Below are 122,735 nucleotides of genomic sequence, written 5' to 3' on the forward strand. Positions count from 1 at the left end.
AGGCTAATCTGATAAAGGACGTTCACTTGATAACACCTTGCTGTGACCTCTAAAAGTAACCTAATAATTAGAATTTCCTTTAGGATTTCCAGTGTGGTTGGATGCATTGATGACACACATAATCCCATCATCGCACCTTCCAAAAATCAAACATCACTGTATGGAATGGGAGGATGCCAGATGGAAGGGTAGAGATATATGCCGTAACCACAACCACAGCTGTTAAATAAACAAATTATTCACAATTATTATTATTTGTTCATCTTTATTTCCTACAAGTACAAAAGCAACAGTAATTATTTTTCCTGTTGGATTTTATATTCTTCCAATATTGTGTATCTCTGCTTCATCTATCAGTGGTGGTGCAGGTCCAGCCTCTGCATTGTTGCTGTTAGCGGAGTAACTTAGAAGTAGGGGTGGAACGGTACACAGAAGTCACAGTTCGGTTCATACCTCGGTTCAGACATTACGGTTCGGTACGAGTTCGGTACAATGGAGGGGAAAGCAAAACAAAAATGCAGAAGGCTTGTGCATGTCTCAGGCTGTACCACTAAAGGAAAATAAATTACTTAAGCCTTGTATTTTTTAAATAAGTTTTATTAATAAAGGCATAGAACCAGTTTATTTGTAGTGCACTGACAATAGTTTTATACAAATAGTTTATTAATTAAATGAATAAAAAGACAAAAAGACCTTGAGATATGTTTGGTAATTGTACCTGAATTAATTGAAAATTAATTTGCTACTGTACATTTCAGATTAATATATTTGTTTTCCTTAAAATTTTAATTAACAGTAACTTAAACACTTGGCAGTTTGAATGATGCCCTGTATAAACAAAATCTTTTTATGTTTCCACTGTTCGATCGCGCCCGCGCCTCACACACACACAAATATAAGTAAACACTTTGTGACTTTTAGATCGCGCCCGTTATCGCACTGCATTATATTTATTTAATATGTCAAATGTTTGTAAAGTCATGTAGCCTACAGCCATGACCCTTTTATGCCTAAAGATTTTACTGATTGAATTATGGTTTTATTGTTAATTTTTAGTTGCTGCAATGTTCTTTTTTTCTTTTTCTTTTTTTTGCCTGTGGGATACCATGAAAATGAGTATTAGTCCAATAACTTACCTTTCTGTCAGTTTTCACCTGATAATTTACTCAGTTCAAATTTTAACTCAGAGTTGGTTGAACCTCCTTATTGAAACAGGCCCCTGTTGCTATGACAGCAACTCCGGGACAGCAACACCATTATTTACTCACCCTCATGTTGAAAGGAGCAATTCTAAAGACACTTTTCCATGCAATAACAATGAACGGGAACTGAATGTTTCAAAATGCAATAAAGGACTCAAAAGCAGCAAAAATGTAAAAATGGCAGATGTGAATAAAGCCATTTCTAATGAATTCCTATGAACAAAGATTTTCTTTTAAATAACAAATTCCCAACTGTTTCTCAAATAAAGCTGTCATATGACTTTAAACAACCTAGAATATAGTGCATGTACTAGTGTTTTATGGTGCTTTTGTTTCCTTTTTGAAGTTTCAAAGATACAGTCTCTGATTATTGTAATTGCATGCAATAAAAAAAGCATAGAAGCCATATATTATCCAGTTGCATTCAAAAAAGGAAAGCATGCAGGTTTAGAATGACATAATGTTGTGTAAATGATGACATTTGTGCAAGAGAATGTAATTGAACAAAGCCTTTTTGTGGCTAAAAGAGCAGTTGGTGGCCTTTGAAGTTCAGCCTCCCTTCCATGTTTTTTTTTTTTTTTTTTTTTTTTTCTTTTCTAGCCCCATAACAGGAACACACTATGCTGTTGGCCCATCTCCCCAGCTCCGATCTGCTCTCTCTTATTAGTCATGGCTCTGACAGTGACCACACGCATGCACACACACACACACACTAGGGTCCAGAGCAATTAGCAAGGTCAGACTTCTAACAGAGGGCACGGCCAGAGTAACCAAGCGTGGTGAACAGAAAGCGAGAGAGTGGGAGACATCAGGGGGATGCTGGCAAAATGTTGGTATAATGCTGCCTAAGAGGAGCAAACAGCAGACTGATGGTGACAGGGTGTGAGAAGGAAAAAAAGACAGTTACACTAGCCCCTGGGTGGAAGGATACGGCACACCATGCCTCTACAGAGGCACACCGACAGATGGCCTTTAATTGGAGGGAAATCCCAATTTATTGGCCCAAAGTGCCACTGGAAACAGAGCATAAAAACAAAAAGCAGGCAAGGGGCCGTCAAAGGCACAGACATGTATGACCGCATGCGAAGGGTCAATGAGAGGCCGTGTGCTGTGCATGCAATCATCTAAATATGCAGATGCACATGTAATATTTCCAGAACATCCCTGCATCACTCCAAAAGAAAGAGAGTCCCATTTGGAGCTTCCATATCCTCTCTCGCTCCCCCTCACTTTCACTAAGAGGAATGGGTGACACGGGTAAAATGGAATTCTCCCTTTTCCCCCTATGGCACTGAAGACACAGAGGGTAAGAGGCAGAATGATGGTTTCATAAAGTGAACTGTCTGCCCAAATGGAGAGGAAGGATGGCATAAAGTCAAGCTGACACTGACAGTAACTCACACACACACGCAAAAAGAAAGAAAGAAAAAAACACTACACTGCTGCTCATTTAGCCCTAGTGGGCCCAATCCCCTCGGCATCTATTTTCATTAACGGTGCAGGACCTCGTTTGTGATCGCTGAACGGAACACACTTAACACTGTTACCCTGCCTGTATCTTTCATGTCTGTTCTCTGTACATGAAAGTGCAGATTGCAATTTAGGCATGTCTCCCGATCAATGTCGATAACAGACCAGAGAGCCTCAATGCACATTGGTTACATTGTAAATTTACAGAGCCTGATTTATACTGAAGCTGTCCTCTTACATACAGTATGTAGACATGTCCAATATAAAAGACTGACCTAGTATCTATTCTAAAAATAGTTCTGCAAACAGACTTCAATGGAAAAAAGCCATGGAACCACATATGAAAAATAAAAAGAGATGCAAAAGAGCCTAAATATAATTGTATGAATATAAACAGATGACTGCAAAGCACTTGCGCTCTGACCATTTAGGTAATTTCTGCAGTGTCTGAGAAAAATCTATAAGCAACTCAAAAAGCTGAAACAAGTTGATAGAATAAAAAAAAAGTTCAGAATAGGGATGCACCAATTTAAATTTAAATTGTAGTTAATACTGGTAAGCCGAAACTTATTCCCATGTAATGGCTGATAAACAACAACAACAAAAATTTAAAAAAATTCTACACTATTTTGTGGAAATGAGATTTAAGATTTTTCTCAGTATGGCACAGATATATTCTGCATCCCTAGTTGTGAGACACTTAGATGCAATTATATTTCAAGAAAACTTTTGAAAAAAGAAGAGACTGTGTAAAAGTCAGTCCAAACTAAATTATCTCCCATGTCAATTGTGTCATTAAGCCCATGCATCTTATAAAAAACAAGGTTAGCTAGAAACTAAATAATGCAAAATCAAAGTAGAACCAAAAAACATAGCAATTGTCTATGTAATCATATTCACACACTGATATATTCTAAAAAGGATAAAACTTGAATATACTCATTTACAGTATTCATCTCTTTTAGTGAACTTCAGTCTTGCCCACAACTTTTGTGTCACCTCTCCAGTTGAAAAGCACAAATCAAACCCGTACATAATGATTGGGGAGAAAGGGAGTGTGGCAAAACGATTTGCATCCTCACATAATTAGTCATGGGGCGTGAGATGGCATCTCTTCCCACCATCCCTCTCGATGGCGGGTCCCGCACCCTGGTAATGGACTGGTGTTCAGTAACATTGTGCTTTTAGTGTGCGAGGGGGTGGGAGGGAGGAAAGGAGAGCCGGGGGTCACGTGACCTCACGTGGTGGTAAGCGTGAGCAGTTCAGCGCTGGTGCGCATTCTCAGCGGGGAAATTTGTCCTAATAAAACGTCAGGCCCCAAGCAGAATGAACTGTAATGACTTTCTGAGTTCACTAATGGTCAATAAATCTTAGATTAGAGAGGCCCGGCACAAAACCCGTGCAAGAATAAGCCAAGCGCTTTCATGGACACACACACACAGTCATGTGGCATTGGACGGAATTTGATGGGTTTATTGTCTCAGTTTTCATGCGTTTCTGTTTGATTTGCATAGTACAAACTTTCAAAAGTTGAAGGGTTTAAAACACATCAATGTTTTAGAAAAAACATTAAACAAAGACATCTGCAATTTCATCTTCGGCATATGATTAATTCCAGTGGGGTTTCAATAAAGACAGGGCCGCAGATAATATATTTTTCAGATCAGATTTTTAAGACGTCTATAGGCTATCAAGGGTCAATGCAAGAAAATAGTGCTCAAAATCTCACAAAAAGCCTACAGATGTTCCAAAAAATAAAAAAAAATAAAAAAAAAACTCAAAGAAAGAGAATGAGACCTCTTTCATTTTTTTTTAAACTAAGAAATAAGAAGAATAAAGCTGATAAATGAGTCGGAAGGTGGCTTGACCCTGCTAACCGCACCCTGTGCGCAGATTGCCTTCTTTAGTCTAATGGCTTCACTTATCATTTGGCAGTGGGGGGGAAGGGGGGGGGGTCACACTGAACGAATTGCACTGTGGACTGAAGGGGAAATTGGTGTAGACGATGCGAATCAATCATATTATCCATGTACATACAGCGGTCGCTCCTCCCTCCTCCCAGAAGGAACAAAGAAATGAGCTAGTGATCGCCTCCGATTTGACATTACTGAATGGGGTGTGTTTGGAAAGTGCATTACGAGCGTTTTAAGTTGAAATATTAATATGGATGTTTCCTCTCATCCAGCTTAACTTGATTGTTTTGCTCTCAAAAAATCCAACACACGAAAAAGGAAAATCAAATTTGAGACATCAATCAGAAGAATCAATCATTCAGATGTACAAGCTCACATTACTGTAACCTTTGCTTACTTAAGGGACATTTAGGGAGAGGACAGCGACTACTCAATCAAGACACAATAGGACCAAGTTCCCGCCAGGATGAAATACGCTTGGCTCTTGGCTCCCCGAAGAGCAATTCTTCTCACTTTAAACTGTCTGGCTGTGATTTTTGGCACTTCGGCGTCCAAATACGGACAGGGAAGCAGAGAGCCGTCTGATTAATGTCCAATGTACCGTAGTCTACTTGAGGACATTCAGTGCTGCAATATGTTGCCTCCATCCAGGCGTGCCAACTGGCAGCACAGGACTGAGAGAGACTGGGCATTTGATGGAGATTGGCACACTTTATGGGTCACTTGCTAAAGAGTGCAACTGGCGCACACGCATGGCCAGAGGGAGAGGGATTCAGTGGCCCTCACAGCCCAGAGACATCTCATATTCAAAAAATAAATATATATAAAATCCCCATGCGCCACATTGAACAAGTAATACCAGTTTGAGACAGAGATTAAGGATGCCGGATTTATTTTCAAGCAGGGTATGTAGGGTATTTATTTAAACATGAACATATTTAAACATGAGTTTAGCATAGTTCTTATATAATTGAAAAGCAAGAATCTTGTCCTACTGGACAAGTAAAACTGTCCTACTAAATATCTAAATTCAGATTGAATGATTCTGCTCAACTGTCCTATAGGTCAAGATCACTGAATAATAACTCCATGAATTATAATAATTGCTAAATTTAATTATTTAAAAAAAAAAAAAAACAGTAACATCGTGCCACTCAAGGCCTTCTGCCTTAATTCAAGTCTAACTTTAATTGTTCACTTCAAAATAAAAACAATATTATAAGAAATAAACATAAAAACATCACAGATCACTTATCCAATACCAAAAAAAGATAACTGATCCTCAAAACTGCTGCAATAAAGCTCCCAAATGTTAATGTTCAAATTAAAAAAAGTCAAATTTAATAAGAGAAACCCCTTAATAAATGTGTTGGCAGTGAGAAAAATTCAAGGTGGGAGGTGGGGCATCTCACCCTACATCCGGGACAACCTTCATGGACCACTGCTTCTTTTTGTCCCAATGGTCACCGTTCCATTGTTTTGGGGCAAATTAAAAACTTGTAATTGGATCCAGAGCTGAACGGGTGTAGTGGGCGCAAACCTGGCGATTCAAATGTGTTCAGCTAGGCGTCATAATGGTCTCAAGTGCATCTTGAACTTAATTGTGTGTAATTGCACACCAAGTTGTTTGATGCACAGCAAGAGAATGAGCTTTTGGATGAAAATGGCATGGTACAGTATGCATCCAAGTGCTGGCAGGGAGTCTCAGGCAGCAGGGACAAAATCTGTGCTTGAATGTGCGGGCATGTGTGTTTTTCGTAAGACTGATCACACAACTCATCTTTAGAGTGGTCCAAAGAATGTGTTGTTTAGCGTGAACAAGCCTTTTCAGTGTCAATTTTAAAAGAGTAAATGGATTTCTTGGAACCTGGTCACAACGCCACAGCACAAAGATACCTGGATCAAAGCATGTCAAGAGGGGACACAAATTAAAGATCTATTCAATACAAATCCAAGCTGGTTAATGGGATAAACATGGCCAATCTTTTATCTCTGGCACCAGCCATCTTGCAATGTACAACTAAATCGTGTCAGATAAGGTTGCTGTCGCTTTCTCCTCTGGCCATTCTGAGCACTGGTCCGTGTGCTAATCAACATCACAATGTGACAGACACAATAAAAATCAAACAGCATTTATAAAAGTCTATCTGCACCGCTCATGCCAGCAGAGGGCAAAACGGTATTACCGTAGAAGAGAGAGAGTGAACAAGATATATACAGAATATATATAGAATGTGTAAGTGTGTGTATGTGTGTGTGTGTGCACATTCAGGTAATGCTCACTAATGACCCATCGGGGGGCTGTCAGCTTGGACCGGCGGGCACACTGACTGAGTCCACTTGCTCCCCAGGGGGACAGTGCTGAAGCCCTGCACTGCCCTGTGAAGTCGTTGATCATAAATATTTCAGCCCTCTCTCACGCTCACTTTCTCTCTCTCTATCCATCTAATGCACAGAGGAATTTGGCGGCCGTCATGCCCCCCTTGCCGCACCTGTCACACACCCTCTAATTTGGGCTCTCTAGAGAGGCTGCTCCCTTGTGGACAGCTGTCCCCAGGGGAACATCCAGCAGTAGACCCCCAGGAGCTGTAATCACCCACAGCACCTTTAACAGAGGAGGGAGAGGAGAAGATCACTGTGGAAGGATCAACTATGAGACTATGCAGAGTTCATTTTCTAAAGAGTTGCTACAGTCTTGTCAGCATGCAGACAGATCAAATATCTCAATTTCTAAGCCCTTTAATTTCAGTGCAGACAAATCTTAAATAAACAAATCATTACTGATCATTGCTGATTCAGATTACCTGAATCTTAAATAAACTAATCATTACTGAGTGCATTTGTTGCATTGCCATTATGGATATCGTCTTGAGCGTATACTGAAACCTATAGTGGAATGCAAAAGGTTTCAATTACCGATGCAACTGTAGAATTCAGTTGATGTAGATGTGACACACCATGGTTAGGAGGCCAGGATGGACAGAAGCCAATGGGCAACTTTTTGAGGGGATTTTTAATGACCACAGAGAGTCAGGACCTCGGTTTAACGTCTCATCTAAAGGATGGTGCTTTTTTACAGTATAGTATATATGATGTAGATGCTACACACCATGACTACACACGCTGTGGGCAAAATAAATAACATGTAATATCTATAAAAGTTGGAACAAATGTTTTATTATTTCAAACAAATGTTTTATTATACATTATCTATATATAGCATCTACTTCATATACTATACTGTAAAAAAAGCACTGTCCTTCGGATGAGACGTTAAACCTAGGTCCTGACATCCTGTGGTCATTAAAATTCCCAGGATGTCCTTCGAAATAAAGAGTAGGGGTTTAACCCCGGCCCATTGGCCTCTGTCCATCATAATGGCCTCCTAACCATCCCCATATATACATTGTGGCAACTTCTCGCCAAGAAGCTTGGAACAAATGACCTGCAAACTACCTATGAGCAAGCAAATTTGATTTTTAAAAATAGAAGTTAATAATTTCATTAATAGAAGTTTATTGGTAAATAAAATATATGACTAGCTTAGTGCCTAAAACTTTCTACAGTACTTATAGTTTACAGGTAGGAGTTTGTGGAGGGACCCTTTCAGTCCCATGCAGCATGCCATTGCTCCTGTGCACAAAGCAAGGTACATTATGAAATGATTAACAGAGTCTGGTTTAGAAGAAACTAGACTTACTAGACTGGCCTGGATCAAACCCAAACCTGATCTTCTCTAAACACTTTTTGGGATGAAGAGCGGGACGGATCCCATCGGCCAACATTAGTGCCTGACCTCACTGATTCCTGTGTCTGAATGGGAGCAAATCCCCTCAATCATGTTCCAACTAGGGGTGTGTGATTTATATCGTCTACCACAATATCGTAATTGGTGTTTTAACAATGTGCTATTTATGGAAGCAGATTAGTCTCAATTATAATTCACGCAAAAAAACATGATTCACACATGCGTTGACAATTTCACATGCATGAAACCTAATTCACGTACACAAAAAAAAAAAATTCACGTGCGTGAAAAAAATATATATTCACAAAAAGCAATTCAGATGCGCAAAATAAATGTATATATTCATAAAACAAATTTCACAAATGCAAAACAATTCGTAGATATACAACTGTGCACAAAAACCTTAGAATGTTTAAAACGTACGAGTATATCCTTGAATGTGAATGTGCAAATCTTCATTCACGTGTGAATCGCCTTGGATGTGTGTGTGTGTGCGTGTGTGTGTGTTTTTGAGACTTTCCTGGCACTGCTCTCCTCCTACACAGATCAGTCGTACTCTTTAGCCAATCAGATTTAAGCCAATCAGTATCAAGTGAGGGCGGGCCTACCTGCATGTTACGTCATCAGCTTTTGACCACAGTTCATGGCTGAGCAGAGGTATGTGCAGTTGATCGGTTCATTTCTGTGTGTTTCCTGAAGTTAAAGAAGTTCGAGATCAGTTGAAGTAGGGCTGGGCGATTTAAATCGTGATATTGTTATGCGCATCTCGTCAGTAAAGCCGGTTCCTTGATTAGTAGTAAATCGCCATCACCTGCTTTCAGATAGAGCGGCATTTACTAGAAAGAGCCGTAGTTAACTGACAAGCTGAGCCATATCGCATTAAAATCGCAGAGGAGGAGTGAGCCAGCTCTCAGATTTCATCAAAAATATCTTAATTTGTGTTCCGAAGATGAACGAAAGTCTTACTGTGCGTTCACACCGGACGCAAACTAGTTATACGCTTGACCACTTTGTGTCCATTCGTGCGTCAAGAGCGAAATGGCGGCCATCTTTTTACAAGATGTCTGATGTTGATCGATCATTTATCAAGAGAGTCACCGCTCTGTATTTGCTCTGGAGAGCAGAACAGCGGCATAGGGATTATCGTCGCCGTATTTGGGTCCACCAGACCCTTCGGAGGCGAACCCAGTTTGGCGAGTTTCACCATTTGCTCCAGGAGCTGCGCCTGGATGACGACCGCTATCAGTGGTGCTTCCGCCTGTCTCGCGCCCAGTTTAATGACCTGTTGTCCCGCATCGGAGCGAGGATCACCCTCGCCCAAATAATCTGTAATTTAGTTTTGTATTGATGATAAATGGAGCCAGACTCCAAAAGTAATTAACCTGTCCTGTGTTTTTTTTCTTTTTCTCACACAACAATGTCCAGACACAAACTATTCTTATACACTAAAGTATATTGGTTGTCTTTACATTAGAATAATGTTTCATATAATCTGGATTTAGATATGGAATAAATAGCATTCAATACAAAATGAATATGTCTCGTATGTTGAAATCAAGTTTTTATGTGATAAAAGATTTACTTTGTTTTTACTTCACCACGTGACAGCAGCAAGCAGGCTCCTGATTGGTTAACGCGGCGCGAATTGACGCAGAAGTTCAGATTTTTCAACTCGGGCGGCAGACGCGAATTCGCGTCAAACGTGTGAATACACAAAAAGCACTACATAAAATCATTCGCATGTAACGCGATTAACGCTCAATTCACACGAACTTGACGCGCGAATGAGGCGTATTCGCGTCTACCGCGCAATGCTCTACGCCTCATTCGCGCCGCAGGAATTTTTTACGCGCGTAATGCGTCTTTGCATTGACTTAACATTGAAATCACTCGTGCCTGACGCGCTATTCGCATCCGGTGTGAACGCACCATTACGTGTTTGGAACAACATGAGGGTGAGTAATTACTGACAGAATTTTTGGGTGAACTAACCCTTTAATAAACAATTATGTGACTTACATTTTAGACACAATATTGCTTGTTTTGCTCTATTTCGCCAATGAAAATAGTCACAGCACTGTTTTGTTACTGAATGAATCAGTCCAGTTGAACAAATCGGTTGTATGAATGATTCAATGACTCACACATTAAGAAAGTCAAATGCTTTTTTTCCTAAAATGATCAGCTGTTTGAACAAATCGGTTTAATTATGACTTAATTATTCGCTCACAGTAACTAACATCTTGCTTCTTAACATTCTGCTTTGAAGATGAATAAAGGTCTTATGGATTTGGAATGACATGAGGGTGATTAAATGATGACAGTATTATAATTTTAGGGTAAACTATCCCTTTAGGTATGTATATACCCAAACACATACTCGTATTCAAAAGGCTGAAAAAGTGGTTGTCCTGGTTGCACAGGCTCATTGCAAAAACGTTCCTGTGGCAACATTTTTGCAAAACACAAAGTACGTACCAGCACGTACATATCACTGCAGTTTCTAAAAGAAATGAACACTAGAGGCAGTAAAACAGCAAGCACTTATAATCGTTTTCACACACAATTATGATTACGGGGCAGATTTTAAATAATGGTATAGGTGTACGTTATTTTAAAATGTGATGGAGCATTAAGATTTTAGCAGCCCAGGCTCATTCGAAAAACGTACCTGTGGCAAATTTTTTGCAAAACGCTAAATACGTTGCGTTGTGCACGTTTCGCGACAGTTTCAAAGTGAAATGTCCAGTGAGTGGCGCTAAAAGCGTTTTTAGTTTTTTCCCTGAACAGATGAACATGAATATGGCAACGTTTTATTCTGAAGTTCTGAATACACTGCAGTTCTGAATTGAAATGTCTGGTGAGTGGTGCTAAAATCTTAATGCTCCATCATGTTTTAAAATAACATACACCTACACTATACCCTAAACCTACCCGATAGTGTTAACAAAAGCAAATGTGACATCATAACATAATCGTAACCATGGCATTATAGCTTGGTTTTGAACTTTGAGCTTGTGTATCGTGACTCGTCTTTCAAGGGGTTCGTACCCGAGCTTTCCACATCACAAGTACAATTCTGTACCAGCTGAGCTACTGAGCAAGCTTAATAAGACAGTAAAACTGAACATATGGAGCTGGTTAAGTGATGTAAACTCCAAAATGTATTAGTTTACAAATCATGCACTTTGGTAAAAAGTGTCAACATAGTTGTGCAAGGAGCCGTGTGAAACCTAGACATTATTAATCCAAAATCTGCCCCGTAATCATAATTGTGTGTGAAAACTATTAAAAGTGCTTGCTGTTTTACTGCCTCTAGTGTTCATTTCTTTTAGAAACTGCAGTGATATGTACATGCTGGTACGCATTTTGCGTTTTGCAAAAATGTTGCCACAGGAACGTTTTTGCAATTAGCCTGTGCAGCCAGGACAACCACTTTGGAAACTGTCACACACACACACACACACACACACACACACACACACACACACACAAAAAGATTCTAAATCTAAAACTTTTAACTTCAGTGTCCTCAGTGCCCTTAATCAGTGTGCAAATGCCATTAAGAACATCCTGTAGGAACATTGTTTTCTCGAAACTTGAGGAGAAAGGACACAATGTTTCTCTTTAAAGCACACACCTGAGACAAAAACAAAGAGTTACAAAAAAGTTACATCTCTGCGGTCTTTAAGGAACAGATGGCATCAGAACCAAAACATGTTGAATTTACTTGGAATTTCTTGGGAAAAGGCACAACAATTCATTTAAGTGAAGGAGGTATATTTATCACAAAAGCACAAAGGGCCAAGGGGTGTTGCTCAAGTATAGAGAGGTTTAAAAATACGCAGAGAAACTTTTTACCGAAATACCAAAGACACAACAAGAACCTTCGGGAAGTCACGAGGGCAGACGACATCATCTAATTTTATGTTAGGAATTTTAAATTGTAGGACAAATGTCTGTAAATATCAGTGAGATAATGTTACCTCAAGAAGTTGGGTGTCTTTCAAAAAATAGAAAAGAAAAAAACAATTCAAAAGAAACATTTAAAGAAAAATTTGTATTGCACAAATAATAATTCACCACCAACATAAACCAGTTATACCACCCTACAGAATATTACCCACATCTTTAAGCATTCTGCCCATGACATATGGCTGAAACTCATATCTACAGGACAGAAGCGCAATAACATTACTTTGAAGGTCATGTTCTTTACTCTTGGGAATTTGACAGACCAAACATAAGGGTCAAAGGATCAATAGCTTCATTATAGGAATAGTTTAACCAAAGCTGAAAATTCAGTCATCATTTCCACACTCATAATGATTTTCTTCCTTCCATGAACTACAAAATAAGGACATGCTTTCTTTTTTTTTTTCTAGCTGAAAGTTGCTCTTTTCTTGTGATCTTTTACATTACTGATGTCAAATCTGTCCCAAAGCGTTTCAGGTGCCATGTTTAAATAAAATGTTATGTCTACGGTGGAAGGAGTGATTTTAAGCAAATAACCACATAAATTCGGTCTGGCTTCAAAACTTATTGTTCTTTTATAGTGCTTTTTGCAGCTTTTTGGCACCGTAAACAACTGGAATGACACGACGTGTGTAATCGATCACAGAATTTCCATTTTGAATTTACAATTTTAGGTTTTTTATCAAAAGAACTATGAACAATATTTCACAAAAAATATTTTGCTTTATTGAGCCACTGAATGAAGGCTAAAATTCAAGGGTATAGCTTTTCTGTTTCGACAAACTGCTTTTCTAACTAAAACAAACAGTTATATGAATTTCTAGAAATTTCAATCCATTTCATTCTACTTCCTTTCAATAAAATGTAAAATTCTGAACCCTGTTTGCTACCTCAATTCAAATTTGCAAATTGAATTGGAATTTAAAAATACATTTTCAATTCAATTGGGATTTGAGAATTGTGCACAAACCAATGAATTGTTTGGAGAGGCCACAATAACATCAAAATTGCAATCAAAGTTAAGCTTCATTTTTATTGTTCTCTATGAGGGCCTCTGTCTCAATGTCGATATTCAAAAACGCATTTCCCAGAGAATCCTCCAAAGAGGCCACTCTGTTTTGAAGACAGTCGTTAAAGCAGTTCTCTCATCTGCAGTAAGGTTTCCTTCTAGCTTCGTCCTTTGAAAGCGTGATTCAATGGCACACCTAAAACAGAGGAAGCTGTTCTGATACCAGTGCCAGACTCTTTGCCGTGTCCTTGAACGAGATCACTGTGTTTGTCTACGCTAACCACCTATTAACTTTGAATGAGTCATAATGTGAATATACATGAGAATAAATAAAGACAATATCCATTTAAAGTTTAGATGGACTAAATAATTTAGGATAGTGTTTGTATGTGGCACGTGATGAAAATTTCAAAAGTATCAAAATAAATTCTATAGGTAACAGTTGTCTACATCACAGTTTAGAAATCAGAAACAGATGTGTAAGTTTCTTAGAAACCATCAGTTTTATTTTTCCTCACGATCTCTCTCCTGTGATATCCAGCGCTTTCCAAAGCTGCCATTGTAAGAGCCGGCAGGTGTAATCACTCATAATACACATTGTACCACATTCATACACCTTCATTCAATCAGACCATATTGTACAGTCATAAATGCATGTACTGCTCACATGGGGAAAGCATGAGCAGATACAACAGGCTGAATGAACTCCCCAGATGGCGGCCCACATTCATGCCCAAAAAGAAATTGTACGGGAAAAGGAAATAATGTTAATTACAGTAAACAAAATCTGTGTCAGACACACTGATATATTTCAGCCCAAGTCAGCGGGCTGAGCCCAGCTTCATGGTTTTGCATGCTTATCTTTTATTCTCAACCCCCTTCCTTCTCTCTGTGATCGCTTTACAAGCTCAGCAGAACTGCAGTCACAGCTGCCATCGGTGGCCCTGTTATCTCTTTGTGTTTTGCAAAAAAAGGAAGATTAGGCATTAAATATCTCCTCCCATCATGCCACTAATTGTTCTTTAACTCGCTTCCTGCTCAGTAAAAGTGCCGAGCCTCATACAGATGATAATGTCACACTGCATGAATTGGGTGTTGATTTGATACACAAATGTAATTGTTGTGTTTAATGAGGGCAGGCAGCGCTACGGGGTGAAGACGGTTTATTTAAGTCTTTAAAAACTCTTCCATCTGCAAAAGAAACAGCAAAGTTTAAAAATTGGCTGTGGCTTAATGCATAAAGTCTGAAAGATTTTTTTTTTCCCTGCATTGTGTACACATGACTCAATCCCTTGTTATCAACAGCAATTTTATAATATTTAAATAAGTGATTAGATGAATATGCATTGATTTTAAATGACTCTCTATTACCATTGTAGTTGTTTTTCTTAAGCAATTAGAGCTTGAAAATCATATTGTAACTAATGAAATGGGTGACCAGTTGGTTCTATGGTTTCAAACTAATTATGAGTTTATGTCAGGACTAATTATGCCAGACAACTGAGACTTTATCACAGTTCATTTGCCTATTCATTCAGTAGCCTATGTGAATTATTTAAAAAACAAAAACAAAACAAAATCAATGGAGAGGAAATATGCTATTACCAAATATCCGGACTGACGAATGCACTCTCAACGAGTCCCTCAAGGTTGGGGGCTGCAGCCGAGATAACAGACATACTCCACAAACAATTTCTGAATTAAAGGTTCATTCAGGGACAAAGCGGGAGCAGTCTGGTGAGACATGGACAATTATTTCATTACCTCCTGAGAAAGTGCTGCTGAGATCAATTCTCATGCAACGAAAATAATTATTTTACAAGTTTTATAGCTACATATATGACTTTGAAGTTTGCCATGTATTTTCTGTGTATTTAATTTACTTTTAATTAAACTATAACTAAAAATAATCTCATTACGTCCTCAACCTTGTGACGGATGTTTTTTTGTTTGTTTGTTTGTTTGTTTTTCACAAAAGGAGAATTTTTAAGATTCATTAAACTGTTCTTTCAAAACAGTTAATGTCAGACACCAAAAATGAAAAATTAGTGAATCAGATTAAATACTGAAGAATAAGCTCAAAAGTGATGTTTCATTTACAAATCGGACTGATCTGGTTCTAGGATTAACTCAATGTCAGAGCTGGTCTTGAGTCAACAGCTGGAGAAGGATTTAACAAACATTCAAACTAAATTTTGGTCTGTTCACAAGGCTTTAGATTTCGAAGACTATACTACAAAGATGGTGCAGTCATATTAAAAATGGAGGAAAATGCAGAAGTCCCGACTTCTACTTAAAAAAGCCAATCGACAATTGGTAAAGTCATTGTGTCAGTGCAGCAGCCAGTAGAAGCTTTGGTTGCTGTAGAAACAGTCAGTGTTCTGAGTTGCACGCTTATGACTGCACATGCGCATTGGCTGGCCAAGCCTGACAAATGCGATTTTTGTCATGATTTATGCGTTTAGAAGCAAAATTTATGAGATAGTTGTTGTCAGATATCATTGGTGATTTCAAATAGGAAATTTAATTGTACAGTTGGTGAAAAGCTTTGGAGAATTTGATTTTTCCCCATTCAAAGAGATACTTGCATTCCTGGAATAGCTGCCCAAGAGGCATTTCAAAGATGGCTGCCGAGTGAAATGAACTATATATAAAATATAACTATTTTGAACTGTGTGTTATCCACTTCATTTAGCAACGTGGAAGAAAGCTATTTTCTGTGAATATGCAAGACTTATGATTTGTTAGCCCTATTGGTAAAAATCGAAATGCAGTAAACAGTAAAACTATTTGCGCTACAACCACAGTGTGTTTTATTATGACAATCAATTAAAAGCATGTAAGAAATACAAGTTAGCAATATCAACCAAAGAGCTGTTTTGTACAGCTAAAAATGACTGTGAGTGGATGGATGACACTGCTTTATGGACTGCTTTGATGTGATTTTTAATGTCATTTTATAGACATGGTAACCATATGGGTTTGAAAATTCATAAGGGTGATTTAACATAGGGTGAAATAACATAACAGAATTTTTGTACAAATTCAAATTAATAACTACTAGGATGATGATTTTGAAGCATGTGTGGGTGAGACTGAGGTCATATCCAGAAGGGTAGTGAGCTTCGGCTATCATTTCTCCTCAGTGGAAGAAAATGGAGGCTCAGTCTCCTGACCACACTGCAGTGACCGCTATTAACTCCAGAACGGGGTGAAACCACAAGCCGTAGGGAAGTACTGTCTACAGACTCTCCTCTCTCATGCACACACACACCTGCAGTTTTTCCACTGCTTTCTCACATTTGCACCTGTAATCAAAAGCATGTGACTACTCTTTCGACAAGAAATCAATACAATAAGCCCTGTTTCTAGAATTCTTACATAGTCCTCTGCCAATAGCATTGTAAGGCTGGAGAAACTTGAAGAACTGGAAGAGAGGGCTATTTTCTGAGAAAACAAAGGAAATTAACATTTGAACTCTCTTGCTATATTACCATCCCCATTCGAGACACGATCACACTTGAGTTGATCCCCTCCCAATTTACACATCATTCCCTTCATCCATCCCTAGACCTGAATTCACCCAAGAATCTATATGGTTTAAAGTGAATTATTATCATACAGTATTACACATTTGATATCATTGAAATGTCTGTGTGATTGGTACAAAAGTCTCATTTCCCAAAGAAGTAAAACAAAAGGTAATAAAGTTTTTAAGAATTTAGAGATAACTTGCACACAAAGGAGGGTGTGTCTTCCAGGCAAATGGCCCCCTGCTCTCAAAAGGTGTAAACTCAATGCAAATTCCCATTGTTAGCAGATGTTTCCATGTAAATCAACTTCTGTCCCCAGTAAGTCTGGGACGGTGATTAATGCAAATTCTCACTGTGAACTCGTTTACAATTGAAAAGAGGTTTCTGCCTTGGTCTGTCTATATAAAGAAATGCAACAAGAGGCTCAGAGCGATTTGTAGACAAATTGGCCCGTGATGCTGAGAGTGGCCGATGTATTTTCTGACGTCAGGTTCGTATCTTTTCTCTTTATTCCAGAGCATTTGATGTTTTGTATTTATTATCTTTGAACTGCTTATGAAATTGGAATGATACATTTACCTGACATAATAAATTGTGAACATTTGATTTTATTCTGACTCTGACATTATTTTCAGTAAAGAGTTAAACAGAATAGTCAAACATTCGCTCACATTTAATGATGCACATATATCATTAAAACCTTTTTCATTTATGGAGTCAGATGAAATAACGAGGTATTACATATGAAAACATTTATTTCATTTAATAAAAATAATTTGCCACGAGAAAAGACAGTAACGCGCAGAGACCTTCATCCGCTGACCTGATGCCTCCATTGGGCCGATTGAGTCGGGCTTACAGCATTATTTATTAATAAAGCAAACAAAGCATAAAGGGAGATTTCACTCAATTTGAGTCCCAAAAACACTGCATGATATTTATCAACTATTCATAATTCAGTTTAACCAGGCAATAATAGCTAAATCACAGAAAATAAAAAGTGTTATTTATCTGCTGCAATTGTCAACTAATACACATATATTATGATTCTGGTCAGCAACAGTATATATAAAAATGTTATACTATTTAGTTTAAATAAATTAAGTTGAAGTGAGTGTTAGATGATGGCAAAAGTAATCTAAATGTAAAGTGGAAATTAGCATGCACAATCAAATATCTAGTATCAGCTGATACCGAGCAATTAAGAAAAAGAAAATCTGGTACAACAGACAGCACAATTCATTCTTAGTGAGAATAAAGAAACATTTATCATGAGTGTATGGAAACCATAAATATATAGGCCTATGGCATGGCATCTGAATTGGTTTGTGCCTCAGACAAGTTTGACTGAAAGACTGAAAAAACATCTTTCATGAACATACTGTAGTTCCTCAATTAATCCTGTGTATTTGTATAAGTTATTCTACACCACCCACAATGACTGATGCCCGGGTCCATGTCTGGCCTCCATGGTTGCTTTTCATTTGCTTTTAATGACTATTTGCTCAGCGTAACAAGGCTCTTAGACGATTCTCGCCAACCTAGGGGATTCACAACGATGCAGGCAGATAAAGAGAGAAAAGTCCTAGTCTGTTGATATAACGCCAACCACTGCGTGAGAATGCATATATGAGACCAACACCTGAGTGGAGCTGTTTCATACTGGCAACATGACTTGACCCTGCCGCTAAACCACAGCATCCTGCTGTGAGACAGAGAGTGACTCCAGAATGGATATAGTGATAAAAGAAATCTAAAATGCACAGTGTCATTTATCTCACTCTACATAAGGCATAAAAGCCTTTTAGTGACTCTAATTGGGCTTCTTGTAACCATGACGCTGCCTCTATATTGGCTGTGATATATTCAGTGCGAGCTACAGTGAAATTTCTTAAACTGATCAAAACAGATGTTGCAAATAGATTTAGAGTCATATTGCTGCCTCGAGGGGAAAATAAGTGCTGCTGACGTGTGGCAGAACAGCACAGGCACCTATTCAGCACTTCATTCATACCCTATAATGACCCTGATATGAGTAGCTCAGTCACACAGGGTTTACAAAGCATTTTCTCAGTTCATATTGCTTTTATTGTGTAATGTCTGAGCCGGATCTACTTTGAAGTATTAAGACGTATTCTTCAGCACAAGTCCACCCAAGACTTTTGACATCTGGAACAAATGGTTTAACAAGATCAATTATCTGCACCATGTCTCTTATTGTGTTGTTTTATAACCTGCGTGTCAGAAATCCTATCTGCTTGTTAAGTAATCCAATAGCTGGGCAAAGACATCAGTGCTGCATTATCATGTCTGAGCGTCAGGACAAACAGAATTATTCACAGGCTTTGTGTGTGATCATGGGCTGTCAGATGCACTTCAGCAAGAGGACAGTTCCTCACAATTTACTGAACATCCTCACTGTTGTTCCCATAAGAGGAAATACGAGCAGTGTGAGAGAATGGAAGATTGACAGAGGGAAAAAATTAAATGTGGAACAATTGTGGTTGACGAAGGTTGCTGGAAAATCTAGCCGTATGCTAATATAAATCATCTGATACATGTTTTGTTGGTGGTCTAATATAGTCTACTAGCTTGGACCAGCTAGAAACCATCTACCACATTCCAAGGCCATAAACAAGTCTTGAACATTGATCAAACCAATTGTTTTGAAGGAGAAAGTAATGTAGTAACAGTCCTTTTCATTTAAAGGAATTAAATATTTTAAGGATTTAAAGGGGGGGTGAAATGCTCATTTTCACTCAATCTCCTGTTAATCTTGAGTACCTATAGAGTAATATTGCATCCTTCATATCTCCAAAAAGTCTTTTGTTTTATTAAATTTTTAACAGAAAGATAGGCTGTACCGAGTCTTTCCGGAAAAAACCGAGCGGCTGGGGGCGGGCCGTGTGGGCGAAGCTTAGCTGTGCTAACGCGCCAAGCTAGTGACAACACACAGAGACATTTGTTCAACAAACAGTTTTACTCACCGTCCGGTTCCAACGCACGACCGCGAACCTTTATCATTGTGACTGCTCGATCCTTAAGCATTAGACAATCTGCAAATCCGTAGATCTGGGCTTTGTTTATAAAACAATCATCGTCGAAATGCAGGGAACAACAGTCTTTACACAACTCCGTTTATGCTCAGGAAAACAAACTCCATCCACGGGTTCCTTAACGCTGGGTTCTTTGGGAATCTGTGCAGGGTTGTCTTGCCCTGGCAACCAAAAACACACTTCTTTGGTGACATTGACTTCCCAAAAGCCAGGCAGGGCGCTTTGATGGCGAACTGCTTTCACTCTCTTGCTCTAGTCTACGAGTGCGCGCGCGGCCGCGATCTTACCGGAGAAGTGCCCTTAGGACCCATATAAGGAAATTCCGCCCTATCTTACGTAAGACAGAGCCATACTCGAAAAAAACTTTCCGAAACTTGTGACAAACCGGAAGGAGTATTTTTGGAACAAAAATACTCCTTCAAACGTACAACTTAGTTTTTGAAACTTTGTCCATGTTTAGCATGGGAATCCAACTCTTTACCAGTGTAAAAAACTCAGTATGCATGAAATAGCATTTCACCCCCCCTTTAAGTAAATAAAAAATTAAGTACTAGATGTATTGTGAAGTAATCAATTTGTCATATCCATATGCCGAAAACCGTTGTTCATGTTTCTTGTCTCATCTCATTCAATTATGAATTACATCAATTATGTTAATGATAGCCTATATCTTCCAATTCAAAACGAAATTTATTAAAAAAGTCAAATTGTTTGAATCACTTGTATATTAATTTCAGTAGTTTCTATTGTAAAATAGTAGTTCATGCTTATCCGCTTACATTTTACCTCTCACTCTTTTACCTTTAAAAGTGATGCAGTGCACTCAAATTCAAGGCTTCTGTGAACAGTAAAGATTATTTTAATTGATTTGCCATTTCAATTATTTTGACACTGACACACTGTTAAGACTTAATAACAAACAGAGTGGTGTATAATGGCATGCAGCATCAAGAATGTCAAGAGATGGGGGGAGATTTGTCCCTCTCAATGTCTATGGTGAGTACGGCACTGCCACATTCCAAATGACAGTTCACTAGTTCACACTTACAAATAAGTCAGATAGAATAAATGCGTATTTGGCGTGCTGTCCGAGGAGAGGGCTCCGGGCTCGGTATTCGGCCCGAACCCAGAGTACTCCCCCCGTATTCCTGGCTGTAAAAGATTGAGCCAAGAGTGAGGAGTCGGGGTGGTGGAGGGATGCTGGAAAAACTGTCAAGGAATATTAGGTGAGTTGACAGAGTGGATATATATATACTTCTTGTCATGCTGATTTAGGGTAGACATAATTGTTTGATGACGAGTAGATTGGATTGATTATTTGAACGTGCTCCTCCCGAACTTTGTTTATAAAACATAATTTAAAGAGAGAAGAGAAGTTAGGAACGGAACAAAAAATTACTAAGAAAAGGAGGAGTGAGAAGTGAAGATAAAAGAGAGTGAAATAGGAAATAAAGAGACTGGGAATGTGGAAGGACAAGTCAACACAGAGGAGCAGGTGGGCAGAGCCACTGGAGCAATCCTAGAGTTTCTCCTCTCCAAAACAGGAAAAGCTGCACACAGCTGCCAGCACACATGTCTCATTTATAAGCATTTTACATGCTCGTGTCTCTGCATGTGTGTGTGTGGAAGGCAGCAGCACTCCTTGCGTCTAGAGAAAATGTCACCAGCCTGGCAAAGTGGGCTGGAACGGCAAGGCAATGGTGAATATGATCATTTAGGGGCGGCTTGATATTTTTAACCTGCTGGTGGGAAAATGTGCTCATTAAAAAACAAAGACAGAAGGAGAAGGCAAATTGGTCCCATTTATGGCACCCATTCCCCTCTCTCTTCTTTATTGTCTTGCTTGTGTGTTTTGCTGCATGTGGCGCGGTGAAAGCGCAACTGATTGCGCTGAATGTGCTGAGAGGGAAAAATGCTCCGTGCCCAGCAGGGGCATGTGGATGGCATATGGAAAACAATACATTCTCGGAGGAGAGAGAAAAGACAGAGAGGTGGAAATAGAATGAGCAAGAGGAAATGATGTTGGAGACAAATACATGGTTAAACTTGCATCCAGGCAGAGTACTAGATGGTCACTGTGACCATGGTAAAGAAAACATACTTGATGACACACTTCAATCTACAGTACAGTATTGTATGAGAAATTCATGTCAGCAGGTGTCATATATGACATTAAATAGTACCTCGCATCCATCCATTCAGGGTATTTCCCTGCCTACAGCCTAAGATGGTGGGATATGCTCTGGCATCCCTGACCCTACATAGGACAAGCAGGCAAGTTTAGGACAAGATTTGAAAATGGTTTGATGGATGGATGGATGTCACATCTCATTTCTTATTAAATGAATGAGCTATTTTACCAAATGTCACAATGAAATCAAAGAGAATAAACTTTTTACATTTTTCATTCTGTTTTGCTTTCAATTTTGAAATTATCCAATCTTATTTAAATCAAAAACAACTGCTCATGCTACATGTGTGTAGCATCTTTGTTTGCATTCGGCCTGTTATAAAGCAAATAAACAGCAAATAAATTTACCTGAAGAAAAAATAATTCAGCTACTGGTATCAGAATTGGCCAATTTGCGTGTAAAAAAATGGAATAATCAAAAATCATGATCAGAGCATCCCTAAACTTGACCTTTACCAAAATTACTAGCCAATGGATGGATGAATGGATTGATGGTTGATTGAATCATTGATTGATGGTTGATTGATTGATTGATTGATTGATTGATTGATTGATTGATTGATTGATTGAAGGATTGATTGATTGAAGGATTGATGGTCCAGCTAATGCTCATTCTTGTTATGTGAATAAAAGGTGGTGTGCATATGGCCTAAAAAAAACAAACAGATTTTTTCTCAAAAAATCCGATTTACGATTTAAATAGATTTTTTTTCTTCCCCTACTTAAAATCAATCTGCAGATGACAAAGAAATTGTTCAAAACATGTTTAACTTTATTTTGTTTTGATCTGGATTTCCCCCTTGGGGTTAAAGTGCAATCAGAAACAACAAGCCAGAAAGACAAGATGGCAGGCCCTGCCTTTGTAAACAGTGAAAATGTAACATAAAATAACGTAACATAACATAAAATTGGTGGATTGGGATTGGGGAAAAAAACAAAACAAACTTAATCACAATAAGTGTATTGTGATTGTCAAAACATTTGGTAACTAAACAGTTTAGTGACAACACAGTGTTTACATGGCATGCTACTGTTTTTATTATTGCTTTCACAATTTCAGTTCAATTATTGCGATTTGATTCTGATCTTGATTCAATATCGATTCCTTTGGATAAATATTAGGTACAGTAGATAATGTTAATTTAAAAATAATAATAATAATAATAATAATAATAATAATAATAATCTCACCCAATGCTGTAAACATACAGAGCCCTGTCAGCTGGTATTATTATTAAAGGTTAAAAATGACATCTCAAATTAAATATAATGCGTAGTTAAAAATATAATAAATATGTAATATATTTAGCATATTTAGCAAAATACTCCTCTCTATAGCAATTTATTTAAGTCCAACTAACGTGCTAAGGTAATTAAATGGCTTTCCTGAGGTAAATGTAACGTTACGTGACATTGTTCTCCAGCTGTTTTATGGACCTCTTTCCGCGGTTGAAAAACACAGATTGATTAATTTTATTTCATTTCGGTAAGTTGAACTGTATCTTTCAAATTACCTATTGCTGGCCCAGATATACCATACAGGCAATCTGGGCATGTGCCCAGGGGGCCTTGCGCAGAGAGGGGCCCTTCGTGATGGGAGTTTTTTTTTTATATAAAAATGTAAAGGTGAATGAAAATATTCCCCACGAGGCCTTTTGAACGAGCCCACCCACGAGGTCCAACTCGCCCGGGGCCCCAAGTTATAGCCGTTCAAAGTCGGGGGTCCCAGCGAACGGCGATCTGGCCACTCTCGCGCAGGCACGTGCACAGGTAGGGCTCAACCTGTGCAGAGCACATGCCCTTTTTGCCCTTACACTCCGAAGTGCCCTTTTTTTGGTGGTGGTGTTTTTTTTCTTTTCTTCAATAAATCAATGCTATTGGTAACCCTTTATGTCTGTCTGTCTGTTTTACAAATATTTAGTCAATGAAAGTTTTTAAAAAGAGCTTGTGTAAATCTTATTCGATCCTCAAACTGTCAGTAAACCTGATAACTCCGCCCCCTCTATCTTGACTGAATTCTCGAATCAACTGAAGTTACGCAGCAGCCGCACAGCAGACAGCAGCTGAACAAAGTTTTGCAAGGGTAAACAAAGATCTTGTTGTTTGATTAAGTACTAAACACTATGTCTATAAAGTCTCATATTTTATTCATTTGATGTCTGACTGAGACATGTGGGACCTGAGAGAGAGGTCTAGCATTTGCCATCTAGTCATAGCCAATACATAGCCTACACTTAAATAGCCAGTGCATACAGTAGCATTTCATCTTTTATAAAATGAGATTTTGGCCAAATGTATTTTACAACAGGAAAAACTGATATATATACCCATATAGCTACAAAAAACTAGTTTGTAACCTGTTGATGATTTGAGTTTGACTTTTGTAAAATGTTAACAATATATTGATAAGTAATACATCAACATAGCCAATAATTTGTTTTTACCATTGGAAAATCATAAGCACAAGTGCACCCCCGCGCTGTTTTGTACTGGAATTTACACAAAGCGACTGAGTGATCCTCGTCACCTAGGTAACATTTATTTCTAAGAATTTTACTTCTTTGATTTATGACTGCTGATAAAGTTAATTTATTAACATTTAATCATGTTATAGTAATACTATTCAATTATGGTTAATTTAAGGCTGTTAATATGCACGTATTTGCTATGTAGCTAATTTTTGAATCTATAGTAGTCTATAGGCTACTCTCCGCTCATCTTCACATGTATAAATGTAGTAAAACATGTTTTTTAAGGGCTTAAGGGCTAAAGCAGCCCTGAAACTAGGGATAGGACGGTATGAAAATGTTATATCACGATAATAGTGACCAAAATTATCGTGATTATCAATATTATCACGGTTTTGTTAAAACGAGATGAAAGTGTTCAAAAATAACTGATGCTCACACTGAAAACATTTCAACAAGTTTTATATTTGAAAATCATCAAACAACAAATAAAACAAGCAGCTCTATGCACTTTTTAAGCATGATTCTATTTTGCGGCATTTCCTTCCTTATAATGACCGTCGTCAATAGCAACGCATTATAATACAGCGCACATCCATGTATCACAACAACGGACACGCTCTCTCGTTTCATTTAAATGCAACTTGCCGTCTTGTGTCTCTACGTTTTTGATTGTACTGAAAATGAAATCAGAGTTTTATAATATTGATGTGATCATCTTGTCAGGACGATTGTTTTGTACGCTGTACAAAATGAATTTATAAACAGGTAAGATTTAAAACATTAATCTCAATTCAATATGTCCCCGTAATTATGTGGTTAAAAAAAAACGGTGTAATAAGTGTACAATGAATATCACAATGAATGTCACTCTTAATAGTCTTGTTTGAACTTGTTCGTTCGTCTTTGGCTCAAAGCCACTTGCTGCGAACTTTTCTTCGTGGAAGCTTCAAGTTTATTTCAAGTGAGTGAGATAAAATATTTTAACTCAAAACTAAATTTTGTGTCCAATTATTTCCCAGACGTAGTTTTGGTATTGAGGTCAAAGTTAACTTGCCTTGCCTTCGCTATACAACAGTGGGTGATGGTCACACAAGACGACTCGGCAGATTTGAAGTGTTTCTATTGCAGCGACTTTTTCTTGTGCATGTTCTGCAGACAGGGTGACCATCCTTGATTAAGTTTCCCTCAGGACTTTTGTAAAAGCTAAAATATGACCACACCTCAGATTTGGTCCTCTTAAAAGGCTGAAAAATATCCCTAGCACGGTCACTGCCTTCCACCATTCCTTCTCAAATAAAAAAACAACAACATTGCGTGCTGCGCCTGTGTCAGACTGTTGCTGGCTGGACAGGATTTACAGTGAGTTATTAAAAACACAGTTTTAATGATAATTAAATTTTAAACGATAATACTAACCGTCAGTACATTTTATTGTGGTTTATAGTGAAACCGGTAATCGTCCCATCCCTACCTGAAACCCTGTAAATCTATATTATTATTATGGTTGTTATTAATAGTGAATAAATCTAAAGCTTTTGAGACTATTATTTTGTGTTATTGAATTTTTCATGAAGATGTGACAATTTCTTCCTTTTATGTAGGCTTACTAAATAATCTTAATAAAAAAAAAAATATATATATATATATAAAAACAGGAGAGGGGGTGCCCTTTTTCATTTTCAACACATGCCCCTCAAAAGGTCTGCGCACGGCCCTGCTCTCACGTTCGAGCAAGGGTCCCCGTGGGACCTCCTCACCCGAATTTGAGCTCTCTGGGTCTTTGCGTTGCCGAGATACGAGCGATTTTCTTCTGAGATTGTGACGTCACTGGCGGCCGCCATTTTGAAGCGCGCCCGATGGTTTTCGGCTAATATCTCCACGAAAATACCACCAAAAATTCAGTCAGGTAGGGGAGGGCGGCCCATGAGCTTCAGTTCTCAGGGGCCCCTAGCGGTACTAATCCAGCCTTGACCTATTGAGCATTCGTGTTTATTTAGCCTACTATTAACTAGTAGTAAAGAGTAACAGATGATCGGTTCACGTGCTGCTTGAACTCTGTCAGGGATGTCACGTCACGTGGATATGTGGCGTTAGAGCGTGTAAAAAGTGACAATTGCGTGAGTCTCACCGGTGAATGCGTGAGAGTTGGCAGCCCTGCTGATTCAGTTTGTAAATGTTTTTGGCAGGTGTGCTTGTGCTGTCGTGGTCTTGTTCATTTGCCATGTTGTTTGTGTATCTGTATGGCAAACGCGTGGAGGGAGGGCTGAGCCCGTTCGGAACTACGGGAGCCCAGAGGGGAGCGTCGGCGAATGTTAAAGATAAAAATGGATTTTTATTCAAACAAATCGACGTAAACTACACATTCGAGTTAATCGATGAAATCGATTTATCGCCCAGCCCTAGTATGCACATAAGGATACATCTCAAGTTATCAGATTCTCTCAAACACACAATTTGTTCCTAAACACCATGCACAGCATTTGAAGCAAAATTTGATGAGCAGAGGTATAACGGAGGTGATATTTTGATGTTCCTTTTATCAGGCTGGACGCTTTATTACTTCCTTCATTGGACAGTGGGGTGTAATTCTTGAGGGAGATTAAGGAACAGGGGTCAAATGACACATCTTTAATGAGCTTTTCAGCTTATACATCAAACTAGTCTATCTGTTTCAACGCCTCTCTGATTAAGCACTTAATTAGGGGCTGGCATTTCCCACTTAGCCTTTCCATAACATCTGGGTTAAATTTGTCTGATTTGGAGGCTTTCATGCCAGTAATTATTTCAACCTTTCTTAAATGTCACCAAGACTGAGTTCTGAGATGCCACACTGGGGCCTCTCCTCTAGAACAAGTCCAGTCATTAAATCAGCAGCCACCCATGGACGTTCCAGAAACATCTGCACTGCTTGACAAGGTCTGGGAATAGTGTTTGCATAGTTATGTCGTCATATGGGATCTCTTATCTCGTCCTGGAGGGGGTGATTATGGTATGGTTGGTTGGTGGTACTGAAAACCCGCAAACACTGATTTCTAAAAGGATTACACATGTTATTCAGTGTTCTTTTCATCTCAAGCACCAAGGTTAGAAGCTTAGAAGGTCTAACATGTCACGAACTCCGTCCCTATCCAACATCTACACTTCTGTTAAGGTCATTTTGGTGATTTTATGAATTATTGATGGATTTTTCCTTGTAGGAGAAGCAAAGTTGCCCTAGGGTGCACATTATAATACTGTGTATGCCTCCGGGCAGCAACATTTGATTTGAATATTGGTATAAATGAAAACACTAACCCACTGTTTATGAACAACATCTCTGCAATGATATTAAACCTCATACCAGCCAAAGGGAGTTACAAAAGAGTGCCCGACGGTCACCACTACACAAACCACAGTTTATGTCCTTTCAACTTCTAGTAAACAACACACATGAATAAAAAAATTCTACTTCTCTGAAGGCTGTCTTTTCATTAATGACATTGCCACAGGCACAAAGTCGGGAAGGAAAAGTCACACAATGACCAAGTCAGGCAAAGTCACAAGCGAAGGTGGGGGGTCATTTTAATAAGCTGTCTGCCTGCAGGCAGGATATGAGACAAAGCAAATGTACAAAAAGTTTCCACTCAAGAAGTTTCATTAACATTTATGATTTTTTTTATCCTTTCTGAGAGCATTTCTTATTCTGAAGTGAAGGAGCCAGAAATGGAATGGCATGTCAGATTTCTAGACTTTGGCTAAAAGGACTTGCACTGACACAAATTTAAAAACTGGATATTGCTATGATTTCAGTGCAGGCAGCTGCATTATTCATGCAACACTCTCTTCGATATATTTACTGTTCTTTTTTTTCTTTCCTTTCTTTTTTCAGCTTGTGGATTTATGTCTTAACATCCAGCACTTACTTGTGATACATTACATTCATTACAATTACTAATGGAGCCTAGGAGAAGAGCATGGGACACATTTGTAGTCATGGCATATAATGTTGTTGTCATAGTGTGCCGTGGATTGCAGATTTGGATGGAAGCGGTTAGTGGTGGATCTGGTAGGCTAATTGCATTTCTCTTCAAGAAAATCATTGAGACAGAGCCCTTTCACGCCCTCCTTTTCTGACAGCACGACATTACCGTGCCGTTAAGCTGAGGATAAACATTAGCACGGGCTCTACGAAAAAAAAGAAGAATGAATATAGATAAAATGAAGTCAGAGCCTCTTTCTGCCTGAAGCTCTGTAATGCACAGGTAGAGAGACCACTAGAGAAAATCATTCTCAACAGCTGGAAGTATGTGCTATCTGGACTAAGTAAAATATGACTATTCATTGAGCAGCACAGAGAGAGAATAGGGCTATTTTTCATATTTTATTCAGGTCAATATGTGGAAAACCTTGTAACTGCTTAATATTTCTAACACAGTATTGTATGCCACTGATTTTGTTTTTCATTTTGGAGATTTAACAATATTTATGCATGACAGGTTCTTTAAGATGTAGTAGTTACAGTCATCAATTGTTCTATGCATGAATTGATTATAATTTATATTATTTATAACTATTCAGTGCTGGGTACTTTGTAATAAATAGCTGTTTATGCAACGTCCCCACGGCTTCGGCACAAATTCAGCCAAATAATTATATCACTGCTTGAGATTGCAGACTTGTTCTCAAAACACTTGTTTCGCTCACTTTGTTTTCAAAATATTAATCGATAATAAATTGTATACCAGACCCTCATAAAATGGCATATCCTAGCAGACTAAATCATCTAAATTATCAGTGCAGGGAGCTTATTAGGCACTGAGCATTGAATTTTAAGTAAATGAATACATTACATTAATGTATTGACATACTTGATGCAACTACATTACTAAGTGATTAATCAATATATGTACAGTCATGTATATTTCCATTATGCTTAATACGTTTTGACATGGTCAAATGAAACATTTATCTAAACTTTAGTTTTGATTGAAGTTGTCTTAATGTGGTAGTTTTGAATTATTTCAATTTATCACAAAAATTTGTATGATATCAAAAAATAATTGGTTGCCCCATGCAGCACTGCCACAGACCCCCTGTTGAAGACGCCTGCTTTAGAGCTTTAAAATCACCCACAATGTGATTATCTCAACTGATCAGAATTTGTACATTTATACAGTCTGTCCTCATTTGTACATTCGCCAAAAAAATAAAAATAAAATAAAAACACCTTTCTGATAATTTGCTGTGACAGTCATAATGCAGTGATTAGAGAAGTGACCTTATTGGCATTTGTGCATTAGACGGTAATTTAATGCCAAAAATATCCAAGGACAACTTAATGGAGTTCAGGTTCCCAAATTAATCACTTTTTTTTTTTTTTTTTTTTTTTTAAATGTGGAACACAAAATCAGAAGTGTTTGCACAGCTTTTTCATGAGTACATAATGGATTAAGAGTTGTGTACAGTTTTTAAAAAATGTTATGCTTCTGAGGGGGAATAAAATATATGTTAGGAAAAACAAAGACCTAATTAAAATTTTTGGTTGAACTATTCATTTGATTTTCTTCTCTCCATTAGAATACTCTAATGAAATTTATATCTAGCCCTACAGCATACCTTACAATTTGCTTAAAAAAAATATATATATATATTTAACTAAATATGCATATTTTTACAAATGTCAAAACTTGGTAAACAGGATTCATTACATTAACTAAATATCTAATTGGATGATTTATTTATTAATTATGTTGTGTAAGCACCCCATAAGGAAGATGAGCAAAGTCATTGTGGCTGAAGGAAATCTTTCCATATGCAGGGAAATGAAACAGCTAGTCCTTATCGAAGGAGGATACATGGAGCCAATCAGCCACATCTCTCCAGCCAGATCTACCAGTAATCATTCAGAGAGAAAAAGGAGCAAGAGAAAGACCCAGCCACATCTCCATGTCCGTACACTTATTAACACTGTCGGCTGCAGCGTGTCATACATCTCTCTCTCCCATACAGACACGGCAAGCCTGACTGCTCAAACACACGCTCTGTGAATGACACCTGAATCAGTAAAAAAAAGGTCAAGACTGCCACAACCTCCCTGATCTTGCGGTTAGCAATTCAGTTAGAGATTGGCTTCAAAGTCTCCTCAAGAGCAGGAAACGAATGAGGGTTTGTACACATGCCCTTTGATTTGCACACTATAAAAAACGCGGACTGAATTGCAGTGCAGTCATAAAAATGGAATTTACTGTCTAGCAAGCAATGTCATAGATGAATAAATAGTACACTCTATACTTAATCAAATCACAATATGTTTACATTGATTTAACTCAAAATAAAAAGTTACATTTCAGGTGTTCGGTCACTTTTGACTGTGAACAACACAAGTGTGACTCCCAAATGAACAATAACAGATGGTTAAAAAATTGGCCGATGGTCAACATTGAAAATAACTGCTTTAATCAGAAAATGATATAAATTATTGGCTGATACTTCAGGGCATCCCTAATTTAAATAAACCATTAAAACAGAAATCCAAAACAATTAAAATGGAAAGCACAGGATTTGGGGAAAAAATAAAATGGAATTTGGGAAAAAATAAAACATAACAAAACATTTTTACTGCCAGTGAAATCAAATTAAAAGAATCCAAGTGTGACACACTTGGACACGTGAAACTTGAGTTTGGCTACTGTTAAGAAAACAATTACATACAGTGTATATAAACTATGATGATTTGAAGGGTCAAATAAACATGAAATATTTCTATATATATATATATAGCTCTCCCACAATTATGGCTTAGTTACCATACAGCCTTGTCAGTGAAGAGCAGGCTTGAGACTAAAGTAAACATGATATATATGTTGTGTGAAGCAGAAAAAAAAAACAAAAAAAAAACAGCAACAACAATACCTATATATTATTAAAAATAATTACATTGTGTGTATTTATGATTCATAAAATTCTAGCCATTTTATATAAATTAGCCTTTTAAGAAAGGAGTGGATTTTATTACAGAATGTTTAAAATGTAATTTCCACAGTCCACTACAAAATACATGATTTGATGTGGTGGAAATAATCATGACATTCATGAAGAAAAAACTGAATGACAGAATTATCCTGTGATGATTGTAAACAATTCACTGTTAGTAGACAAATACAATAAATAATGTGTTTTAAGAGTCTACGAGGTCAGAAGTTCCCAAATTTAAAAGTTAATAGATAATTCAATAGGCCAAATACTCTCCACACTGCCACTGCTTGTTCCACAACACTATTTGGTTTTCAATATGAGAAGAATGGGCAGGAGAACATCTCTGAAAATGGTTTGCTTTAAAAAAAAAATGTCATTGAGTCCTTGAGGCTGCATTTAGTCTCTTTATTCAGGTTTACAAGATGCTAACCTTGCCTGGAGCATGCTCGGAGGTATCAAACACAAGGAAATCTAAAGCACCCACTTTATTGTGAAAAAAGCAAGATCTGAGATTTTCACCCTGTTAAGATAAAGGGCAGGGTAACAAGACATTAATCGGAAAGTAAAAGGACACCAAGATACAGAGGCATAGTCAAACTACAATTAAACTTTTCAGCGCTATAGTTCATTTTTGAACACTGAATGTAATTATTAACTGGCATTATGCTACCTCTACAACAAAGTCAATTAATTGAGTGCATGTAGCAACTACAGCTCCCAAAGAGAGAAATCAGGTTCCCCAGAACTTGATAATACTGTTTTTTTTTTTTTTTTTTTACTTATCAAAAACATTAAAGAAAGATTCAACCTTTTTTTTAACTTGACTCTCAATTGCATGATGGAAAAATACAATGAAACCACAATCACATTTCTATGCCTAACCTCACCAGAAAATCCATCTTAACTCTTTTCCCCGCCATTGACAGAATTTTCCGGCTTTCCGTGTTTTCACTTTTATTAGGGGCACTATTACACATCTTCTGAAAGAGAACTGAATCGCCTGATCAAAACACATGCGAAGAAGAGGCAGAAACAAGCGATGGCATAAGCAATCATATGCATATGTAAAATAACACAGTCATCAATATTAAACAGAATATAAATCAAAACTGCCTAATGCTACTGAATGAAATGTCGACACAGGACGAGGTTTAGGACTATGCAAGCATTAGGGGTGTTGATGGACTCGATCTACTCCATCTATGTTTTGATCATCGTTCTGAATCCGATCTGGATGTAGTCTTTGACAAAAATGTGATTTTATCAGCTTATGCATGTGTATAAAAAAAGAATGCATGAAGCTAGATTAAAACATTTTTTTTTTTTTTTAAGTATTGGGTCTGTTCTTTCTTTTGATATATTGAATGTTCAGATATTTAAACAACAAAATATTATGGGGGCATGACAATTTTGTGAAAATGATCAAAAACGTTGGCGGTGGCTGGCAACTTAAAAAAAAAAAAAAAAAAAAAAAAAAAAAAAAAAAAAACACAGCTGCGGAAAGAGTTAAGCTGCTAGCTGTGTCTTGGACCGGGACCAATCCTAGCTACTAGCTGATCTTACCAGCTTAAGGTGGGCAAGCTGGATTTGAGAACATGGACACTGGTCAACCACTTGATGACATGCTTTCATGCACCAGTCAAAAACAGTTTGGACCAACTATTTACCAGCTTAGAAACCAGCTATTAGCTCATCTTTACAAAAAGGACATTTTCTCAGAAAAATAATAAAATCATTGCACCTTTTGACAACTCTTGTACCAACCTGAAATAAAAATTGTTATCCGAGAATGGAGGTTAAATCCTCATCTAATTATGGTTTGATTAAATTCATAACTAGTCTTAACTCCCCTTTACAGAAGCAGGTTTCTAGCCAGTGACTGGCATAAGGCCCCCTGTCACATCTAGAGACACGGTAAGAAAAAGGAGAGAGAGGGAGAGATAGGGAGGGAGGAAAGTCTTTTATTGTCTCCCCTGTAGCTCATTAGGCTTCTAGCTGTCCTGGAGGAGCAGCCACCGTTGACAGCGAAAATAAAGAGCGGTTTACAGGGCGCACGAAGGGAAAGGGGAAAAAACAGGCCAACCTTGCCGCTCATTATCTGCAATTCACCTTCAGCCTAAAAAAATTTTCTTAATTAAAGACAAATTGAAGTACGGGGGGAAAACAGTCGACAATAAGCTGCAAAGAATCCAAATTACTTTACAATTGTGAATAGTTTGGTGAAATTAAAGGCAAAGAGAAGGGGGAAAAATAATCATTCTCACTTGCTTGAAATAAGGAGTCACTCTCCTCACTCTATTAGATATCAAATCGAATAAACATTCATCTCACTACAGCAAAAATACATTATTGATTTTGTTTTTAAGAAAGAAAAAATTCTGAAACACAAAGCACTTCGGCGCTGTTACAACAAGCCGTAAGCTGCAAAAATTTGCCATGGATTTTATTCCGTACTACTGAGCACAGCAGAGCCACCGCCCCAGTGGTTGCGACTCAGTCGGTGTTGTCAGGTAAGCGGGCGAGTGCCCAGCAGTTCTAATGCTCTGTAAACGGTCCCCCGTCATCAGACCGACAGGCCGCGAGAGCTTTGAGCCATGACCTGCAATTGTCCACACGGGAAACCTTCACAAAGCGCAAGGCTCTTACCACGCTTAGGTGGCTGTTAATGCCATGGTGTGGAGAGTCAAAGTGGACGGCAGATGACTTCTCTGTATCAGCCGTCATGCAGAAGCATGCCGCTATCAAAGTCTGCAAAAGTACACCCGCTATTGTTACGAGTTGTAACAAGTTTGGAAACTTTGAAAAGGAGACTCAACTTTCCAATTAATCTGGCAGTTTGGGGTAGAAAAGTGGTTAAAATGAATAAATACAAAATAATGTGACGGGATGATGGGTGTAATTGGTCACACTTAAATGAGCATCCAATAGCTGTGCCAATCAGAACAATTCAGGAACATTCCATTATTATGGAAGCAATCACAACTCATTGGCGTGGAGTTCCTTTTATTCCAGTAAATGGCTATTCAGGTAGCTTCCTTGCTTCGTCAGTGGGAGCTGATGGCATATATTTTTTGCCATTAATGCCTTGGACGTCCACAGCCGCCCTGGCCACAATCAAGAATTTCTGGAGAGAGGTGATGACACGCTGTAATTTAGTGCTCTTTGTTTCAAACAAGAGGCCCCTCTGCCCTTTATAGACAGCCAAAATGAGAGCTCCGTCAAAGCTGCCAGCTCGTGTTTCCTTGTCTCCAGTAAAATGAGTTTCAGAGAGGCTTTCATAGAAGTCAGAAAGACGAATGTAATTAGGACGGCAGAGAACGGCAGAAGTTGTGTCTCTCCCCATGTTATTAAACATGCCTTGATGTAAATGTACAGCCACCTGTGTATGTGAGAGAGAGAGAGAGAGAGAGAGAGAAAGAGACATATGCTCACCTAATTCAAAGTTATATGTGCAATAAATTTATTGCTCCAAATAAGTTAACATATTAGTCCGCCTCGACCCCAGAGGTCCTTTTCTTTGCAGCAGCGGTTCACAAATCTCAGAGGACTAGTGAGAAAGAAAATTGTCTTTAGCATTTTCACAGCCTGCAGACAGTCTTATAACAAACGCAGGATGTGTCAAGTGTTTTGCTAATGGTGAGGACGGGCATTAAAAAGGGGGGCAAATGATGATAAAATAGACACTTTCAAAAAAAAGAGAGACACACAAAGAACAAAGGAAAGAGAAACACGATGGATGTCTTATAAAGGGCATTTATGATGGATGAGGCTATATTTTAAAAGGGCAAGCTCATTTCATTGATAATCTTTCATTCAGATCAATATTGTAAAAAAGGAGCAAATAGGCAAAAAATAGACCGAAGATGTTTTCCATAAACACACGTTTGCCCTTGTGAGCGTTCTTCAAAAACTTCACTGCAATTAAATGTTACGGTGTCGTTTTTAAGCGGAGAGGAACTTGTGAATAAAATATGATGTAAAATTGTATTTGTGAGATGAATAATGAAACAGGAGAACTAACATCAGTCCTGACTTGCGGAGGTATCCACAGTGTAACAGCTTGTCTTTGTAATCATATATTTCAATACATCTTGTTGATCTAATATTTGCCTCACTTTGACCGTATGAACCGGACGGGAAATGAGGGAAGAGACAATGACATTCTTGTTCTCCGATACTGCTGATTACAAGAAATACCTTGTTACGGAACATCCAATAAAAAAAAGTTTGTGTGGCCTGGTTTTCACCAACTCTGCCTTCCAAACGAGAAGAGCTTATTTAGAGAAATGCACGGACAAGTAAAAAATAGAAAAATTATTCTGATTTTTTTCCCGTTATGATTCAGTGGCTGACAAGATGAGCTATCTCTGCTCTGCTGACATATGCTTCTGTGTTGGTAAAGGATGCGTCACCCATCGTATATCTCTTTGTGTATTGATGGACACTCTCACTGATATTTGTTGTTTGACATTATGGTAAAAAAAACCCAAAAAAAACAAGTAGAGAGAGGGAATTTTAAGATTACAAAGTACCCGTTTCTAAAAAACAGCCAACACAGTAACTCGAACACATCTTTATGCATCTGTATGCATGAACTATTCCATTGTTTAAAAAAATAAGATTTTAAGAATCTTAGATAAATAAACATTTTTTTTTTTTAGGTTTGAACAAATGGAATAAAATTTTAAAAGAGTGCTTACAAATGCCAATGATTTAAGACCAATTAAACAATTCCTAATATCTTATGCAATTTTACTCTAAATAAAAGGAACTTTTTTAAGGATGTTAAGATTTTAAGGATGTTTATCGTAATTGAAAGGCAAGAACAAGATTAAAAATATATTTTTTTCAAGTTCTAAAATAATTAGGTAAAGCAACACCACACAAATGCAAAACCATTAAAACTGCTTTTAAAATCCAAACAAAGGGTGTGCATGGAATTGGAATGCGAGGCTCATTTTTGATTTCTTGAGTCTGCTGATACTTATCACACTTTTGAATGTCCTCTCGTGCCCTCTCCTGGAACCTGGAGGAACAGACTCTCATCTAATCAGCAAACCATATTTCAAACCATGGATGATGTGCTCTTATTGCAGAAAAGGTTGTGGCCGTGGGTATTACGACAGGTAAAGAGGGTGTGAGTAAGTCTCTGTGGATGGGTTTGCTCTTGTCACCATGATGATTGGAGAGAGGCCTCTCAGCACTTATCAGGAGGCTCAGACACATGACCGGATAGAGGAAGGTTACATTCACCTCAGCATTGTGGAATTAACACACGGAGAAAAGGCAGATGTTTCACTCCATGTGTTTCACAGTAAAAACACATGGAAAACTTACTGTGCACCCACATAAAATCAAATGCATACAAGGTGAACATGTATGAATGACATACTGTACGCTCATTAATCCTGGCTGTATGACTAGGCCATATGAAAGGAACAGCTCACTGCAAGGCATGATTCAAACTCTGCAACTTGATATAAATTGAAATAAATTAAATAAATTAAAAAGATTTAGGAGTACAATTCCAAACAGATACAGCCAGGTTAAAAATAAAAAAACTAATTTACATTTACTTTAAAACTTGAAATAAACAGATTTTAGGATTTAAAAAAAATTAAACCTCGACAAAGTGAAAAATAAATATTTAAGACTGCCCTATTTCTATATGACTTAATAAATAAATATATTAATTGATTCCAATTTAAATTAAATATTTTGTTAAAAAAAAGAATAGAAGCATTTCTTACACAAACGTGATGTGATTAAAAATCACATTAAATTGTACTGGCATATTGATGCACTGCTTGGTCAGAATAAGAAAACATGATTTAACAGACACATCTTTACAGCTACACAGCAACTGCCTGTGAACACCTAGAGAACAAATCGCTAAAAATAATTTATTCACCATTCACCGCAACCTAATCTGTTTTTTTACAGGCATGACAATACCCGCTTTAGATATTTGATAAACAGGCAACTCAATAAATGGGATGACCTGCATGCAAATGGCTGTCAATGACACATCACGGTCTCACAATCAGTCACTTTCGTCTCGGCCTGTTGACCCGCAACACAATCAGCGGCTCGCACACATGAGAGATGCTGTGCTTGTTTACCTCCCTGGTGACAAATCACTTATTTCCAACATGAAGAGCGAAACGCACCTGTCTGACACCTTATGGGACTAAAGCTGCCCAGGGCACTCTTGATAAAAAAGGACAAGCAAGTCATTTATAGAAACATCGTTTCATCTCTTCTTCAGTTTCTCACACCTTTTTTCTTTAAATGAGCTGTCACATAAACCACCACTTCATTTGCTCTAACTTTCCCATGCAGCAAAACATCCACAACAAAGAACGAGAGAAAAAAAAAAAACATAATAATAAAACAAAAATAAAACAATGCACCCGAGATTCATTTCAACTTCATCGGTGTCACTCGTGGTCGACAGTGATTTCCAACACACCCAATTAGTCTTACTAAATATAGCCGAGAGGCTGTGTGTGTGTGTGTGTGTGTGTGTGTAGGAGTACTTGAGAGAGAGTGCCATGATGATGGTTACCATTGGGGGAGGTAGTTAGGGAGCGTGTTTGGGAATACACATCTCCTGGACTGCCAACATACTAGAGATTTAGAGCTGGGATAACAAGACAGAGAAGATATGGTCCACGGGCTCCAGTCTTCAGCCACTTATTACTACCTACCACAGTCGTCAAAAGGAAGAGTCAAGCGAAAAATGTCTCTTCGTTCTTCACTTATCATAATTATCTGTACTTAAATATAAATTTACAAAGCTGCCGCTGTTATTTAACAAGGTCTTGATTCTCTCGATTAGTTTAGCAAATACAGTGAAAGGCATGACAAATAAAAGCAAGCAGAAATAGAGCAACTGCAGGATGTCAATGGAAATGATTCAATATTCTGAAAAGCTTTATTAATATTTGTGACATCCGTGTACATGCTGTTAGCATGAACCTTTAATCTGCATACTTCGTCACCTTCACCTGGGATGTGTCTACCCATGCATTTTATTTTATTACACTCAAATCTGTCTGAACAATAAACATACAATAAAGCCCAGGACTACCGCTCCCCTCTGAACACAATGAGCTGTCTTTAGAGGCACCGCTCATGCATAATGCATATTACACCAGGCCTTTCCCCCGTAGACGGGAGCATGTGGTGGATTTTATGAGAAGTCTGTAAAAACTAGTAAACTAGTCTATGGTCACCTTTTGTCAACAGCCCCATTCTGTTTATTTGGCTTGTTTCACACCCGGTGACCTTTGCTGTAATGGGATAATATTTAATTTTTGTGTCAGCAAAGTTCTTATACAGTGACTTGATGCTTTTAGATTCACCTGCACAAGCCCTATGGGCTTGATCTGTGGGTCACATAATTTTCTGACAAGGATGCCAGCACAGGTTTTGCAGACACTCTACTGCAGTATTTGGCCTGTTTCACACAGCAAGCCTATAGGGCATTTTGTCCAAGAAGGCAAGGGAAGCAATGGTGCCACGAAATTCAGAGGAGAAAATCTACAGCACTACAGTAAAACAAAACATTGTTAGTTGATAATGAAGTTTTAGAGTGAGGCAGTGTTTTGTTTTATTGTAGTGCTGTAGATTTTCTCCTCTGAATTTCGTGGCACCATTGCTTCCCTTGCCTTCTTGGACAAAATGCCCTATAGGCTTGCTGTGTGAAAGCCTATAGGGCATTCCCTCCCTTGAGCTTCTCATTTATTTATTTATATTTTTAAACAGGAAAAGATTAAGGACCATCGGGCCTGACTCAGTATAAAACTGATTTTCAGCAGGTTCCTGCTCTGCAGAACATGAATACCACATACACAACACAACCCCTAAACAAGACAGCAACAAACACACAAACCAAGAGAATGAGCATCAGGGGGAGGCCGTGAAGCCATCTCAGTGGTCACAGATATACCTATCCATTAGATGGCGAGCAAATGTTATTTTAAATAGTCTTATTGATGTTATAGTTCTGATGTGCTGTGGAATCTCATTCCAGGCTTTAGTGAGCACATGAAAAAAAGATCTCTGTCAATAACAGTTCCTAAAAGCCCGTAAAGGCAGAAGTCCATTTGTAACAGATCTCGTAGTGCTCTCGGACCTTAAGCTGAGTTTTGGAACCAACGCAGTCAGTGCTGCTGAAGTATGTCCATTTAAGATTTGATAATACAAGTTTATCCCATGACTTATTTTATAGTTCTGAAATGTCAAGGCATTACACAAATATAGTGCAATACAGTGGTGAGTCCAGCCTGGAAGCCTATTGTGGATCTTATAGGCTCTATTATAGAGTCTTGTTACTGGTTCAAGAATCTCATTTGTTGTAAGTGACCAAACAGGTAAACAATACGACAGAGTGGACATAATGATGGCATGAAGATATGTTTTAGAGACAGAAAGCAACAAATATGGTCTAATTTTACTATAAACAAATAACTTTTGATTTAACTTTCTGGTTAGGGTTAGGACATGCTCACGATAAGTGAGATGCGAGTCAAGAGAGACTCCCAAATACTTATACGTGGATACAATTGAGAGCTTTTGATTAGAAAAGGTGATAGGATTGGATATGGATAGCTGTCTCCTAGATGAGTGAAAATACATACATTCTGTTTTCTTGATATTGACTGTTAAATGGTTATCTTGCATCCAGTTATGTAAATACTGCAGATCTGTATTAAGTTTATGATTAATTGTGTCAATGTTTGGGCCAGACAGAAAAATAACAGTGTCATCAGCATTTAACAAAGAACTAGAAAAATTAAGCAAATGAGGAAGATCATTAATGTACATAAGGAAGAGTAAAGGACCTAAAATGCTGCCCTGTGGAACTCCCATAGAACACACTCGTGGCTGTGATGTTACTGAGCCGATTTTTACAGTCTGAGATCTGTCACTTAAATATGATATAAACATATCTATTGCGGAGGAGGACAAATGAAAAGAAAGAAATTTAACAAAATTTGATGATTAACTGTATCGAATGCTTTTCGAAAATCTACGTATATAACTCCGATAACCTGACCCTTATTTAAAGACGCACGTATCTGCTCAGTAAAAAGCAGCAAAGCCAACATGGTTGACCGCAAGGGTCGAAAGCCATGCTGGCAATCACTGAGCAGGTTATTGTTTTCCAGGTAATTGATTAGTTGATTATATAATGTTTTTTCCAGTAACTTGGAAACAGTTGGGAGAATTGCAATTTTGGGCGGTAGTTGGAGACATCGGTTGGATCTTAAAAATCGGGGTGATCTGGGCCGTTTTCCACATGGCAGGAAATACTGATTGCCTAATACACAGATTAACTAAATGATGAAAAAGTGGTATAAGAGTACTGGCATGAGTTTTAAGAAAAATCATGTTTAAATTATTTACATCACAAGCATGGGAAGCGTTCAAAGAACACAAAATATTAGTTTGTGCGATATCATTTTGTGCGATATCAGAAAAAAAGAATTGCTGAGATGCTGCTGGTACTGATGTGAGAAACAGAGGAACAGTAAATCTAGAAGATAATTCTTGTACAGATGCAATAAAATACTCATTGAAAGAATTGGCAATTTTATCATGATCAGTGAGAAGAGTACCATTTATGGATATTTGTAAACTGTTATTTTTAATTTTGTTTTCACCAGTTATAGATTTAATTGTTTGCCATAATGTTCTTGGGTTAGAAACCGTTCGATTAATTTGATTTTCAAAATAAAACTGTTTTGCTTTGTACAATTCAAAATTACACTTATTTCTAAACTGTGTGAAAATAAGCTTAGCCTCAGGTGTTTTTAGTAATCTGTAGGCTTTCAGAGAGGAGGCCTTCTTTTTTAAAAGCTGCAAAATGTCAGGAGTTACCCAAGGTACTGTGTTTTGCCTAATATGTATTTTACAAGTAGTAGTAAATTTTTGACGTATTGTCTCCACTCTTCTACGGAAATTTGACAGAACATGATCAGGATTTTGCAAAGACATCTCATTACTCCAATCAGTATCAGCAAATTCAGCATTAAACTGAGATAATTTTGAGTTTGGTACTTTTTTAATGTAATTATTTTTATGACATTTTGGCTGTTTAAAACATTTCCTAATGACATATATGAGTGAATGATCTGAAACTGCTGGGTTTATCACTCCAGATATACCATACTTGGAGGGTTGATTAGTGAAAATAAGGTCCAAAATAGAATTTTGTGTTTTTTCATTGAGCTCTTAGTAAAAAAAAAAAAAAAAAAGACACCCTTACAAAAAAGAAGTATACTTCAAGTTAATTTTATGAAGTATCCTTAAGTAACGTTCAAGTATATTTTTTAAGTATACTTTATGTAGTAAGTATATGAATATCAATGTGTACTTGTAGTAAACTTGTAAGTGTACTATTTCAATACTGCTTGGACTAAATTGGCATAAAGTATGTTTAAATGTACTATAAGTGTAAGAGTAGCAAACTACTTAGTTTACTATTTTAATACAAGTAGTACATTTTTTTTAGTTTATGAAAGTACACACTGAAGTGTACTCTCAGTAAACTACTAGTTTATACTGCAAGTATACTTGTAAGTTTTCTTTAAGTGAACATAACATTATACTTAGTTTACTATTTATATATTATTTTTGCACTTGCAGTATACTACTATGTTCAAATTGAAAAATAACTTTAACTGTACTTTAATTTTAAAAACATTTTATTAGCTTCATGCATCCTTTTTTAATCAACACTTGAATGTCGGTAAGTTTCATAAAGAAAGGCAACATTTTAAACAAAAAAGTTGAGAAAAATCACATTTTTGTCAAAGACTCCGCCTTGATCAGATTCAGAATGATGATCAAAACACAGATGGAGTAGATCGAGTCCAACACCCCCAAAGCTTCACAGTCGTTTTCTCTTCATGGGTTACGCTTCATTTCATTTGGTAATATTAAGTTTTGATTTACACGCTATTTAATATGATTTAATTTGATGATCACGTTATTTTACATTTGAGTGAGCAATCTTCTATCACTTGTTTCAGCTTCTTCTTCTCCTGTGTTTTGATCCGGAGATTCTGTACTAGAAGATGTGTCATATAGCGCCCTCTACCATATAACAGTGAAAACATGGATAGCTGGAAAATTCAGTCAGTGATGGGGAAAAGTAGCCTGGCAAGCCAGACCTACATCAAGATGTTAGGTCTGGCAACTCACCATAGACACGGCTCAATCCGAGGGGCGGGATAAACGGCTGTCTTTCAAATTCCCTCTGCACGCAATAGGACAGTGCTTCAACCAACCAGAGCGTTTTCCCAACAGCGGAGCTAACGTTAGTTGATAGATTCAACTTTTGAATCTGGCCGGAAAAACTACGAACACATCTTCCTTTTTTAAGAATGACTTAAGTGCCGTTCTTTGCTCTTTTCTCAAAGAAAAACTCCAAGTCCTCCAGAGTCGCGGCCAAAGCCGATTCGAAAGACTGTTCTCCAGCAGCAGCAACTCTTCTTTGTTTTCAAGTAGCAGGGAACCGTCGCAACTCTGTCGTCATTATGTTAAGCCCGCCCCGCCTACTCTATACACGATGTGATTGGCCTGACCCAATTTGGGTTTTTACAGCTCCGAAAGTCAACGGAGAGTTGCTAGACTACCCTGGCTGCAAAATAAATTTTGCTGCCGCTAGGGTGCGTCTAGATTTCTAGGCTAGGGGAAAAGTAGAATTAAGAGTAAATTCCTATACACTACCAGTGGACTAGCCTACACAAAAATTCAGATACGCAGAATTAGAAACATATCTGTTTTATATCAATATTCTAATCAATATTTTCAAACAATGTAAGTTTCATAAGACTGTATATGAAAAATATGTTAAACAAAGTATAGGCTACTCGATCAAAAGAGTTAACACAACTACAAGCCAAGTATACTTTGAATACTTAATTATACTTTTAGGAATATCTCGATCAAAAGATTGAGTACAAGTATAGGCCAAATATACTTGGACTTTTCTCTCAGTATAAGTCAAGTACACTTAAGTGTAATTTTAAGTATATTTCTGAGAAGTACATAAAGTATATTTTTGAGAAGTATATAAAATGTAGACTGAAAGTATACTTTCTTATTTTTAGTTTAAAAGAAGTATACTAATAGAACACTTGAACAAACTTCTTTTTCGTAATTAGTAATCATTTTTACTAATTAAGCAATTAAGGCCTGGTTTCACAGACTGGGCTTAGATTAAGCCAGGATTAGGCCTTAGTTCAATTAGGACATTTAAGTAACTTTTATAAACATGCCTTAGACAAAAACATTACTGTTGTGCATCTTGAGACAAAACAATGACACTGATATATTTTATGTCAGTGCAAGTTGCTTTCAGCTAAAACAGCTCAAAAATGCATTTTAGCCTTGTTTGTGAAACTGGGGGTATATGGCTTAAAAAATTAAATGCATACTAAAATGAATCTTAGGTTAACTAACATCAAAAGTTCTGTTCCAAAAACCATGTAAACATTAAAGTAAATGGAGCATAAATTTACATGAGAGTATTTTTTTAATTCCGAATTTAGTTCCTTTATCCTAAAAAGCATGTCAACATTAAATGTAAATGGAGCATTCATTTATAGTATTTTTATATGAAATGGTTATTGGAAGTGTGATATTTAAAAGAGAGTAGTACAACAAACTTGATTGTCAAGAAATATAACATGGTAATTTAATCTTCATCGAAAGGAATCTGGATTCGTCCCCCCAAACCTACTATTTGATTATCTGCTAAATGAATAAGTATATATGTAGTTCATTTCAGCACTTCATGGAAGTCTATATTGTAATAGACTGTTGATAAATAGGTTTATAGTGAATTTGAATGCATTTTCTGTACTACACACAAGAAAAAAATAGGCTCAGCACTGACATTCTACTAAGCCTCTGTAAGCAGTACCTGTAACCTCTTAAAATTTACACAAAAAATAAATTAAACCTGTCTTAATACCTTCATGCGGTGAGCTGTTTTTACTTCTGAGAAAATTGCAAACAGACTTCTTCAAAAACTTAAAGCAAGTGCCTCTCCAGAGGTAAAAACTAGGAGAGCGCTTTCAAAAGCAGAGCTATGATGCAAGCCTCTGGAGCCTGTTTGTTAAATGCCTGAACAGTGGAGAAAAGATGGCTCTCTCCAGCATCGGTCCATCCTGACGGGCGCTGTGGGAGCAGAGAATGGTGCTGTGGTGCGGATCCGCCAGCACTGCCATAAGACTTGTAAAACAGGTCTGATCAGGCCCCACTCTCCATCTCAACTCTCACGGCTTGACTGGCATGACACGGGAGGAGGCTGCTCAAAGAGTAGAACGTGTGTTCTTGTCAGGCCGTTCCGGTTTTCATGCGAGTATTTCCTAGCAATAAGAGGAAGAGGAAGAGCCGTTGATGCCGTGCCCGTCGAGTGAATATTCAATCCGCCTTCATCTTCAGTGAAAGGTTTCATGATTTTGCTAAGCTGCAAACTGACAGGCGTGACCGGATTGATCCGTCACGCATGTAGAAACTCAAGATGCAGAGACTGCACAAGATCAATTGCAGTGAGGGGGAAAAAAAAATTAAGAGAGCAAACGTTGAAGCAGCTCAATACATTCCTTTATACAGAAGACTGCAGGTGGGTTTGTAGATTTATGTTTGAAATTACCACAACATGCATTGGTTTAAAAAATGATGAAAAGAAAATAGAAGACAACATCATGATACACAGAACTATAATGCAATTACAATGCTTATTTCAAACAACTACCGGTCTGACATCCATTCAGTTAGTGAATAAAAAGTTAAATAAATGTGAGCTGCACAAAAGCTTCTGAAAATGTCCAGCATGGTCAAATCTGACAAATGAACTAATACTAAATGACAGACAAATTACTGCACTAAAGGGACATTTAGCAACTCCCATAGCAGCTTGTGCGAATACAAATTGGCAGGTAAACAAGTGCTATTGGACTCGGCAGATAAGTATTTTTCAATCAACCTCACCATTTTTTCATGAACAATCAGTTCAGTAAACTGCAAATGCCCTTCATGGATGAAACAAGGTGCTATTTATTCGCTCTCTCAGTCTGTTATTTTGAATTTAATTATTGTGAGCTGTAAGAATGACAGTACAGGCACAATGGCAATAACTTTAGCAAGGTAACAATAGCAAGGCAATAAGCATTTACTGGTGCGTGTTGCCGCCATCAAATTTGCTGAATAAAGTGTTCAAACTACAAGCCTTGTTTCAAACTACAGCTTATTCTTCGAGCAAAAAAGATTTCTGATTGCTGGCCCGCTTTTATAATAACTAGATAACATACAGTACAAAAGCTCTATTGCTTATGATGATTTAATGCAGTGGAACAAAATAATCCTGAATATGACTGGGCACAGACTATTGATGATTAAACACCACGCAGCACGTGCCAACGAGTTAGTGGACAAATCCTTAACCCCAGAAAAACAGGGTGGTAAGCCAACTGTAGCTTTGTGCTGGTGCCGCACCAAAGCCCGGTCCTAAGAGTGAGCAGCAGGGCGCTGAGCTCTCCTCCTGCGCTTCTGGCATCAGGGCACACTGGTACATCACGATTCCTGGGTTACCGCCCACCCGAGATGAGCATTTAACTTTGGACAACATTATTGCCTAATTCAAACAACTGCTGCTTTGACAGCAGCACCAGTAAGATACATTTGGGGTGAGGAAACCTAATAAAGAAGAAATGTATTTAGGCTATTCAGTGTCATCTCCACATTATCTGTAGAAACATCACACATAGGATTCTGAATAAACATTTTCATGAGAATAAATACCATAGTATAAATCAGACCTGGTCTGTTCCGTTTAATGGGCACGTTGAGCATTAGCTTACATTATGAATCTGTTTGTAATTGACTTTTTGAATAAACAAGTTCTCACCACATGTATGGCAAGAATGACAGTGTTGTAAGAGATGCTGATATTAAATTCTGACCAATTTGATAAATAGTGAATTATTTTCATGTTACGGTCAATAAGTAATAAATTAAATTATTTAATATTTTGTCTAAAATTAAAAATATAGGCTAACACTAAAAACTGAAAACAATTGTTTAGCCATTACATTATAGTGTACATTATTAAAAATATTTTATTTTTAGATAAAGATAATTTAGTGTTTTAAAGATTAACAGTACTTAGTTTAAATGTAAAAAATAGGTGAGAGGAACAGGCATAATTAAAAAAAAAAAAAAATTCCAACACCAGCCAATAACCTAGGCTATATGAAACTGTTTGACGCTACATCATAAAATTTACAAAAGACTGAGTTGAATGACTTTCTGTGACCTTTTTGCACATGCCCAAAAAAGTGGAACCTTGAATCTATGAAGCAAATTGAATTAACTGTGTTTCCCGCTGTGAAAATTAACTGCAGAATCAAATGAAAGTTTTCCGCGTTCAATTAAAATCAATGTCCCTTTCCTGAAGTTCCGGCTTGCTGGCAAAGTGTCTTTGTGTCCATTAGGGTCTGATTAGTGGAGGCGTCTAATAAGCAATTCCTTCCACTTGCTGCAGAAATTATGAAGCAAATGGTGCAGAAGCAGAGGAAAATGAGAAAGCCATAAGCATTCATAAGCATGTAAATGCACTAAACTAACCCTCAAGACACAAAGCAGAAGCACTCAACTCAGAGTAGAGATGGCCTCAAATGAAGATGATAGAAAACATTGCCTCAGGTAATAAAAACTACAGAAAGTGACATCTGCAACTATCTGTAAAGTGACGTGCACAAGGGCGAAAGTAAAATAAAACTAAGAAATTAGGCAATGTTAAAGGGTTGTGAAACATCCCTTTTTCAACATAAGTTTATCACAACTCAATTTTGAAAAATATTCAAGAAACGAGTGTGAAAAGCTGTGAAAAGGTGGGAGGGCAGAGAATGGGAAGAGGGAAGGAGACCAACAACTCACTCACTTCCAGAGCAACAACACATTCAGAGATGGACACTACAGCGTGAGCCGAGACATTGCTCTATATCAGTCATAGCACATGTGTGAACGCGTTTATAATGTAACTATCACAGACAAACATGAGATAAATGGTACACATATCAACAAATGGGTATTTTAACATTTTAGAGATATTGGTCTTCAAGGAAGAAAAACTGACGAAAAGGATTTAAAAGGTCTTCAACACTACAGAACGGATGATATATTGGTTAAACAAGTTGTAGCATGACAGTTTTAGACTATCATTGTCGTCTGTACTGTTGTGTCTATGATCAGACATGCCACTGTAACAAAGCAGTTATTTCCATAAATATATTTTATTTAGTGACCAAATATGTGCACCAAAACTATGCTGTTTCATGTTTGCAGCTCTCTCTCTCTCTCTCTCTCTCTCTCTCTCTCTCTCTCTCTCTCTCTATATATATATATATATATATATAAAAACAATGGTCAGGATTCGCACAGTGAATGATGCTAACAAACTGCTCTCAAGACTTCTGTGCATGATTTATTTTGTTTTTGAATCCTCTGCTGTGTATGCTTCCTACTGTATCAGGAAGTGTGCTGTAGCAATTGAAGGAAATTCTCATTAATAATGTGAGATGTTAACACTTCAAATGTGTTTTAGGATTTTCATGACGCATATTGTCGAGATCAAAGGAAAGTATCAAACAAAAACAATAAATCTGTGCAAACCGACTTAAAAATATATATTTACAAATTAATTAAATTATACATAAGTTCAAGAAGTGCTTAGGCATGATTCTATCATGGCTGCAAAGCAGGCCAAATTATAACAATTTATAACATAACAGCATCTTTAAAATGTATGTTATGAATTGAAGAATTGGACTACAAACTATTATTATTTAAACTCAATAAATGGAACTATAATGGAAAATATAAAGGTTATGTTACAGGCTGCCATTTACCTGTACACGCAAATGCATCAACAAAATGACAACCTCCATACACCAGGAGATGGCAGCATAGTTTACATTTTTAGAGCCCTATAAACAGGCATATCTCCCAGACCAATGCTGACCACCACTGTCTTCACTGGACATAATCTTGTAATGAACACGCTGATCTAAGCAATCATACATTCTGACTTTTCTCCAGACCACATCTGGATGCTTCACACCATGTGACTCTGACTTTAATACAACCACTAATCTTTTCCTGGTTTATTCAAGAAATTGAACCTCTTAACCACCTTCAAATCCACACTGGCCACTTCTCTCAATGTGGATTCTAGATTATTACCATTGGTAGACTTTAATGAGATAATTACAGATGGTTCCCTTTAGGAGTGGAGAACAACTTTGGATTTCTTCCATGTGGGCAAAGGTTTCCTTTTTCCTATTTTTTTTTAAGATACTGTTGCCCTAAGTTAGGTTGATCGTAACATGACTTACTATGATACTATTCTTAACAGATTGAAACAATGTAAACAGAACTCAAGTGGTTGTTATAATAGCAGACAGGAAAACAACTTAAGTTAATAGGGTTTCCCTTTTTAGCCAAATGTTTTTGTCATGACATCTGCCTTCTCATGTCAGTTATTTCCTAATGTTTCATCTAACTAAAAGGGCCATATAAAAAAATCTAAATTTCCAAATGACAGAGCAGTGACAGTTCTGGGTCACACGGTGCCCTAAAAGAGCTCAAACATCTATGTGGCGAGCAGAATGAGGCAGAGGGCCGTGAGAGAGCGGCACGAGGCCGGTGGCGTACTGATGAGCGACACCTGCGCAACGCACCGGTCTCGTGCCGCTCTCTCACGGCCCTCGACCTTGTCCTGCTTGTCACAATCATATTCTCAGGAAAACTTTACCCAGAGAAATCTGTGGCCGGTTACATAAACCGTTAAGACTAGTCTTACAAGTCAGTCATAACATTTTTGTCTTTAAGACTGTTCATAACTTTTAAACATCAGTTACATAAAAACGTAGATTGGCTTAATTTCATACCGAAAAGTAAGATAGACTGCCCTTTGACTAACTGCTAGTGGGTCATACTCTTAAGACACTGTCTTACAATAACGGCTATGTTTATGCAATTGGCCCAGGTGTGCAGAGGCCGCATCATGTGCCAGCCTAAAAAACGAAATTATGACGAACTCATACTAAATAAATATAATGTTAAGTAGGTTAAGGCTTAAAGTTGTAGTAAATATGTGGCTTAACAATAAAACAAAAGATAAAAACACTGACAGCAGCTCATAAAAAAAGCTCAGACAAAAGATGTCAATATGTTTTTGTAAGCACAACAGCTTGCACTTTTTTAATTTTTGCATAAGAAAATCTGATTTATCCACTTCAGCTGTGATTGCCCTGAGGTGGCTGTCAAGTTTTGCTTATATTATTTGACGGATATGAAAAGCTGCCAAAAGCTGTGCGCGCAACCATAGTTACTTTGAGCATAACAAAATAATTCAAACCACATTCATTGAATGATAGTTCAAGAGGATAAAACAGCTAGCATCTTATTTACTGGTTGAAGACTTCTATGAAGCTGCAATAGCCTTTCCTTCTATTCTCAAATAGGTCTGGAAAGCATCTTCAAGTGACAGCATCTGATTAATGCAATGCAGTACAGCTGTATTAACCTCTCTGCCTGTATTCAGGATTTACAGGCGATTCATTCATCACCTGGCAAATTAGTACCTAGCGGCTGTTATCTTTCAGGGAGGTCTCCATGCCACTGCTTTCCATCGCCTTCAATTTCACTAAATCCAGGTTCACACTATATAAGTTGGTCACAATTTAGCAGTCTGAGAAACATTTTGTGAATCTTAAAAGATTCCTCTGATCCTAGGCCAAAATCAAAGTCTTTGGTCATTAGTTTGACATGTTCATTTGATCAATTTTACCTCAGACAAAATTGTGGCAGTATCAGAAGATTTGACGCACAGTCCTGTAGTGTGACTTCTACGACAACCGTCAAATCAGAAAACCAATAGAAGCGTTGAACGTCATGACACAATTAGTGAGACATCATTAAACCACCATTTGCTTCACACACATCGGCAAAGATGTAAAACTCTGGACGAGTCTTCTTGTGTGCGTAAGTTTTGTGTCTCTCTTGACTGCCATACAGTCTGACATTAATGACAACTGACATCCCACAGTGTGACGTCTGACAGAGGGGATCATGTTCTGACATTCTGACAAGCAATTATAAATTGTACTATTATAAATTTGTATTTAAGTGGCATGAGGCTTGACAGTTCAGTCTAAGGGTACACGACAATGATGTACTAAAAACGGAAAAGTTTGCATTTTTCGCATACAGACGACAATGTTGTCAAAACGATCCCTGTTCACACGGATCCTCGAAAACGATAAAAAATGATGCTGTATTATGCATGTCAGGCCAGTAGTTGGCGAGGTCACTTTGCAAAGAAAATCTACAAACCTATAGACTGAACACGTAATACGCATGCACATGACGTTACAGTTTTCACAAATTTGCATTTTTGTAGTTTACACGGAGACAATACCAGTATCGTTTTCTAAAACTTTGAAACCAGTTTTCAATAGGTCACCAAAACGCCACTGTCCTGTAAATGAAAGGCCAAAATGCATAAAAAGTTCTTAGTTTTTAGTTGAAAAAGGTGTTGTGTAAATGGCACCTTAACACAGTCTCGGACTGTAATCAGATTCAGAATATAACATTTAATCAATATTTTTCTTACATTTTACATTATGTCTATTGGTGAGCCAAAATCATTATAACCAATCACAGGTGAAGCGAATATCATTGCATCTCCTAACAAGGCCACATATTAAGGTCTGTGTTGATTAGATGGTACTGTAAGCAAACAACCATCTTGTAATCAATGTGCTGGATGCAGGAGAAATGGACAGGAATAAAGATCTGAGAGACTTTGACAAGGGCCAAATTGTTAAGGCAAGGCGACCGTTTCTGAAACGGCAAGGCTTGTGCGTTGCTCCCGGTCAGCAGTGGTGAGAATTTACCAGCAGTGGTCCGAGGAGAGACAAACCACAAACAGGCGACAGGGTGTTGGGCGCCCAAGACTCATTAATGCACAAGGGCAACGAAGTCTATCCCGTCTGGTGCGAGTCAACAGAAGGTCTACTATGGCACAAGTTACACACAATTTTAATGATGGTTATGGGAGGAATATGTCACAAAACTGCTGTAGGGCTGCATAACCACAGAGCAATCAGAGTGCCTATGATGACTCCCTGTCCAGCGTCGAACGCATCAATGGGATCCTTCACACTCCCTCTACCCTCTTGTCGACGTCCCACAGTGCATCATGGTGCCAACACTTCCACATGTAAATGGCGCACGCATGCACGGCCACCCATGCGTGCTCCATTTACATGGGGAAGTGATGAGACCAGGATGCACTGTGGGACGCCAACACACTGGTAGAGGGAATGTGATGCATCCTACTAGACTTGAAGGATCTGCTGCTAACATCTTTGTGCCAGACACCACAGAACACAAAAAGGGATCTTGTACCATCCATGCCTTGGCAGGTCGGCGCTGTTTTGGTAGAATGTGGAGGACCAACAGCATATTAGGCAGGTGGTTATAATGTTTTGGCTCATCGGGTGAATTCAAAATTCAGGGTGATTGAACCATTGAGATGACTTGGAAAAAGTGTCCTCCCAAACAACCTGAATACTTACACACACTCACACTCACACTCACACTCACACTCACAAGAAAAACGTGTAAGGAAAACTAATTATTGTGTATTTACTACAATATACTTGCTCCAGAAAGAGTAATAACACCTTTCCACAGCATTTTTATTCAGACCAAAGAAGAGGTATGTTTGGCACTGGACACTGAGCGCGTCATTTTTCTAATGGTCATTTCTAATGGTCATGTGGGTTCTTTAAATAAATGCCATTTGATATGGCTTGACAAATCCTGCCCACACACTCAAGATCCGCCAGACAAGCTAAAACAGGCCTTAAAACATTGAGAATCATTTTTAAACTGTTCTCTCTTGATACTGTCCAGGAAGTGCTTCTGATGATTTGAGAAATTCATGCAGGAGGTTTCCCAGAGGAACCCAATGTGCACTCCCAGGCTCAGTGGCATGGCCACACACACACACACACACACACACACACACAAAAAAAAAACAAAAAAAAAACAAACATCTCACCATAGACCTATGGTCAGTGTTTAGATCTGTGTGCCATTCAGCTCTAAAAAAAAAAAAAAAGGGGGAAATTTCCACTGATATGTGTCTGTGGAAGATAGGCTAAGTTTTTGTTGGCACTGCTGAACAGGATTGAATGTATGGGAAATGTCTTGGTGGTAGCCTAGTTTAAGTAGACTAGACAGCAGTTCATTTGTCAATAAGTGCAAGTGAATGAATACCAGTCCCTAATAGTGCTTTAGGGGACCCTGCTGATCTGAGCCCTAATTATGAATAATTCCTTAATGATTACAGGATCGTTCACAGTTTTCTTGATTTTTTCCCCCCATCAAAGAACATGTGAAACGCAATATTGTGGAAGAAAAACAATCCATTACCAAAAAAATTAATAGCCCTGAAAAAAAAAAACACATCAATCGTCTGTCTTACAGAGATTCCATTCTCAGTTCTCAGCGGGTCAGAGCGTTGTCCCCAGAAACAACTGTGACAGAGACCAGGGCTTTTGAGGCTGTTATCAGTGAGATATCCTCTAATGTGGACCTCACAACCCCATATTGAGACATGTCAACAGCAGAGCACTTTATTTAACTTCTGTGGGAAGTGGGAGTCAAGGATGTATTTTCAGAGATCAGCAATCAGTGGATTGCTATTTATCATTAACCCTCATGTTCTGCTTTTATGTTCAGGCACCACAAAGTAGGCTGGAACTTTTCAGAAATGCTGCTTCTGTTTGGGGTACATTTGACCCCCCAAAATAAATTTAAATTAAATTTAAATAAATTAAATTGAGACAGAGTATCCTATAGCCTGTAATATCTTTAAACTGATTCATGCTTCATATTCATGGTACTTCAAACATAAAAAATTTAATAAAAAAATAATAATACTTGGAAGATCATTGAAGCATAAATATAACCTATAGGTACACAATATCCCCAACAGAACAAGAGTGTTAACATGGTGTGATCTAAATCAGTATGTTATCTTGTTTATATTTTAGCAAAGCTGTGTAAAATAATAAAACCCTGTTTTCAAAGAGTCCGTCTTGAATAAAAATGTACTTTTTCATAAACTGTTTAATTGTTTCTTTTTTCTTAAGCATCTAATCAATTTAGTGTGGTTCATTCTTAAAAAACAAAAAAAACAAAAAACATTTGCAATTGCCAATGTGGTAAGAAAAGAAAAAAACTTAAATCAAGATAACACGAAAAGAGACGTTCCAGAGAATAATTTATTGTATACTTAAGACATAGGCTACAGAATGTCATCGTTCGTTTCCTAGTTCACATGGCTAGCATAAAAACATATTTAACTGCAGTTTATCATGGGCAATTGCACTTTAGATGTAAGTGAGGGTTACTATCCATCATAAACCAACATCATTATGCATGACACTGCATGTCTGGCATTTGACCCAAGTAGTAACCGCACAGAGGCATCAGTGACTCATGACCAGCCTCCAGTAAAGAAAGTAAAGTAATCACTGCCTCTTCATCCTAAAGGCCTTTTTTTTTCTTTTGCAGCCTGTGCTCAATTTCAAAATACATTTTTGTGACTAATAAGAGGCCTTCCACCAGGTTCTGGAGTTCTGTTCTTTCAGTCTCTGAGCAATAGCGGATCTAATCAATTTGTGAACTATGAGATACAGACATGATATTGCAGGTAATTTACAAAAAAACTGAAATTTTCTACTGTGGGTTTTGAATTAAAACGGTAATATACGGTTGCACTGCAAATGATGGCTCTATCTAGACTAAATATGTCAAGTTTTTATAAATGTCTGGAGAACAGATGACCCATATGACCTACAAATAATGTTAAACACTATATTACAATTATAAATAGCATCAGCTGCATAACCCAGGTACAAATTCAATCAACTTGTAACTACATCCATCCTTAGTAAAGAATTTTCAGAGTGCATTAGTCTTTACGATTGAGAAAAAAATAAACATCGAGGAGCAGTATGCTGTAGCCAAACAACTGACATTTTTCTTGAGAAACAATCAGGTCCAAAGGAAATGAAGAACAGTCATGGTAGGTCATGAGAGTGGTATGTCTCCCCAAAGGGTCCTTGAGGAAGCCTCTCCAAACGACTTGTGAGAAATGGCATTCCTGCCCTTTTCCTACCAGACTGTACCCCAGTGCAAAAAAAAAAGAAAAATACCAAGAAGGTCTAAAGTTCTGTGTGGGCCAGATCACAACTAAAAAAGCTTAACCAATATATACTGAGACATATGCATTACCGCTTAAAGCAGGGGTTTCCAAATTCGGTCCTACTTGCCTCAACACACCTGCCGGGAAGTGACGAGTGTGACCTTGATTAGCTGGTTCAGGTGTGTTTAATTGGGGTTGGAGCTAAACTCTGCAGGACAGTGGCCCTTCAGGAGCAGGTTTGGACACCCCAGGCTTAAAGCATCAAGATAGGCCTACTTGATTTTTTACTGTGTTAAAGTAGTTTTTCTTATCTCATCTTAACATCCAGATTGTGAAAACTGGTAGGCCATTAGTAGGTTGGTTTTTGCATAGCAAAACTGGCTCAACAACTGGCGTGAATTTGGGGTGGAACTATTGGTTTGTTCAAACAACAGAAGACAGTGGAGGCCTCAAGAAATTTAAGAATTTTTTTTTTATGTTGTGGCACAAATGACACAATTCTGTGACTGCATAGTAAAAGACAGAGCCTACTTGAAAATGATCAATATCTCTGTCATTATAACCATTGCAAATTCTTCATTCATGACAGTTGTTTTATGATCTAATGTTTAGCACTGACTTCACAGAGTCCAACTGAAATTTAAAATCTCAAAGCATGCTAAGATGGGCGGCACTGAAGAATGTTTCAGAAACAACAAAACACACAAATTCTGAATATGGGACCTAAAGGAAATCCGGTCATCATTTAAAAATCCTAGGCATTTAAGGGTGGAAACTACTTTAGTTTGTTGACCTTGAGTAGCAACAATGCTTTCATTAAACCCTGATTTGAGTTAGAGGGAAAATATTTTGTTTGTTCTGTATTCAAAACAAGTTTAGGATGACCAAGCAGACCTTGCACTCAATTAATACAGCTTTCAGTAAATAACTAAAACTCACTTTAAAAAATGTCCGGTAATAAACTGCACTCTATAAGAGATGCTTTTTGTGGACATGGTTTATAATGTGAGACAGGAATCTCTCTCCCTGGCCCATATCCACAGAGATGATTTATTTGGACTTCATGCAAAAAACGTAAGGATAAGAGAGTAAGTTCTCTGCTGGGGGTCTGGCTTGTGTTAGAATAAAGAGATGAAATGGGTCTATTGAGGCTGCTGTTGCCATGGAGAGCACTACTGCAGTTTGTCAGATCTGAAAAGGAATCTATGATAGAAATGCTGAAGGATGGGCTGTTAGTCAGTATTCTGCTTTGAGCTATATATGTGAACAACCAAAATGTGATATTGTAACATTCCAACTTGTGGTTGACTTCCAAAGAAATTATAATAACATTGCTCAAAAACTATAAAGGGTAAACATTATATTTTAGTATTAAGGCCCGTTCACACCAAGCACGATAACTATAAAGATAACGATAAAGATAACTATATATGCGTCCACCAACGACCGATAACGGTCTTTTTATTCTAAGCACGTGCGCACCCGGATGATCCAGATCCATTTTAAATGCGCAAGACCTTTAAATTAGAGTGGATTCTGATTGGCTGTCAGTGTTTTATCGTTCGACAGCTGGAAAAAAATCGTTCTGAAAGTGATCCCAACGATATCGTTCCTCATATCTTTATCGTTATAGTTGTGGTGTGAACTCTGTTATTCTTTAATATGGAGAACGATTTTTAGAATTATATATTTATCGTTATCTTTATAGTTATCGTCCTTGGTGTGAACGGGCCTTTAGCCTACCTCTTTTTTTAAAATAATTTCTCTATCATGGAATACATAATTACAGAATCATTTCTAATGTCATCAAAAGCAATACATTTATATATCATGCGAGTAGACAATGCAAAATAATTATTAATGCCAAATTCAAAGCCAAAGAATTAGTCAGTGCACTTTTACAAAATGGCTTAACTTTTTCCTTGCCATTGGCGGAAATTTTCGTTGTTTGTGAGGCAACGCTTCCCCGCCATTAACGGAATTTTCCGTCTTTCCGTGTCTTCACTGTTATATGGTAGGGGTTATATAAAGAAGACTGAATCTCCTAATCAAAACACATGCGAAGAAGATGCAGAAACGAGTGATATCATGTGTAATCATATGCATATGTAAAATAACGCGTCATCAACATTAAACAGCATATAATCAAAACTGCCTAATGCTACTGAGTGAAATGTCAACCCAGGATGAGCTATAGGACTGTGCAAGCATTAGGGGTGCTAGATCTACTCCATCTGTGTTTTGATCATTGTTCTCAATCCGATCTAGATGTAGTCTTTGACAAAAACGTGATTTTCTTAGCTTTTTGCTCAAAAGTGTTGATATGTGGGGGGGGGGGGGGGGTTGTTGTTGTTGTTGTTGTTGTTTAATAGCAGAGACCGTTTAAAAAGAACAGACCGTTCTTTCTTTTGATATATTGCATGCTCAGATTTTCATACAACAAAATATTCTGGGAGAAATTTTTGTGAAAATGGTCAAAAATGCTGATGGAGTTGCGGTGGCTGGCAACTTATTTAAAAAAAACGCTGGTGGGGAAAGAGTTAGCACGTAGCCTTTCACAACTAGAATTTTACAGGAATGTAGCTAACAAGTTTAGTTTACAGAAACTGATGCTCATATAATGCATTTTGTACCATAGCACCATCTGGTGGGGCCCGACCCCCAACAGCACATAGTGTAGAGAAGCCAATGAAAAACAAAAGATGGAAATGATACTCCAAGAAAAATACTAAGTTGATTCCAGCAAAGAATGTCCATTAACAAAACTATGTGTTGCATACAGAACCACAGAGGTCCACAGAGGCATGAATTATGTCTTTGCCACAAATAATGATTCTGTTCAATTCACAGATCACTCAAAACAAAAGGAAAACAATAAAAGTGAGCATTTTAACCCTCTATCAAGAGGCATTAAGTTGCTTGTAAATAGAAAGAACATTTTACAGCTGTGGAACATGCCGTGCCTCAGTGGAAAAATTAAATAATTGTCCTGCTGGAACATAATGCTCACCAGATTGTTTACAAACAGCTGTGTCTCATGAACTGTATCCATGCACAATGACACTAAAGACCACACAGAACAGAAAAGTCACAGTTTTTCAGTAGGGAGTCTGAAATTAACTGTATTTTTAGCCACTGACTGCGAGAATTATAAGGGACGTTTAATAACTTCTGCGACATATGTTTTTGTTTCAATTAATACAATATGCATTAAACTTCTGCAGGGTCTTTCCTGGGATTCGGTAATATTTCAACTTGGATTTTTTTTTATTTTTGAAACTACATATAATTAATTTTCTAAATACCCCATATCATTAGGCACATATCACATCTCTAACAAATCATAATTTCCCAGCTCAGGCATTAAAAACCTTTTATTATTTTTTATTTATTTATTTATTTTATTTGTATTTTTATTTATTCACCTTTTATTCTCAACCTCCTATCGGACAAAATGGAATTGGTATAAAAAGGATTTTACACAAAACTTGCTATAAAATAACATCTACCTAGTGCCCATGTGTCCCTCATAACAATTTAATAACTATGTAACATTTATGATAATGTTCACATTATTATGGCTGAAGTTAATAATAAAAAAATAGTGTGTCTGTAGTCTCTTTAATAAAAAAATAAAAATAAAAAAATTCAAATTTAGGTTTTTAACTAAAACCACACTATATTTTGTTATTCTTTAACATGTCAGGTAGTAATCAGCAAGAAAGGCCTTATTTTTTTTCATCGTCTTCCCTATGTTTTCCAAAAAATATTTGTGACAAGGTTGAGAATACCGGGTTGAAGACTGTAGCCTAACCAGTTTGAAGGGAGACTGCCTTCAATTTTATATATTTTAAAAATTGTGTCTCTCTCTCATATTGTGCCCTTCTTTCTGGTTCAAAATATCTGCATGCACAACACAGTCTTTCTGCTGCTGATGTGGCTGCCATTTATAGGATGCTGCTTGTCAAGTGGACACATTACATCAAAATATCTTGCTTTTTTTTTTTTTTTTCACAAGAAAGAACCGCAAATAAATACTGCTTCACAAATGAAAAGCTATTAACTGTACATTTAATTTTGGTGAACCACCACTCTAAAAAAGTCTTCACTTTAAAAAATATTACCGAATCCCAGGAATGACTCTGCAAGCATGTTTTAGTCCAAAACCTTTGTCAGTTAGGCCTACCAGTCATACTGCTTACATATAGGCTAGATATTAACAACAAAAACATCAAGTATAGCGTTTATGGGAAAATGCAATCATCTAAACAGGAACTCGTCCACTTATGCTTAAACAAATGAATGCCTTTGGCATTAATTTGGTGAAAGTAGAAAAACTCATAATCTGATTGTCTTTGTACATTTAAAAAAAAAAATAAAGTGCTACTTATTCGCAGGAGCAATGAATAGTCACACAAAATAAAAAATAATGTTATTTACTCACCCTGTCGCTTCAACCCGACATGCTTCTTCGGTGAGATGTGGGACGGACGGAAGTTAAAGGATTAACGCTAGTTCACCTCAAAATTAAAATTTCCTGATAATTTACTCACCCCAATGCCATCCAAGATGTCCATGTCTTTCTTTTTTCAGTGGAAAAGAAATTACATTTTTTGAGGAAAACATTTCAGGATTTTTCTACACACAACGGAGTTCAATGGCAACCAGAATGTTGAAGTTCAAATCAATGCAGTTTCAAAGGGCTTTGAAGTGCTTCAAAGGGCTCTGCACGATCCCAGCTGAGGAATGGGGTATTATCTAGTGAAACGATACGTCATTTTCTAAAAAAATAAATAAAAATGTATATACTTTTAACCACAATTGTTCGTCTTGTGCTGGTCTGCGACGCGCCACGCATTGCGTCATCACGTTGGAAAGGTCACGCGTCACGTCAGTCATCTATCAAGTTATTTGTCTGTGTACTCTGGTTCAAAAAGGTAGGGAAGGGCGAAAAATTCCATCTCATTTTCTCTTCTAAATTTAAAATCGTCCGATATCTTTGTTTTAATTTATTATTATTATTTTCTTCTTTTTTTTCGCGACCTTTCCAACGTGATGACGTAGAACGTGGCGCGTCGCAGACCAGCACAAGACGAACAATTGTGGTTAAAAAGTATATAAATTGTTTGGTTTTTTTTAGAAAATGACCGATTGTTTCGCTAGATAAGACCCTTATTTCTCGACTGGGATCGTGCACAGCCCTTTGAAGCACTTCAAAGCCCTTTGAAACTGCGTTGATTTGGACTTCAACGTTGGTTGCCATAACTCCGTTGTGTGTAACTTAGAAAAATCCTGAAATGTTTTCCTCAAAAAACTTAATTTCTTTTCCACCGAAGAAAGAAAGACATGAACATCTTGGATGGCATTGGGGTGAGTAAATTATCAGGAAATTTTCATTTTGAGGTGAACTAATCCTTTAAAGGGGACATATGCTAAATCCACTTTTTTAGCCCTTAAATGCATTTTGTTGTATATTTGGAGTGTTTAGAAGTACAGAAAAGTTGAAATTATTCTCTTCAGGTGCTTCGTTGATATCTTTATATTCTGTTTTGGCCTTATTTTTCATCCTGTTCCGATTTTTCTGTTATCTATGACGTTTTGTGAACTATTACGTCACAGTATTTGCAGCGGAACTGCCAAATAAGGACATTGACTTCCAGCCCAATACTTCGAGCAATCCGCCATTTTTATTTCTCGCTGCAATTTTGTAGTCCAAGCTAAAAGATGCAGAAGTTACGAGAGGGTAAGTTAAAATGTTCGGTTGTTAGATGTAGTAACGAGTAACGTGCGGTGAAATCTTGTCATGGGTAGGCTGAGACCTATCAATGTGGCATATGTTCATATATTCATTCAGTTAATGTAGCAACCCAAGTTCATATCAGGCATCATCACATCGCTGCCTGCATACAGCAAAGTCAGTCATATGTGAGGCTAATGCACAATCAAATCTAATAATCAAATTAATGGACACATCTATCTTATGACTTATACAACAAACAAATGTTTTGTGCGGGACACAGTAACGTTAAGCGAGGGAGGCGGCGCGGTGTCAGCGAACCGACAAGCAGCCTAGTCACTATTGTGTAGTATTAATGCCATGATTCAACAAATAATGTAAAGGTTAAATAATAATTCACTTAGACTATAAGAAGCAATTGCGATTTTATTTCACGCAATTCTGACTTTATAACACGCAATTGCGACTTTATTTCACGCAATTCTGAGAAATAATGACAGAATTGCGAGATGTAAACTCGCAATTGTGAGATAAAAAGTCGCTATTATCTTTTAAAATGTTTTATTCTGTGGCGGAAACAAGCTTCCATACCTCCTGGCCTCTTCCTCCCATCCATCCTCCCTGACGCGTAGCTACCGGGCCGGCCCAGCTTATCGGTAGGCGCCGGCGGTGCCGCGGTAGTTACCTGAGAAAACGTTTTGGAAAAGACTGGCTATGGACCCAACCAACTCTATAGGAGGGGAGGGGAGAGCTCCCTCACATGGTACAACCTATGCGGAGGCTGCACGCTGCGGTGTCAGAATGCGGAACGTGTGTAGCCTAATGTAACTAACGTGACAAATGTGAAAAAACAAAAATCCTCGACCGGCCCAAAAGTGAAGCGGCCCACCGGGAATTCTCCCGATTACCCACCCCGGGCCTGCTGACAGCCAATGCTAGGCGCCGCTAGATCGGGAAGCGCGGATTGAGTGAGAGCGAGTGGATCACGTGACATGAAGCAAGCTCGGTCTCTGCCTCAATGTTGATCATTCAAGACAACATGAGAACTGACTGCGCATGCGCAAACCTACGTAAACTACGTTCTATGGACCAAAGAGGCACTGCTAACCTCTGCCTCAATGGCCATGGCCTTGAATTTCCTGCATGAAACAATGGTTTTAGGAGCAAACAATGGCAAAATGAGTATATTATATGTGTATTCCTGAAAATTTTTGTTACAAAAATGAATATTTGGAATAAAATAAATGCAATTAATAATGTGGTGAATTAATAAAGTTCTTGGAATTAATAAATGTAATGTCAACATTTCCTTTGGTGAGGCACTGCCTACCCTGACCGCACGTCCCTGGTAGTAACCCACACGCTTCATTACACCGTCTAGTGTAGATGAACTGCAGCGCTTGTGACAGTCACAGGGCGCATGTTTAACTGAAAGAACGAGCAGAGAGAGAGAGACCCGGTCGCGCGCACGCACTCTCTCTCTCTTCGGAGCCAGGCGAAAATGTAAACAAGACACCGTCTCCAAACTAGACGCTGTCTTGCTCTCTCTCCCTCGCACATATTAATCAAAATAAATCGACACGGTGGTAAAAGGTCGGAAGACCAAAGTTTCATGTGTAAACAGTAACACACCATTGCGATACATCCATATGAAGACGTTGTTCTGCAGGTTCGTCGTCTTCATTTTCATCTCGCTCCGGCTCCGACTCTGGCTCGAACATGTAAGGCTGGCTGGACAAGTCTTCCGTTGTTGACATTTTGTTAATAACGTGTGAATAAAAAGTTTCTGTGCCACTAGATAATCGTATCAAACTACAAAAATGGCCGAACGGGGTGGAGTTGAATCGAGTGTCACCGCTGCAACCTGGAGAGGGGGCGGGGTATGAAGTGTCTCAATTGTATTTAAAGAGACCGCACCAAAACGAGTTGCTCTCAGACGCACATCAGAAAAGGGGTAGAAAAGGGGCCTGTGGAGCTATAATAATGAGGAATTCAGACCCAAGCATTGCAGTTCCGCTTTATATAGACCACAAATGTATGATTTATATGTAAAAAGGAACGATTTAAAAGCATGATATGTCTCCTTTAAAGTCAAGCTCCAAAAAAGAATCCATACAAGTCCAGTGCTGTGATGTCCTTTGGTGTTTGAAATGACCAGACTTTGGTTGAATATTTAATATATTTTACTGTGATAACACGTTCAGGCAGGTCTCAAACGTACAACCGTAGAATACTGATAACAGACTAACTTCTCCTTCACGGGCTTAATTAGTGCCAATGTTTTTTGTTTTTTTAATCTATAATGTATCACGGCAGTCGTATAACCATACCTCACTGTCGTAAACATTATACTAATGTTGTATACCTAAGTTATGAAGTTATTCCATTTTTTGTGAAAAAAAAACAAAAAAAAAACAGACTGAAATGTAATCCTTATTGACCCAAAAACATCCACGAGTTGGCGCACACGCGAGCATGCTGTTTTAGATTACAATGAGTTGGCAGTTTGTGTGCGTCACGGTCATTTTAAACTATGCGAAATCCGCAGTGATGATAATTTGAGGTTACAAATTAAAGGTACTAGGGTAGACAATTTTGGAGAGGCTAGCTATAGCAAGCTAGATTAGAAAGGATATCCCAACCAAATACAAATCTTCAGAGCCTCTACAAAGCCACACCTCCTGCCAAACAATGCATGCAATGCACACAGCAGAGTCTGCAAAGCATCACTATACAGCAAAGCACACATCATTGCAATAATAATGGCTGTAAACAATTACAGAGCTTTTACTTTTACAACCTAACTGCTGCAGTTTAATTTTTGCATTGATTTGTGTTGACATAATTCGATTAATAGACATAGTGACGCATAAATTTGAGTCTGAGGATGCGAACAGCTCCAGTTAGAATGTCACAATTCTCGCAATTGCAGTTATGACATGGCCTGAATGCAGCATAAGCTCGTTGTTTTGATTCAGGAGGAGCTGTAAAAGGTGGCTGCTGCTGTGCTGTTTGTTTGCGGCTCTCTGTGACTGTCTGTCTACACACATCTCAATTCTCACAAAGATGCGTTCTGTGTCCTTGTGTCCTTCAGATTGAGTTCTTTCAAGGTCGCCTGGCAAGACTGGTCTCCACGAGAAAGTCCGTTCTTTGCATTCTTGGAATTGAGAAACAGCCAACGTGTCACTGCATTCGGACTGGACAAACATTTTTTAGTCCTGAGACTTCCACAGAAGACATATGTACATGCTTTAATATTTAGCCCACTTCTGTTTTTGATTGCTATCAGGATGTGAAGAGAGTTTCAACCAGTATAAAAAAAAAAAACTTTAATAAAAAAAAATTGCCTACCCTACCTTTAAACCATAGCTGGTATCACACACCATCGTTCATCTTTGTTGTAGCTATATATCCATATTCTGCCTTAAACCAGACAGGGGGAAACAATATAAATGTATCTGCAACAGTGTTTATTTGCAAATACTGTTGTATGTATTTTAGCACTCAATTCACAAGGAATTATGCAAAAGTGGCCTCAGAATCTGAGCTGAACACAAATGCTATTAAGGTCCTCTAATATTTACCAAAACATACCTCAAAAATGACCTGTTTTAACACCTTTTTAAGAGGGGATTCCTGAATTCTATTAAAATAATATATTCTAACATATCTGCAATTTTTTGTTATTAAAATAACAGAGCAAAACCACCAGAGGATTCCAGACAAACCTGGCGTCTGAAGGGTCAAGAGCCTTAAGTCTAGGGATAATGTAGAGCGAGGCATTACATTCATTACATTTTCCTCCACTTCGCATCAGGGTCCTGATCAACCTTTCGGGGTTGTATTCGCTATAACAACCGCCTCGCTCTACATTATCCCACTTATTACATGGCTACCTACCAAATAAATCAATAATTTGACACAAAATATTGATTTAGAAAGGAGTTTATTGATTTAAAAACGATTGTATTGCTTCCGCTAAAGAAAATAGTCTGTTCCGTCTCTACGGTTAGAATCCTGCGTCCATAGCAATGCTCTGTTTTTCATGGCAACAGTGTGTTATACTTAGCAGCGTAATCAAGAAATAACAGACCGCATTCTACATTAGAATTCAACCAAGCCATGTAATAAGCAGGCATATAGACTTGAAAAAGCTGACTTTGTATTTGTGTCTCAGTGTGTTTTAAATGGTGTGTGACCTTTGCCTCATCCCCCCCTACTTTACTGGAGTAATATAGTCTCTCTACATGAGGCAATATAAAACTCAAATATAGCAGTACCATACAGTATACTACACAATCAAAAGGAATGTTCAGCTTTGTTGGAGCAAAAGCACCACTGAATATTATGCCAAAAAATATACCTACTTTATGTAAAATGATGCAGGCTCTGTGTTATGTAGGATTGACTTTACTGCTGAGGGTTTTCCAAGAGCTAATGATATAATTTATATATAATTTGTATAGAATTTTTTTTTTTTTTAATTATAAATAGAAGCATTTTCAGTAATATATATATATATATATATATATATATATATATATATATATATATCGTTACAGCAATGTCTTCAAATGCCAAACTTAAGACTTTTGTTTTGAACATAAATGTATTTGTATTTACCAGTTTTACAGCTGAAACTTGATGAAAGTATTGCACTGATGATTGATTGTAGATGATGACTTGAGCAACAGAATAAGAAGCCTCTGTGTGGATTAACCCGGGTCTATACCTGGGGCCTGAAGTTTCCGTTCAGTGGCTTCCCGTAAAATCCAGGCCTTGACAGCTTTTCTGTGCAGCATGCTGACATCGCATCACTACCGATTTATGAGAATTAAAATCTGAAAACCTTCACACAAGTGTACCTCCTTGCTGTAAAGGAAGTGATGATAAATCACTCATCTCTCCCAAAACACCGGAGCAGAGTTAGCAAACAGTCTCTCTTCAGAGGACGTTTATGTTAAAAACATACACCACTCCCGCAAGACCTCTGTTGAAAGTTTACACATGTCTGAGATTAGTGTCACGCTATACAGTATATGTGATCATGAAAGTTAGGATTTGTAGAGAGAAATAGATCTAACATTAACTTTTACATGGAGCTGAGAGGATTCCAAGTTATAGCATCATTTACAATAAGGACAGTAATGTGGATCATAAATTAATTTCAGAACAGAAAATGTCTGCATGTGAAAAAAGCTACATTTCTTCCACTTTAAATTTGACAGTAGCTACAATTTAGTTTGCACATTAAAGTAAAATAAAAATAATTACTAATACACAGCTAATGTACATCCTATGATCTTTTCATTGCATTATCACAAAAAAAAACGTAATGTCTTTGTCTGGAAGAGAAAAATAGAGATTTTTCAGCGAGTCCATTTTATTCCAACCAAAGTAATTTAAAGCACATCGTGTTGTAATTGTGATTTCCAAAGTAGGACTCATAAGTAGGAATTTCCCAGGAGGACTCGATTCTGATATAGCTATTTGTTTCATGTACACTCACTGTGCCACTCATGCAGACCTTTTGTAGAATAACATTAATCCTGCAAAAGCTAAATAGACAAGCATGAAACAGCAAATGACCTCTACATATGGTATGCTGCAGAGTAAATAAAAACCAGCCAGCAAGGATGATTTCATTGGTTTGGAATAATAATAGTGGCTCAGCAATGAACGTCTATAACTGTCTCCTACGCAACAGATTCAGATCCAACATAAAACCTAGATAATCCTATTTCATGCATCACACACATATAGTGACAGTTAAAACAAAATGGTAGAGTGAAACACATTCAAAGCATACTTTTAGTATTACAATTGTATTTTGATGCTTCTATCTTCCTAAAAGACACAAATTGCCCAAGTAGTGCTGTGTTCCTGTAGTTTACCAAACCAATAAGGTAATGAGGTCATGTTATCATTGAGAGCTATCACAGCAATGAAGAGCACCATGTCTGTTTTGACAGGTAGAAATTTTGTTTGACTTTCATGTCTTTGTATGCATTTCAGAGATTAGAATTCTTTAGATTTCATTAAGTTCATTAGGGGGTCAAATGATTGATCTACCCAGACCTAGTTGATCCCAAGGGGCAACATTCTAATCTGAAAAATGAAGCCTACCCGGAAGTGCGAAAAACTGCAATACATCGAAAATCCGCTAGGGGCAGGTCCCAAAAGGGAGCAAATGTCCATAGACCCCATGTTAAAATGTCTGTTTTCACAGCATAAATTCATGTTTTTACAGGTTGGTCCCATGGACTTTTATTGTATTTTTCGATAGGTTCTGAGTGCCTGACAACTGTGAGGGGGGTGAATTTTTTTTCTAACTCGTTAGTTTAGATAGTATTTAGATATAAAATGTATGCCAAATAAGGGCGTGGTTAACTTTGATTGACAGCTTGATTGACAGCTGATAACGAGCATAGGCTGCGCCAAGGAGAATGACAACATAAGAAGCGCCATTTTTTAATATACAGTTGAAATATAATACTACTGTCTTTGTATCATGAAATGTAGTTTTAAGAGTTTTTCAGGCGAGAATGTAGTTGTTTAAAGCTCAAATCTGTGGTTTATTAAAGATTTATGAAATTTTTATCCAGGTTGTGAGATGCAGGCGAACACCGGGCACTCGGCGCTCATGTACCCCGCCTGGAACAGCCTGTCCTCGGCTAGTCGTTCTGACGTTTGCCTCTGACTCTGGCGTCTCTGTAGTGGTTAAACATGAGATATAATTCGTCTTGTGTATCTAACGGGTGATTTTTGGTCTCGTGAATCTATAATTTGTTCCCTGGCCAATCGTTTTGGCTGAGGGCTAAGTTAAGTGAAATTTCAGAACTTTATAAGCTATTTAACTTTAACGTTACCATTGTATGGTTAGACTAGAGCACTGACTTTGTATGTTTGACTGAATTGTTTGCTTTATTTGTATAGCTTCTTGTACCTTTTACTCATACTTTTATAATGGCTAATATTGATAAAACTGAAATTGAACAAAAAGAGACTGGGTTGAGTTTTGTCATTTTAAATTTTAATACAATGAAGATGATCTGTAATGTTGTTTACTGCAACATCTGTTGTTTAGTACAAATGCACATATTGCCTGGACCATATTAAAATGTTTAATATTTTTATATTATATATTTAAACGAAAAGAGGCAGGGTTAGTTTTATATTAACGTTATATGCAGTGAATATAATCAATACCCGTTGCCTGAACCACATTTGTGTGGCTATAATGTTTAAGATTTCTTTAAATAAAAACGAAAAGAGGCAGTGTGGTGTTTTATAACTTATTTCGTTTTATTGTTGCCTAAAATATACATACAGAGATAACCGGAGTAGCAGAGCGAGCTGAGTGACGCGCGCTGTTCCATTTGCAGAATAACCAGACTCGCGTCCTTTACACATATATGGATTGGCCAGAAGGTGGGCGGGGTTAGGATTTTCCAAGATGGCGCCGCCCATACCCCCCATAAACGGCTTCAAAACTGTTCTTCAGAAAGTCTATGGGTGACGTTGACGTCACAGACGCTTTGTCCATATTTTTTACAGTCTATGGTTGATCCCTAAATACAAGCCAAAGGTTTTGTCAGACCAAGTAACAACGTAATGGCATCACTGTATTAGAATAACATTATAAAATGTCATAAACATTCATAAAACGCACACAGATATGAACATGATTGATTTAATCATGATGTAATCATTGATTTACAAAATACAACAGTGATGATTTGATGAAGTTATGGTAGGGAACATAAAAAGAGCCTGCTTGAGGCTCTTGACCCTTCATGTATAAATACGGATTCTACTAGCATATCTGATAAAGAGCAAATGCTAAATTATTTTAATAAGCATTTTATTGCTTCTGGGTCATTATTTGAGTCACAAAATCTTTTGTGCTCAAATTATGATTTTGTTAGTTCAGAAACTTGTTTTAAAAAGGCGGAGTTCACTTTTGTACATATCAAGAGTTCTGATGTCCATAAATCACTTAAATCGCTTGATATAAATAAATCACCAGGCCGTGATTGTGTGGAAACTATCTATTTGAAAATAGCAGCTGATATTATTTCAATCCCTTTAACTTATCTTTTTAATCTGAACATTAATGGAACATTTTAAATCTATTATTCGGTCACTCGAAGAAGACTCAATGATGTGCAGTTGTTAAAAGTGTTTTAAAGGGTTAGTTCACCCAAAAATGAAAATTCTGTCAGTAATTACTCACCCAACATGTTGTGGTGGGGGGGGGGGGGGGTTGTGCACAAAAAGTATTCTCGTCGCTTTATAAACTTAAGATTGCGCCACTGTAGTCACTGTAGTGGACTATATTAACAATGTCTTTAATACATTTTCTGGGCCAGCAAGTTTCAATCACTTAGAAGCCTATGGATCCAGCTCTCAGATTTAATCAAAAATATCTTAATTTGTGTTCCGAAGATGAACGAAGGTCTTACGGGGTTGGAAAAACATGAGGGTGAGTAATTACTGACAGAATTTTCATTTTTGGGTGAACTAACCCTTTAATTTTATATTTGTTGTTTTGATCTGTAAGTTTGTGATTGTAACTGCTGTCCATTCTTGGCCAGGACACTCCTGTGAAAGAGATTTTTAATCTCAGAGAGATTTTCATGGTTAAATAAAATATGAAGGAAATGAAAAAAATGAAGGATAAATATTTTATTGCAGACTAACAGCAGATTTATGAGTAAAGAGAAGACAAATTAAAGCTGACTAGGCCTCAAGAATCTAGTTGCTCACTGTTTAGTCCTTGCGTGGCTCACATGCAGATTTACACGCCTGAATTTGGCTATTACTTACATACGCCAATCTAAGGCTTGTTATTTGACAAAGACTTATCTGAGTTAATGTGAAATAAACAAGCTCTTCGATGTCTGAAAAGCCTGCTTCTCGGATAACTAAGCAGGTTGAGACATCAGTCTGTATAGTCCTGAGGACAAGAAAAAAAGGCCATTTTCTCCTATTAAAGACTGAGGCAAGAATTCCTCATTACTTAACCAAAGTCCTGAAAGACACTGGGTTTGTTTTTTTCCCTGCGGATTAGTCCGACAGAACCTGGCAAATGTTCATGGGAAACATACCTCTCTCTCTCTCTCTCTCTCTCTCTCTCTCTCTCTCTCTCTCTCTCTCTCTCTCTCTCTCTCTCTCTCTCTCTCTCTCTCTCTCTCTCTCTCTCTCTCTCTCTCTCTCTCTCTCTCTCTCTCTCTCTCTCTCTCTCTCTCTCTCTCTCTCTCTCTCTCTCGTCAGCTAGTCTGGAGGGGTCGTTTTCCTAATTTACAAGTGATCTGACCTCAGCCTTTTGAAGAGTAACAGTTGGTTTTGTTGTTTGGCTGGCAGGTGCTCTATACCCAGTTCCCATATGATAGTGTACATTTTGATGTACATCATGACCCCACGGTAATATGCCAGGAATCGAGGTCCTATAAGACTTCGCTTCAGGGAAATTGATGCCAAAATCATCTAATCTGCCATCAGTTTTACTGGCATTTCTGTCTTGTACACTTTTTTTTGCTGCTTCAAATAGTTTTCTTTGGCTGCACTGCATTTGATTTCATAATATATTCCCCTCATATTTCTACACTGCGGTTACACAACTTTTATATGAAGTGAAGGGGGGAAATCACTCTATATCATTGATTTCTGCTATCTTCTTAGACTTATTCTTTGTTTCTAACTTTGCAGACAATTGTTTACTTTGAGTGTCATTTGTCGGGAAAGACATTATGCTAATTTTGTAAAGGTCAAACTCCAAATGCCAATAAGACTCTTTTGTCTTCACTAAAATTTGTAATCTCTATTTGACCTTGTGCAAGTCATGTGAGTCCTTGACAATGACTAAGAATTTTAATATTTCATTAAGTTACACACTCACCACAATTTTTTGCCCAAAAGTCTTATCATTCTGACGCCCTGTCAAACTTGTTTCCTCTGAGTCATGTTTAAAAGAAGAGAACATTCCCAGAAATTGTCAGAGACTGTCATCCTTAATGCAAATAGACATTTCATCCACAGTCCTCTAAATACTTCTTATGTTGGCTGAGATCAAATTATTATACTGAGCTCTTAATAATTACTTTTGAAATAAAAAAAATATATATATACAAAAGAAATAAGCAAGACGGTACAAGCTGTAAAAAAGCTATTTAGAGATGAGGTCATGAATAATAACCATGGGAACCGTTTTGCTAGTTCAGTTCAGAACTAGTAAGGCTTGCTTGATTATATCCTAAAGAAAACAGATTAAATCTCAATATACGTTAACACTGAGAAAACTGCCCCACTGTATATGACCAGTGAAGCTTAAAAGGCCAGTTTGGACAAATCTGTCTGTTAGACAGATTACAGATTATCTTTTGTGAAAGCCTGAGGCGTCATTCCTTCACACACAATGTGATCTGTGTGAATGTTAGTATATAAACGTTTAGGCAAAACTGAGATACTACATTTTCAAGTTTTTCGAAGTTGTGAGATGGGCTATCAGTCTTTGTCAAACATCTCCTCGCACCCGTTATCGTTCATAACAAGAATTAAACAAAGGTGGGAGTCAGAGGTCTCATTTGTGGCCTTGATTTATACTATATTCAAAGCAAATTCTTTCTGAAAATTCCATACGCATCTCATGTCGTCATGAAGGATGTGATAAAATCACAGTTTAGTACATTTAGTGCTAAATTCATTTACTCAGTCTGTACCAAGAAATACAATTTGTTTGTGACTTTGCAATTTGTTTGTAGCAGGATAGGCAGTATTTATACAGCCGGTCAGGCTGACGGAGATGTGTGCTCAGTAATTGCTTTGTTTAGTGAAGCGGGAGCCATGTTAATCCTCATTCAGAGTTTAACGTAAACTTCTCGAGAAGACTTATTTCCATACGAATGCAAGCAGGCTAGAGGTGGAAGGTCTCTTTCTCTCTATTTTAGCCCTCCCCATTCTCTCACTCTTTAGCATCTCTCGAATGCCAGTGTGTGTGTGTGTCAGTATGTGTGTGAGTGGGAATGTTTTTACATGTGTAAAAGATCGCCTATAAGAGGTCACTTCACTGGTCCCTTACTTTGAAAACCTTCTCAGTGAGGGTAATTTGCTTGGCAAATATGTCAATGAGCCGAGGGTCAAATGCCTCTATAGTGCCCGTGACAGTCTAACCAGTGGTTTGCACACTTTTTATGAACTGCTATCCAGTCATCAAACATTTCCTAACATGACTATGAGAAGATTTCGTCTACATTTTCTTTTTATTCTAGAACTGGATATTTTGACCATACAATTACATTAAGTGTATGTTGTTGAAGGCAGGATAGGACTTACTCTCTCAAGATACCCAACAGGGAAGCTAGGGTAACAGGTGTCTTGGCCGTTGTCGTTGGATTTTATCTCTCAAAGCAAGTGTTGATCACCATATCTAAGTAAGTTTGATGTAATTTTATAGTTTTAAATTCCACCTAAACTTTGGAACTCTGTCAGTATCTCCTCCCTATTTACATTAAAAATATCATGCTGGTTCTAACTAACTATATTTGTACAATATACAGTAATATTGTGAAACATTATTACAACTTGAAACATAAATTTTATGTTAAAATGTTATTTATTTTCTGTAATGGCAAGGCCACAAATTTTCAGCATCGTCTTCAGTGTTACATGATTCTTCAGAAATCATTCTAATATTCTGATTTTGTGCTTAAGAAACATTTCATATTATTATCAACATTGAAAACGAAGTTTTTACAGCAATGTAAAATTATTTATAGTTACTTTTAATCAATTTAATTAATTAATAACATAACATATTAATATTATTGATGATATGAGAACTAACATGGTTTCTACTGTGGGTAATTGTTTCTTATTTAAGGCTACTGTCACCCATACAAGACCACACACAACATGCTCTTGCATGACCATTTTCCTTATTTGTTGGTTAATTAATTGTCTCAGCTGTCAACTGTGAAACAAAGACGCTTTAAGACCAATCCTTATCTCAGTCATAGCACGTTTCCCTTCTTAATTACTGAAACACAGGCCCTCCATTTGGTTTTTAATTCTATGGGTCGTTTTTGACGTTGAAATATCTGCTCAATAATAGTCCTTCTCCATTGTATACATTAAACACAAAATGCAGTGACATTGTATTTTCCTATCTATAGGCCTTCAATGTCAAAATGCCATATAATTTATTACAAACAAACCAATGGGGATGCCAAGGATTGCTGGAGAGTGCAAGATTAGGCCTACCCCCCGTGACCATCTTATCCTCATCGATCTACCCTACCCAACACAACCGTTGTTTGAAACGTAAGGGACACTGCAAATTCCAGCATTAACAGGGTCCAGCGCTTCCCAAAGCAGCAGCTCCAGTCACAGGACTCCCACATCCATTGTTTCCCAGTTCCGGCAGGAGAAATTCCCAGTGTGGGAACAAGCTGTGCACACATGAGCAGACAAGCAAAAGTGTTATACAGTGCTGGGTCACTGTGCCATGAGGACCCTCATAAATTCCTATGGTGGTGCCTTCCTTTTCAGGCCACAGACTGAGTGCTCATAGTTGGTGTCAATGAAGTCAGTGGACCCGTATTTGGACCAGGTGTGATACAAAACTGTGCTTCTCAATACAACCACTACAGCTACAAATGATAATGAAAATTAAGTCAAAGTTATGTAGCTTTTATTTCATCCATGTTATAGTTTGAAGCAAACATATGCTAGTATTCTTCTAATCATTGACAAAACTCTCTTTTTCACATTTAAAATACACAATTTACTTCTCATAAACAGACTTTTGTCCAATCAAATACTCTCAATAATGGAAATGTCCCTCCTTCAATTCCACCTGCAAACTACTAAGCACATCATGATTCATGGCTGTGATGTAACTAAAGCATATTGGTTCATCAAGTGTCAAGTGATTTCATGTTTCTTTCTTTTTTATTTAAATTAATTTAATGTGCATAAAAAAAATGAAATGTAAAAAAAAACAAATATTGTCAGACAAAACCCTCAGATCAGCTTTAATTGATAAAAATCAGTAATTTATTATAATGACGGCATTATACAAATCATACGCAAAACTGCTTTGAAACGAGTTCTGGAGCACAAAGCAGAGAGTTTAAATAAGGACACAGATTCCAGATTACTTGGTATGCGTGGGCCAGATGAGGGAAAAATGGAAAAGGATGTAAATGGTAATGTAGAACAAAAGCATGGAACTTATAGTCAGCTTCTGAAACTCTTTTTGAGACTAAATCTAAGTATGTCAAAAGCTCCACTGAGGACTTCTAAATACGATTATATGTGGCTAAAAAAGCAGCACCAGACGCCTGGCTGCATGACGACATTATAACTTCTCCCATGAAGTAATCTGTTTAGTAACGTCAAAGCACAAGTAACTCATGTTAATCCTTATGAAACTAGTCCGAACTTTGACCTTTTAGAATTAGACCAGTCATAGCATTCAGGGAAGCAGAATGAGACAGTTCCTAAGCAAAGAGAAGTCAAACAAGTTGGCAAAGTTGCTGGCCACTGCCAAGTATGACTGACAAGCCTTTTGTTTGCTTCAAATTTGCGATATTAAGTTCCGCAAATAATTTGCATTGACTTGGAAATAGGCTACTACGTCTTCTGCTTATGGAATTGTTTGGTTTTAACAACAACAACAACAACAACCACCATATTTGTATTGTCACCAGTCATTTGGTACAATCATTTATCATTATCATTTTTATTTAATAGAAAACAAAAGCAGAACTTTTATCTCAATTGCCCTGGAAAGCATTTGGCCAGCTATTTATGAATTGTCAGGTATTTTCACATTGAAGTATTCAATGGTGTCATGGCTAATTAGGTTATCATTCACAAACCCTTAGCCCCTGAGCCTATTCAAACTAGACCTTTAGTGTTAACACTGAATGCGTTTGACAGTGCATGTTTAGCCTGCTACTTAAAGTAGTATTTGAGAAGATCACAAAATGAAATGCAACCATTTGACAGCGGTAAATGGAACACAATGACTCAAGTGGGACTTGCATTCCACAGCATTAGAAGAGCCCTCTGTGAACTTGAGGACTAAGACCCCCTATGGAGAAAAACCCTCCAAGAGAATTTAAACTTCCCCAAAGAAGCTCACTATGAGTAGGGTGAATTCAGGTAAATTGTTCCAATTTTTGACAGTCATCCCAATTTACCCAGCCCCAATCAAGGTGGCCCAATTAACCAGAATTGACCATACACGCGTGTTGTTTTATTAGTATTAGTATTATTTAGTGTGTGGTTTACAATGTCTATAATACTCTTACTTTATTGTTTTTTTTATAACATTTTTAAACTTAGTTTAAATTTAGCATGCTGAAAAAAACACTTTTCATTGTCAATAAGTGGTATATTAAACTTGTATACTCTTTCAAAACATTTTAATCTAGGTTTATGTCTAAGTAAGCAGTCGCATTTTTATGATAGGCTACTTTTATCTTGTTTTTGCGTTAATTTTTTTAAGCTCGTCCATGTTCATTGTAATAGTAGGCCTATAAAAAGCCAGACCTGCATATTCTTTAAAAATAAATATGAGGTGAATGGGTAAGTAAAAACAGTTTTCATGTTGGAACGAACCACTGCCCTTTCACCTTACACAAAAAAACGGCAACTGCATGGTTCATTCGGCGCGCTCGTGCGTGAATTGCTCGCAATGACTTTGACGTGCTGTAGTCGACACCTGAGAAAAGCGCGCGTGCCATGACTCATATTCCTCTCTTGATGTTTCGGAATGTGTCTAGCAGCGACAGAAGAGGCAGGCTGGGGGAAAACGGAGAGGGGGAGGAGAAGGAGTCAAAGTAGCAGCGTGAAATTGCATAAAACATGCCATAGAGCGCTGAGCGCACTTCCACACTGATCTCTCTCCGCACGGAGTGGATGTTCACAGGCGCTTGTGAAGGGACGAGCTCAAAGTGCATTCCATGGACCAGTGTCGAAGTGTCTTCTTAAAATGTTGGATGTATACATGGGTATTATTTTAGTTTAAGGACAGATTTTTTTAGAAACCTGCTGCTGAAAGCTGCAAAAGAGGAACTTTCAACAGACTCTGCTCAGACTTCAGAGAATTTTTTTTTCTTTCTAAAATGCACTTATTTGGAATTTCTGTCTTCTGTCTCGCATTGTTTTATGCAAACCTTGCTTTGGAGTCAAGTCACGACTACTATGATTATGACCAAGATCAAGGAGATGCCATGGTAAGCACTGGCAAGATCATTTTCAAGTTTTATCTTTTAAAAGTGGAGAAATTGGTTTGATGCATCATTTATTATTAGTTGATTTGTTGCCCTAAACTCAGCATGAAGTTATTTTCAAACTTAGTTGTACTGCTTGGAGCTCTGAGATGCAACAAATCAACAGCCAACATCACTGGCACTGGTGACTATGCTTGTACTTAGCCCAGATTAGCTTTAGTTTAGAATCCTGATTCATTTATTAGGGTCTTCTTGCGAAAACACTTGAATGGAACTTACATAAAATCCAAAAATGTATTTAAATCTCTTAAGCTTGGACAGATCATTAAAATACTTTTTTTTTTTTTTTTTTTACCATTTAGGGTAATGTGACATTTAAACAACTTTTGACTGTACTGTTCTCTGTTTATTTATTTGTGTTTTTGTTTTTATTTATTACAATATATATTCAAAAAAATTATTAAACGCACCCAATACCTCTAGAATATTTAGCATTTTCATGTAGCCTATTTATCATATGGACGTCACTTTAAGATAACTTCATTCACACATCTATGGTTTATAAGGCAAATAATTTGAGAGCACAGTTATATTGCCATAAGAAGTGGAAGCAGGTGACATTGGGTCAGCAACCTGAAGTCTCTCTATCTCTCTCATTATTCTGTCTCCCCACTGAGAAAGAAAGAAGAGAGAAAGTGTTTCTTTGATCATGTGATGATAAATATACTCAATGGGTGCAATTAATTTGATTATCTCTTCTTACCTCAGGAGCTCCAATGTGACCTGTCTGAAAACAAGAGATGTCTGTTAATTCCTTAGCTCACACACCCAGCCACAATATGTTTTAAATTACTCTAGTATACATGATTACTTAGACACACCATTCTATCATTTAATATACAGCAGCAGAAGAATTGTACTATGTGCAGTGTATAAATGATAGGTACCATATGCTACGCGCAACAATGTGGACATCTTGATAAGGTCTTGAAATGCTTCCCATTGGTAATGTGCGACATGGACCGTACGGTACACTAATCATGAGTGCCTAAAATTAGACTTGCTTTGTTTTCACTGCTCTCTCTCTCTCTCTTAAACTCCTTTGGGTCGCTGTGAAATCCTATGGTTATTAAGATTCATTTAGCTGGAATTCACTGAGAGAAGCAAAAGCCAATCGTAAGTACAACAGCAACAACATAAAAAGCTGCTGAATTTCTAATGGTTTATTTTCAGTCCACTTGGGGGATATTTGTCTTGCACTTATGCCACGAAATTGAATAATTGTTCCATAATTGCACATGTGGCTGTACGCTATATGAATGTATGGGATGGTTGACTCAATAATTCATTGGGCATCAGTCAGCGATCGACTAATTTACTGACCTTATTTCTCTCCCTTGGACTTTTCTGTCATGGCCATCTCTCATATGTTTGGCAAAGCTGTCTTGTAAATCATTAGTAATTGTGATTGTAATTGTAAATCATGCAGATTGTACATGTAGAGAGAGTTATTGTCTAGTAAGACTATCTTTCTGAAGGGGTCACCTGGGAAATGTGGGTGCTTGGTGAGTACACATGAGATGCTGGGACCCCCTGATTTGTAGTCTTAAAGGCTCAGCTGCAGTCTTGACCTCATTCATTGGGACTGACGAATGGTTTTGTCATGTGGCTTTACAAAAAGTCCATCATTTTAACTGGGATGTTGACTGCTTTGGGAATGTCTATTTTGTATTATTAGCCGCTATGTTGCAAGTCTCTTGAGACTCTCTGGATTAAGTAAGCATTATATTTCAGCCACCAAGTGTGTCTCATGGCTAGTAATGAATGCCCGAGGATAAACCACAGTTGATAAAGGACCTTCAGCTAGTAGTAAAAGAGCTTTTATTCCCCTCTTTTAAACCATTCTTGTTTATTTCTGCTCTTTGTTGATAACCAAGGGATTCCCCAGGGATATCTTCTCCAGTGTGAGTGTGTGGTACATGTGTCTTCCCAGGTAGTAAAGTTAGCACAGGTGGAACAGATTACTCACTTCTGCCTCTTGTCTTCACCACTCTAATAGCCAATACACCTGCCAGATCGGCTCATCCTTTAACTTCAGATTTAGCACAACCACCTTTCAACACTTTCACAACTTTAGAGGAGCTTTTTTTTTTAGAGGGGGGGAGGGTGAGTCAGATGTTGTGATGACATAAGCAAGAAGACTTCACGTCTTTGGGGAGGTAATTCTTTGAATTAGACAACTTCTCTAAATGGGGTGTTTCAGTAGCTGTTACTTCTAAGAACCTATTTTCATGATGTAGTAAAGGAATGACATGTTTGAAAGGCTTTAAAGTGTTTTTGGGGGGAGTGTACCAAATGTTCATGGAGGAAAATGGAGTAGATGATATGAGGTGATGTTAAGTTTAGTTTAGTGACGTTAGTAGTTAGTTCTTGGTTCTCTTTAAGGCTGCAGTGGCAACAGTTACTGTGCATCGATATAAAAGGGTTATTATAGTTTGTTTTGGTTTTCAATGTCAGTCTAGTTTTACTTGTTGATATTTTTTTTATTTTGATTGTATCGTTTTACAATATTAATTCGACTTTTCATCTCTTAAACAGCTCCACAAACTAAAAAAAGCTATAAAAAGCGAACTTTGCTTGTTTTATGCTACTTGTTGTCTAATTGGTTTGAGTAGACTTGAGAGATGTTGACTGAAAATATTAAAGTCTTTCATGAAAGTTCATTTTTTTAGTTCACATTTTAAGTATTAGTTTAGTTTGCAGTCTTTAGCCAACCCTTTTTTTATTGTTGTCTGTGGCTTCGGGTTTTCGTAATAGTTTTCGTTAACGATAATCTTGGTATAGAGCCAATCAAAAATGTCGCTCTTCATTCAGTCACTCACTCACATGGACAGACACAGGAGCAAAAAATCAAAATAATTAGGCTACTTTTTGGTTTGGACATCTGTAAAAATCTCTTTCTTTAATCTGTAGTGATTGCATTTTCAATTTGAGTAGCTGTTGCTGTCTCCTTCTTTTTGCGCTGTCTATAAACTGGCTGTGGATCTCAGTCCCCCTCAGCAGAGGAATTCAGCCCTGACTGTGACCCAGCAGTGTGCCTGAAGCAGCTGGGGGACTGAGATTTTTGGGGGGTTTTTGCACTTTTTTTCAGATCCGAGACCGCTTTTGCAATTTCCTCTGCAAGGAGAAGCACTGGAATGTGTTATACAGCAGAAAAATCCAGATCACTTAAAATGAGTAATTTTTTTTTTTTTGCCTGACTTCTAGGAACCTTATTATAGCCAGTGTGTGGACCACTCTGGGAGTGTAAACTGTTAGTATTGAGTAGTATGGAGTAAGAAAAGTATGGAGACTAGACCAGGGATGGGCAACTTCAGTCCTGGAGGGCCACTGTCCTGCAGAGTTTAGCTCCAACCCTAATCAAACACACCTGAACAAGCTAATCAGCGTCTTAGGATTATTAGAAAGCTACAGGCAGGTGAGTTTTATCAGGGTTGGAGCTAAACCCTGCAGGACAGTGGCCCTTCAGGACTGAAGTTGCCCATCCCTGGACTAGACCCTTGGTAGTAGACTAAGGCAGTATGAGAAGGGAATTAGTAGTAGGGATTTTTTTGTCTTATGTACCCACAGAGCCCTATCAGTAAGCCTTAAGTACTCCTTTATAGACAATAAATCAGAAATGTTTCTTTTTACACATTATACAGAATATCATGTAACATTGTTGTAAAATTGGTCACCTTTACTGTGATTTGTTTGAGCTAAAAACAGAAAACCTTGCCATTCGTTTCCCTTTACGCCTGAGCTTGTCTGTTCAGTGAGCAATCATGCAGACACTTTCCCTATTAGACAAAATGGCATATTTATTTACAAATCAAATTTAGATGTGAAATTTGACAAACATGAAGTCATTAGTCCTCGTCTCCAAATTTCAACCACGAGTGGGTATGAAATCATTTGTACAGATCTTAATGAGAAGTCATGACTTGCAGTGTAGCAAAGACTTACAGAGACTTACAAAGGAAATGGAAATCTTTCTAAACCCTGAATCACTGCTCTAATGGATAAAACTGGTTTGTGTAGTGACCCGTTCATTTAGTCAGAGTGAGACGAAAAGGAACATGTCGTGCACATGTAGGCAGAGGCCAGAATTATCTTAAAAAAAAAAAAAAAAAAGTACAGTACTGTGTAACATCAACTGCTTTTTAATTGCTTATTTTATCTTAGAGGTATGTTGCTCTGGAGACCTGGGCAGTGTCCAAAATCACCCCCCTATACCCTCATTTATTATTCCCTACATTAGTTTAGTAATATATTTATATATTATAAATATATAATGGAATGGGCTGCCGCTTTTGCATAGTTTTTGCTTGTTATTTAATCATTATTTGAAACTTAGCAAACTGGCAGCTCCAGTAGTGAGATGAAAAGATTTATATTGCATTCTGTCATGGAAACTAATGTATATGTAATGGTGTGGTGTACCCAAGAACAGGCTGAAGACTCAGAAGATAAAATCCAAACAACACTTTAATAATAACACTCAAGAATCATGTAACGAGCAGGGAAACTCACATTAACACAGCAGTGTAGGTATTACAGTGACCAGACAAGGACTGCAGGAGAAGGAACAACTTAAGTAGTGAACACAACGAGGATAATTACTAAACACAGCTGACGCACATTAACTAATAATGATGGTAACCAAGGAGACGGATGAGTAGCGGGAAACTAAACCAAGAAACATGTGACAGATGAAAACACACTGAAAGTCCATGAACAAAACTAAACTGAACGTGACAGTATAAACCTTAATTAAACAATTTAATATTCATTTCCTAAAAAGGAATTTGTACCTGTATGATATTACGCTGTAGCCACATTGGACGAGCGGTTTGGAAAGTGGATGGATGATTCAGATGTGGGTGACATCTGGTCAGATGTAGGAATTAATCCGGTGCGCAACTCCGTTGAGCATACATCATTGTACATTTGTTATTGCGATGCATTGTGGGATTGAATGAGTGCACGCGATAACGTCCACTATGGTTTCGGACACAACTACAAATGGCTGTCCCCTGAAATAGTGCCCTAGTATTTAAGGGTATAGAGGGCGATTTTGGACACAGCCCAAGAAACCAGCACTAAAAAGTCCAATGAATCAACTTAATGAGTGGACAAGTGTTATCAATTCTGTAAATAGAGTCAAGAGAGTCCTCTAGTCTACAGATGATTCATGTAGTTTTATTATAATACATGAAGCAAATGTGTGGAGTCCTTATTATTTTGCATTGTTTTGTGTGTCACACTTAATAGGTTAATGTCTGTAGGTTGTCTTCTCTGGTGCCTAAAGGTCTTTATATTTGAATATTAATGCATTGTATTTACAAAAAGAATAGGGAAAATTAAAGTCTGTCATCTTTTATTCAGCCTCATGTAATTCCAAAAATGTGTTATTTATTTTGTTTAACACAAATGAAGAAATTTTAGCTAAATGCCGAAGCTGCTCTTTTCCATTCAATGAAAGCAGAAACAGTGTAGCAAGAAAAAGGGCAGCTTGGAATTTCAGCTAATTAACCGCTTATGTGTTTAACACAGAAAAGAAAGTCATACAGGTTTGGAACAACTTAAGGGTAAGTAAATGGTGTTAGAGTTTTCATTTTTAGACAAACTAATCTTTTAAAGCTTTCTTAAGACTTATGTAATCCACATGCCAAGACCTATGAATACTCACTGAGTGGATGCTGCTTAAACCGTACTAATGTCACTCTTGACAGTTTCTGTCCTGCCAGGATATATGCTTCATATAATGCTTTAAGTATGCCAAAACAAGAACCCCTCCTGCCCCCACTGTATCTGTGTAGCTTTTTAAAAACGTGTCTACAGGGTGTTTCATTGGGATTTCATGCAGAGCATTATGTTTTGGAGAGCTCAAGAATTGGGTTACAGAACATTAGACCTAATATCCCTATGGTCTTATTGAGTAGTGGGCAACCCTCCAGGCTAATAGCTTTATTGCACCACAGAAACCTTAACCAAGTACGCGTCAGAAGTGCACAGTAATTGCATCCTGACACACGCCCGCCTCTACATGTGAAACGGATCAGACCCAGAAAGCAAGTCTTTCTAAAAAAACGAAGAGGTTCTTATGGGACTCAGACAAATCTCTAGATTATTTCTTTAAGTCAACATAAAATCAAAATGGCACATTCCTGCTCTTATTATGCATGATTCACAACTTTCCATTTTGGCTGAGATTGATTCAGACATAGGCCGTGCTCTCTGTTGTTATGTGCTCTATGTTGCATCCAATGCTGCTTAGTCATATTAATGGATCCAACAGATACTAGGCTAAAGACTGGAAAAATTATTTCCATGCGGATGGTTTGGTCTCAAGAGCGCATGCAACTGTGCATTAGCGTGTGTACTGAATCCAGCGGTTGGTTTAGATTCATATGAGAGGCCGTAATATAGAAATCATGAGCTTCATAGTGCAGTCCTCCTACCTTGGGGAGCATCTCAATTGCTTTAGGAAAACGTGACAGATTAGGATTGTTTGTCTGAAATGTGGGATGCTTGGATGTTGAAGAGGGTCTCAGTTACTCTTCAGACTTGTGGCCAGACTTATTCTCCAAGGAATTGGTTCTCCCCTAGGTCAAAGGCTCAAAGCTTGCAGTTAGTTCTAGGGTTTCTAGGAGATCATTAGGGGGTTAATGATATTTCAGATCCTCTTACTCTCCTCCTGAGTGTTGGAAAACGTAGACCCAGACATGCCCCCAGCAGACTTCAACGACATTATTCTTGTTCAGTGAGCACAGCACCATTCGCAAGCCTGCTCTCTGGAGTCCAATATTGAGGATGAAAGGTATGTCTGGATGGAACAGATGCGAACAGATGTGTTCTTGTGCATATGCACCACTGCTATAATGTCCATGATGGGGGCCATGTTTCACCTGAGTTCAGTGAGCATGTGTTATGCTCTGTGTTGATGTCTGTAATACTCCCTAGTGACAGCATTTGGTATTTTCCATTGTGTTGAAAGTAGAAATTCGTATAAGAATGGCTTTGACTTTGCTTTTTATTTACTTGAAAATATAACCTATTGTATGTGTGCAGAAGCAATCTGGTTGAGCACTGTTACGATTATAATCTCTTGTACTGTCTGGTCCTTTCTTCACAATTGCATAACTGCCCATTATAGGTTATAAACCACAATTGACTGCTTGAGAGGCCTTTGTAGCATTAAAATTGCTCATTTTATTTTCTTTCTGAATGGTTAGCTATGAAATAAATGTATCTGTGTAAGAAAGCAGAAATCATGAAATTGTCAATTTTGCTGCTGAAACATTTGAAACAACTGTATTTTCGCAAATACATCAATCAATTATTGATTAAATAATCTTCAACAAGCTAGTTATCTTTACCTAAGGAGAATATGAAAATGTGAACTCATAAATCATGAAGTTGTGATGGCTGACGTTTTGATTAAGCTTTAATGTAGGAGTATGGGGTGACTGTAATGGAACTGGAACTGTATAAACCTGGCCTAAATATGCAGCCTTTTGACTCAGACTAAAGGAATTCATTCGGTGAGGGTGCCTTCCAGAAACCTCATCCAAAATAGCTCCGGATGCTGGTATCAGCTTAGAGGATAAACTCTAACCTCATTGCCAAAAAAGGATCTAGTTGTTTGTGTCATTGTGTCAGTTTTGTGGTTTGCTTCAGGAAACACTACGCCATCAAGAGAATACGTGAAATGAGCATTCTGTCTAATGATGCACATTTTATAATTGCCATCAAAAGGTTGACTCACATTTGAACTTTAAAATAATGTCAGTCATGATGGTGTCATTGTCATTTTTGGGATCCTGTGCGTGTGTGGCATTAAATGATTTTGTTAAAGTGGAGATGGCATCCTGTCCCAAGTGTTAAACCCATCTGCTTTCTATTGTGGTTAATTCAATGAGACATACTTTCTAGCTTGGTGAAGGTGAAGTCTTTTTTTATTGGCCAATAATACAATGTGGCTCATGGCTGGCCACTGATGTTGTATGCATCTATCATCAGGTCATCATTTCATTACATCCCATGAATCACTGCTTTTCGGGGCCAAATGCAATCTCGTATTGACGCCATTCTCCCTTCAACTTGATTAATCAGATGTACTATTTATTTTCTTTCATTTAAAAATTTCAAACCTTTTTTCTTTAAAGGGATAGTTCACCCTAAAATGAAAATTACGTCATCATTTACTCACCTTGGTGTTGTTCTAATGCAGTGTGCCGTTCTTTATTTTTCGGACCACAGACGGAGAAATTTTAAAAATGTCCCACTCGCATTCGTCCATATAATGGCAGTGAATTAGCGACCAGCGTCAAGCTTTTAAGAAAAGATGCAAAAGTATCACAGAATGGTCTCATGCCAAGCGTTATGGGGGTATATGATAGGGTTTGGTGAAAAACGAACTGAAATTTAATGTATTATTGAATGAAAATCCTGATCTTGGCCTGATCTCTATTAGTGGCATTGTTCACTCCGACTCACCCAGTAAAAGCACAGTTGTAAAAAATCATGATTAATAATAAAAATAGCTGCAACTAGTTGTATGCAATTTTAATTTTATCTTTATATGAAATTAAATGTGAATTTAACATGATATTTGATACTGAGTCTGATGAAATATAATTTAGTAAATGTATTATTTTTTATTATTATGCATTAAAATTTATTTTCTTTTGTAATATTAGAATAAAGCTATCCCTAATATTATGAATTAGATCACAAGAGTAAAACAATGAATGCATTTCTGGGTCAAGTGCTCTTAGACTTCATGGTTCCCAATTGTATCGTTCTCTCATCAGTGTCTTTTTTTAGTTGCCACTAAAACATAAAAATAGGGCATTGTATTAGCATTTTTACAATTACCAAACCTGAAGTTTGGGCCTGACTCACGTGTGAATGTGTCTGTGTTCTGTGCTCCACACATCATTTACTCAGTCCATTGTTTCTGGTAGGAAACAGACCAGTGTGTTATTTCAGGAATCACTGTAAACAAAGGCATGGAAGAGGCCACATACAATAGTCTTGTTCATACTCTTTTTGTTGTGTTTGGGTTTCCTGAATAAACAGAAGGGAGTCAATGCAGAAGTGGTCATTTCCTACAAGGATTATATTTTTCCTCTTTCCACGATTAGAGCTATTTTCCTTGGTATGTGGTACTGAATGTTTGCAGGTAACAATGTGGGTTTAGAATCGTGTTCAGCTACTATGTCAAAGGTTTTATGATAACATTTGAAACTATGCAATCTTAAAGTCATATTTCATGTAAATGGTTACATTTGTATATATTCTGGCACAGCGAAGTGTCCTGTATCATGAAAAATGACCTTCAAGTTTATACTTTCAAAAAATTGTCAAACTGTAAAGCTCCTGTTTGTTCTGAGGATCTCCTTTGAAAGTGAGTTAGGTAGGGAGGCCTAGAAAAGCATTGCTTGTACTTATCCGGCCCCCAAAAAAGTATTTGATGTTAATAATAGGTTTTACAGCAAAATGCAAGAGTAAGAGAAAGCTCATTTCCTACCATTTGATTTAATAAATTGTCTGCCGTAAACTTGGTGATTTGCCTAATGAGATTTCGATTTAAAAAAAAAAAAGTATGTTTATTCACCAGTCAAATGTGATACAGAGTGGCTGGAACCAATACCAAAGACTGGCCTTCTGGAAAGGGGAATTCTGTTGAGACTCAATTTCTAGTTGTTGTTTTTCTAAAAAAATTTAACACCTCTACAAGAGGGGGAGGGTGTTTTTTTATCGACAGCCATGATCAGCTATGTGGGTAAACTGGGCATGTTTCCTGGAATGTCCCAGACAGCAGTATCATTTTCCATCAGGGACTTCAGGCTGTTTCAGACGCCGTTGGTGTTTTCACACTTCTTGCAAACTTTCATTCCGCTGCGGATTGCGGGGAGGTCAAGACTTTGGGGGTTTGATTGCGTGTGCTAGGGTGTCTCTTGGTGCTGACAGACATGGCTCCGTCTTCACAGGCAATCCTGGATCCCATCCACAGCTTACTGAGTAAGCAATACTTTCAATTGGCTGAGTCGAGACCATTGAGTTCTGATCATTCCATCCATTAAAGCATGATTTGCATGTCTCAGTTTCACTCTTCACATTCACACATTTTGACATGGGAAAGCTTTACTTATATCTGTTGGTTTATTGTGGTACATTCATTTTAAAAACCCATCTGATGAGTAAATAATGATTTGTAGTGTCAGCATGATTAAATACAACAAAATGTTACCGGTGTACAGTTGTATTCTTATCTAGTGATAATAAATAAGTATTCTTATATTATCTAGTATTCTTATCTAGTGATAAGAATATGATAAAACTATTGAAAAGTTAATCACTTGTGTTTATTATCCCTGATTAGATCTCCAAATATTGATTCAGTGAGTAGAGTCACAAACCATCTTTTCTAAATCAATGAGAGATTGAAACATTCAATAGAAATAACATTAAAACAACTGATATTTATCTTAGTCGCTTTGGGATTTATACAATATGGCATGCTTAACTGTTGCAGTGGTTCTTTCCAGCACGTTGATCAAACCCTCTTCAGTATGTATAGCTCTGGTGTAACTGTAGGCATAACTATGTTGCTGTCCAAGGAATAGTTTGCCCAAAAATGACAATTCTGTCATCATTTACTCATGTCTTTCCAAAACTGTATGAATTTCTTATTTGGAACATGAAAGAAAAAATGTCTTTCTTTTTTTTTCATACAGTGACAGTCAATGGGTAACCAAAACTTTTGGTTGACAACATAAATGATGACAGAATTAAACATTTTGTGTGAACTATCCTGTTAAGTGTTACTCTGATATATAATCCCTCTTAATGGGATAGTCCACTCAAAAATGAAAATTCTGCCATTATTTACTCATCCTTATATTGTTCTAAACCTGTGTAACTTTCTTTCTTCTGCAGAATGTAAAATATATTTTGGGAATGTTGGTAAACCAAAAATGTCTAGTTACCAAACAGTTTCCATTGACTTACATTGTAATTTTCGTTCATATAATGGAAGTCAGTCAGAACCAAATCTGTTTGGTCACCAACATTCTTCAAAATATCTTCTTTTATGTTCTGCTGAAGAAAGATTGTCACACAGTTTTGGAACGAGTAAATGATGACAGAATTGTCATTTTTGGGTGGACTATCCTTTTAAGAAAGAGTAATTTTTCAGGCATTTGGTATTTCCAACAAGTCTCAAAAATTGTGTCCTTCCCTAAGAAAAAGTTAATTGTGACAAAAGAATTGTGAAGAATTCTTTGTAGGAGAAGCTGACAGGCTGCTGTTTTATTCTGTTTCTCTGTGTCTTATCAGGAGCATTCAGAGCCAGACCAGGTGGAGCAGTTACGTTCAGCGGGTAGCGTGGATGAACTTATGAGGATAGTTTACCCCAGTTACTGGAGCATGCTGAAGTGTCGTTCCAAGGCGGGATCGCGCTTACCTCACAGAGAATACAGCTCCACAGAAACAAGGTCGGAGGAGGCCACCTTTGCGGCTGCTTTCATCAATCTTGAAATTATTAAAAGTGAGTGACTTAATTTAAGACCGGCACAGATTGTGCTGGCAGTGTTTTTTTGTCATTATTGTCTAGAATTTATGCTTTTTGACAGTCCTGACAAGAAGTTTCTTTAGGATGCCAAGAATGTGTCAGACCCTGATCTGCAATAATTGCAGTGCATACAAATCCATGTATTTCACTGCTGGCCTTTTTTTAATGTGCCTCTTCTTCCTGTCTCGCTGCGCTTCCTCCAGGTATTGAGACAGAGTGGAGAAAGACCCTGTGCATGCCACGCCAAGTTTGTTTAGATGTGGGGAAAGAGTTTGGGGCAGCTACAAACACCTTCTATAAACCACCCTGCGTGTCTGTCTACAGATGTGGGGGCTGCTGTAACAGTGAGGAGCATCAGTGCGTGAACATCAGCACTTCATACATCAGCAAGACGGTGAGTGACTCTTTCAGCATGTGTTTGTGTCCACAAATCTGTTTGGAACCAATGATGAGCAGTACTGACCTATCTTGTGTATCTTTGCTGATGTTAGTGTAACCCCAACATCTCGCAAGAGAGAAGAACTAAGAAAAGGGCAACAACCACAGTGTGTTTCTTGCAAATATAACAAAGTTTATTATACACATTCAACAGTAGCACATTGGGTATTAAGAAATTGAAAAGAAACAAAACAGATAAAAAGAAATATATATATATTTTAACAGTTTAACAGGGTTCCCAATCCTATCCAATGGTGATTACAGTACATGCCAATAAGTGCACATTCAATCACAGATCAAACAAAAACACTTTCACTCCAAACTCCAAAGCAAAAGTAATCAAATCAAACCACCATAAAAGAGTAACCCATCTATAAGGAAATGGGAACCACAAAAGAAACAAAACAAGCTCACACATTAAATCACTTTGCCACTTCACCGTGCAAGACCCAATTCAACCTTAGTCATCTCTTCAGACACCCCTTTAAGCCACCAATGTTTTCAATAAGTAAACGGCAATCATGCATCATGTGTAAAGAACAAAGAAAATACAATTCATGATTGCCCTATAAAAAAACAAATAAAAAAAACATTCAACATAAAAAAAAAAGAAATTACAATATAAAAAGCTTAAAACCAAATTTCCCAAATCAATTCCATTGAGATCAGTACCTGTATTCGTACATGTATCTGCTTAATTCTCGGAGGAACCATTCAACCCATTTCCCAGAAGGACACTACAACAAAAATCAAATACAAATGTTAAAACTAAACAACTCACTTTAGCCATAATAAACCACAACCCTTACCTTCACATTTCATTTCTATGCTGCTCATTAATCAACTGGTCTTTTAATCTGCTATTACACAGCCTTGAAAAACGCCACACAGCTTCTCCTTAGCACATGGTACCACGAAGAGAAAGCCCAACCAGTTTGATTTCCTTTTATAGTGCCTTGACTCATGGGCTTTGTAGTGCAACTGATTTGAAATTCAAGTTTTTTTGTCAAGCTTTTTGTGTCATTCGGTGGACTTTTGATAGCTTCAGGACTTTTGCGAAACCTACAGATTATACTTCTGCATTTTTTTATCCGTGCCCATTGACAGTCGGATCGACAGAGGGTTATTAACAGAACAGTTATTGTAAGGGTAGGTTTATAACCAAAAAAAAGTATTGTACTTTTATACTCTTTAAACAGCATTATGGTAAAATGTAACATTATGGCAGCAGCTTTCTTACCTTACAAGTAAATTGTCCTCGGTTTTCTCTAGTCAGGTAGCACTGATTTCAAACAGTTTATTTTTGCTTTTCATCTGCATAGGCAGCCAAGTTTCACTGAAAGTCAATTTTGCCAGCGCGGAAGTATCCCTTTAATACTAACATTGGGGAATGCAGGAATAATGACTTCAAAATGAAAAAAATAAATTAAATCTATTTATTGATAAATATTTATTTGACTGACTATCCAAAAACACAAGGATTAAGAGATATATACAGTTATTTTATGTGAACTATAAATATACTATAAATGAAATGCAGTTATTTCTAAAAACAGGATTGTCTTTTAAATTTGACACACTTTCAGTTTAAGCCCCGCCCACATCTAGTTCTGTCTGAATACAGATGCAGAATATTTTTTCATTGTATCAAATACAGATACATATGTAGGCAACTGTTTCGTTGCATACCCTTAACTAACACCTTATATATAAATCCATTTCTCACAAATATATATAATATACACAATATATAATTTAATTGTAAACTTGAATAATCCTACTGAATAAAATTACTGCTTTGAATAAAAGTGTCTGCTTTTGTTTTAAAGCCTACTTCCCTGTGCAGAGAGAACTGATCTGTTCAGCTTTGATTTAGAGAGTTGTGGACAAGGCAGGGGTTTGGTTGGGAGGTCATGGCTGTGAATTATTTGCAAGAAGGCCTCCTTTAATTGCCCACTTATTTTGGGTGGGCTGACCTTAGCAGGCAATGGGTTCTCCTCTTGTGATTTAAACCATGACGCCCTCCCACCAGTTGAGCATCTGAGCAGGTCAAGGTCTCCATGTCCACGCTACTGCAGCAGAGACGTACCACTCCCATTCTGGGCACGAAGCCTGAACAACAGATGCAATCTGAAGATGTTTCAATATATTTTAGTAAGATTCGGATTATGAAATTACAAGCTCCAGGTTTCATTGACAAAATGACTGGGTCAAGAGTAAAATATGCATCAGATGAACATGGTTGTTTTTTGAATTAATGGTATTAGTATTGATACAATATTGACATTGGGCACAATATAATGTAATGACAACAAGACATCAAGAGTGAAATATCAAGTTTATATCTGTGATGTACTGTAACAAGGGAATCTGTTAGCTTGTCATCTAAAAAAACATATTAAATGGACTTCTGGTTTTATCAAACCCTTGTCTCACCTGCACATATGTAATACCCATGCCTAGTAGACTGTTAATCCTGCAGTAAAGTCATTTTATCATCAAGACTGGTGGGATGACAGATTTACAGAGTGATCAAGTGAAGCTTTTGAGATCACTTGTCCTGGGAAAAGCAGTTAACAACTAAATAATGGAGTTCTGCAAACATCAAAGAAAGAGTATTTCACAAGCTTTCGACCCTATTCCATTTAACCAGATCAATCTTCTGTATGCTGAGTAGAGCTGGGTTGTTAGTGTTTCCATTGTATTTGATTTAACATTAGGGGCCCTATCTTACTCGCGGCGCAATGCAGCGCCAAGCACGATGCAAGTGTTTTTTGCTAGTTTAAGTCCGACGCAGTTATCATTTTCACGTCCTGTGCCACATTGTTTAAATAGCAAATGCATTTGCACCCATTTGTGCGCCCATGGGCATGCTGGTCTGAAAACGAGGTGTGTTCTTTCGCATTGTTGGTGCGTTGCTATTTTGAGGCAACAGAAATAGACTACTCCATTGACCAACTGAAACCTGGTCTAAAGTCAATGGCGATATGGTGGAATCCGGCTTGTTCTGTAGATGGTCTGCTTGCGCACTTTTACCTCGCACACGAGCAGTTCCGTTTGCGCTCTGGAGATGCGTTCGGTCTTTCCACTATCAAATTCCGCCATGTAAAGAGCGAATCTGCCATGGCACGAGCGCAACTTGCATTTAAAGGGAATGGGAGATGAGACTCTGATTGGTTTAACGTACGTAAATCCCAAAACACACCCATTACTCATTAAGAGAATAGGGACAACCCCTTTAGACCATTTTTCCCATCGTTAAACTAGCAAAAGTGGATTTGGACACGTCCTAAGTGAACTTGCGCTTTAGACCATGCGCTTAAAAGGTGTTATAAATAGTTTTCTTATAATTACATTGTGCCTTTGTATTGCCTGTGCGTTCTGGATTGATGCCAGTCCAATACAATACATTTTCATAGATTTTGAATGCTAAAGAAGTTATCTTTAGATGTACTGTAGCTATGCAATTAGAAAGTGGCTATATGATGCTTCTGTGTAACTAAGAGGCATAGAAGAAGATGAGTCCAAGGAGAGGCAGAAAAGAATATCTGCCGAGTTAAGTGAGCCAAGCAGAGGAGACTGGAATATCCCATAATTCTCTTCCTCATCGGACATAATAAATTTATGTGCACCTTGAGAGCTCCTGATCCAACAGGAGCTGAAATTGGAGGTTTAACATTCCAGAATGTTTGGAAGCTTGTTTGTTTGTTTGTTTATCTTGCTGAAAGAATGTGCTGCCTTGGTTACAGAAGGTTTCTATAGCACCCACTATTCATGTCAAAGACACTGAACTTAGTGGAAGAGTAGAAATAAGAGTTTGATGAGTAGACAAGACAATACAGACCAAAAATGAAATTTATGGCATCTAAGCCTCATGTCGTTCCAGGCCTGTATGACTTTCTTTCCATGTTCTTTTCCATGCAATTACAATTATCTTTACTGAAGTTTTCTAACTTAAAAAAAAGACAAAGCAATCACCATATAAGTATCCTAAAGGTGGTGATTTACCATTCACAGCTCAATGAAGGACAGTTTATCATTGAATTTCGATTGGTTTTGAAGTTCATTGATGCTATTGTACTAGCACACAAGTCATATGGTGCTTCAAAGCAAAAACAAAAAACAAAAAAAGAAGCACATTCTTCAGAAATTCTCCTTTTATGTTCCACAGAGGAAAGAAAGTAATATGCATTTGGAAAAACATAAGGGTGAGTAAATAAGGACAGAATTTTCATTTCTGGGTGAACTGTCCTATTAAGGAATTAATTGAATCATGTAGATTAGTCAGATCCAATGATGCTTTGTTTTAGGCAAATTAGATTTTTTGAAAGCACACCTACTTTCCTAATATTCTCAATCATTCTCATAAAAAAAATCAACAATGAGACTCAATGTCATTTATGATATATATATGACATAAAACATAAAACTAAAACTAAATGTACTTGGCCATTTTGGCAGCACATTACTGTTACTAGCACTTATGATTGCACATTCAACATAAATTCCTTGGAATGTTTCCCCATAGCTGGAGGAAGTTTTGATTTATTGGTCTAACATTATTTGCCTGCCTTGCAAATTATCTTGCACGAGTTCCCCATTACCCATTTCCCCTTACCAGTTTGTTTGATCAGACTGTAGTTGTGGTTGTGTCTGTACACTGATTTCACAGAAAGACTGTGCAATCACAGTTGCACAACTCCTTTAGACATAAATCCATTCATTAATCTTGATTTAGATATAATTGACTGCCCACAATTCATTTTGACATCTAGCAAACTCCTAAAAGTACAAGTAACCTTTCATGCGGTCTCGCATCTTACGTCAGTTAGTCTGTGTTAGTCTGTAGTATTTTATTGAAAATGTGACCTTTCTTCTATTTTCACTCTGCAGTTGTTTGAAATCACAGTTCCTATCAAGCAAGGGACCAAGCCAGTCACCATAAGCTTCGCCAACCACACTTCCTGCAGCTGTTTGTCAAAACTGGATGTGTACCGACAGCGGCACTCAATCATACGAAGGGCCCTAGCAGAGTAAGTGTTCACACTCCTTTATATTTACCAAAGCACTATTTTTGAAGTGTGTAAACCCAAATGTTTTATGTCAAGGGTTTTAACATGTTAAATATTTAAGTTTACAGTATTCTCTCATTTATTTGTTCTTTTGAATGTTTGAGAGGTTAGACTAGAATGTCAATGTTAGACTAACACTGGTCTACACAGGGCTCAACTGTTGTCACGTTGCATCACGCCACATCAGCTTGAGGCTGTCTGTGAATGTGAAAACCATGGTTCCAAATCCATTTGTACTTTTTTTCAGAGGTAGCGCAAGGAGTTAAAGGAGAACTCCGGTCAATTTTAACATTGAGCTCATTTTTTTTGTAAGTTTGGAGTGCTGTCAGTACAGAGAACAACGACAAAAATCGGTGTTGCCTACACCTTGTTATCCTCTTTTTAAAATTTGCACCCTGTTGACTTCAATGGGGCAAGTTTTAAACCTGCTTTTAGCCTCTTAACATCCTTCATTTTCTTCCTGTTTTCGGTCGAAGTCCACAGTAATCGATTGTCGAGTTCACGCGCGTGATCATAGGTAACTAAACCTATGCGCGTGAACTCGACAATCGATTACTGTGGACTTCGACCGAAAACAGGAAGAAAATACAGGTATGAGCGCTGGCTGAATTAACATCACTTTTATTAATATCTTTCACATCTACTGCAGTCAGATTCACCCGTGTTCACTCTGAAGAATTCACTCACATGGCTGGGCACTTGTAATGACACATCAAGGATGTTAAGAGGCTAAAAGCAGGTTTAAAACTTGCCCCATTTAAGTCAACAGGGTGCAAATTTTAAAAAGAGGATAACACGGTGTAGGCAACACCGATTTTTGTCGTTGTTCTCTGTATTGACAGCACTCCAAATGTACAAAAAAATTAGCTCAATGTTAAAATTGACCGGAGTTCTCCTTTAAGTTAGAACTAGAACAGGGATTCAGTTTATTGTCTCATCCATGTGTAGTCAGTCTCACTGATTATGTATAATGGTTTAAGAGTGACATTTTGAATATCAATATAAAACTGTAGTTTTCCTTTTGAAGGTTGGGCACATTTTAGCTACGTTCCAATATCTAGTCAGTCAAGCACCTTAAATAGGCAGCTCCTAAACATCCTGGAGCCTCTCAAGTGATCCATTTGGAGCCCTCTAGGTAGCAATGCTGCACACCACATAAGAGACTAGACAAGTTGGATAACACTTTATTTTAAAGTGTCCTTGTTACATGTAGTTACTGTAGTAATAACTTAAAATTATGCATAATTACATGCATAATTACATGTAACTAAGTACTAAGTAAGTAAGTAAATGTAGTTAATTAAGACAACTCGTTACTGAAAGGGATAGTTCACCCAGAAATGAAAAATCTTTCATTATTTACTCTCCCTCGTGTCGTTCCTAACCCGTAAGTCTTCGGAACACAAATGAAGATCTTCACAACTGTAACTTTGACGCTTCAAAAAGTTCATAAAGAGATTGAAAAACGAATTCATATGAATTGAGTGGTTTAGTCAAAATTTTCTGAAGAGACGAGATCGCTTTATATAATAAACAGATTGAATTTAGGCTTTTATTCACATAAACATTAATCAACTCACACATCAGTTGTGGTAAACGGAAGCTCAAGCATGATCAATGTTTATATGTTACAGAATTTTCATTTTTGGTGAACGATCCCTTTAAATGTATATAATTACACTGAAACAAGGATACCACGATCCCAAGGATACCAAGGAATCCACGCAATAGGGAATTTTACGTAAGGGAGAAAAATGCAGTTTTTGCTACGGGTTCAAGCTGCTTACATGGTTTATCAGTGTACCAACAGAAAGTGGCTTGATTTTAAAGTGACTTCTGTATGAACCGTGCATCATTCATCACTACTCTATTGACACTGGTCCTAATTTGTGACTGCACTTTAAGATTATATGAGCTAATAATCTAAAAAACAGTAGCACATACAAATAGAGTAAAATAATACATTTTTTATCCCACTGAACTATTTTGTTAACACACATCGATAAAGTATTTGAATTAAAAAGTTTATTTACAATAACATTATAATAGGTTAACTTATAAGAGATGAAGTATCTTCATCCAAGACATTCAAGATGTTGACTTTATATAGTATACCAAATGTGCTTTGGCCCTGAGTAGCGTCTCATCAGCGGATATGTGGCTGCACTAATGTGTGTATTTTGGATGTAACTGCACACCCAATGACGTACAGTAGCTCATCAAATTGATTTTCATATCGGTGGTGTGGTGTGGCCACCCATTGTTAAGGCTGACAGAGAACTTCCTGTTCATATGTTGTTGTAGGATTTTTATCTGGAAAATCCCAGTAGAGAATCCTAATGAACTTACCGTGCAATGTACAGATTTGATTAACTAATCAGCACTGACATGTGAGCTACAAAGCACATGTATTATTTTGTTGCCTAATGATAAAAAGCCTATATTTATGTTATTTGTAACAGATGTTCAAATTAAAAAGAATTTTTCAATTAATTTTAGGCTGGTGGTACCTAATTGTCAATGCTGGTAGTATGCAATTCATGGGTTTGATTCCAGGTATTTTTAACTCAGTAAATACCATGACTTGCAGTTTTTACCAAAAGTGCATCTCTGCTTTTAATATACTGTAAGCTGCTTCGGATCAAAGCATTAGCTAAACAGTAACGAAACAGTTAATTTAACTTGCATTTTATGCATTATACAATATGGATGAAAAACTAGATATTCACGATTAACCATTTTAGAGTTAATACATTGACTGTAACCGCATGTACATTTAAAAGGCTTACAATTGTTCTACAGGGGTGAGAGGGTATGTATTGCTTGCTTAAGCTCAAACCAATATTGCCTGTGGATCACACTGTATCATCAAAACCAATTTGATACACAGAGCAACCTTGGGTTTTAGCCACCAGAGATAAAGAGAGAGACAGAAATATTTTTTCATCTCTAGTCCTAAACCCAATTTCTTTATCTCCGATGCCTTCGCATCTTCCCTTGCCGTCACAGTGAAGGATAGAGGAATCATTCTAATGAGAATAGAGCGGAGCGGAGACACACAGCGAGAGCCGTAAACGTGGAAAGATAATGAATCAACTGTGAAACTATATTCTTTTTTTTTCTTTTTTTTGCCGCATCAGCTCAAAAGTTTTCTGTAATGCAGCTTAGCATATTTAGCATTTTTTATATTATGCAATACTTAATCATTTGGGCTCCCCAAAAAAATCCATTTAGTCCTAGTCCGTTTAGTGTTCAGATTGCCATTTCTAACACCAAACCTAAAAGGATAGGGATATGTTCACAACCTGATTGGTCCGTGGTCCATCTTTTCAGCGATCTTGGTCCGCTTGTTTGGTGCACACCAGGGTTCAGATGGCAACGTTCACACTTATTCAGATGAACCGCACTAACAGAGTAATCGCACCAGGGTTCATTTTAACCAAACATGCCAAGTGTGAACACACCCTAAAATGGGCTAAGAGAGCTCCCTAGATTTTGGGAATCCAAGTTCCAAGTTCCAATTACACACTACTAAACTATCATTTGTTATCTTTTTGTCAATGACAATGCTGTTGTACAAAAGCAATAACAATGTAGATTGTTCTACATTGTGGTTTTTGGCATGACTGTGCTGTGGTGTCATGTTTTTGCATGCCAGAAACCACAATGAAGCTCAACCTCCAGTGTGTTTTTGCATAAACATTACAGGTGTTGATCGCATAAAACATCCTGGAAATGAGTTGCAAAATACTGTCTTGAGTAGAATGGGAACACTGAGTTTTCTATCATTCAGTGGGTTTTTTTTAGAATGAAGCACAGCCCCTGTTTTCAACCCTGTCTTGTTCCCTCGCATACTTTGTGTAAATGTTTATCATTTTATCCCCTCACAGAACGAAGGATTAGCCCATTCACTGTTCGTGACAGAAGTCAGCGTGATAAACAGTGACTCATTGGCACGCATACTCAGAAGAAAGGAGAGGAAAAAGAGTGAAAAATACTTAATAATGTACGCTTTGTGTGCAAAAACAGTGCCTGCTCTTTCTGTGTGGAGGAAATGTATTGATCCCACATGTGTGGCATTGGAAGCCAGTACGTTACGCCATTGCTCAGAGATCTGTTTGCAAACAGGAGGGGAAGCACACATACAGTGCAGTGCTGCCGTTGAACATTTGATGACTTTGTTTAGTAAAACATTTCCTGTCAGTTTGAGCAAGGAAGGCATTATGTCAGTAATAAAATATGAAATCAGTAATGAAAACTAGTCAAAAACTTTTACTTGTTGTCTTTTTATGCTGGTTAGTCATTTGCATTGTGTATTTGGTGCTGTATAGTGCATTCAAGGCAAGGATTAGCATCGCTAGCACTGTTATACCAGTTGAGCTACAGTGACTTCATGATAACTAACTTCATGGTGTTTACAGATGTCTCCAGAATTTCAAGCATCTTGGTTAACACCAAACTGCTTCCATAAATCAGTGTTAAAGGGATAGTTCACCAACTCATCACATACTCAACCTCTCTTTTTTTAATCTCTGAAATACAAAAGTTTTTTTAATGAAACCTGAGAGATTCATGCTCTCCTTTAAAAGTCCATTTCACCAAACCTTCGATGCTTCAAAAAGTTCACAAAGACATATTAAAAGTAATCCATATGAATCGAGCGGTTTAATGAAGTCTTCTGAAGAGACACTATCACTTTATATAATAAACAGATTTAATTTAGGCTTTTATTTACATATAAACATTGATCAGCCCACATACACCGAGCACAATAAACATGGAAATGGAAACCCAACCACACTTGACTTGAAAAAAACGAACCTTATTGGTTCTTGTGGAAGCTCAAATGTGTCATGCGAGAACAAACCCTATTGGTTCTCGCACATCAGCCAAGCACATTTGATCTTCCATTTACCATATCTGATGTGCTCGTGTATGAGATGAAAGAAAATATCAAGCGTTTGGGATGCATGAGGGTGACTAATTGATGACAGGGTTTTCATTTTTGGGTGAACTAAACCATTGATTATTTATCTAAAATGTTTGCATGTCAAATCGAACCATGTTAAATATTAAAAAGCAACTCATTAGTCCCTCGGTGAAGAACTGGAGAAAAGAATTGTTTATTGTTATATGTTTCAGCGCTGTTTTTTCTTAAGCCATCCCCTGTCAAATTGATTTGCGGTAGGGGGAGTGAAAAGGAAAGAGGCATCATCCCCCCACAAGGTCCTGCATAGCCAGGCCTTTCTTAAGAAAAAGCAGATGTGTTCCTAGGGCGACCTGCGCTGTGGAAGTGTGTTATATGTTGTTTTGGTTTCCTGGACACACTGAGGCTTCATCTCCTCATTCCTTTCGTGCTTTCACGCAAGTGGGGACAGTATAACGTCTGCGCACGTGAGGATGCCGCTTTTTAGAGACAGAGAGTTCAGCTTTATCTTCACTGACGTCATTTGCTGTGTGTTTGTCTCTTACACTGTTTTTAATTGTTTACAGCTGTAAAGGTCAACACCCAAGTTGGGGACCTGCTGTAAGTCTTGCGTTTTGGTCTTTGCGTGTTTCATAGCGTGCTTTGTGAATCCGTTCTTGAATAAGAGGAGTATTTAATTTAATCTGACTCTAAGGCCAGATTAATTCAAGATCACTCTGGACCATCTTTGAATGCTTTTAGCTTGATTCTAATCTTATATTTGGAAAAATCCTGCTCAAACTTGTGTCATCTGATAAAGGCAAGGGCAGGAGGGTTAACGCAGGGTGGTCTGCTTCAAGCATCCAAGACCTCAAGGTGTTAACATAGTCTCGCCGTTCCCGCTGTTTGTTGTGAAGGAGAAAATGTGCATGTTTAACCTCAGATGTGTGGTTCAGAGTGTAACGTAGCATATAAACGCTATTGGTGTTATCAACGCTTGTGCAATGAAATGGCAGAGGGCTGGTAGTGATTATCAGCAGTTGGCTCGTTGTTGCGTTCCGCTGTCTCTCACTCTGTATTGTTTGGGAGTTGATGGCTCACTATGTTAAGAAAGTAAAGACTCTCAAGGAGGAGAAACATTCAGACATCACTACTCAGACTGTTACCTAATGACTTTTGACCCCCAGTTGCTCTTTACATGCCAATATGTCTTTGTTTTTCATTAGTTCATCAAGATTTTACTATTGTTTTCCCACTCTTTCTCGTAACTACTTAGTTCTTATATAAACTTAACTTCTCTAGAAATAACTTAACATACAAAGAATGAATGAATACATACTGTAGTTGTTGATTATAGTAGTCACCATCCCATTATTCCATTCTTCTGTTGATTTAATATTTATAGTATACAGCTTCAATTCCTGTAGTCTTGCCACGTAGACCACTTCATTGATGACAAAGGAAGTTATTTAGTTTTGACATGGTGTAACACGACTCAACTGTAAACAAGCAATGCCGCATCTTAGCGCTTTAACTTAGATGCATTCAACTGATGTAATGACATATTTTGGCCTTGTTAATGTGCCTCATCTAATCATGTAATACTGTTTTGAGTTTGTTTTCGCTCAAATGCATAATGATTTCATTTGTTGTGAATAATCTTATTTTATTTTATATGTCTAAGTGCATCAAAAAAGGTTCATTTTTACAATATTGAGTATAAAAAAATTCTAATTACACCATGGTTATGTTGGGTAAAATAGGATGATTTAGGTGTAAAGGATGATTTTCCAGTCAAAATAATATATATCTTAATGCCTATACCTTTATAAAATTACCTATACACCACTTACTGCTTTATACTGTTGTACATATTTCCTGGTTACATCACTGATTTCAATCTCTTGCATAGTAATAGTTTGTATTACTGGAACATTTAGCAGTCCATTATTGTAGGTATGATAAGTAGTGTTTTCAGCATTGTGAAATAAAGTGAAGAGGTTGTGAAATATGTGTTTGTTTGAACAGCCGACCTTGATTTTGGCATTTTAACATGATTCAAAGTGCAGGCCGACTATCCCTTGTAGCGCTGTTTACATTAACATATGGAAAATGGATATTTATAACCTCTTTAACCTTTTAAATGTAAATCAGTTGAGCCGCAGACCTCTTCAGACAGCCCCCAGCAAAGAACAAATCAGCTCTGTGTAACAAACAACATATGGGCTTTATTGACCAGGCAGTTGAATTACTGTAGAGGTGGGAATGCGGATTTGTCTCAATGTGGCCAAGGGACGTGTACGACAGTGTTGCCGTATTAGAAACATGCTCTCTAAGTTATTCTAGCTTATATATTATCTTCCTGGCACCTTGCTAGACTAAATGGACTCGTCTGTTTTGCGTTACGCAAGGTGCAAGTGCATCACCTCGCGTGGACCATATCATAAGTCCTTTTTATCCCCCCTCTCTGTTCTCAGGAATGTGTTGTTTTATGCCACTGAGCATATGGTAATTCAAAACACATTGAGAACCTTGTACATGTGTAGTTTACCACTGAACCGTTTCAGGGCTAGTCGGCAATTTGCTTTATTTCACGGTTCTGATATTCAACAACCTGTTTTTCTTTTTCTAAGTAAACAACTCACAACGCTAATCATGCCGACATCTGTTTGAAAAGCGTGCATGGTATGTTTTAAGTTTAGAATGCATACTGGACTGATATGTAATGTGTTATGATGTGTTGTTTCATAAAGCTTGTTGTTCATTAGATACATAAGCACATATACTGTGCTCAGTGGAACGCAATATCAACACTTGTGTTATTATCTAATGTTACTTTTGTTGCCATAAACCATCGTATTCAATGGTTACTCCAATTTTCATTATATGCCTTCAGACAGGCAGCAATATTCTGATATTCTAGAGTATTTGACTCAAATTCAGTCAAAACAGCAAACAAACTTAGATTTTTACACACCAGGTCCAAACCACATTTTTGATAGCATCTTCTGATGCATCGAATGGTTTAATCAGAGTTCGTTTTTGCACATTGCCAATCTTGCCAATGCATCTTGTGGGATGGTCACACAAGTTTTCCGTTCTCCGTTCTTTTTCCACACTTACGACTCGGCATGCACAATAGCAGGCAATATTGGATATTTAATTGTACATGCTCATTTCTCTTATTTTGACATTTTAGACAATATTTTATATAATCTAATTTTCATTTAATTGAATAATGTATAGCACTTTTTACTGTTGTGATGCCTAAATTCACTTTTAGCATTTAAGATGATCAATATCATTTTGTGTGTTTTATTCTTAATTTATGCTGACTTAATTTGTACTAATTTATATCAGCAAATAACATGAAAATCATCTTATCAGTATCAGCCAGAAATTTCATGTCGGTGCATCCCCTATAATGGTTATTTTCTGTGTTGATAGTTACATCATTACTATAACAACTGAGGCATATACTCGTTGACTACAAACAAACAGGTCAGATTTCATCATTTGCAAAATGAAAGTGTGGATATTAAGTCCTAAAGATCAGATATGAAACCCAAATCAGATTTGTGTGCAGTATGAATAAACCCTTATTGACATGCAATTCTACATGGGTAATAAATCACCCATGCTGTCTAGATGGAAAAGCAGTGATTTCATGGACAGCCAGACAGGAGGGATGATCTATCCATGAGAATGGTCCTTCTTTGGACCTGATTCAGCCTTGGGTCATGCTAACTGGTCCTGACCTGTCACCTTTTAGCCAAGGGAGGTTAATGATAGTGGACCTGTAACTGGAGCTGTTACATCCGAGTCAGTTCTCAGCAGGGTGTAAGACTGAACACACACACACACCTGCACACAGACACACTTAGTGCAAAGGTTGAGGGCAGACTGAGAAGTCTCGTGTCTCTCTGATCTAGAAAGGGAACCCACATCTGAGCCTGGTTTTTCACTGGATAAATATGAGACCAAATCTGCCTGGGGACCTGACATTACGCCTGAGCCACTTAAACTCACGAAAATAGAGAGGAGAGAGAGAGTGCTTAAGGGAAGGGGAGGGAGGTGACAAAGTAATAAATAGAGTGGGCTTGAAAATACAGAACAGAATGGCCCCAACCTGATTGTTCACATCCACATCCTTTTTTTTTTCAGGATAATTTTTTTTTTTTTTTTTGCTCTCTGAGGACTGGTTCACGATTGGTATTTCCTCAAGTTAGATTTGGAGAGAGGAGGGTCTGTAGGTCTAAATTTGACTTTGAGATTTGCTAAGTTTAAAGTTAACCCACAATACAGCTACATATGGTTGTGCACACTATTCAATTCTTCACCTCCTCTCAAAATATGGGCAGTTTCAATAATATTAATCAGGAGCATACTTAGTATATTTTATATTTAGTTAAGTACAAATATTTGTCTTAAGCAATTTTGGATATTGATGATGATTTTAAACTGAAACTGTTTTCTCTTCTCACTAGTGTTACATTTGCTGTATCAGCTATACTGTTATATTTATCACATATCCCACTGAATTTAACCTTAACCTTTGTGTGCTTCTACCTTAATTCTATCCAACTCAATGAATTTAATCATTTAATTGACATTAGAAATGACAACTGACACGTCAAAGGTGTCTGATGAAAAAAATTCAAAGCTTTAGGCTCTTAATACGTGGGCCCAAACCAAAATTGTTAGTTATCCCTGCTGTCCCCTATACTGAAAATGTGCACAGACTATATTTTGAGTATTGAAGGATTTTGACCACCTTCTCTTCATAGTGAGCCCCTAAAAGATATTTTTAAGTGGATGGAGTCTTTCTAGCGGTCAGGAAAAGCATTGCTCTTGGCCTTTCAGTTTCATTGGACTGTATGGTTTGTGGCAGTTTTACTACAGAGTATTATTGTTGCTTAAGTTTCTGGGGTTTGTTGATATGTTAATAATAAATAAAAAATACTGTATCCTACAATCTATGTTTTATGGCTTGACTCCCAACATTGATAGTCAAAAAATATACAGATGGAGTTAACATAAATCTCTTTAGGTCCCACAGTGTGCAAGTTTATAGATGCCTTACGGCTGTGGATATATGTAAATGCATTGCAGATGTTTATAACCATATGCATATACACTGATTACTCTTCACGCAAATGGAAAAAGATTCCTTGAAATTCAAAGAGGCTTTAGAAATGACCTCCTCACACAGTTTTAATAGAACAGGACTCTCCTCGATGGATTGCTCCATATCATTTTTTCTTTCCTGCAGGATTTGCAGTCCACACTTAAATGTAATAGAAAAGCAACATTTCACACCAGTGTTGATCCACTCTTAGCGTAGCACTCACTTTCCAAATTTGTAGATGCATATCACTTCAAAAAAGAGAAGCCAGAGTAAAGTTTTTCTTGGGGGAAGCCTGTAATTTCACTGCCCAGTAGCTGCAGCCTTGAGAAGATAGATGGATAATAGAGCAGACAAGAAGATGGGCTTGAGCGAGTCTGTGACTTTAGTTTGGATCCTCCTAATAGGCAGTATTTATTTTTGTATTTATTACAAAATGCATTACCTCTAAAGGTTGATCAGTTTAGGGTTGGCGGGGGAGTGTTTAAAAGGAAAAGCTTGATGTAAAATGTATTTTGCAAGCAATGTCAAACAAAAGTCACATACTCCATATTCTTTGTGTGGTTAAAAATGTAAGAAACCACATTGAATCGCAGAAATGATTTGCAATACTTAGTGTATTGCACAAGTTTGAAAGAATTACACAAGCTATATTGGGACCTGAGTATCGGAAAGTCTTGAAACATCAGTTTGCCCAGACTGATCCCACTCCTACATGCAGTAGATCCAGGCACGTCTATGACTTGACATGGCAAAAATATGTTTCACCGCACGTCATGTGAGATGCAACCTTCCAGCCAACCAAAATCGCGTATTCAGACAGACCATACGTTTTATTTATTACTTATGAACTGAATACTACATTTTGAAAGAAAATAATTATATTTAGAGTTCTTTATTGCAGGCACGTCCTGATTTTGCAGAGTTAGATGCTTTCCTGGGTCAACATGTTGATCCTGGAACAACATTCCTGTTCCCTAAACCTAACCCTACCCATAAATTATTCCTAAAATCAGAGGGAAATAGTTGGTAAATAACACTGATGCAGAAGCACCTAACCCTGATTGTAAGGCTAAACTTGACATAAAATGTAAACGTGTCCCTCAAATCTGATTGGACGTTGAACCTGTTGAATGTTGCACTTTGTGGAATCAGGCTCTGCATATTGCAGTGTTGTGGCATCTGAATAAGTTATTTGAAAGAATCTGACCAGTTCTGTTCATGATTTAAAGGACTGTAGTGTGCTTCTACTTCATTCAACCTCCATGCCAACTACTCCATGTGCTACTGGTTAGCAGGACAGCAAAAGACCCTGATAGCATCTCTCCCTCCTTCCTTCTGTCTTAAATAGCTCTGACTCTTCCATCCTGTTGATAGACTGCCAGAGTCATGCCAAACCAAGAACACAGTATAAAATGTTTTGTTTTGTTTTGTTTTTTTTTCTTCAGAAAAGGAAAGTTCATTTGAGGTGTGTTTAGTTAAGAAATGTAGTGAAGTGAGTGATCTGAATAAAATGTATTTGTAGACAGTGAGGTCATCTTCCATGTCCTCTTTGAAAGTAGGTAATTTTACTATTGAATCAACTAAAGCAAACAGCCTAATTTGCAGCAAGGTTTAGACACACACCCTGTGATCAAAAGAGATGTGTCTATGAAATATCAGTTTCTGAGTTATTATAGTTAGGTTAACATCTAAAAAATTGTTTTGTGTTTATGCGAGTCAGCGCTATTTGAATTAAAACTATTATTCTGCCTTTTTTATATATATAAATCCCACGCTACCGTCTGTCTCCTTGCTAATCACTTATTTCCTCCACAGATGCCATGTGGCAAATAAAACATGCCCAAAAAATCACAGCTGGAGTAATCGCTTATGCAGATGTGAGCTGGTGCCCGACACCCTTCTTTCAAAACCACATTCTGGTAAGTGCTAATGCACGTTCACAGCCTTACAATGCTGTGTTTTTCATGTGTGTCTACATGCGACTGTATAAAAGAGGAACAAACCCACTGAAAGAGGGACCCAAAAAGAGACAGAACTGATGACAGAACTTCTCTTCTTTAGACAATTTTTGTTGACTTTTTGCCGCATAGCACCTATCGCCTGGTATGAGTATTTCAGAAACTGCTAATCTACTGAGATTTTCATGCACAACTATCTCTAGAGCAGGGGTGCCCAATCCTGCTCCTGACGATCGACTCTCCTGCACAGTTCATCTCCAACCCTAATCAAACACACCTGTCTTTCATTTTCAAGTGATCATGAAGATGTTAATTGGTTGCTTCAGGTGTGTTTTATTAGGATTTGAGATGAACTGTGCTGGACAGTCGATCGGCAGGAGCAGGATTGGGCACCCCTGCTCTAGAGTTTACATAATGGTCTGAAAAAGAGAAAATATTCAGCGAGCACCAGTTCTGTGGGCGAAAATGCCGTGTTGAGAAGAATGGCCACACTGGTTCAAGCTGATAGAAAGGCAACAGTAACTCAAAAACCACTTGTTACAACTGAGGTTTGCAGAAGAGCATCTCTGAATGCACAACACATCGAACCTTGAAGCAGATGGGCTACAGCATCAGATCATCACACCGGGTGCCACTCCTGTCAACTAAGAACAGGAAAATGAGGCTCCAATTTGCAGAGGCTCACCAAAGTTGGACAATGGAAGATTGGAAAAACGTTGCTGAGTCTTGATTTCTGATTCGACATTTAGATGGTAGGGTCAGAATTTGGTGTAAACAACTTGAAAGCATGGATCCATTCTGCCTTGCATCAACAATTCATGCTGGTGGTGTAATGGTGTGGGGGATACTTTCTTTTCTTTTACACTTTGGGCCCCTTAGTACCAATTAAGCATTGTTTAAACACCACAGCCTGAGTAGTGTTGCTGACCATATCTATCCCTTTATGACCACAGTGTACCCATCTTCTGATGGTTACTTCCAGTAGGATAATGCACCATGTCACAAAGCTCAAATCATGGCAAACTGTTTTATTGAACATGATATGAGTTCACTAGTCAAATGGCCTCTACAGTCACCCGATCTCAATCCAATAGAGCACCTTGGGATGTGGTAGAACGGGAGATTTGCATCATGGATGTGCAGCCAACAAATCTGTAGCAACTGCGTTATATATGATGTCAATGGACCAAATTCTCTGAGGAATGTTTCCAGCTCCTTGTTGAATCTATGCTATGATGAATCAGTGCAGTTCTGAAGGCAAACATGGGTCCAACCCAGTACTAGCTAGGTGTAACTAAGATAGTTGCCGGTGAGTGTATATCCATTTACAAAAAAAAAAAAAAAAAAAAAATGTTTGAGGAATTATTATATTGAGGGTTTTGGCTAGTTTATTTATGTCTGTATTCTCAAATGTCATGACTTGCACTGAAATTATTTGAAGCATTTAAGTATGTTATGAATTTTTTTACTTTGCATGTAATCAGAGTTCCCTCAAATTTTTGTTCTTGCTGAGCAAAACATATTTGTATTGGGCAAATACCAAGTATACCAAACCAGCTCATTTATCACATTTCTTTGGACTTTTATGCAGTAACTTTAATTAATTAATTTAATTAATTAATTAATTATACAAAGTATTCATCCATTCATTCATTCATATAAATAAATAAATACATACATACATAATGTGTGTATGTATTCATATGTAATGTACTCATTTATTAATTCAAACAAAAATGTTTCCGAACAAATTAATGAATATGCCATTAGAATGGGTGGTGCCAGTGCCATTCTGTAATATAGGAAATAGTTTGTCATTATGGCAGATCACAATCACAGAATAAACTCTAAATTGTTGCCAAAAAAACACTCAGCAGTCAACACCCTTGTCTACTTGTCATCAAAACAAGGCCTACAAAAACTCTGTTGAGTTTCAGTAGAAGGTAAAACTGCCCATCATTTAAATCAAACAAAAAACATCCCCAGCAAAGTGTGTATAGTAAAATGGAATAATGTCTCATTCTCAGCCTTATAATCGATCTCAAACCAGAGATCTGGTTCAAGTGGAGCGTGACGTAATTCAGGTTCAGTGCAATGGTAGTGACATACTTGTCTTCTTTACGCTTAGTAAATGTGACAGGTCAAACCTGAGATGGAAATAGCAGTCTGTTGGTTTATGCACACAGCATAATAATGCAGAAGATATGCAGTCAGAAGACCCTAAGGCTAACATGTAGTATTGAGTCTCAAGAGGAGCAGATAGCAGTTTCTGAAATAGACAAATATATACTGCATGCGTGAGTGCAAACTACTGCACACATATTGGGGCACTATATTAAATATGAAAAGACAAGTTGATTTGGTGTAGATGGTTATAATGCTATAGCATGCTGGCCAATTTTGTTGACTGTCATAGGGAAGTGGAATAATAGATTTGCATCCAGCTCCTCTGTAGCGGTTAGGGAGTGAAACACAGGTGAAATTAATCTTTGCTAAAGCAGACACACTAAGAGGAATGTGTCGGGATTGTTATTCTTGTTGCTTGCTTCATGGAAATATCCCACATCACCTTTTTACAGTACTTGGCTCAGTCCTTGACAGAAAAGCTTTATAGTACGCCCTGCTAGCACATTATCTTGCAGGTCATATTACTTTAACTACTAATAGCTAAGCACTACAGATGTGCCTCTTTCCAGCTGTGTAATTTCATATGTTCGAACATATAAATGCTCACTTCAAAGGTAGCAAGATCGTCCTCAGCTGCAGTGGCAGGTTACTTAAGAGGAACTGATGCTACTGATGTAAAGTGTAGGGGTTATTTCAGGGGTAGGGGTCTCCAGTACATTTTACAGTCACACTACAGTTACTACAGTCACACTACTTTCTCTCTCTCTCTCTCTCTCTCTCTCTCTCTCTCTCTCTCTCTCTCTCTCTCTCTCTCTCTCTCTCTCTCTCTCTGTTCTGTATGTCTTTTGAGGCACATAAACATAGCTGAAATGCTTTGAGAGCAGTTGTGTGGCTTGACCAGCACAGAGCAACACTGCATAAACACTGATTGCTGTCAGAGTGTGCAACTTTGGCTGGATTGTGTTTGGTGCTTGTGAAGCAGCCTTTTGCAGAATACGATATTTTTATTTTGTGTATGTACATTAACATTTTTATTTGTGTGGTTTGAATTTATCCATTTTTCAAAACTGTGACTTGACAAAAGTAACAACATATTTTCCTTGATTACATATCTTATGCATTATTTTCAAAAACATTTAAAATGCATTTTTTGAGGGTAAAACACTTTCTTTCTTTCTTTCTTTCTTTCTTTCTTTCTTTCTTTCTTTCTTTCTTTCTTTCTTTCTTTCTTTCTTTCTTTCTTTCTTTCTTTCTTTCTTTCTTTCTTTCTTTCTTTCTTTCACATACTGTGAATTATCATGGAGAGTGTACCACATGACATTTTATATCATCTAACATTGCCATGTTCCATTGTTTCTTCTTCTTCCTTTTTTGTGTTATCAGGACTAGTTTTTGACTTTTTGATAGTTTTGCCCCCCCCCCCATACATATGTCATACATACATCATACGAGAGGTGTATTCAATAATTACTATGATGAATTTCAGTTTTTGTTGTATCTTGAATGCATTAATAGGTCCAGACAAAATGAATGTCATGTCAAAGCAGTTGCACAAAGATTGCTCAAGTCCAATGAACCAAATTATATATCCAACCTCACCTCATAATACTCTGAAAGTGTTTCAGAACAACTGTCTAAATCCAACACCTGCAAAAATGTGCTCTCCATGCTATTTTAACCAATACGAATGCAGACTTGAATCTCAAGTATGGTAAATGAGGTAAACCCCATATCTCTCAAAGGAAATACATTCTATGAAATCATATGTGAGTTTAATCCAGAGTGACTTTAAAAAAATAAAAAAATAAAATCCCCCTGTGTTGTGAAAGTTTTTTTAAAAATGTGGTCACTGCAACAAAATCAGACCAGCATGGTACCTTTCCAGTGAAAACCAAATAGTTTTTATTTACCGTAACTGAGCAGTTTCCCAAGAGAAATGTCTTGAAATGGCAACGGCAAACCACACTAAAAATACCATTGCCATGCCACGATTCCCTCTTTTGATGTTAAAAAAAAAAAACTACTGTCAGGATTTACTTAAGACACGCAGTGTTATTTTTGCGACTGACTGAGAAGTTTCCCTTTCAGACGCAATATCTATGGGAGGAGAGTATTTAATTGAATCATGCAAGGTGATTTCCTAAGGTTTGCGCTCGTCAATTCACCGGTATGTGTACCATTATGTAATGTCCAAAATGCATGTCTTAAACTAATTTGCACTGCTCCTGGTAGATTGCGTTGGTCATTATGGAAATGATCCGGCTGTGTCTGCGTTCTTTAATTTGCACAACGTCAGTAGATCACACGCAAAACTTTCCATTCCCATCGGCGCTTTTTTTTGTAATTGTGCTCTCATGCTAATTTGCCCTGTTTAGTGAATCTGGCCCCTAAATGTTAAAATCATTCTGGTTTAAATGACATAACATTTTGTCCATTTTGCAAGATTCCCTGCACATGTGGAGCAACAACATGATAGAAAAAAAGTTTATTAGGCAGTTTATAAACTCTTGCACTTAAGCTTGATTCTTCATAATGTGTCCATTATGTGTTTAATCATTAGCAATCACAAACACCAGTGACAATAATTCACTCTCTCTCATCAGTCAAATGTTTAGGCCATTTTGGGTACTCCAAAACAAAGAAAGCAATATACTGTGGCAGAGTTGAATTAGCCACTGAATTTGTTTTCATCGAGTTGTAAAGAAAAACATCTGTTTAGGCCTTTGGGGGTAGCATGAGGAATGCTGGGTAGAAACACTGTATTTCTAAACATTTTATCTTGTCTGACAAATGTGCATGCTGGACATTGTTCTTTACTTGCGTAACGCTCTGGGAATTGGCCTGGCATTCCATAGCATTGACCGAAGATTTCCTCACAAATGTAAAAATATGTTGTAATGTAAAATAAGAAGCTCTGTCATGAAATTCTAGATGGTGCAGACTCATGGGTCTTTAACATAACTGATGATATTTACATCGCTATCTACATGGCACAAGCTGATTGGTTAATGTTGCATCAGCAGCCAATGAACTTGCTTCTCAACATTTAAATCGTTAGCATTCACTTTAGCAGTTTGCAGCGTACTTTCAGAGCTCCTCTGAAACCCTCCACCTTCCCCACTTCCTGTATAGCTCTGCTATATATCCTATTTGTGCTGAAGCAGTATGTCACGTCTTACATGCTCAACAGCAGCATATCAGTGTATGTATTGGCAGTAGCAAGTTCCTGCAACCTACAAAAACAGCAATACTCAACAGCATCAGTAATATCAGTAGCAGCAGTGTAGCAGATCTATTTCGCCAAGAACAAATACATTACCATTGTCATATCCATTACACCGTGTCCAAACTACACGCAACGCGCAATAAAAGGTATCTTTTCCATGTTAATCAGAGTTTTTGTCCTAACCAGCCGTGACGGCGACACGCGATGATTCTTTTTTAGAAACGGTTTCTATTTTTCTGTGACGTCGCGGCTGGAACAACAAACACAAAGTGTGGCAATGATAATCTCGGGTACAGTTTATATGCTTTATTTAACTTTAAAAGCATGCAGTGTGACTTTGAATATCATTTAGTGCTCCCAGATTTGTAGCTGTAAAAGCAACAATGGATAATTCACCTCAGATCTTGAAATTTAACAAATGGAAACAAGAACGTTCAAACTGTGAACAAACAAGTGTATTCTTTGACAAAGATTGGTTTAGTAACTCAGTAGCCTATGTATTTTTAATAATGTTTAAATGGTGTAATATTTGTGAATTTGATTACGTAGCCTACTTATCCATTTTCTTGCGATTGCCGTCAAAATTACTCTCTGGTGCTGTGCACTAACCGCGAGACTCCGCCCACACACTGCTCTGATTGGCTGTGGGTTTTGATTGATTTTGATGCATCTCGCAGTCGTGTCGCGTCTAGTGTGGACAGACAAATGATTTGTCGCTGGAATCTTATCGTATCGCCTCTGGTTAGGACACAAAAATATTCATAGAGCTGTCATGATAGAACTTCTATTTATCTTCTCTCCATCTGCAGACACTGAGGAGGACTTTTGTGGACCGGACAAAGAGCTGGATGAGGAGACCTGTCAGTGTGTATGCCGAAAAGAGCTGAGAACGGCAGACTGTGGACCACTCCACTACCTGGACAAGAACACCTGTCAGTGTGTGTGTAAAGCGCAGCCCTCCTCCTGCGGGTCTCATCAGAGCTTCAACAAGGACACCTGCCAGTGCACTTGCGCCAAGGTGTGTCCTAGGAGTCATCCTCTCAACCGCACCAAATGTGTGTGTGAATGCACAGAGTCTCCGAACAAGTGCTTCTTAAAAGGGAGTCGGTTCCACCCAGCCACATGCAGGTGAGAAAAGTTGTCTGTTATTTATCAAATGTAAAATGACTTTTGAGATACTGACAGAGATGTCATATCAATCTGCCATTGGACCCCAAACTTGCACCATTGGTTGAGCCTATGTTGCTGTGTTTGATGGTTCTCCCTAAAGGCCCATATAAACTCAAGGCAAAGTTCTTTTCCGTTTTTCGCTTAGGGCTAAAAAGAAGTTTGAAAAATCTTTTCAGAAGCATTCCAATGCATATGTAAATATGTAAATATGTGCTGCTCACATTCCTCTATACAACAAAAAATGACAGCAGATAAGATAGCATCTGATTTTAGCTTTGTGTGCATATGTTTGCACGAGTTCTGCAATTTGGCTGTCACATTTATTTATATACCACTTTATAGAATAAAACTACTTTAAAGTAAGCAGCTTTACAGCATTAAACATTAAAAATCAGAAAATTGTTGCTTTCAATTAGAATTTTTACTATAAAAGCAGCTGTCCAGTGTGTTGAAGTTTTTATTTGCGCTAGACCTTCGACGGACTGAACAGAAGAAATGAACCAGAGAATATTTCCATTTCAAAGAAGGCGGAGCCTCAAAGCACCCACTTATTATATAATTATAGAATTGCTTATACCAATTGTAGTTCAAAGGAGTTTACCAACCAGAGCAAATTTTTCTGTAAAGTTCGCTTTGGCAATCCGTTTTCAATTCCAGAAACAAACTCTGAAACCTTCGAAACCTTCAGAACCTTTCTTCAATTACGCTTGAAGTATATCGGGGCCTTAAAACATTTGTGTTTGTCCATAATTATGTGAAATCCATGATTAACTAAAGTTTAATTACGTTAGCAAGTGTAAAGATAAATATTAAAGGTTGTTATCGTTTTATGCAAAGTGTCATATGCTAATACACTAATACCAAAAATGTTGATGAATTTAATGTACAGTAAACACTTTGCAGAATTATGGGTAATTAAGGCCCTTTCATTACAATGGTCAGCCCTGCATGAAATTACCACACTTTGCTATATGAATTATGATGACAGGGCAGCCATTCATATATATGTATTGAAATTAAATGTTGAAAGAAATTAACATTAATTAAAATGATTAAATTATTTAGAAGTATTGTTCATCGTTAGTTCATGTTAACTAATGTAGTTAACGTAAATTAAACCTTTTCGTAAAGTGTTACCGTTTATGGAAATGTTTTAGCAATGTTTTATTTTTCCATATTGTCTTACAATGCAGTTTATTTTTATATGTTTACCTTTAATTTGTCAAAGATTTACTGTATATTTGCTTCAGTTTCATAATTTTATAATTTTTCAGTTTTATTATCCTATCAAATAATTCAAATAATTCTGTGATTGTTGTTGATTTTTATTATTTAAAAAACCTTACAAAATATTACTGCTGCGCTTACATGCTACAGTGATAATATCAGATAGTAATACCATTTTTTCCCTTTCTTATTGTTAGTTGTGTCTGGCCGCCGTGTAACGTGGACCCCAGGAAAAGGAGATGTAAGGATAATGAGTATTTCAGTGAGCAACTGTGTCACTGTATACCCACATACTGGGGGAGACTGAACTAAACACAACCAACAGTGCAGGTAGCGCTGAATGCTTACGGACACGCTGGCATTTGGAGCAGTGCTAATGTTCGGCTGCTGCTTATCTGACTCACGTGTGCTAGTCATGTGGACTAGTGTGGAGTAAGTGGGAGACAAGAAATGTCCACATTTAACCCCACATATCAAGAATGGGGTGAGCTATTAAGGACAGAGAGAAATTTTCTAAGGCTGGAGCCATGTTTTTTCATCGTTTTAACTGAATTGTCTTTTCGTTATTTGTCAGATGAGTATGATTATATAATTTATTGCCATGAAATGTTTTGAATCTCCCTTGTTCATAGCATTCATTTCGAATCTCTGCAAAGAAAAAAAACCACTGTGATCAATATTTTTGTATCATGTTAAGTCCCGTAAAATAAAGTATACAGTTGTATTATATATTGTTAACTTATTTATAAGCTAGACTATCTTATTGAAATAATACTGCACATGATTCAAATTTATTCAGTTTTGACTACCAAATATATGCACCTATCATTCCAGATAAATGATATCAAACTGACAGTGCAAGCCGGCAAAGAAATGTTTTTGTGCTGGAAGCACTGCTTGTTGTTGACAATCTAAAACCATCATGCAAGTCACCTACAACATCGAAGACTCTGAACAAGGAAATGCAGCATGATATTAACAGGAGAAAAACCTGGATATGGACCATTAGCAGCTGAAACCTGGTGCTACATGTATGCAGTTCCATAAGTTACACGAGTGACAATGTACACTTGGATGAATGGATTCCACTTACGTCACATCCAACCTGCCTCCTTAAGTAAAAGCAGTATACAGTGAGCAAGTGGTGTGTGGAATGACCTGAAGTTTGGAGATCAGTGGTCTTTTAAGACTTTAACCTCAATGGATTTGTAAATAGGAGCAATGTGATTGGCCCAACTCCACTTGATATCGGCCCACTGTTTCAGCTTGACACTGTAAATATAATAAATCACCTCTGCTTCCATCCCAGTCCTTGCATCTGTGTCTGCCAAAAGTGTGTGTGTGTTTTTTTTGTTCCCTTTTTTTCACTGTTTCTCATTCCATAGAAAGCCCCTGTTGATCCATAATGGAACAATAATATTCAGCCATCAGATGGGAAGAATCAGAAACAAGCTCTGGAGCTAAATCCAGCACATCTTTTGTCTTCTAGCATATTTATAGAGCAGGTGGCCTTGTTCCCATGTGTTTTAACCCCAGTACATGCATAGACATTGTCTAAATGCACACACATTCCTGCTTCTTTTCTTCAGGGCTCTTCAGATCTAGTTGCATCACTTTTGCATCTGGACTATATTACCCCTTCCTTCTCTAACATTGCATTCTGACATGCTACCATGGACTTTATGCTGTAAAATTGTGCACCATTTATCTGTTTCCAGCTGAAACGAGGGTTTCCCTGTACCCTGGTTTGCAACAGAGTGTACCATAGCCATCTGCATCCGCTGCACAATCCCAGGAGAAACCTGATAAAAATAACATGTGTGGACTCACAGTGAATCACCGTGAAATAACTAGAAACAGTCTTCCTGTCAGTGGATTTGGGTTTTTGAGAATGAGGGTGAAGCCATGTCTAGCCTGATTTTCCCCTCTGCCTTGGCTTGCTTACCTAGTTCATAGTGGTGAATGAAGATGAGGTTTAAATTTCAACATGTAGCTGACATTAGGTTTTCATCTGGTGCTTGTATATTCCAATGAACTAGAAACGAAAATAAGTACAGACATGTAAATAAATGAGTGGTTTGTTCTGATAATTTAAAGGACTTGAGTTTCAGACGTCCCAGCTAGCATGTTTATACAATGTAAACAAAAATAAGCGATGAGAAAAAAGCAGGACAACAAAGAATTTACAGAGAAATTCGTAGTAACGTAAATTTGATTATGCATAGAAAAACTATGTGGTAGCCAGAACATGTCAATAAGCAGAAATATGTTACGCTGCTAAAGAAATATCTCTCCCTGTGTGTGGTCCTGGGAACCTCAACTAGAGGTCATCAAATAAATCCTCAAGTCCATAAAAGCTGTTATTTCTGCCTGTATTTTTCACCTGAATGGGCTCCAGTATCATACACCTGGCATCAGTTAGCTATCTGCTGCATTGCTAGGCTTTTCATTGCAGTTAAGATTACTCTCTCCATTATGTGCTGTTCTATCACAAACTGGATGCAACTTAAGTCACCTGTGTATGATTTTAATATGGATTCAGATGCACAAAATTAAGTTGCAGTTGGTTAGGGGTTTATTATTGCCTTTATGTACATTATCCACACATCACATGTCTCTTTAGGGGAAATGCATGAGTGTTTGTTTTCATAGCTGATTGTGGAATCTGTTTGTGGCATTACTAAAGTGCTGGCAATCAACTGAGTTCTGTCCTCGGGCATTTGTCTGAACTTCCAGCCTGTGCATTTATTCTTCCAAGCACTCACACAGCTCCAGTTGTCAAGTTTATGTTCAGTATAAAAATAAAATAAAAATAAAAATGTCATGTGAATAAAAAGACATGTTTATATTCTTATGATGTGGATTCTGTATGAGTAAACAAGAAAGTTTAGTTTTACTTTGCACTATTGCAAGAATATATTGTCACACTTTAGATTAGGGTCAAATTCTCAGAAGTAACTAAATATTAACTACGACTTTTGCCTTAATAAACTCCTATGCTTATTAATAGTTATTAAGGTAGTTACTGATGACCCGAGGTGTGTAACAGTGTATTTTTTTTCCTGCATAAAAAGAATTGAATATTTGATGACTGAAGTGTAATTCACCTTTATTCCATAATGTAGTAATATCTGATCTACAATGATGAAGTGACGTTTCACTCATAGTTACCGCAGGCAGAAAACAAAAGAATAGGAAGTATCATCAGCAAAACTTGTTTACTGCAGAGCAAGTACTGAACACGATCAAATATTAGATTCACTGTCACTTGATGGTGGATCTGGTCAGCGATCAAAATATTGATTTCGAAGATGTTGAAAATAATAGTTTTCAGAATATGTTTGAGATTGCGAAAATGAGCCAGATGCTGAATGTACTGGGAAATGAGCTCTGATGAGGACAGTGATGATGATCTAAAACATCTGCTCAAACGGAACCCTTCCAAGCTCCAAAAGGTAACAAAATATACTTTGTTATTCTTCTGTAATGGTTACTCTAATATCAGGAGAGTTTTATACTACCGCGACAGGCAGAGATCCATCCATGTTATATATAAATTAGGGTCGCTAAAGACCCGATTATGTAATAATGATTGGTGAAACATTCATGCGTTTAAGGGTTAAGATCCTTATACAGAATGAATGTGTAGGTATCAAAAATGTTTTACTTTTTGAAACATTACTTTTTGGTATTAAAATTTAAACCTAAAAATAACCTTTAGTGAACGTTTTTATAACTTTTATTAGAATATGTTCTTTACTCAAAACATATATGCAAATTTAATTCATGGCTATAAAAATAAAAATCCTACAAATAGCATTCCTGGAATGTTAGGCGCTTGTTGTATTCCTCATTTGTAGATCTGTTAAATTAATAAATGTAGAAGTGTTCCAAAAATTAACCATACACTAACATAAGAGGAACCCTTGGTATGTTCAAGTGACTGAGGCACGGAATGACTTCCTCTCAGTGTCCCTGACAGACCCAAGAGCAAATACACAGAGGCAGAATATGGAATGACTGAGTGATTGTCCCGGAAAACAGACCCCAATTCTTTCTCTTCTCTCAGAGGCATAAATCATGGATATTTCAGACTGAGTTCCTGAGAGGTCACAGTTTTTGGCCTCTTTGCTGCTTTTATGGATCCTGCAGCACTGGGAGTCATGGTTGTCTTGCTGTCACTCAAGGTTTCATGTTAGTAAGTTTATTCATATGAAACGGTCCATGTTACAGTACAATAAGACTGGTCAACCTGACCTACAGGATGCAAAACCCTCCATAGCACCTCACCCTTCCTGCTCAGCTATAGCCCAGCCAGAGCGCCCCCTCCTACATTTTCCTCCAGGCCTGAAACCACCAAACCACCACAATAAACACACAAGTGTAAGAAGGTAAACACCTCCCGACCACTCCTCCGCTGAGGGATTAAGACTTCCTCTAAATTACACCCACTGCTGGAGTAGCTCGTGAAGGAAAAACGAGGACGCCGCCTTATTTCCCACGTCTCCGCCTTTCAGCAAATCAATCAGTCACAGGCCAACTCCAAAACACGGTATCCCACACAAGTCTCAGGATGATGGCTGGGACCTGTGTCAGAAGAGGTCTAAGTGTTCATCTCTTGAAAATGATAGCAGCCTCAGGGTGCTGGAAAATGAACTGTCTGTACTAAACATCAGCCAACTTCATCTCCTCCGCGAGTCGGTCCGGCACGAATTCCTCTGAGGCCTTGCTGACAAGAGAGGCCAGAATAAGGATCAGTGTGCCCTGATGGGCCTGTTTTTTTAGCGTGTGGGAAAAGGAAACCATTAAGTGATTATGAAAAATTAATCGAAAGGGCAAGAAAGAGAGGATGTGGATATTGGCAAGTTGTGAGGGTGTTTTCCTTTCAACAATTAAAGCCACCCTATGTACGTCTGTGAAGAAAAAGCCAGGGGTCAACAGACGCCCTGCTATAGACACAGACTTCTCAGAATCCATCTATCTGTCTCGATACTTTCTCTATAGTATTTGTCATTTAAACTTAAACATGACATTCCTTCTTTTTGTAGAGCCTTAATTTATCAAGATAAGCTCTCAAAGCAGATGCCATTTAAAACCATTAGGTCTGTGATACTTTGGAAAATATGGCCCAGAATAAACAGCTGTGCATTAGGATCCAGCAAGTATATTAAGCTTTTGGCAGATATGGATTTTTTCACATTCGTTTTTTCTTTTTCTTTTTCACGTCAAGGAGACTAAGAATGGAACAAAGCAAGAAATAAAAGCACTTTTTCACACTGGTGGTCTAAACCAATTCAATCATCAGATTGCAGTCAAAATAAAAACAATGGTTTTAGACAGAAATATCAGTGACCAGTTCAACCTGCAACACGATCTACAATATGATATTTTGACAATCAAAGGCAAAGTAAGTATCAAATTGATCTAATTTCACACTTTAATATCTGAAGCCTCAATTTGGGTTCGTCTTATTATGACAGTCGTGCCGTTTATTTCCTTGGCAGCATTAGGATGTTTTAGTTTGATCAGTTTTTAATTTTACAACATTTGCACTCCCATGGAAAAACATTTGAGAAAACAAATACTCTTTTACCCACTGTAAACTATTCTCTGAAAATAGCTGTCTTGTTATTGGTTATTATTATTTCATATTATCTTATAATTAGTTCAAGCAGTGTAGTTCTCATTCACAAATATGCTATCCAGTTGATTTCATTCCCTTTTCTGGAGATTTACCCTTAAAGGGGTATTTGTAAAAAAAAATATTTCATGCATTATTTCAGTAGTGTTTTTTTGCCGGTTCAGGCAGGCTCACAGTTGGTAGAAATAACAAATAGTCAATTCAAAGCACTGTCACATCAAAGATGATTCTGACCATGTGCATTCAAAACACATTTTAATATTCACTAAAAACAATCCTTTAATCAACATTTAGAAAATCATTTCCCATTTGAGGTTTCATTTTATTATGTTAATACAAAAAGTGTCCTATTCAGCATGAAAATGACCAGACGTCACATCATTGTGTGAGAAAATTGCCATCCGATTCAATCTGATTCTGGACACACACTGATAGTGATCAGCCCCAAATAAACTTGTGAATAAACTAAAAAGTAAACAGACCTCAGTTTGTACAATGAAAGTGGTTTATGCCATTTTAAAGGTCAAAACCAAAGGCAGTGTGTTCACGTGATCATCCACAATGCAAAATCTATTATACAATCTGCATCACCCCAGTAGAATTGTCTGGAGCCTTTATGAAAATGATCCATTGTTTCTAAATCCATCCGATAATTTCCATCTGTTCTCAGCCACCAGTGTATTTGCCTATAGAGGACTATGTGTGCTACTTGGAACACATTTCAAATAGGTTGCCAGTTGTCATGCACTGCTTTTACAAGTTAACATTCTTCAAGCCATAAACACAAAAGAGAAAGCTGCACCCTTACTTCTGGAATTGCTTTGTGTCATCTGGGAATTATTTGATTGTATTAGGCTTATTCTGTCTATGTGGTTAGATGCTAACGTTTTGAAGTTTTTTCCTCACATGTCGCTTGCACAAACAAGAGGAGATTTACCATTGCTCTCCACTGAGGTTCACAACTATATTGGAGACTATAATGGTTGTTAAAACTGAGAATGAGCTAAGTCACAGGCAGGATCTATAAATGTATGGCTTCAGGCTGTTCGGGGCTACTATAGCATGTAAATGTAATTGTCACACTCCAGATGTAGTTCATAAATGTCTGAATCTAACTGAAACAGCCTGTGGTGCCCAACAACACCCACGCACAAATACACAGACTTGCTTTTCACACTTTCAACTTTACTACTCTTGAAGAAAGCCATTTTGCAACACATTTTCACAACCGAGCTCCATGTGGAAGACAAGCCCCTGTGTGGTTTAATGAAACAAAACTAGCCAAGAGGAGAGGTTTATTGAAAGCATTTTTTTTTTTAAACCCAAACCGCCTTAACCCAAACATTTTGTCAGAACTAAAGCCAGATAGCAAAAAGCCCATCAGTTTTAATCATATTTTGGTTTAAAAGGACGATGACATGAGACTTTTTTGTGTGTGTGTTCAGATCTATTAATTTATTCAAATAAAAATATACTATTATAATGCATATAATGACTTGAATGGACCTCTTTTATGATGTTTTTAACTAAACAAGTAAAAAAAAAATGTCAGGATGAAAAAACGTCTTGACATCGTGTAGAAAAATAGTTTTTTTTAAAGAAATTCTATAATTTATTTATTAGAATATGGTTCTTAATATTTATTTATTTATAATATTTATTAATTAATAATTATTAATTCATAATAAAAAGTGATTTTTTTAAATTAAATAATGATAAGGATGTAAACAGTCATTTTGAAATGTAAATAAATATATAGCCTACTATTTATATTTACTTGATGGTTACACCGCATTACATTTTTATTAAGATTCATTACCTCTTAAACATTTTTTGGTATAATAGTTTTTCCAAAACCATGAGAAATCAAAATAAATGCAAAGAGTACATTTCTAACAACTTGGCGCATGTTTTAAAGGGATACTCCACTTTTTTTGGAAATATATATAGGCTCATTTTACAACTCCCCCAGAGTTAAACAGTTGAGTTTTACCGTTTTCGAATCCATTCAGCCGAACTGCGGGTCTGGCGGTAGCACTTTTAGCATAGCTTAGCATAGATCATTGAATCGGACAAGACCATTAGCATCTCTCTCAAAAAAATGACCAAAGAGTTTCGATATTTTTCCTATTTAAAACTTGACTCTTCTGTAGTTACATCGTGTACTAAGACCGACGGAAAATGTAAAGTTGCGATTTTCTAGGCTGATATGGCTAGGAACTATACTCTCATTCCTGCGTAATAATCAAGAAACTTTGCTGTCGTACCATGAGTGCAGCAGGCGTAATGATATGACGCAGCGCCTGAAAGTAGTCCCCAGCTCAGTAACTTCCAACCTGACCGGGACTAAGTTTGTCTAACCTATTAGACCTATTTTCAGGCGCTGCGTCATATCATTACGCCTGCGGCACTCATGGTACGGCAGCAAAGTTTCTTGATTATACTGATTAGACTAATGGTCTTGTCCGATTCAATGATCTATGCTAAGCTATGCTAAAAGTGGTACCGCCAGACCCGGAGATCGGCTGAATGGATTCGAAAACGGTAAAACTCAACTGTTTAACTCTGGGGGAGTTGTAAAATGAGCCTATTTCCAAAAAAAGTGGAGTATCCCTTTAAACAAGATTTTCAGAAGATCTTTCCTTTTCTTTACCATTTTCACTCTTATTTTTCAGTTATGCGAGACACTATGTGTCAGTGTGTAACATGAATGTTCTGTTTAGGTTTAGTGTCCTTGTGTGTTGGTTCTGTTTTCCCTGTTCTGGTTTGCTTGTTCCCTGTGCTTATTCGTTTCCATAGTGTCTAATATATGCACCTGTTCTGTTTCCTGATGATTACTCAACTCAGTCTGTGTATTTAAACCTTCAGTTCATTGAGTTCTTTGTTTGGTCTCGTTTACATTGTTGATTTCCTGAGTGATCTTTAAGCTTATTAAATACTGCTTCTTCGAATCTCCCTGTGTCATGCGCTTTATTACAACCACACAGAATTGTTACAGTCAGACTCCTCGAACGGTATTAAATCTTTTGCCAATGACCTCAGAGGATAGGACAAAGCGGGGAAACCTTTGTTGTGTTGTCAAAGCACGTAATTAATGTTGCCTATGTAATATTTCAGCTCTAACCAAATGCAGGGATATGTTTTCTTACCGAATTCAATAGGGGGTAATGGTTTTTAGACCACATATTCATCAAGGAGTTCAGTTTATAGTAATCATCACCTCAGACAAAACTGAAACGGTCTTTGAATGTTATTGGCTGAGCCAGGCTGGCCATAATAATCTTAAGAGTCAACATCAATTTATGTTTTAGCTCAATCAAAGTCTAGTACAGCACTGAAAGTACATACTAAAATTAAATCCAGCCTCTAAGGTGAAATGAAAATTCCTCTCTCGTATTTCGTCCTTTTCCAGGCAATCATTCTTTATCGCACAATTTGTTATTGCCTTGACATTCTTCCAAACACTGTTGCTTAAAGTTCAATTTCATAATTTCAGGATTATGCTTAAACGAAATACTTTCTTTGCGAAAAAACTGTTTGTTGTCAGCTTGTCTCCTAGATACCATAAGGCAACAACAAGTGTCTTGACTGGGTCCAAGAAACTCTTTCAAGGATGGCCAATATCCTCAGAGGAGGGAAGGAAACGGTGTCAATTGCCTTGCTTTCCAGATTGTCAGATAGTCTTCAAGCCACTGTGACCAGTTCACACCATATATTACATCAGAGTGGCCATTATTTACTATCATGCACTCTTCCTGCTATAGAAATTGTAGATGACTTTTGCCCTTTTTAAGGGGCGAGGCAGGAGCCACTGAGAATCCCATTATATGAGTTAGCTTGTGTTTCACTAGATGGGTGTGTGCTGGAATGGGCGTACAACAATGAAAGAAGGGAAAGTTTTTAATGCAGAAAGTGTGTAAATTGCCTACATCAGTTTGTCTTTGTGTATGGTTTGAGCTTATTATATATTATTGGAGAATGTCCGAATTCACAGTGTTCATGAAACAGTATAAGCAAAATTAACGTATGACATATTACTTCCGGCAATTCTGAAATGCGCATCCGGTGGACTCTATCCCAAGAGGCCACAAGAGAGCGGGAAGTGACGCAACTGACGCTGGTCACATGACAGCATGATGAATGTTGTATGTCAGGATTACATTTACACTACAATATATATATTAAATAAGTATATACTTAAATAAGTACTTATTCAAACAAAGTTTGGATGCAGCCAGTCACTTGTTTTTGAAAAAAATCGTTTGAAAGAATTATTCAATGACTCACTCATAAAGATGTGCGATTGTTGAACTAATCGGATGAGCGAATGACCTTTTTGTCGCCACCTACTGGTATTCGTTACCACTGGTAACCTGCAGTCACAGAAATCCCTACCACTAATGGACAGAA

The 122,735-nt window shown here is 37.5% G+C and overlaps 1 protein-coding gene across 4 annotated transcripts; it reads left to right on the top strand.

The window, feature by feature from the left end:
- Positions 1 to 60,130: 60,130 nt before the first annotated feature.
- On the top strand, positions 60,131 to 114,011 carry vegfc (vascular endothelial growth factor c). 4 transcript variants are annotated; one of them, XM_079854047.1, is made up of 7 exons: positions 60,131 to 60,200; positions 87,198 to 87,408; positions 87,636 to 87,826; positions 92,764 to 92,903; positions 104,792 to 104,895; positions 111,097 to 111,415; positions 112,882 to 114,011. In XM_079854047.1, exons 1-7 carry the CDS (start codon positions 60,177 to 60,179, stop codon positions 112,994 to 112,996), a joined length of 1,104 nt encoding a protein of 367 aa, XP_079710173.1. In that variant the 5' UTR covers positions 60,131 to 60,176; the 3' UTR covers positions 112,997 to 114,011. The 4 variants fall into 4 exon arrangements, with proteins under 4 accessions (XP_079710173.1, XP_079710172.1, XP_079710175.1 ...); XM_079854046.1 differs by lacking the exon at positions 60,131 to 60,200 and adding an exon at positions 75,254 to 75,812; XM_079854049.1 differs by lacking the exon at positions 60,131 to 60,200 and adding an exon at positions 75,276 to 75,812 and having other exon boundaries at positions 87,198 to 87,355; positions 87,757 to 87,826; positions 112,882 to 113,995.
- The last annotated feature ends 8,724 nt before the right edge of the window (positions 114,012 to 122,735 follow it).

This window comes from Squalius cephalus (assembly GCF_949319135.1).
Source record: "Squalius cephalus genome assembly, chromosome: 2".
NCBI classification, from domain to species: domain Eukaryota; kingdom Metazoa; phylum Chordata; class Actinopteri; order Cypriniformes; family Leuciscidae; genus Squalius; species Squalius cephalus.

What these genes read in the sequence shown, in the direction of transcription:
- vegfc (XM_079854046.1), top strand. Translation starts at nt 75,702, where the DNA reads ATGCACTTATTTGGAATTTCTGTCTTCTGTCTCGCATTGTTTTATGCA. An exon ending in CAATCTTGAAATTATTAAAA is followed by an intron (nt 87,409 to 87,635) that starts GTGAGTGACTTA and finishes CGCTTCCTCCAG; the next exon opens with GTATTGAGACAGAGTGGAGA. An exon ending in TCTTTCAAAACCACATTCTG is followed by an intron (nt 104,896 to 111,096) that starts GTAAGTGCTAAT and finishes CTCCATCTGCAG; the next exon opens with ACACTGAGGAGGACTTTTGT.